Source organism: Engystomops pustulosus, chromosome 6 (assembly GCF_040894005.1).
Source record: "Engystomops pustulosus chromosome 6, aEngPut4.maternal, whole genome shotgun sequence".
In the NCBI taxonomy this organism is placed as follows: Eukaryota; Metazoa; Chordata; class Amphibia; order Anura; family Leptodactylidae; genus Engystomops; species Engystomops pustulosus.
Genome location: NC_092416.1, coordinates 31,283,284 through 31,404,061, shown reverse-complemented (window position 1 = coordinate 31,404,061; position 120,778 = coordinate 31,283,284). Strand labels below are relative to the sequence as shown.

Below are 120,778 nucleotides of genomic sequence, written 5' to 3'. Positions count from 1 at the left end.
TTTTCAGTTTTTGTTGCTTTTGCTCTATTTTTCTGTGTTTTGGTTTTTGTAATGAATGTTTTTCTACCAAAACCTATACATTTAAAGTGCGGGATGATGCCCAGGCTTGTTCTATGGGGTCAAGATAACGAATGGCTCGAAGCACCGAAACATGAGACATTCTCGCTGGTGTCCTTCAAGATGACTCGACTTCATCCACACAATCAGAGGTGGTATTTAGGTCTCTACCAAACGAAGGCTTTGTGCCAAACATTTAAAGATGTGAAGGATTTTTAAACTTATCAGATTTATCTGCTGAGCAGAAAATGCAGGAATGTGTAGGAGAGCCCACCCAGAAAACTCGGCACAAGTTATTATATAGGATACACGGACACGATAGAGAATAAATTAACAAAATGGATTCTGTTCTCTAACAGGCCGGCATTTTCATGTCAAGACCATTTGAGACATGACTGGACTTGTTGAGGTTTTTTGAGGTACAATTCCTTTTATGATGGAGACTAAATATTTTGTCACGGGTTAAGGTTGTATAGAGCAGGATCATGGGTTGAGTGTACTCCACACTTAGCAGGTGTTATCTGCATTATGCTTTGTTAAGCATCTTGGATCTGGCAGTTCCCCCACTGATGTCATTAGTGGGCGTCCACCAGTTGTTATGACAGCCTTCACTCAGCAGGCTCTTTTACAGAGCCAGTGAATTTCCAATATTCTGCAATACTGTAGTGTTGCATTATATTCTATTAATAATCAGACCCCCCTAGGGTTAAAGTACCCTAGGGTGTCTAGAAATACAGTAAAAAAAAAAAAAAAAAAAGTTAAAATACAAAAAACCCTAAAATCACCCCATTTCCCTAAAACTGATATAAAAATCATAAACATGTTGGGTATGGCTGCATCCTAAAATACCTGATCTATTAATATATAAAAACTGTTATTCCCAGCGGTGACCCCCTTAATGGAAAATAATGCCCCAAAAAGCAACTTTTTTTGCAGTACATAGAAAATTGAATAAAAAGTGTAGTACAGTCCCCAAAATGGTAGCGATAAAATTGTCATCATGCCCCGCAAAAAAAAAAAACACACTTTACAGCACTATATGACAAAATTATTATTAAAACCTATATACATTTTGTATCTCCGAAATTGCACCGACCTAAAGAGCAAAGTAAAAGCTGTAAAAAAGGAATTTTTTTTCCTGCTTCGCAGGCATCTGAGGTTTTGATACAGAAGAATGGACAAGACGGTGACCTCTAATTCTGAACCCACAGATTTTGTCCTACCTACTTCCTTGAAACCACTCAAGGCAGTGCCTAGTAGCTGGTCCTTCCTTGCGCCAAAGTGCAAAACATGGAGACATAGACAAAACAGTATAGACAGGTAAGAATAATCACCAGAGCCAGGTCACAACAAAGAGGGCAGATGCAATACGATATTGCAAGATAGTAGAGTAGTTTGGAAATAAAATGATGACAGTCACCAGCAAAGTATGGAGCTAACTGAAGAATCTCTATTGCCAGCACTCTAGGAAGGGTGGCCATTTTCAATAGTGAATGGGCCATGAATCCTGGTAACAAAGGGACCAGGTGAGAAGTGTAAAAAGCTGAGCTGAGTCAACTTATGATGAATCGGAGCTAATGCTGCACAAAAAAAAAATCAATCCATACACCATAAGCAATTAATAGCTATGTTCACACTGTGGTTGTTCAGAAAGGCACAAAAATACAATCACCACCTCTACAGGCGTATACAAGGACAGAGGATGACATAAACGTGTTTATGCTTCGAAAAGCTCACCATCCAAATGTAGCCTCTTAGCGCCTTTTTAAAGATCAGAAGGGAAATTTCTGGAGTTTTGCAACAATTTCAGGATTCTTTTTGGGTGTACACACATTTGTATGTCCGTCTGTGTTTACAGTGTACTACATGGCATTACCATATGGGCTTTTTTTTTTGCTTCAACTGCATTTTTATTGAAATTTTAACAAAGAAAAGCAACAAGAGATACAACACCAAGTCAATGTAAACGTACAACTGCCAGACATAAGGCTGCAGGTCAATAAGCATCACAAAAGACAGGATAACAGTTCAAGGGACAGGTAAGGAAGACCAGACAAGAAAGAAAGAGACAGAAGAGGAGGGGTTCAAGTAGCTAATCCACTAGCTAGAGAGTCACAAAGGGCACAATCACACCGCCACGGTAAGGATCACAGTTGTGGCTGGACCCAATATACATTGGTTAATTTTTGTCTGAAAGTACAAGTAGAGAATCACAACAGCATCTCATTTGCATAGAAATGAAACCGTTTTCATCAGACCACCCAAATTTCCCAGAGAAACTGTCTGTTCAAAGGAAAAAGTATACAGAATGCACGATAAAGTATAAGTAAACTGATCTCGGCACTGATAAAACTTCTATACGTTATTCAGTTAAGTTTAAGAGCAAAAGGAGCTTGAAAGGTGTCGGCCAAATCCCTCTCTAAGGTTAATTAACATTTCTGCTGAATTAATTATAAAAGTTTTATCACAGTCCCAGGATTTATTGTTTACATGGATACAGCTATTTGTGCTCTTTTCCCAATGTATAGTGGACACAAACGACAGATGTAACTTGTGTTTAACAAGGAGCGGGTGATCTGGGCTGGGCAATTATCTTTCAATGATAATATACAATGTAGTCAGAAAACATCCCATAATACAAACAAGCAATGATGATGTATTACAGTGATGGTGAACCTTTTAGAGATCGAGTGCCCAAAATGAGACCCAAAAAAACACTAGCTTTTCCCAAAGTTCAAACACTGCAATTTAGGCAGTAATAAACTTATTGCTACCAGAATTTTGGAGCTCCGATCCGACCCCGTCCACACCTTTTCACTCTTCAGACAGGACCAAGCAGCACAGGATGGGTCACTTTAAAATAGCAGGGCACTACTTGGACTGCCTGAGACTGCCATGTCTGGCAAATTCTGTGCCTGGGAGAAAGCCCGTGTGCCCACAGAGAAGCCTCCGAGTGCCATAGGTTAGCCACCACTGATATATTATATGCTTGGTATCCCATCAGCAGATTACAAATAACTCACCTACTACAGAACCAGAACAAGTACACCCAGAAACATACTACTCTATGGGTACGGTACAACTTCCACCAGCTATCTGCTAGCACACATACACTCACAGATTAAGACGACGTAACAGTAATTTACAAAAAGGCTTAGTGCTTACATAAAGGCAAAACAGCAAAAATAAAATGGGAATAAAATAAAGAAAAACAGACCACTTACTAATTAGAGGTGCAAGTGAAATCCTGGATCAGCTCTGCAAGTTGAGTTGCTTGTCCTGAGTCTGGCATTGAGTGGGTGCCACCATGCTCTTTTCAACACCTCTGTTATCCTGCCCCCTTTGTCATGTGAGAGGGGTGTGACCTCAACTGTACCAAGGTGTGAGGACATATTTCCAACACATATAATGTCTTCTCACAGATGTCCCCTAAAGAGAAGGTATAGCCATCAATTTCCCCAGTATGAATTTACCAGTCTAGCAATACCGAACATTGATCCAAAAGACTAATAATAAAACTAATAAATACTATAATTGGCTTCCTGACTAGAGATGAGCGGACATAAAAGGAGGACACCAAACCTAAAGTTTGGGTCCACTCATCTTTATTTCTAAATGTAGACCCTTGGTGCTTAATAACTCAAGAGTATCAAAAGACCCTAATCATTAATGCATAGACAAGTAGTTGAAATCAATGAATTATTATTACAGGGATGACTTTACAGTATAGTTTTTACATATTCAAGATAGGATACACAACACATAGGAAAAGGCCATGAGGCCATATCCTATCCTCATGGATATTCTTAGTTGCATCGGGGGAAGGGTGTACCATAAACCCTAACACTATAAATAAGTGACCTATCCATTTTCTAGTTTAGCTCCATCATTCATTCTCCCCAGAATCCCACCATTCTAAATCTTAGTTCTACATATTCATGGGCCCTGGAAGATATCCCTTTTTAAATGTTGACCCTCATGAGGCTTTCCTTTTTATTCCTGAACCCTGCATGGTGCTACACTATTTTCTGTGCTACAGCATGGCTTCCCTTTCATTTTTTATACACCAACAGGACTCTCTGTTCCCAAATCATAACATCTAAAGAGGTTCTACCTCCAGTGACTACTTCCTTTATTAAGATCCTTTGATTCTGGCATGAATCAGGAATTTTCTCCCAAGGCCCCATAATTCTGGAGAAATCAGTGTAATAATTTTCGGAACATATTGGGGGAGCCAGGTTGTCTACAACAGCCCCGGACCACATGTCTGACAGTAGAGCGCCTGGTTAGCCTTTTGTGTACAGAAACTACACTGAAACTATGGTAATTAGACTGTCTACTGTCAGATGTCTGAGAAGACAGCCAGGTTCTGCCCACAAGCATAGAGCCGAAAATGATTACATTAATGCTTGTGTATTGTAGGGAATAAAGAACAGTGGAACAATGCCAAAGTTGGGATTAAAAAAAGGATAATAAAAGTACCACTTTAAGGGTGTGTTCACATATTGCAATTAAAACTGCATATGAACTACATTGCAATCAGTTTTTTCTTCGTGGTTTTTCTTTTCCTTCCCTTTGCCCCTTTAAATCTGTGTTTAAGTGTTTTTTATGCCTAATTTGTGTTTGTAGACTAGTTATAAAATAAAGCGTCTGGAACCAGGTGCATGAAAAAGACCAATGAGGAGCAAATAAAAAACACTAGAGGCAACAAACTATATCGCAACACATAATGCCACAAAAAAATAATGACATGCACCCGAAAAATGTGCAAAAACATCATTAAAAAAGACGTGATTTTTTTTTTATGGAAAAACTGCTTAAGGTGATTAAACTGTTGAGTTCATGTCTTTCACCTGTTAAACAATTGCACCTAAAACCACAGCAAAACTGAATGCGATGCAGTTTTTAACTGCAACATGAGAACGCACCCTAAGCTCTGCCCAAAAAATGCTTCTTAAGTTTTGGTTTGAAGTTTACATAATTCTATTCTTTTTGTAGTCCAAGGTCCTGCTATTGTACCAACAAAACAACTCATGTTACCATTAAGGTGGGGACCTGGCACCTCATTGGCAGACAGCAGCAGTCATTGTTCAGTCTTCACAAGCTGACAATGACATGGGCTCTGTGCTCCAGTGTGATGCTAATGGCCTTTCTACATTGATGTCTCAGAACAGTCTCCTGCTCGCTGCAGTCTACCACAGAAGAATCACACAGGGGAATATTTATTAAGGGAATTTTTAAATTAGCTTTGATGGAGTCTGAAATGGCATAATTTATTATACTGTATATACTGGAGTATAAGCCGACCCGAGTATAAACCGAGGCCCCTAATTTTAACACAAAAAATGGGAAAAACTATTGACTCAATAGTATGCTGAGCGCCGGGAAATGCATTGGTCACAGCCCCCCCCCCCCAGTATACAGTCTGCCAGATGATTCTCCCAATATATAGCCAGAAGCCCCTCCCCCAGTATATGTCCAAAAGCCAGTCCCCTAGTATTTAGTATATCCTGCTTCTCCTGGCCCTAGTATATAGCAATCAGCCCCCAGTATATAGACTGTTACCCCTGCCCCTAGTATATAGCCATCAGCCTCTCCCCCCAATATATAACCTGTAGCCCCCTCCTTGAGATATACCCTAGTCTATAAGGAAAAAAAATGTATACTCACTTTCCGAATCCCCTCCAGGAGGTCCTCTTCCATGCTCCATGTCCCCGCCCGATCTGTACACACACCATGAAGTGATTCGCTCGCCGATGGCAGTGCACTTATTAGAATGTCAGTGAGCGGCTGACATTTTTAGTGCTGAAAAACTCTGCTTATACTCAATATATACGGTATTTCACATTTGGTACACTTACCTTATGTGCAAGTCTAACACTTTAGTCCCGAGAATTTTATTAATTTTCTATTTGATAAATCTGGTTTACATATAGCTGAAGAAGTTAGCCACGTCCACACATTGCATAATGTTATTTTTTTTTTTTATGGCATAGATACAAAAGTCAAACCATGTAATGCATAGTACATCATGCAAATAATTTCTCACACAGGCGTAAGGACATGAGCAGACAAGTTGAATACAATTGTAAGGCATTAGTTTGTTCCACGTGTGGAAAAGATACACTTTTAGAGTCGTATATTCGGGAACATTTTATTTCAGATGTACTCTAGGGGATATGATTGAAGGTGAGGTAATCCTGTACTCAATAGAATATATTTGCTTTTCATAGATCATAATCTATACCCAGATTACTTCTAGTATCAGGATTAGCTTATGCTCTCAAAGTCCCCTTTTAACCAGTGGGAAGTACATCCCAATACTATTTGCAACAAACTCTATCTAAGGAGGGAGGGAGGGAGGAAAATTGTGGGGAGGAAAGAGGGGGAGTTAGGATTTGCGAAGGCATCTCTGTTTCGAGATTAAACGTAAACGTATACCCCAGGGTTTATGAGAACGAGAGAAAATCCGGGGAGTTCCTGAATTCAAGTCACGGACCCCATGTCTTAATATGTTGTTCAGTGGTGTGGTGGGAATCTGCTGTGAGTTCTTCGATTCTGTGTATTGTTGAAATTTCTGAAAGGAAGTCAGAGCCAGAAGGTACCCTAGTGGATTTCCATAATCGCGGTATCAATAACCTGGCTGCTATCAGTAGAAAACCCATGAGTGATTTTTTAGCCTTGTGCGTTGGGATTGCGATGATGTTCAGCAGAAGAGTGGCACGGTCGTTGTGTAGTTTGATACCTGTCAGTTTTGATATCAAATTTATAACTCTGTTCCAACGTGGCCTCAATAAGGGACATCCCCACCAAATATTAGTCATAGAGCCTTGGGCTTGTCTGCATCGCCAGCATTCATCTGAGCACGAGGGGTAGATTTTACTCAGTTTCGTGGGAGTCCAGTACCATCGCGATAGTATTTTAAAATTGGATTCCTGAGCCCTAACTGATATGCAAAGTTTATGGCATAGCTCAAATGATTTGGCCCATTCCTCCTCAGAAAAGGATTTCCCTAGTTCCAGCTCCCATATTTTGACATATGGTAAATCAGCTAATGCCCATTTATCTAGAAGTAGGTCATATATTGCAGAGATGGAGTGAGGAATTGGGTTCTGAGATATGCACAGTTGTTCAAATGGTGTCAATGGTCTGTGTAGATTTAGAGTACCCTTGTTAGCATAATAAAAGTGCCTTAATTGAGTGTACTCCCACTTCACTCTACCTGTGCATAACCCATTTTCTATTTGATAAATCTGGTTTACATATAGCTGAAGAAGTTAGCCACGTCCACACATTGCATAATGTTATTTTAAATTAGCTCAATACGTCACAAAACTCTACTTAGCAACTTTAATAAAACTAAATTTCGAGGGCAGGGCTTGATATACCCCCTACACAATAAAGGGGCCATCTTCAGTATAGTTTTGTGTCCTTTGTCCGAATTTGTTTTTATATATAATGTACAATGGAGATCAAAAATCAAAACGACACACAATTTCCTAAATGTCAAGGCCATTGTGGATATATCGTAAGATAACAGTATTTTAAGTGTATTTCATAATTGTATATATTCTAAAGCAGGTAATAAAAATTGTAAATGAGATCATTGTAAAAGACACTGATCAAAATTAGAGAACACTATGAGGGCGCAGTCACACATGGCTTTTAACATTTTTGTTTATAAAATTCAACAGTTAACGTGTGTCTGTGCGGACAGAGATGTGGTCCACCATTCCTTTTAGTGATAAGAGTTTAATCGATTGGGGTCTGATGGCAAACAGGATTATTGAGAAACTGGGGAAAGACTGAACCCAAAGTGTGTAAAAAAGCCAGTGTAAGTTGGAGGAAGTGTAATGGTTTGGGGAACATTTTCTGCAGCCAGAGTTGGGTCTTCCATACAGCTACATGGCAACCGTGTATCAGAATCTTCTTCCCCAACATGTGGTTTCTTCCTTGCATCAGCCAGCATTTTTCATGCAAGACAACGCCCCCGACACACAGCAAAATGGGTACAGCAGTTCCTAGAAACAGAAAATATTGAAACGGCCAACCCAGAGTCCTGATCTAAACCAAGTAAAAAAAATGTCTGTAAAATCCTTGATGACAAGAGTGGACCCATGTCTCAGCAGAGCCATGTGAGACTAGTGATGTCCTGTGGTTACAGATGTGCTGAAGTCTTCCACAGCAAAGACCTGTGCGCTTCTTACCTTTTGGTGACTTGTGTAACTCCAAACATTTAGTTATAATCTTTCTCGGTGCTACAGTCAAAGCTGTTCTTTAATTATGAGCATCATGTTTTTTCAAAATAACGTTTTATGTTGATACACTTGGTAATTTTCGAAAACACTACTGCAGTGGCATGGCGTACCCCTTATAAAATTCTATGAAATATTGATCAATTGAGATAACATATCTAATTAAATAAAGTAATCATACATTGTTCCCTAATTCTGATCTCCAAATAAGACTGAACCCCAAATCAGATGTTCAGCACCATGGAAATAATGGTGCTCTATAAAAGAATGATTCTTGGTCTTCTCAGAGGTGTTCTTGGTTTTATAAGGGGGTTGGTCTGCAGAAGAAAATTGTTAATTTTAGGAGAGGGGATCCTCTCACAGGGGTGGTCTTCTAGGGCACAGAGGGTGATCTATGGGCGGTTTTGTTCCTGATTGCATTCCGTTCAATAACTGGAGGCAGTCCAGCTTCATCCTCTCCATAAAGTACAGCTGAAGATGCACTGCCGATTGGTATTTTATACTTAGTTTGCACACTGCCTTATTTCACTCCTGGTTGTCTTAATTGATTTCCACCACACCCATCTGTTGATTTTGTTCTACGCAGTTCAGCTGGTTGTGATGGTCAGATGACTCCTCTACTCACATTCCTCCCCTGCAGAAATGGTTTGTCTGGATTTCAGGGGACCGGTCCAATCAGTTTATGGACTGGGACGCTGGTATCTGATAAGAGGATTGTCTACCCATCGCCCTGGACTTGTTATAAGTCTTCTTGGAAGCTCGCTAGTGTTTTCTGGACTTCCGTATTTCTTGATCTCCTGAACCTTGCTTAAGACCAGCTTTCTTTTTTTCTCTTCATTCTGTACTGAATTATCCTCTTATATTTGACCCATATTTGTACAACCATTCTTCTGTGCTTGTCCTGTTTTTGTCACTTTGGCGAAGGAAGAGAACCTTGACCAATTACCCTCTAGGGTAGGACAGGCAAGTTGGTACAAACAGTAGGGTGGGTTTAGCGTCAGCGCTCACTGTTTGTATGTGTCCTTTCCCATCTAATTGGCCAGCAACAGAATTACAAAACTTTTGCAACAATTTCTTTGCTGCGTCCTATTCTGCCACTCATACACGAAATATGCCAGGGGCACATAAATGATGTCTGCAAATTGGTGCCACGATCATGGATATTACTCTCCCTGTAGTATATTTGGGGGCTGATATGACATCAATCACATCTCTTGGCTGTCAGAGCCATCTCTAATCTCTAATATACCTCGTCAGACAAAGGGCTCAATGCAGATCCACTGAATTGCCAATAAAATACAGTAGTATTGCAGTATTTTGGATCAGTACCCCCTAGTTTCAAGTACTCTAGGGGGCCTAAAAAATAGATGAAAAACAAGCATAATTACAGTCATGGCCATAAGTTTTGAGAATGACACAAATATATTGTCACATGATCTGTTGCCCTCTGGTTTGTCAGATGTTTTTTTTATCACATACAGAAATACAAGTGCAATCATATTATGTAACAAAAGCTTTTATGGACAGTTAGAATGAGTTACTGCAGCGAGTCAGTATTTGCAGTGTTGACCCTTCTTCTTCAGGACCTCTGCAATTCTCCCTGGCAGCTCTCAGTCAACTTCTGGACCAACTTCTGGACCACATTTTGCAGAATATCAGTCTGTCCCTGATGTTTTTTCTGGAGAATAGTGGATTCTTTGCTGCCCTCCTTGACACCAGGCCTCGCTCCAAGAGTCTCCGCAGTCTCACAGTGCGTGCAGATGCACTCACACCTGCGTGCTGCCATTCCTGAGCAAGCTCTTCACTGCTGGTAGCCCGAACCCGAAACACTTTTAAGAGACGGTCCTGGCGCTTGCTGGTCCTTCTTGGGTGCCCTGGTGCCTTTTTGGCAACAATGGAATCTCTCTCCTTGATGATGCGATAGATTGGTGACTGAGGTCCAATCTTTCTAGCTGCGATACTCTTCCCTGTTAGGCCAATTTTGTGCAGTGCAATGATGACTCCACATGTTTCTTTAGAGATAACCATGATTAACAGAAGAGAAACAATGATGCCAAGCACCAGCCTCCTTTTAAAGTGTCCAGTTGTGTGATTCTTACTTAATCATGACAGATTGATCTCCAGCCCTGTCCTCATCAACACCCACACCTGTGTTACTGGAGCAATCACTGAAACAATGTTAGCTGCTCCTTTTAAGGCAGGCCTGCAATGAAGTTGAAATGTGTTTTGGGGGAAAAAGTTCATTTTCTAGGCACATATTGACTTTGCAATTAATTGCTGCTAAGCTGATCACTCTTTATAACATTCTGGAGTGTATGCAAATTGCCATTATAAAACCTGATGCAGTAGACTTTGTAAAAATTAACATTTGTATCATTCTCAAAACTTTTGGCCATGACTGTAGAAATTAGTATCCCCCCCAAAAAGCTATAAAAAATTAAATGATTAATCCCTGCAGTGAACCACATAACAGGAAAAAAAAATGGCCACTTAAAGCTGTACAGTACTGTATCAATAAAAACCTCAACATATCCTCAAAAATGTCACCTTGCACATATTAGGTTGGTGAAGGGCAGTGTTATAGGTTCTGTGTACGAATTTGAAATGAAGAAAATCTGATGATAAGCAGTATTTTCTCCACAGATGGTTGGCACAGCTGCCAAAGTAAATGAGTTTGCAGCATGTGCCAAGGCTGCCAACATTTGCGTCAAAAGGTTTGTGCAGAGGATGGTGGTGCCACCTAAAACTGGGCACTTTTGTGAACATGATTATAATGGTTAGTAGAAAGAATGAGACTGCCCGTTAATTTTAAGGCCCTGCATCACTGTGGAGAATGACAAGGCTCCACACCAGCGCTGGGGCTTCCACTGTTCTCCAAATCTGCATCCTTTTACTATATGAAAAAGCTGGACTTTTTAGTTAGTGCTTTTGCACTGAATTGGCAAAAGAGGCTCTAGCATAGGACATTGTGAACATAGTCTGAAACTAAACATGTGCAGATATGACACATGTAGAAGTCTATACCATGATGTGGCCTCTAAAATAAGGACTCATTCAGACAAGTGTGTTTGTATGCTATCGGTTTCTTTACGTAGAACATGCTGCCTCATTGATATCTATGGGTCTGTTCACATGACCATTTTTTTTCCAGATGTGCAGTGTGACTCACATGCAGACCACATACCTCCATAGATGTCAACTGATCTGCAAAAAAAAAAAATCACACAACATCTCAAATGTTGCGAGGCATAGGGATGTGAAGAAAAAAATGCATGTGGGATACAATACGGATTGCACATAGCTAACACACATCCACAATTTTTGTGGACACGCCCGTCTGAATGAGTACTATAGGCTGATTCTGGGGAAGCATTTCTGACATCAGTATGCCAGGGGGGCAGTTTTTTTTTCTTTGAGGATAGCATACTGACTCAGTGGGGGATGTGTATCAAACTTTTGGCTTGCCTTTTTCTTTCATTTTTGAGATTTTCATGGTGCTTGTGCTCATTTGCAACATTTTTTGTGCCTAAAATAGTCTCCTTTCAAAGGTCACCATTGTCTAGTTTTCTGCAGTGTTCCCTGATTTGTCACCTGAATCCTGAGGTAAAAGTTGCATCTTTTTTTAAAAAATATTCACAAATTTGGGTCCAAATTTACAGCTGCCCAGGCATAGAAATTAGCTTGGAACGGATTGTGACTTTTTGATTAAAAAAAACAAAAAACATAAGACCAGACACCCCATGTATCAATAAGGAAAAACCGCTAAGATGCATCTGACCAGCAAAGAGCCTAGAAAAATCCCCAAAAAACAGATGAACAAAGATAGATTTATTATACATCTACCCCATTGATTTCTGTGGCTCTGTTCACGTGTCCGTTTTTTTCACTTATGTGCAGACTGAGGAAAAAAAAATGCTGCATGCACTATTTTTTTTCTCACATGCAAACCAGTAGAGGATTATAATATTGGTGTTTTGGCCAGTACCCCGTGGTCCAAGCCTTTTATACTGAGAAGGACCTTAATCCATGAAATCCTCATATATCTGTTAATAATCTCAATAGTAAATGAATCGGGACTAAGAGTCGGCTATTTGGTGCGAATCACGGGAATCGTCTCACATAATCCCGCCCCTGATTGGGTAACCAGGCCCCCACACTTCCTATTATACATTTAATAGGGAGGCATTCAGAAGCCAGAAAAGACGACTCTTATTAATGAGCTGAGCCTAATGATCCAGTTCACAAATAAGAGCCGGACTTCCCATCACTAGCTCTCAATGAGCACGTACACAAGCAATTTCCCCGACCCTGTAGGGTCCTGTCACATGTTGCGTTGTTGAACGCATTACTACAGCTGAGGAGAGATAATTTACCCAATTACATTACTGTTAATATTTGCGTTTACAAAATGCATCGTAAACGTGATTTGTAAATGAAAATGTTAACAGTAATGTAATTAGGCAAATCACCTCTCCTCAGCTATTGTAATGCGTTACAAAACGTAACGCGTGACCGCACCCTGAGGGAGTGTTCACACGTTGCGTTTTGACCTGTGTTTTCATTGCGTTTGAAACGCATTTACAACAGCGGAGGAGGGGTGATTTGCTTAATTACATCACTGTTAACATTTCCGTTTACAAAACGCATCGTAAACGCGATGTTAACACATTAAAATGTTAACAGTAGTGTAATTAGGCAAATCACCTCTCATCAGCTGTTGTATATGAGTTTCAAACGCAATGAAAACGCGACCAAAACGCAACGTGTGAACGCGCCCTCAAAGTGCTCCAAAGGTCCTTGAATGCAGTCAGAAGGGAACGCATTAGTGATGCTCATTAGGCTCTGCTCACTAAGAAGAGACGGATCGCTATTAAATATATAATAGGGAGCCACAGGCCAGTCAGTCGCCCCACACCACATTTACCCCGACTGTTTCACGTTAAAGCTGGCATGGTGAGCTGGTTAGGGGCAGGCTTAAGTGAGCCATCTGCTCACTGACGGTAATCGCTTCCTGTCGTTTGCGAACAAGAGCCGGTTCGTTCCGAAACAACACATCCTGCCCATAGCAGTCTGAATCCGTCCATGATGTGGACCCCAGACCTCCATAGAAGTCAAAGGTTCTGCACCAGGAATTGACAGCACATGAATGACATCTGTATGTGGTTCATTTTTTTTCTTAAACGTTGCTGGGCAGAAAATCATTAAAAAAACGGATACAATACGGCCTGCACCCATGTACACCACAAATGTGCCCATCTCAGGTGAGCGTATAGCGCCCGTTACTAGGAGGGAGCCATGTTAGTCCTCAAACTATTGTTCAAACGGCAACTGACAAACTCTATAAGGAATAACGGCGTCTGCGGGTAAGACTATGACTAAACCCTGACAGAGTTCACACAGGCAGCCAGGGCCGGATTAAGCTTGGTGGGGGCCCCTGGGCGCAAAGTCTGGTGGAGGCCCCCACTTAATGTAACATACACATCCTCTTGCTCATTATTGACTATCCCCAGTGCCATATCCACATACAGCCGCCGAGCCCCCCAGTACCACATCTCCATACACTTCAGTCCGCTCAAAACACGCAGCCCCATGTAACATACACCTCATTCACCCCCAGACACGCAGCCCCATGTAACATACACCTCATTCACCCCCAGACACGCAGCCCCATGTAACATACACCTCATTCACCCCCAGACACGCAGCCCCATGTAACATACACCTCATTCACCCCCAGACACGCAGCCCCATGTAACATACACCTCATTCACCCCCAGACACGCAGTCCCATGTAACATACACCTCACTCACCCCCATACACGCAGCCCCATGTAACATACACCTCACTCACCCCCATGTAACATACACCTCATTCACCCCCATACACGCAGCCCCATGTAACATACACCTCATTCACCCCCATACACGCAGCCCCATGTAACATACACCACATTCACCCCCAGACACGCAGTCCCATGTAATATACACCTCATTCACCCCCACAGTCCCATGTAACATACACCTCACTCACCCCCACAGTCCCATGTAACATACACCTCACTCACCCTCAGACACGCAGTCCCATGTAATATACACCTCATTCACCCCCAGACACGCAGTCCCATGTAATATACACCTCATTCACCCCCAGACACGCAGTCCCATGCAATATACACCTCATTCACCCCCAGACACGCAGTCCCATGTAATATACACCTCACTCACCCCCAGACACACAGTCCCATGTAATATACACTTCACTCACCCCCAGACACACAGCCCCATGTAACATACACCTCACTCACCCCCAGACATGCAGTCCCATGTAATATACCTCATTCACCCCCAGACACACAGTCCCATGCAATATAAACCTAATTCACCCCCAGACACGCAGTCCCATGCAATATACACCTCATTTACCCCCAGACACACAGCCCCATGTAACATACACCGCATTCACCCCCAGACATGCAGTCCCATGTAATATACCTCATTCACCCCCAGACACACAGTCCCATGCAATATAAACCTAATTCACCCCCAGACACGCAGTCCCATGTAATATACACTTCACTCACCCCCAGACACACAGTCCCATGCAATATAAACCTAATTCACCCCCAGACACGCAGTCCAATGCAATATACACCTCATTCACCCCCAGACACGCAGTCCCATGTAATATACACTTCACTCACCCCCAGACACACAGTCCTATACACCACAGTCTTCACCAGCTATAGACATACAAGTCTTGTTCCTGTCCTGTCAGGCCCTCACCTCCATACACATGGATAACACAGTTCATTAGAAGTTTCTCTTCTCCTGTAGTCACACATGGCAGCTTGTTCCTGCTACTTCCTGCTTTTCGCGCGAGGCTCCGCCCCCTCCCGTGACATCACGTGATCACATGCTCTACACTTCAGACCCCGGAGGAGGGAGGATAAAGTTACCGGAGGAGACATCTGTGTCCAGAGCCGGATTATAGGCGGGGCTCCCGGGGCTCAAGCCCCGGGGCCCCCACCATCTTGCTCCCACAGGGGCCCCCACAAGGTGACAAAGACTGACACTGTCAGTCAGATATTTGTATACTTTAAGCGCGCCGTGCGCTGTTAGTGATATGGGAGAGTGGGGCGGTGCCGCGGCACATCGTTCTGAGGGCGTAGGGAGGGGCTTGCGTGAGCTCCCTGTGTGCTCAGCGCTGGCCGCTCTGCTGAAAGCCCTATACAGATACAGTCAGCTGTAAGCTGACTCTCTGTGGCTGGAGCAATGGTCAGCAGCGCTGCTGCAGGGCATTGCTCCACCTCAGAGAGTCAGCGCAAAGGCAACACACGGGACACAGATGTCTCCTCCGGTAACTTTATCCTCCCTCCTCCGGGGTCTGAAGTGTAGAGCATGTGATCACGTGATGTCACGGGAGGGGGCGGAGCCTCGCGCGAAAAGCAGGAAGTAGCAGGAACAAGCTGCCATGTGTGACTACAGGAGAAGAGAAACTTCTAATGAACTGTGTTATCCATGTGTATGGAGGTGAGGGCCTGACAGGACAGGAACAAGACTTGTATGTCTATAGCTGGTGAAGACTGTGGTGTATAGGACTGTGTGTCTGGGGGTGAGTGAAGTGTATATTACATGGGACTGCGTGTCTGGGGGTGAATGAGGTGTATATTGCATTGGACTGCGTGTCTGGGGGTGAATTAGGTTTATATTGCATGGGACTGTGTGTCTGGGGGTGAGTGAAGTGTATATTACATGGGACTGCGTGTCTGGGGGTGAATTAGGTTTATATTGCATGGGACTGTGTGTCTGGGGGTGAATGAGGTATATTACATGGGACTGCATGTCTGGGGGTGAATGCGGTGTATGTTACATGGGGCTGTGTGTCTGGGGGTAAATGAGGTGTATATTGCATGGGACTGCGTGTCTGGGGGTGAATTAGGTTTATATTGCATGGGACTGTGTGTCTGGGGGTGAATGAGGTATATTACATGGGACTGCATGTCTGGGGGTGAGTGAGGTGTATGTTACATGGGGCTGTGTGTCTGGGGGTGAGTGAAGTGTATATTACATGGGACTGTGTGTCTGGGGGTGAGTGAGGTGTATATTACATGGGACTGCGTGTCTGGGGGTGAATGAGGTGTATATTGCATGGGACTGCGTGTCTGGGGGTGAATGAGGTGTATATTACATGGGACTGCGTGTCTGGGGGTGAATGAGGTGTATATTACATGGGACTGCGTGTCTGAGGGTGAGTGAGGTGTATGTTACATGGGACTGTGGGGGTGAGTGAGGTGTATGTTACATGGGACTGTGGGGGTGAATGAGGTGTATATTACATGGGACTGCGTGTCTGGGGGTGAATGTGGTGTATGTTACATGGGGCTGCGTGTATGGGGGTGAATGAGGTGTATGTTACATGGGGCTGCGTGTATGGGGGTGAATGAGGTGTATGTTACATGGGGGTGAGTGAGGTGTATGTTACATGGGGCTGCGTGTATGGGGGTGAGTGAGGTGTATGTTACATGGGACTGCGTGTCTGGGGGTGAATGAGGTGTATGTTACATGGGGCTGCGTGTCTGGGGGTGAATGAGGTGTATGTTACATGGGGCTGCGTGTCTGGGGGTGAATGAGGTGTATGTTACATGGGGCTGCGTGTCTGGGGGTGAATGAGGTGTATGTTACATGGGGCTGCGTGTCTGGGGGTGAATGAGGTGTATGTTACATGGGGCTGCGTGTTTTGAGCGGACTGAAGTGTATGGAGATGTGGTACTGGGGGGCTCGGCGGCTGTATGTGGATATGGCACTGGGGATAGTCAATAATGAGCAAGAGGATGTGTATGTTACATTAAGTGGGGGCCTCCACCAGACTTTGCGCCCAGGGGCCCCCACCAAGCTTAATCCGGCCCTGTCTGTGTCCCGTGTGTTGCCTTTGCGCTGACTCTCTGAGGTGGAGCAATGCCCTGCAGCAGCGCTGCTGACCATTGCTCCAGCCACAGAGAGTCAGCTTACAGCTGACTGTATCTGTATAGGGCTTTCAGCAGAGCGGCCAGCGCTGAGCACACAGGGAGCTCACGCAAGCCCCTCCCTACGCCCTCAGAACGATGTGCCGCGGCACCGCCCCACTCTCCCATATCACTAACAGCGCACGGCGCGCTTAAAGTATACAAATATCTGACTGACAGTGTCAGTCTTTGTCACCTTGTGGGGGCCCCTGTGGGAGCAAGATGGTGGGGGCCCCGGGGCTTGAGCCCCGGGAGCCCCGCCTATAATCCGGCTCTGCAGGCAGCTATTTGACACAATCTTTTCCTCAGGGAGTCGCCAGCAGAGGAACACGGAGCGCCCCTTGTTTTTGGCGCCACAATCGGGTCCCTCGCGTCCTGTCACACGGCTCCGGCGTCGTTGTCGTCGTAGTCAGCAGCAGGAGGAGGCGCGCGCGCTGCGGCCCAACGGCCGTTTACCGTGTAGAAACGTCACTTTCGCGGGAGGCGGGCGGTCACGTGACCGGGCGCTGAGGTGGGCGGGAAACGCTGAAGTTGGTTTTTCGCGCGAAAGCCGAACGCGGGGAGAAGGACGTAAAGCAGTGAGTAGCGCGGCCGGGGCCCGGCATGTCCGTGCGGTTGTGTGTATGTAGGGGCCAGGGTGTCTTCTCTTGTTATTCTTCCGGTTTACGGTGCGTTATGAGGATGCGCCATGGCTCCGGCACTTGTGCTGTTACTTATAGGGGAGATGTAGTCGGGGTGAGAGATGATGCTACAAGGTGTGAGCATTGCCTACAGACATCTAAGTATTTCTATGCATCTCTCAGGAAGTTCTGCAGCAGCTGTGGCGCCTTGTTTTGATGTGTAATCTATATAAATAATGAAAAACCAGAAATTGACAAGGCGACATAACTTGTCCATATTTGCGTTCAGCGTGTAGTCATTATGCAATCAATATCTTCTCCATATCGCTGCAAACATGGTCTGTGGGTCATCCCTATGCCATCCGTTTTTGGCGGATCTGTAAAGGCGGCGCCAGGGAGAAAAGGAGGTGAGCGCTGCTCACCCCCGACCCTCTCCATAGGGATATATGGTCGGCCTATTGTAGACACATATGCCACATATATATTTTGCCGTATATATGTCCCCTGAACGGCCGTGTGAATGAGGCCTAAAATGAAAGAAGGCTTGTCAATGATGTAATTGCCAAAAATGGAGCCCTAAGGTCACGTGATTGCAACAGAACGCAAAAAAGGACTGCGCATTTGTTACACGCGAGTTCCTTTCTCTTTGTATTTCAACTCATTTCAATAGGACTTGATACCCAAGGAATAATCATCTTTAATAATAGTCTTTATTTATATAGCGCCATCATATTCCATAGCACTTTACAAACCATAGGGGACATATACAAATAACATGCTACATTATAAACTGTCACATGGATCAATAGGAATGAGGGACAAATAAAGGGAGTAGGAAAAACACACAGTGGGCACGAGTTCATTAACAACTATGGTTATATATAGTTTTAGTTGTACAGGCGGTCCCCTACTTAAAACACTCGACTTACATACGACCCCTAGTTACAAACGGACCTCTGTATATTAGTAATTTATTGTACTTTAGTCCTAGGCTACAATAAACAGCTGTAACAGTTATCACAGGTGTCTGTAATGAAGCTTTATTGTTAATATTGATTCTTATGACAACCCAACATTTTTAAAATCCAATTATCACAGAGACCAAAAAAGTTCTGGCTGGGGCTACAATTATAAAATATACAGTTCCGACTTGCATACAAATTCAACTTAAGAACAAACCTACAGACCCTATCTTGTATGTAACCCGGGGACTGCCTGTATATAGTTTTTTGAATGGATCTGTGAGGGCGCGTTCACACGTTGCGTCTTGGTTGCGTTTTCATTGCGTTTGAAACGCATATACAACAGCTGAGGAGAGGTGATTTGCCTAATTACATCACTGTTAACGTTTCCATTTATAAAGCGTTAACATTGCGTTTACAAACGTAAACGGTAATGTAATTAGGCAAATTACCTCACATCAGCTATTGTATATGCGTTTCAAACGCAATGAAAACGCAACGTGTGAACGCGCCCACAAAGGAAACCTACCACTTAAAAATGGTAGGTCTAACCCTCAAATACATCGCACCAGCTCGGGGTGAGCAGGTGCCGGAGCATATTTTTCATTAATTCCAGAAACCGCCGATTGCTTTATTAAACTCTTTTATACTTTATATTGCAAGCGCGCTTTGTCGCACCATGCGCGTGACTGTGCGTTCGCCTGATTCGGAAGTGCCGGAGAGCCAGTGACGTCACCGAGCTCTCGGGCACACTCGCGCCTGTGCAACTTCGCATGTCCGGCTCTGCAGGTGAAATAGCGCAGGCGCGAGTGTACTCGAGAGTGTACTCTGAATCAGGTGTGCCGAGCCCCATCATGGTGCGCCGAAGCGTCCTTGCAAAATAAGGCAGTGGTGGCGAACCTATGGCACAGGTGCCAGAGGTGGCACTCGGAGCCATTTCTGTGGGCACTCAGACCATTGCTCCAGGACAGAGTTCACCAAATAGGACCAAATCCACCAGGCAACTTAAGATTTGCTGCTCTCAACGCTATTTTAAAGCGACATTTCATTGGCTGTTTGGAACTTGCAAGAAAAGCAAGAAGGTGTTTACAGAACTGCATTATCTTTAAAGGTCCTCCTGCTGGACCCACCATTTTTCTACAGAGAAACCCTGGAGAGAAGCTACGACGAGTCTGCATTTGCCCTCCTCCTTTCAACTGTATTGGTAGCCTCAGGCGGTCGATACAATTGAAAGATGTGGAAGAACAGGTAGCAATAAGTTACTGCTTAACCCCTTAAGGACGCAGCCTGTTTGCAGGTTAAGGCTCGCAACTTTTTTTTTAAATTTGACCTGCGTCTCTTTATATGGTTATAACTTTTGAACACTGTTACTTATCAAAGCGATTCTGATATTGTTTTTTCCCCACATGTTGTACTTCATTTTAGTGGTAAATTTTGGCTGATACGTTTTGCGTTTATTTACAAAAAAAAGAAAAAAGTGATGAATTTTTAGAAAAATTTGCCATTTTCGAAATTCAAAATCACCGCGTTTTCAGGCAGATAGATTTACCACCTAAATAACTTGCAGAATAACATTTCCCATTTGTCTACTTAACATTTTCATAATTTTTGAAATGTTTGGATAATTTATTTTGACGTCACGCGGCCTACAAATCGAATAGCGATTTTCCGTATTTTCGGAATTGACTATTTTGGGGATAAATACTGTTTGAAATCAAATTTTACATATTTAGCAACAAAACCCCCTATATAACCAACCCATTTTCAAATCTGCACCCCTCAAACTATCAGAAACAGCATTTACAAAGATTGTTAACCCCTTGAGATCTTCATAGTAATTGAATCAAAATGGCGGTGAAATTTAGAATGGTCAAATTTTGTCGGTTATACGTTCATCTAGCCCTAAAATTTACACATTTCCAAAAGATAAAAAGAGAAAACTCACCATAAAATTTGTTCTACAATGTCTCCTGAGTGCAGCGACCCCCCACATGTGGACATTACTTGTGTTATGGGGGCACAGCAAGGCGCAGAAGGGAAGGAGCACCCTGCAGCTGCCAGGATTTTAGTTTCCTCGTTGCCCCCTTTTGAAGGCTATAACATTTTCGCTTTTCCGTTATTTGGGCCATGTGACGGCATTTTTTTTGCGGGACGAGATGCTTTTTCCAGTGTTACCATTTTGGGGTTGGTATCACCTATTGTTGAAAATTTTGGAACTTTTTTTGAGGTCATGAGTAGAAAAGCATCAATTCTGTACTGGATTTTTTACTTTTTTTTTTTTTTGTGTTCACCGTATAGCCTAATAATCATGTTATCTTTATTCTATGGGTCGATACGATTACGGGGATACCAGACATGAATATTTTTTCTTATGTTTTACTAAATTTGCCAAATAAAACCCTAATGTGGGGAAAAATCTATCATTTTTGCATCGCCGTCTTCCAAGTGGCATAACATTGTTACGTTTTTGGCTACAGAGCTGGTTGATGGCTTGTTTTTTGCGGGACATGTTGTTCTTTGCAACAATATCATTCTGGAGTACATATGTTTTGTTGATCACTTTTTATTGCATTTTTAGTGGGATATAATAGGTAAAAATCATAATTTTTGGCGGGTTTTTAACTTTTTTTTTTTACGGCGTTCATCATATGGGTTCAATAGTTATTTAGTTTTATTCTATGGATTGTTACGGACGCGGTGATACTATATATGTGGGGTTTGTGTTATGATTTAGACTTTTTTGAGTGTTATATGTCTCTTTATATGTTTTGGGGCTTATGGGCATTTTTAGTGATTTATAAAGTAATTTTTTATTGAAAAACATTTTTTTTACATTTTTTTACATGATCCACCATGGGATATGAACAAGCAATCATCTGATTGCTTGTTCTTGATAATACTCTGCAATACTAATGTATTGCAGGGTATTATCAGTGCCAGCCTATGCAGATGCATAGGCTGACACTTTGCCTTTAAGATGACGTCACAGACGCCATCTTAAAGGTAAACCCTCAAGGCTTCTCTGGGGTCCCGATCGGACCCCAGAGGTGGCAAAACAGCAATCGGCCCCCCCGAAAACGGTGCGGGGGGGCCGATTGTGATGTAAAGACCCCCAGAAGGCATGTTAAATGCCGCGGTCGCGTTGACCGCGGCATTTAACGGGTTAAACACCCGCGATCGGAGCCCACTCCGACCGCGGGTGTTAGCCGGGGATGTCAACGGTAGATTACCGTTGAAATCCCGCGGCTAACGATGCCGGTTCGGCTGCTATACAGCGCTGAACCGGCATCGTCTCTGCGCAGTAGCTGTACTGCGCTGAGCGCTATTCGCGGGACTCAGCGCAGTACAGCTACGGCGCAGAGCGGTAAGGGGTTAAAATGCCATGTTGGCACTTCATGGTAAATAAGTGTTGTAAAAAATTGTGTTTGTAGTTTGGGCACTCGGTCTCTAGGGGCGCGTTCACACGTTGCGTTTTGGTCACGTTTTCATTGCGTTTGAAATGCATATACAACAGCTGATGAGGGGTGATTTGCCTAATTACATTGCCGTTTACGTTTGTAAACGCAATGTTAACACGTGTGTTAACGAAACACATGCGTTACAGCATTGTTAACACATGCGTTAACATCGCGTTTACGATGCGTTTTGTAAACAGAAATGTTAACAGTGATGTAATTAGGCAAATCACCCCTCCTCGGCTGTTGTATATGCGTTTCAAATGCAATGAAAACGCAGGTCAAAACGCAACGTGTGAACGCGCCCTAGAAGGTTCGCCATCACTGATATAAGGTATAAAACAGTTCAATAAAGCAGTCGGTGGTTTCTGGAATTAATGAAAATATGCTCCGGTGCAAAATAATATATATATTTGAGGGTTAGAACTACCATTTTTAAGTGGTAGGTTTCCTTCAAAAGGAACCTGTCATCAGGTACATCAGTGGCCTAATAAACCCCAAGTAGAACATTGTCGAGCAGCGTAACACCTTCTAGTTTTTGTTTCTTTCATGACCCAGTGTGGTCGCATCATCCTGATAATCAACTTTGAAATGAGATGTAAATTGGTTGTATAAAGTCAAGTAGGAGGAGAGTTTAACACTGAAGTCAAGCTGTGGAGCTCTAAACGTCTCCTTCTCTGTGATTGACATTGTGCATAAGACTCCAGGAGATCTGGTAAGTGATGTCTCTGGATGCAGGACCATCAGTTATAGTGAAGGAGCTTTCTGCAGAAGAGGAAGCTTGATGTTGGTTTTAGACTCTCCTCCTCCTTGACTTTATACATCCAATTTACATCTCATTTCAAAGCATCTTTTTTTCTGAATGCCTCCACCACACTGGGTCATGAAAGAAACACGATAGAAAAGGCATTCAGCTGCATGACAACATGCTGGTAGTGGTTTATTAGGTCAATTTTTGTTGACAGTTTCCCGTTAAAGGTATCCCTTAACAAAAAAAAGATACTTTGCTGATAATGTATCTGTACAGACATCTGTTTACATTGCAATACTTAAAAAAAATAAATAAAACAATAAACAGAAACAAAAATGCATATGGGAACTGGCCCTTACTGTTCTCATAGATCACATTTTTTTAAAAATTGTTCTGACAGATCTAGCGTTGCTAGGTGCTTTCTTGTTCCGTTAGAGCAGAGATCCCCAACCTTTTTTGCACCAGGGACCGGCTTTAAGCTAGACCAGTTTTCCATGGCCCGGTGGGGGTGGGGGCGGGGCTTTGGTCATATGGGGTGGGGTTATGGAGGGGTGGAGCTTATAATATAAGATATCAGGGAGTGTCCTGACCAGATCCATCATATTGGTTTGGTTTAAAAATAAAGCAATGCAAAATGCATACAGCGTATCGCCATGTAGTATAAAATGCATACAGCGTATCGCCGTGTAGTATAAAATGCATACAGCGTATCGCCGTGTAGTATAAAATGCACACAGCGTATCGCCATGTAGTATAAAATGCATACAGCGTATCGCCGTGTAGTATAAAATGCATACAGCGTATCGCCGTGTAGTATAAAATGCACACAGTGTATCGCCATGTAGTATAAAATGCATACAGCGTATCGCCGTGTAGTATAAAATGCACACAGCGTATCGCCATGTAGTATAAAATGCATACAGCGTATCGCCATGTAGTATAAAATGCATACAGCGTATCGCCGTGTAGTATAAAATGCATACAGCGTATCGCCATGTAGTATAAAATGCATACAGCGTATCACCATGTAGTATAAAATGCATACAGCGTATCGCCGTGTAGTATAAAATGCACACAGCGTATCGCCATGTAGTATAAAATGCATACAGCGTATCGCCGTGTAGTATAAAATGCACACAGCGTATCGCCGTGTAGTATAAAATGCACACAGCGTATCGCCGTGTAGTATAAAATGCACACAGCGTATCGCCGTGTAGTATAAAATGCACACAGCGTATCGCCGTGTAGTATAAAATGCACACAGCGTATCGCCGTGTAGTATAAAATGCACACAGCGTATCGCCGTGTAGTATAAAATGCACACAGCGTATCGCCGTGTAGTGTAAAATGCACACAGCGTATCGCCGTGTAGTGTAAAATGCATACAGCGTATCGCCGTGTAGTGTAAAATGCACACAGCGTATCGCCGTGTAGTGTAAAATGCACACAGCGTATCGCCGTGTAGTGTAAAATGCACACAGCGTATCGCCGTGTAGTATAAAATGCACACAGCGTATCGCCGTGTAGTGTAAAATGCACACAGCGTATCGCCGTGTAGTGTAAAATGCACACAGCGTATCGCCGTGTAGTATAAAATGCACACAGCGTATCGCCGTGTAGTATAAAATGCACACAGCGTATCGCCGTGTAGTATAAAATGCATGCAGCGTATCGCCGTGTAGTACAAAATAGAAGCCCTGATAAATATCACAAATATCACAAATGCTGCATATACATACAGCATATATGCACATAAACAGTAGATACAGCATATACACATATTACACATATATATGCAAAGATAAAGTAACCTTACCTATTGTGTTCTTGCAAATTGTGGTGCCTTGTCCTGCAGCGGTGGTGGCGCGGTGAGGTAGCCGGGAGCGAGTAGGTCGTGAGAGCCGGGAGGCTAGGGAGCCTGGAGCTTAAGCGGGGGCAGGGGGAGCTGGGAGCCTGGAGGGGGGGGTGGGCGTTAGCGGAGCCGGGTTGAGACGGGAGTGGAAGGGGAGCCCGGAGCCGGAAGTGGGTAGGTCAAGAGCCGAGAACCGGGAGCGGGGTGGCAGAGAGAGTGGAGAGCCGAGAGCGGTGGGAGCAGTAGGGGAGCGTGGAGCTTGAGCAGGGGCAGGGAGCCGGGAGCCGAGAGCCTGGAGGGGGGGGGGGGGGGGCGTTAGCAGAGACAGGTTGAGACAGGAATGGAGAGCCGGGGCGCAAGGTGCTGGCAGCGTCGGAGAGCAAGGTGCCGGACGGAGGGCTGCAATGTGGTCCCGTCCGGTGCGGGAGCTCAGTGCTGGCCGGTGCCGCCCCTGCGCGGACCGGCTGATGAACTCCAACGGCCCGGTCCTGGTCCGCGGACCGGCGGTTGGGGACCTCTGCGTTAGAGCATCTCAATTTTATCACTCTAGCCAATCGTTGACTGTAAGGCCCCTTCCACACTTGCGTTGCAGATCACGTCAGAGTCTGATCAGGGTGCGATCAGGGTTTTGTCAGTGAAAACGCACATTTTGCATCAGAGTTCAATCAGTTTTCAGTCGGAGTCTGTTCAGTGTCAATTGATGCGTGAAAAACGCATTGCACTTGTGTGTGTCTCAGAGTGCAATGCGTTTTTGATGCATCTCCATAGACCTGTATGGTGCGTGTTTCACGCACGTGACTTGCAAAAGTAGAGCATGTCAAGATTTAAACGCGAGTTAAAAAAACGCGCGTGTGTGCGTGAAAAAAAATGCAAGTCTGAAAAGACCCATTGATTACAATGGGTCAGAGTGCAATGGAAGTTCTGTGCGTCAAAAGCACGTGCAGAAAACGTGCGTGAAAATCGCAAGTGTGAAAGGGGCCTAACAGGTCACCGCTCAGTTCAGTGAGTGGTGACATCTACATGTGTTGGAATGTCTCATTGTGAGGCTAGATTTGTACGTGGTGTTTGAATTGCAGTTTGAAACTCTATTCAAAATCTGGAGGAGGGGCTTGGGCCAATCATTTGTGTTTGCACTGAAACACACACGATTAGTAACAAGCGCCACAGGTACATTCGTTTTGTATACGCAAGTGTTATCAGCTGTTTAATTAGGCAAATCTCCCTTCAGCTGTACCAATGTGTTTTTAAACGCATGCAGTAAACGCGACGTGTGACCGCACCGTCAGTTACCAATGTCATGCATTTCAGTTGAACTGCATATGTGATTGGGACAAGCCCCTGGTTGAATTGCGTTTCTATACACAATTCAGTCAGAACTTGTCAATGCAGCCTGAGGAAAGAATATATAGATCACTAGCTGTTCCAGGTGGTTTTTAAGCAGTCCATAAAAAACGCATGCTGCTATTACCAACTATTGTAAGATAATTGGGAAAAACAGTCATACACGGATGCGTTTTCAAAGACCGGATGTGTTAGTTTTTTAACGGATTGCTTAAAAATGGGTTCAAAACGCCATGGGGCAAATTTACTTACCTGGCCCATTCGCGATCCAGCGGCGCGTTCTCTGCTCTGGATTCGGGTCCGGCCGGGATTTAAGAAGGTAGTTCCTCCGCCGTCCACCAGGTGGCGCTGCTGCGCTGAAAGTCATCTCATCGCGCCGGAATGCACCACCTCGGACCAGGTGAAGGTAAGCGCTCCCCAAGCGACACTTTTCCGGTTTTTAAATGCGGCGGTTTTTCCGAATACGTCGGGTTTTCGTTCGGCCACGCCCCCCGATTTCCGTCGCGCGCGTCCCGGCGCCGATGCGCCACAATCCGATCGCGTGCGCCACAATCCCGGGGCAATTCAGGTACAATCGGCGCAAATCGGAAATATTCGGGTAACACGTCGGGAAAACGCGAATCGGGCCCTTAGTAAATGACCCCCCATGTGTGCCACCACCCTAAGGGTGAAGACACACGTGGCGTTTTTAGGCCGTTTTTGGGCCGTTTTTACTTAGTGCGTTTTCAGATTGTTAAAAACGCATACGTTTTTGCCCGTTTTTCCGAATTGGCACATTTAAAAACGGACAAAACCGTATGCGTTTTTAACAATCTGAAAACGCACCAACTAAAAACGGCCTAAAAACGCCACGTGTGTCTTCACCCTAAGGCTACATTCACACTGCCGTAAGCCCACCGCACCGTAACACGGCGGGCACACGGCAGCGCGGGGAGAGGAGGAGGAGGTGAGCGCAGCGATACTTGGCTGCGGCGCCGTAATACGGGAAAAGATAGGACATGTCCTATCTTTTCCCGGGCTACGGAGCGGTCTGGTGCCGCACGTGCGCCGTGAGCCCATAGAAGTGTATGGGGGACGTATATCGGCCGCATTTTTTGAAAACGCATACATTTTTGTCCGGTTTTCCGACTTTGCGCAATTAAAAACAACGCATGCGGTTTCTAAAAACGCATGTGGTTTTTAACGCATGCGGTTTTTACGATCTGAAAACGCACTTAGTAGAAACGGCACAAAAACGGCCTAAAAACGCCATGTGTGGCATCACCCTTAGGCTGTTTTCCTAATCGCGCAAACGGGGGCGTGATCTAACAGGAAAGAGCGCTCTTAACAGAAAATTCAATATTCAACACAGACCAACTAATAGGAGACTCGCCAGTCTTAGGGTGGTGGCACATGTGGCGTTTTGAACCCGTTTTTAGGCTGTTTTTAAGCAGTCCGTTAAAAAAAGCATGCTTTTTTTTTTTTTTTTTAGACTCATCCGTATTTGACAGTTTTTCCCAATTATCCTCAAAACCTGTAAAAAAAACTGCTTAAAAACGGGTTCAAAATGCTGACGTGCGCCTCTTACCCTTGTGCTGCATCAGATTCCTCATCCAGCATCAGACACTGGCATTAATCTGGTGCAGGGGAGATCTGTCTATTTCTAATCTGCACTGGTCTAAAGAACAACACATTTAATACATCTCCCCCGATGTATTGTTGCTCAGTCCACTTTGAGAATCCATCATTCTTCTTCGACTTGAACAACATCCAGGTAATATCGTAGGATGTTCATCCAGGGATCTCTTTGCCAGTTAACCCTAATTGAAACGATTTATGAGTGAGATATCCCCACATCTTCTTTCTCGCCAAATATCGGTCCCTTTAAACATTGTCATTTGTGTAAAATGTATTTTGCTTTGTTGCTGACGAGCTCGAAACGCATTTTAAGAGCATATTTTAATAAATAAATTTCCACTTTTAAACCACATTTCACATCTTCCTGCGCGTCTCTTACCACGGAGTTCCAGCCAGACACGCATTTGTTTGCCAGTAGGGATCAGGGTAGTATTTTTTTTTTTTTTTTTTACTTTATAGTAGCTTTACATTATATAGAAACGGCACTTGTTGTAGCATAAGTTTGGGCCATGTTTGATCTACTTGTTTAGTGGACGGCATGTGTGTACATTAAAATCAAGCTAAAACTCCCACAATTCAGAGTTTTAAATGATATTAACACCATAGTTTATTGAAAATGTTTCCCATGAAAATGTTGTTTAAAGCGAACTTTACCAGCAGCATTGAGGGGGCAGCTGCAGCCTGTGTGTGCCTGTGTCTGTCTCCTCTCCTCCTCACTTATCCAACTACCTCCCCACTGTCACATGCATGATGGAGGCAGAGTAGGGAGGGGGATGGTGTGGAGCAGAGGAGACACAGGCACATAGGAACATAGACAGTTGTATACTCTAGACAAGGGTAGGCAAATAAAATAGAAGAGAACTTACCCTGCCTTAGCTTCCGTTTCCAACATTGAGGCGCTACTCCAGCTTTGTTGACCACAGGGCCACCTGCAAACAACTCTTGTAATGTCACTAGGACGCTGTGAGCAAACTGTGAAAACTTCCATCCAGCGGAGAAGTGCCGTTTTTAAGCAGTCCGCTGCGTTTTTTGACCGTTTTTGTCCGTTTTCCAATTATCCTCATCAAGATAATTGAAAAAAAACTGTCAAAAACGGATGCGTTTTCACAAACAGGCTGCTTAAAAAACGGGTTCAAAACGCCACGTGTGCCTCCGCCCTCAGTCCACTTTATTTTATCTGCTTGCCCCTGTCATGACCTTGGGGTTATTCAAGTTTCCTCTGAAAAGCCCTTTGAGTAAAATAATTTACTTACTGTTGGTGCATGTATAAACAAAGCTTAATATTTTTCTTTTTTTTTTTTTTTTCTTCTTTTTAGGATCATCTTCAATTATCACATCGGCCTAAGGATGCAACGCAGCATAAAGTAAGTTAAAGAAATGCTGGCGAGATGTTTACACCACGTTCCAAATTATTATGCATATGATATTTCTCAGATTTTCCTAAAAAAGTCATCACTCGTTAAAGAGTATAAATCTAATTTTATTGAACAAACCTCCCAATAATAAAGCCCTCAAAATTCACAATTCTTAATTATTCTGCACAGCAGAGTTTGCAAATATTTTATAGGTTGTAAAGAACTAAAAATGGTCATTTATTGAAATTGCAGCATTAGGAGGTCACATTCACTGAAATCAAAAGCTATTTCTATCCAACACATCAAAGAAGGTTCCTATGTTATCATGTAACTTGGGCTGTTAGGATATCACCATCACAATTCTTGAATCCATTGAACTTGTGAGTTTTTGGAGAGTTTCTGCTTCATTTTCTTGAACAGGGGGAAGATGGTGGCCTCACCGTGAGATTCTCTCCTTTAACGCCCATAGCGGCCAATGACACAGAAGTATCTGTCCTGCGCGGAGGTGGCGCACTGTCCTGCGCGGAGGTGGCGCACTGTCCTGCGCGGAGGTGGCGCACTGTCCTGCGCGGAGGTGGCGCACTGTCCTGCGCGGAGGTGGCGCACTGTCCTGCGCGGAGGTGGCGCACTGTCCTGCGCGGAGGTGGCGCACTGTCCTGCGCGGAGGTGGCGCACTGTCCTGCGCGGAGGTGGCGCACTGTCCTGCGCGGAGGTGATTTTACTCCAGAAAGCATGAGTCTTCTTTTCGCACCAAGGAAGAAAATACAGGCAGTCCCCGGGTTACGTGCAAGATAGGTTCCATAGGTGCCGTTTTTAGTTAGTGCGTTTTCGGATCGTAAAAAACGGATGTGTTAAAAAACGCATCAGTTTTTTGAAAACGCATCCGTTTTTGTCAGTTTTCCGAATTTGCGCAACTAAAAACGGACAAAAACGCATGCATTTTCAAAAAACTGATGCATTTTTAAAAAACAGAATGCGTTTTTTACGCCCAACAACTAAAAACGGCCCAAAAACGGCCTAAAAACGCCACGTGTGTCTTCACCCTAAGTTTGTTGTTAAAGGACACCTGTCATCAGGTCTGTGTCACTCGTCCTGTCACCTCTACCTGTTGGAGCAGCTCACATGGATTCCATCCCAGCCTTTATCTAGTTATTTCATACATTAATAATTGTAAAATCATCTTGTCTTTATTATGTAAATGAGGCTGGTCACATGGTCAGAGGCAGTGATGTCACTCCTGTTCCCCCTCTCCTCCCCCTGCTCATGTCTGTGTTTAATGTATAGTAAAGCATTGCTAGTGTGTGTGCTGCATCCTCCTAATACACGTGTGAGACACAGACATCAACTACACAAGTACCTGACATGTTCTGCTATAACATGGCTGCATCCTGGAGCTCTTGTATCTCTCCTATACACACACACAGGCTGCAGGGGGTGTGGCCACCAACAAGCACATGGAGCAACCATTATATGGAGCAGCTGTCAGTCAAACACTGGGGGTGTGGCTGTACCTCCCACTCATGAATAAGCTAGACAGCTTGAATATGCTAATGACTCATTGGACATTTCACAGGTCATTTGCATACAGCTTTAGGACCTCATTGCTTAGGTTTACAGGCATGTAGAGGGACAATGCTTTCTAATGGCAGTTTATGAAAATATATTTAGTTTAGGGCGGTTATTTTGCATGACGGGTTCTCTTTAAGTTGAGAGGAGGTCTGGGAGGACCTGCAAAGAAATTCAAACAAACTCCAAAAACCCACAAGTTCAATTGATGCAAGAATTGTGAAGGTGATCAAAGAAGGTTCTTATGTTACATGTAACTTGGCCTGTTAGGATGTTTTGTATTGAAATAGGAGGTCGCATTCACTGAAATCAAAAGCTAATGCTGCAAAGTCAACAAATGACCATTTTCAGTTCTTTACAACCTATAAAATGTTTGGAAACTGCTGTGCAGAATAATTGGGAACTGCGCTTTTTTGAGTTTAATTTTGAAGAATATCCTGTTATTATTTAGATGTCTTCGTGCAGGTTTTGTAATTTTGGCAGCTTATACTATTGGTATCCATGATTTTCATGGAATTGACTTGTTCCCACAAAAGGACAGGCTATTGCTGGCCATCTCTCAGTGATGGTCATACGGGTGCAATTAATGGTAGAGCAGTTGTTCACATAAATGGCTGCGACTTTTACTTTTGATTGTAAAAAGTCCGTGGCTGGACGGAAGCACAAAGAGAGGTGTGTATAAGAGGATTGTTATTTGTACATGCCCCTAAAGCCATATGTTAAAACACAATTGGCTCTGGACAACCCCTTTAATATTGGTAAACTGCAAGAAAAGATATTGGGGCACATTTACTTATTCGGTCCTGTCGCGATCCCTGATTCGGAAGGTCCGACGAAAATTAAGTCCAGCGCGATTCACAAAGCTCGTGCTCCCGAGTTACTGCATCCGTCGCTTCCCCGCCGAGGTCCGCCGGAGTTCACCTTCTTCTTCCCGGTGCTTGAAATTGCGACACAATTCGAAATATTAAGTCCCGCGTGTAGTCCGAATCAGTCAGGTTGTCCGACGGCCACTCCCCTGTCGCGTAGAAGCCGGTGGCAATGCGCCAAAATCTGATCTCGTGCGCCCAAATCCCCTGTTAAATGTGGCGCAAAACGGAAATCGTCAGGAAACCCGCCGAAAATGCGCTCCGCGGACCCTTAGTAAATGAGCCCCATTGTGTTGAAACCAGATTTGGAAAATCTCACATCTAATTAAAATGACTTGTTTGCAAATGGAGTTGTGCTTTCCACCAGGAAAATACCCAGAGCTATTATATAGGGCAGCGATGGCGAACCTTTTAGAGACTGAGTGCCCAAACTACAACAAAGACCCACTAATTTATCGCAAAGTGCCAACACAGAAATTTAATTTGTGATTTATACTCCCTTCTCTGTCACAGCTTTCAGTGATACCAGCACCTGAGGACACCAATAAAGCAGAAAATAGTCCCTGGTATCTCTGTCACTTTAAAATAGCTCTGTGCACAGCAAGTCCTGGGCTGTCTGGGACTGCAGGAAGATACCTGGAGTCATCTCTGGTGATGGCCTGAGTGCCCACAGAAAGGGCTCTGAGTGCCACCTCTGGCACCAGTGCCATAGGTTAGCCATCACTGATATAGGGGCTACTATTGACCTCATAGTTGACCTCTCAAGAATCATCTTTCTTACCCACAAGTGACGGAGGCTGCTGCTTACAGCCAGACTGTCCGCGGTCATGTCCTTGTTTTCCATGACGTCCCCCATGACGGCCCACCTGGAGGATTACCCCTTGACCTCTGCAGGGACAGGAAGAAGAGAGGTTAAATGTCCCTCCCCCTGCATCCCTCGCCAGTGTTCTTCCTGTCCCTACACAGGCAGGGGGAAGAGAGGGTCTCTCTCCTTCTCATCTCCTTAGGGGGGTGGGAGTGGAGGGGGACGCCTTTATGAGGCGCGGTACCTGGTACTAAGATCCTCTCCTCTCCTGGCCTCGATCGATCTCCTTCCTGGCTGACATCTAAATGGGGAGGTATTGGTGTGATCCCTGCGGTCCTGCGTTGATCCACGGCAGCACCACATGTTCCGGCTCCCGATGGTGAGGCGCAGCTGCGTTCCACCGGCCTCCGATGACGACTTCCGGTTTTGTGATGACGACTTCCGGTTTTGCGTTCCACTGGCCGGATGACGACTTCCGGTCCGCGCGCACCGGAAGTGACGCTCGTCATTGGCGTTCGGGAGTCAGGAGCGTGGAGCGGTGAGTTTAAAAGGCAGAGAGTCTACTAGAGACCTTCTCTTGCTTCTGAGATATCCGCAGGTGATTTATTGCAGATCTAAGTGTGTCACAGACAGGTTAGTGAAACACACGATGGCTGATCATTTATCTGTACCACCGCTCCACTTACACCTCTACCTCCTTCCCTGTCCACAGGCAAGCATGGACCCAGTTCCCCTTCCTCAGATATCTGTAAGTAAGGGGTCTGGAGGGTGGTTCGTGGAGGGGGGGCCCTGTATATATATATACATCCCCTATGCTTCCTCTTGTCTTCTTCTCACATGTAGGAGAGAAAAGACAAAGAGAAGAAAGAGGATAAAAAAGAGGAAAAGAAGGAAGACAAGTCTAAGACTAAAACCCTTCCATCTCGCAGATGCAATATGTGTTTTAATAAACTTCCAGAATCCTATAAAAAACCGCTATGCAGAGACTGCCTTGACAGCATAATGCGGGAAGAAAAAGCGTCTTTCATGGACGAGATGAGATCCATGTTCAAATCCGAAGTAAAAAACACAGTTGCATCCCTCTTTTCTGAAGGAATTCCTCCTAAAAGGTTCAAACCCTCTGAACCAAATCCGGAGGAGATGGATTCAGACCCAGACAGGGCTTCCTGTTCCTACCAAGGAGGCGAGGAAGAACAGTTAGATAGCCAAGAACAAAAAAACGACACCAGATTCCTTTTTTCTATGGACAACTTGGACACCTTACTAAAGGCAGTCCGAGAAACACTAAACATTGAAGATCCTGTGGAGATTAAGTCTGTACAGGACGAACTCTTTGGTTGCTTAAGAGCAAAAAAGAAGAGGGTATTCCCAGTTAATAATGTACTAGAAGACCTTATCCGGGAAGAGTGGAAAGATCCAGAGAAACGGCTATCAGTGACCAGGGATTTCAGGAACAGACTCGTATTCGACGAGGAGAAGTCAAAATACTGGAATTCAATCCCAAAGGTGGATATCCAGATTACCAAGATGGTTAAGAAGACCGATCTCCCCTTTGAGGATGCGACCCAACTTAAAGACCCCATGGATCGCAAATCTGACAGCGTCTTAAAAAAGACCTGGGAATCGGCAATGCTAAATCTGAAGGCAAATGTCGCAACCACATCTATCGCCAGGACAATGACCTGTTGGCTAAATGGGTTAGAGAACCAAATTATTGGCGGAACCTCGAGAGAGAAGCTTCTGGAGTCTTTGCCACTGCTAAAACTAGCAACTACCTTCATTGCAGATGCATCAGGGGAATGCGTCAGGTTTTCCGCCAAAGAAGGAGCACTCTCTAACGTTGCCCGCAGAGCCCTCTGGCTCAAGCAGTGGTCGGGTGACTTCCGTTCTAAATCTAACCTATGTGGCATACCTTTTTCCGGCGAATTCCTATTTGGTCCGGAACTGGACACGATCCTGGAGAAAGCTGCAGATAGAAAAAAAGGCTTTCCAGAACCTAGACAGAAAAGGCATTCCTTTCGTGATTCCCGCGACAAAGTTCCATCCTATCGTGGGAAAGGAAAACAAGGCAGATGGAGCTATACCAAAGGAGGTAGAGGTAGAGGTTACAGTTCCTTCCAGAATACCCAACCCAACCCTGCCAGAAAGCAATGACGCCAGGGTGGGGGGAAGACTAGCTCTTTTCCCCTCTCAGTGGGAGCAAAGCATAAAGAATGCCTGGATTCTACAAGTCATACGCGATGGCTACAAGATCGAATTGAATACCCCTCCCCCTCAAACATTTGTAACAACAAAGACATCTTCTCAACAAATGCTTCTGCTCATGTGGGAAGAGGTTCAATCCCTATTACTCAAAAATGTTATTTCTCCTGTACCTCCCCACCATCAAAAGGAAGGGTTCTACTCCCCCCTCTTCTTAGTTCAGAAACCGAATGGAGCCTACAGGATGATCATAAACTTAAAGAGTCTGAATACCCATATCAAATACAGAAGATTCAAGATGGAGTCCCTAAAATCCACAACACCATTGATCCCCAAAGGGGCAGCTCTTTGCACCATAGACTTAAAAGACGCGTATTACCACGTCCCAATCCATCCCATCTCTCAAAAATTCCTGAGATTTGCCATCCGGTCCCCGGAAAACCAGGTAAGACACTTCCAATTCAGAGCTCTACCATTCGGGATCTCCTCAGCTCCCAGACTATTCACAAAAATTATGGCAGAGGTAGTAGCAGTTCTGAGACAAAGAAACATACTACTGATTCCTTACTTGGACGATCTCCTCCTAGTCTCAGGCTCAGAAGAAACCTTGTTATCCCAGAGAGACATGACATTGGCAATCCTAAAAAGCCTAGGTTGGATTATAAATTTCGAAAAATCAAACCTCCAGCCAAGTACCAAGCAAAAATTTCTGGGAATATTGTTGGACTCAGTACATCAACACTCAATTCTCCCAGAAGAGAAGATCAAAAATCTCACCCTACAGGTATCTCTGTTCCAAACCAAACAGAAGTGCTCAATCCGGGAAGCTATGAAACTCCTGGGCCTTCTCACATCCTGTATAGCTGCTGTCCCCTGGGCTCAAAGTCACACAAGAGATCTTCAGATTTGGATTCTCTCGTCCTGGGACAAAAATCTAAACCACCTGGAAAGAAAAACCAACATTCCCTTATGGGTAAAAAGTTCACTAAATTGGTGGAAGACAGTGGAAAACCTCTCCAAGGGCCTAAAATGGAACAATTGGCCAGTAACATCAATCCTAACAGATGCAAGCAAGACAGGTTGGGGAGCGAAACTTCCGGGGAAACTGATTCAAGGTCAGTGGTCCCAGTCAGAGATAAGCAGATCATCAAATTACAAAGAACTGAAGGCAGTCTGGGAAACCCTGAAGGCCTGCTCGGATCAAGTACAAGGAAAAAACCTAAAAATATTATCGGACAACACGACCACAGTCGCCTATCTCAGACGCCAGGGGGGCACACAATCAGCATCTCTCCAAAAAATATCAAGGAAGATCTTTCTCTGGGCGGAAGAAAATGTCCTGTCTCTGACGGCAACCCATCTAAAGGGGTCAGAAAACAAAGAGGCAGATTTCCTAAGCCGATACACTCTGGATCCCCACGAGTGGTGCCTAAACAAGGAAATCTTCTTCCAGTTAACCCAGAAATGGGGAGTACCACAAATAGATCTATTTGCCACCAGAGAAAACAAAAAAGCAGACCATTACTTCTCCCTACAGAAGAATACCCCAGACTATCTTCTAGACGCCTTCTGCCACAGTTGGCACTCAAGACTGGCCTATGCCTTCCCTCCACTTCCTCTGATCTCAAGAACAGTACAAAAAATAAGACAAGAAGATCTCAGAATTATCCTGATAGTACCCTTCTGGCCAAAAAGAAGTTGGTTTCCAGCACTGAAGAACTTGGCCCTGGAAGAACCAGTTATTCTCCCTCTAAGGAAGGATCTCCTATACCAGGGATCCGTTCATCATCCAAATCCAGAATCACTCCATCTATCAGCCTGGATCCTGAGAAACAAATGCTGAAAGCTAAAGGTCTCTCAGAAGAAGTCATTGCAACATTACAGGCAAGTAGGAAGCCAGTTACTTCAGCAATCTACCACAAATTTGGAAAAGATTTGTATCCTTTTGCCATCCTGAAATTCCTAATCTGTCCTCTCCTAACATACAGCAGATATTGGAGTTTCTTCAAGCAGGACTGACCAAAGGCCTAAGGACCAGCACACTAAAGGTCCAAGTCTCAGCCCTCAGCGTTTTCTTTGACGTCTCTCTGGCTGACCATAGGTGGGTAAGACGATTCCTTAGAGCATCTTCTAGACTAAGTCCTAAATGTCCTGTCAGGACTCCTCCCTGGGACTTATCAATAGTCCTGAATGGCCTTATACAGGGGCCCTTCGAGCCTCTAGAGGACGCTAACATAAAAAATATCACCCTTAAAACTGCCTTTCTTGTTGCTATAACAACTGCTAGAAGGTTAGGAGAAATCCAGGCACTCTCCATTAATGAACCTTACCTTAAAATTACGGATGATAGAATATCCCTGATGCTTGATCCAAATTTCCTGCCCAAAGTAACTACAGATTTCCATCGTAGCCAGGAAATTATTCTCCCCTCCTTTTGCCAAAAACCAAAAACCTCGGGAGAAGCTAAATGGCATACTTTAGACGTGAGAAGAATAGTGTTACACTATCTCGAAACAACTAATAACTGGCGGAAAGACTCAAACTTGTTTCTTCAGTTCCAGGGCAAGAACAGAGGAAGAAAAGCGTCAAAGATCACCATCGCCCGCTGGATTAGACAGACTATCCGGGACTGTTATTCTATCCAAAACTTAGAAGCTCCTACAAATCTTAAGGCCCATTCTACCAGGGCAGTAGCCACTTCCTGGGCAGAGCGGGCAGGAGCTTCCCTGGACCAAATCTGTAAAGCCGCAACCTGGTCCAGTTCCACAACCTTTGCGAAACATTACAGACTGGACTTGCATTCTACCAAGGACCTGTCATTTGGTAGAAAAGTTCTGCAAACAGTAGTCCCTCCCTAAAAAATTCCTTTTGTTATCTGGTATATCTCCAGGTGGGCCGTCATGGGGGACGTCATGGAAAGCGAGAATTAGACTCACCGGTAATTCGTTTTCCATCTAGTCCACCATGACGGCCTGGAATTTTTTCCCAACCCTTACAAAACGTGATTATCTGGTTTTTTCATTGTATGTGGAGTAACATGCTAATAAAACCTCTTGCATCCTTCCTTGGTGTGATTATTTGGTAGAACACTGGCGAGGGATGCAGGGGGAGGGACATTTAACCTCTCTTCTTCCTGTCCCTGCAGAGGTCAAGGGGTAATCCTCCAGGTGGGCCGTCATGGTGGACTAGATGGAAAACGAATTACCGGTGAGTCTAATTCTCGCTTTTCTGTTGCCCGAGTCCAGGTTCAACCAGTTTACAGTAAGTCCTGTGCAGTGGCAGCAGTTCCCAGTGATGGTGTAAGGTCACCCATTGGGGTCATAGTTAACATTGACAAGTAGACAGCTCTGCTTTCATCTCACTGACGTGAAAGTCCATCGCCAAGTGCTGTTCAGCGCACGTCACTTCTTTTGTCAGTAAGTGACCTAAGGGGTGACCTATTCTCCCATCTCACGTCATTGCTGACATCAGTCGGTGACGTGTCATGGGTGCAGAGGTCACCACGGAAGCCAGTGATCTGCTGCATAGGTGACCTGCCCTCAAATAGCTCAAATAGCATGTCATGTGACCACAGCCCAACATAAGCTGCTGGCACATGGCTATTTCCACGCTGGTTATAGATTATATAAGAATCTGAGTTGTAGAAGTGTAAACTATATAGCAATGAGGTCAATAAAAGTTTCTGAGACGTAAAAAAAATCTTTAGTGGTTTTGCTTTTCCTGCGATTAGAAGATTTGCTGTGGATTGTGAGCCTGAGGGGGTGTCTAACTCTTGTGCTGGCGAATTCCTTGCTATATGCAGTCCCTGACTTAAGAACCCCTTACTTACAGACAACCCCTAGTTACAAACTCACCCCCCTGGATGCATGTAATGTACTGCAAGACGCACTACCACCGCTCAAACCTCCGCCCCTTACCTCCGTTTACAGAAAAGAAGTTTAACCTATCAATTAAAAATCCCGTTGACATCAGTGTAAATTTTATGTCATCCGATATGTTCAGTTTCAGGCAGATATCCGTTATGCATGCTTTATTTTTTATTTTTATTTTACGGAAAAAATAACGGGGGCGGAACTTAGCCTAATTTAGCCCCATGCACTATGATTCTTTGTAGGTGGGAAAACTTTCAAAATTGGCTTGGGATCAAACACATATCCATTCAGAAAACACGGCACACGCGAAAATTGTTCTATTTTGTTTTTAGTGATTATTTCACACAGTGTAGCCTTCACCGTAATGCATGAACAAGCGGAAGTATATACAACAGATGAAAAAATGACGACGTTTCGGTCATCTCGACCCTTGTCAAGTTAGATGTGGTTTTCCGAATTGGGCATAGAGGGTCGGTGAAGCAGCGCATTACGGTGAAGAACAATTTTCGTGTGTTCCATGTTTTCTGAATGGATACAATTGGATTTAGAATCCTACATCCAGCACCACTGCTCCTGAGTGTGCAATTTTCTACCATTTTTACTGTAGATCCTACTGCAGATGGAGATGGTTTACACATGCTGGGAAACCCTTCTCCTATTCCCATCTTGAAGAAGTTCTTTATTTCATGTTTTGTCAGAGTTGTTCCAGGGACAAGCATCTGTTAGCAAGTTTTCCATTCCAGTTGTAAAAGTGTCCACGCTTCGGCCGTCTTCTGGGAAACCCCTGCCGAGTTTGTAAGGAATCCCAGAATTGCAGCTGATTTATGTAGCAGCGTACACACAGACTTGCATCATTCCCTATGTGTAGAGCCGCAGTGTGTAGAGTATGTGTTTACTCCTATAATTATATCATTTCTTTTCATGACTACAGTGTATCCGTCCTCCTGGAACAGAAGATGGAGCTGTTACTAAACTTATAAGTTCAGTATATGATATCCCTTGTTTTTACTTTAGACGAAAGCCCCAACAAGTTCTTGTCTCTAAATCCACTCCAGTTGTGAATACCGAGCTTTCAGCAGCACGTTGTAGTAGGTGTAAGAGGAAGCCTGCTATGTGTCCTATGTTCTTTCGCAACAGGTGGGATAGCAGTCTTGCTGACAGAACAGATAATCAATGCAGGCCGAGCAGATGGTAAACTATAAATTCTGCTGCCCAGACTGTGTGCTGTAGGTAACAGACAGAAGTTATGATATTATAACATTGTCCTGACTGCTAGCACTCTCAATATGAGCTATATCCATATTTATATTAAAGAACAACTCCAGCAGGGACACTATTTTATCTCCTGCGTCCTCACCTAACGCTCTGTACTTTCTAGACGTGCTGTGATTACAATATTTTTCTAAGTATAAGGTGCACCGGAGTATAAGGCGCACCATTAATAAATGCCTGCTAAAACGTCTAGGTTCATACATAAGGCGCACCTGATTATAAGGATGAATGACCAGCAGGTGGCAGACCTCTGCACTGTTCAAGGCAGCTGTTGTCTGTAAGTACGGTTCATATATAAGGCGCACTGGACTATAAGGCACACCTTTGATTTCTGAGAAAATAAAAGGATTTTTTGTACGACTTATAGTCCGAAAAATATGATAACCTCTTCCTGACGCATGGCAAACTAACACAGTGTTTGTAAGCAGGTAGGGAGAGGGCTCACGGGCAGATCCCTTTCCAAATTGCAGTAAACACCCACTGGGTGGTACGAATTTGCACTCATCTGGCAAAGCTGCCGGAGGCATTTAAATCCTGGCGGCAGATGTGCGCCTTTATCTTGGATTTGATCGCCGCCTTATCTTATTGTTCAGGGGAATCAACCCTTCTCTTCCTCGTGATTTATGGAGACTTAAAATAATTGGCAAAATGTTGTTGCATTTTTTTTCTCCTTTTAAAAAAAAAAAAAAAAAATTCTTTATTTAACAATTTTTTACAATAACATATACTCCATGAACACACACAAAATCCATATGTATATAACAATTCACAAGGCCCACCCCTCCCTGCCTCTCCAAGTCTCCAAACCCTTACTTTACTCTCAAAATATGGACCGTATTTACCATGTATTTGGTAATTATTCCATTTTAATATCTGCGGAGGGTCAATTTCTCCCATATCCCACAGTTTTTTTTTTTCATGTGAACCCCTCATTGGAGCTGTTAATTCCTCCATCCCATTCTTTAGATTTGCTGCACTGATTAAAGGGCCTAGAACCGAAGTCTTGCACCTTTCCTTTGGAATCTGAAGAAGAAAAAAAAGCAGGTTCTAATTCCAGGTTTTGTTCAACAATTTTATTCACAACTTGTTTAACGTCATTTTTTGACCTTTAGTGTACCTTAGGTCATTGTCGCATCTCCAACAGTTCGGTGAAATTGATGGATACGTTTTTATTCAGGGACTTGGGAAACTTATACCATCTTGCCCAGATTCTAGGATACGATGAGCTATTGTAGACCCATGGACAAGGTAGTGAATATTTTTCTCCTGTTGCTCAGATATAGTCCTCCCTCAATCTATTTCCCATTTACCTAATAAAAATTGGTTTCATTTTATCCATTCTGTCCATCAGCATTCTACAAATCACCGAAAGTGAGTGTGTAATAAATCCTTCTCCTAGACACCTTGCTTCAAACGATGTTGGTTCCCTACTGTATAATATAGCAGATGGTAATGGAGATATAAAGTGTTGTAATTGCATCGCTCTCCAAAAACCCACATGAGTCAGAACCTTCTGAAAATGTAATTCTTCTACTGTGAGCCAGACATTGGGGCAGATTTATCAAGCAGTCGGAATGTCAGAATATTTCCAGTTGCCCATGGCAACCAATCACAGCTCAGCTTTCATTTGACCAGTGCTCATGAATATTTTAAAGGGGAGCTGTGATTGGTTGCCATGGGCAACTGGAAATATTCTGACATTCAGACTGCTTTGATAAATCTGCCCCATTATCTTTTAAAATAAATCTCAAGCTCGAAACTTGCCAGACTGGATCCATTCTTAAAATTTCTGTTCATAGTCTGGTATAAATGATGGGTTATCCAAGATTGGGTAAACTAGAGATGGTTGAGGGGATAAATGAGTCCCTTGTAAATATTTCTTGCATATATTTGCTGATATAGTTGGGTGTTTAGCAAAACCCAAGACACAACTTTAAGAGCGATCGGGGAGGCATTATCTTCCATTTCTACCCATAGTTTTGTTTCTATCTATCACTCTTGTCAAATTGGCATTTAGTGATTAAAAATATCTGTGGAATCCAAACCTTCTTTTTCCTTAGATAAGAATAATATATATATTTTTTTTTTACTATTCTAGCTTTCTTTCCCGGTCATGGATATCTAATTTGCTGGAGCCAAGACCTCCCTATTAATATCACTTTACTGGAAAGGCAAAATGGGAGTAGCACCAGGTTGAACAGGGGGATAGAGGGGTCAGTGTTTAAATAATATGCTGTATTAAAGGGACATCCCCTTTAAGGTTGGATAGAATCTTCTCCTTCGAACAGGAAACCTCTCCTGCATAACCTCCTAGGCTCAGAATCTTGCGACTTAATATTGTTAAAATTTGACTCCTTCTCCCCCTCTGTTTTGACATCTATATCCTGACTCGTCTTCCCTAGGAAGAGTTGACTGAAGATGTGCTATCATAGTACCCAAAAAAATGGCGTCCTGTGTATGGGCGCTGTTTGTACACAAGCGTTCTGTCCTGCATCCTTTCAGCAGGATGACAAATCTGCACCCCCGGTTGAGAAGGTATGAGACCTCTATTGGAAGTGAATTCTGCAATTGGGTATCTCTCTAGTAGGGCCATAACACTACATGGTAGAATAGCAGACTGTGTGACCAGAGCTCTGCCCAGATCCTCTACCTTGTACATCTGCAATTAGTTGGAAACGTGTTAAAACCTCTTTAAAGGAAATCTACCAAGCCTTCTGTGGAAGATTAACTAATAACTAGAGGTGAGCATACCCGAACTTTAGATTCTGCCTCCTCCATTCGGCAGCTCTGCCGAACCCGGGCATGTTGCTTGCCAATCGGGCAGCTTTACGCCCCTAGCAGCCAAGCATGGCAATAATTGTCTTGGTGGACACTCCTGGCCTATCACAACCATGCGTAGTTGCTTGGGGCGTAAAGCTGACTGATTGGCTCTGTAGAATCTCCTCTTTAATATGATAGACTGTGTTCCTAGGTATCGCAGAACCGGGGAAAAATCACATGTTAATGTTGGGAGTGACCAGCTCAATATAAAAATTGCATTTAAAAAAAACAAAACATGAAACCGTGGATATCTCCTGTTCTGTGGGACCGAGAGTGACACCCCACATAGGAAAGGGGAGATTCTTTAATATTACACCAGAGTGGTGTTTCTAGGTGCCATGCTTCCGAAGATGTAACCATTTAAAGTTGGCCACTGTCGTGACGTCTATACACACGCTGCATGGTTTATGTGCAATTAGGATGTATTAGGATGTTGCAAAGATATTAATAAAAATTGTAGGGAAAGACGCTGTTCATATAGACTGGTTTTGGACCCTAAATCTCAGCATGCAGGAGGACATCAGCAATGATACAGTAAGGGGCCTTTCCCCATGTGCACACTTCTAAGAGCCCGTATTTAATTAGGTATTTGCCCTGCTGATCTGTGAGACTTTGTGTGTGTCTTCATAAATGAATTGTAATATAGTGAGCAGCAAAACATTTCTATAAAAAATCCTCATGGTCTCTTAGATGGTGCATAGAAATTAATATCGCTGTTACAAAAACAAAGTTGGGTCGAAACCAGCAGAAGGAAATGGGATTTCTGTAAACCAGGACTTCTTACATTTTTCGTCTCCCCGCTGCTCTTTATTGTGCGGGTCATGTTTATAAAAAGCTTGGTGCATGTGGGATGTAGTACACACAGGGATATGGTTACATGTCACTCAGAAAGGACCCGAGAGCACATCTGACAGCTGCAGAGATTTGACACTTGACAAATCTAAAGGCTAGTTAACACCCTTTGTAAGAAGATCATGGTAGTGGGTGCAAAGCACACGCTGCAAACCTAATAGATGGAAATATACATCATTTATGTTAAACAGCTCCGGCCTTGATGTATAGTAATGCAAGGACAGGATCAGTGGATTATGGGGCATACTGGAATTTACAGGCGGTCCCCTACTTATATCCGCTACTGAGCGCTAAGTCACTGCGTGAAGGGGTTAAAATCCAATTGTCCAAAAAAAATTTGACTGGGGTTACAATTATAAAATACACAGTTCTGTCTTGCATACAAATTCAATTTAAGAACAAACCTGCAGAACCTATCCTGTATGTAACCCGGGGACTGAATAATCCTCAGAACAAAGTGACATTTTACACACAGGGCTTCCCCTTGTCAGTAAAACACACAATCGTGTTATTTTATAGGTTTTTCTATTTTTAATATAATCTACAGCACAGTGTGCTAGTTTAAAAGTACGTTATAGAGGGTTTTTTTTACCTAACCCCATCAAGACCATCCCACTATACAGGCAGTCCCCGGGTTACGTACAAGATGGTTTCTGTAGGTTTGTTCTTAACTTGAGTTAACTATATACATTTATTATTGTAACCCCAGTCAAAAATTTTTGGGTCTCTTTGACAATTGGATTAACAATAAAGCTTCATTACAGACACCTGTGATAACTGTTACAGCTGATTATTGTGGCCTAAGGCTAAAGTACAATAAATTACCAACATCCAGAGGTCCGTTTGTAACTAGGGGTCGTCTGTAAGTCAGGTGTTCTTCAGTAGGGGACTGCCTGTAAGGTACTTTGAGGTTAATGTTAACACGTAACTAAACTTTCTTCAAAATTGTATAAATCAATAGTATAAATAACTGTACTTGATTAAAGAAATATGCTCCTGTCTTTTTATATTTAAAGGGGGTTGTACAGATGGTTGAAAATGTTAGAGCGTATACTTGCCTCTCTCCCTGCGTCCTGTCAGCTGCCTGATCTGTTTGTTTCCAGAGGCCGGAAGTGCTGTCCCAAAAACGGATATCAGCGCCTGCTACAACCTGAAACTGCTGCTGTAGCAGGGGTTCGGCTTTGGTCAGGGCAACACTGCCAGCTTCTGTAAAGATGCCTGAAATTGACCCCCTGTGCCACAGTTGCCCAGGTATGGGGAGAGCGATATGTATATGCTCTTCATGGTGAGGCAGGGGGCTTTAAAAATAATAAAAAGCATATACAGGCAGTCCCCGGGTTACATACAAGATAGGGTCTGTAGGTTTGTTCTTAAGTTGAATTTGTATGTAAGTCGGAACTGTATATTTTATCATTGTAATCCCCAGTCAGAACTTTTTTTGTCTCTGTGACAATTGGATTTTAAAAATGTTGAATTGTCATAAGAACCAGGATTAACAATAAAGCTTCATTACAGACACCTGTGATAACTGTTACAGCTGATCATTGTAGCCTAGGGCTAAAGTACAATAAATTACCAACATCCAGGGGTCTGTTTTTAACTAGGGGTCGTATCTAAGTCGAGTGTTCTTAAGTAGGGGACCGCCTGTACTTACCTCTCTGACGCTTCCCATTCAGTTGTGGCACGGCTGTCGGTGGCGGTCGGGCTGCACTTTCAGCCTCTATAAACTAACAGAGACCCGACAGTAATGGGCAGTACGGCAGCTAACCAGGAGAAGAGAGAGAGGCAAGTATATGCGCTTACTAATAATAATTTATTTATAGATCACCATTACATGCGGATACCCGACTTACAGATGACCCCTAGTTAAAGACGGACCTCTCTTCCCACTGTGACCTCTGGTGACCTCTCCGGATGCTTTGTCTGTAACGAAGCTTTATTGATAATCCTTGGTCCAATTACAGCAAAAAAAAAATTGAAACTCCATTTGTTACTGGGACAAAAAAAAAAATTGTCTGGAACTACAATTATAAAATATACAGTTCCGACTTACATACAAATTCGACTTAAGAAGAAACCTATGGAACTTATCTTTGCTTCTAATTCCATGGTCTATGATGTTTTTTTTTTTAATTAGTAACGCTCCATACACAGGACCGTATTGGGGGCCATGATACTACCGCACAATTTGTGGCCTTATCATGGCCCCCATAGAGGTATACGGCAGTCACGCTGCAGAGAGCACACTGCGTCTCATACACTGTCTTATATTTTGCCCTAATACGGCTGCGGCCACCCAGCTTTCAGCTTTCTACTATCCTAACGGCCTGTAAATGCTTTTTTTTAAGTGTTATAATTTTTATTTTTTTATTTTTATTTATTTTTTTTTTAAATTTTACTCTTCAAGGTCGTTTTTTCAACCCAAGGGTGAAGCTGTTACAAAAAAGGAGAAAAAGGAGCCGGTTGAGGCCGATTCTAAGGGAAAGAAACAGAGCAGCAAAGATAAAAGGTGGGTCATGGTCATAATCGGATGTCAATGTGCTCTTGTGTTATTGTATATTACCCCCTTTGCGTAGACTAACAATGGTGCAATTGGTGCAAAATTTACATTGATCATTCAGGACTAGAGCACAAATCTGCCCATTGAAGTGTTGGAGGTGCGGATTCTGCAGCCCTGACTAATAAGCAACAGATTGCAAAGATACTTTGTGGAAATTGATCCTCTGACACTCGGGATAGTTTTGCTACAGTACAGAAGCTCGGAGGATTGAATTTTCCTGCTGCGGTCAGACCTCCCCTCTTGTGTATTTGGTGCTTCAATTTATAGTTTTTTTCATATATAGGCGGTCCCCTACTTAAAGGGAACCTACCACCACAAATCTACCTATAAAGGTAGATCGGGTGGTAGGTGGATCAATAGGACGTGAGGATAGCCCTTTTAAGGGCTAATCCTCACGTCCGCACACTTTTTTGAAAAGTTTTATTATCCCTATAATCAAATTTTTTCATGCGGCTACTGGGGCGTGGAGTAACCGCATCTGGTGTAACCACGCCCCAGTAGCCTCTCTTCTCCTCCTACCGAAAATCTGCTGTCTGCGCGTGCACAGCAGGCCCGTGCCTGTGCAGCTCCAGCTTCGGAGCAGTGACTGTGCAGGCGCGGGCCTGCTGTTCTGCACGCGCGCAGACAGCAGATTCATCAGACGAGGGCGCGCAGCTCCTCGTAGCTGTGCGCCGAAGATTTTCGGTAGGAGGAGAAAAGAGGCTACTGGGGCGTGGAGTAGCCTCCCCGTGTAACCTCAGATGCGGTGAATATAGGGTTAATAAAACTTTTCAAAAAAGCGCGGGGACGTGAGGATTAGCCCTTAAAAGGGCTATCCTCACGTCCTATTGATCCACCTACCACCCGATCTACCTTTATAGGTTCCCTTTAAGGACACCCGACTTACAGATGACCCCTAGTTACAGACGGACCCCTCTGCCCACTGTGACCTCTGGTGACCTCTCTGGATGCTTTACTATAGTCCCAGACTGCAATGATCAGCTGTAAGGTGTCTGTAATGAAGCTTTATTAATAATCTTTAGTCCAATTACAGCTAAAAATGTTGAAATTTCAATTGTCACTGGGGCAAAAAAAGGTTTTTGTTTGGATCTACCCTTATAAAATATACAGTTTCGACTTACATACAAATTCAACTTAAGAACAAACCTACGGACCCTATCTTGTATGTAACCTGGGGACTGCCTGTATATTTACTTGCATATGTTTAGAAAACCCTGGAAACACAAAACCTGATCAATAATATTCACTTTCAAAGACCTTTTGCTAAGACGTGTGTATTATGCCTGTGCGTAGTTTGACCTGGGAAACCTCTGCTATTCCTAAGAACAGGAATGTTGTACTAGTTTTCACTTGTACCGGGGGCACCCAGCCACCCACCGTGCAGGGACGTTCAGCACAGCTGCCTGTCTGGGTGGTTAGTAGCTTGAGTAGTGGAATCTGTGAAGCTACAGGATACTGACAATAGTTCATCCTGAGGTTCCGTTAGTAGAACCCTCAACCACACAGAAAGTGATGGCAGATCCCCAGCCATAAGATGTCCATGTAATGATGTGCAATGTTTTCTCTACCCTTCTTTATAAATAGCACCGAACGCCCCCTAAAAGAAAAAAATGGTGATCTTCCTACCGAGGAGACGGAGTCTCCCGTAAAATGTGTGTCCAAGAAAACAGTAAAAGTCCTGACCAGTGACAGTGAAGAGGAAGAAGCAATGGATGTCGAAGTGTCGTCCATCCCAGAAAAGGTTAAAGAAAAAAAAGACGACACAAAAAAGGTAAATTACAGACGCCACGTCGTGTCCGGATGTGGAGGTCAGCGGTTTGGAGAAATGTGTGCATTTATGTCCTAAGTGCCATCATATCTGCAAACCAGCCAGCAGGTGGCGCATGTGTATTGTGTACTTTTTTTTCGACTTCAGTTTACAAAGCAGATGTGTAATATAGGTAGTCACATGGAGGATAGCATGGGGACGGTAATGAAAACTATGTAACATTTTGAATGATCAAATGTTAAAAAAACAACCCAAAAAACACATTATGCAGCAGAGGTCAAAGCAGGCACATGAGATACATGCTTATTTTCTCAAGCCAAATATATATATATATATATATTTTTTGTAATGAATCCTTTATAAAAATAAAAAGGTGGGGGGGGTGTTACTTTGCAATTATAGCAGTTCATTAATTTTGAATTTGTTATTTGAGAAGTATGGTGTAAACGTTTATGGCAACATGTTCATATTGATCCTTAGTGAGGCCTCTTCAGATTTGCAACATGCCATGTTTTTCGGACTATAATATGCACCCCAGAATGAAGTAATAAAGAAAAATGGAAAAATAAATTTAAACCAATTAAGAATTCTGTTGGTCACATACATGCACAGAACACACAGGTCTTCTAGATCAATATACTCAACCCTGACACATCCATCCGTTCATTCACACAGCTCTGCTATATCCATTCATTCACACATCCCTGCTACATCCATCCATTCATTCACACAGCCCTGCTACATCCATTCATTCACTCACACAGCCCTGCTGCATCCATTCATTCACTCACACAGCCCTGCTGCATCCATTCATTCACTCACACAGCCCTGCTGGATTCATTCATTCACTCACACAGCCCTGCTACATCCATTCATTCACTCACACAGCTCTGCTACATCTCATTCACACAGCTTTGCTACATCTATGTGTTCACACAGCCCTACTACATCCATCCATCCATTTACAAACACATCTCTACTTTATACTTGTGCCCTTTCTTTATACACTAAAAACTGTTCCAATTAGTGCATAAAGAAATGGGAATCTAATGCTGGGCATTTGCCATCCGTGAAGCTGATGGTAGATGTCCTTTAAGGCAAAAAAGAAAAGAAAAGGACAGCCCATAGTTGTCAACAACTGGTTCCCTTATTTTTGGTTAAAAAACTTTCCACACTATAATGGCATCTCAGTACCACCTGTTTTTTTTTTTTTTTTTTTTCCTTCCATGTACCCATTGACTGAGTTTTGCACCCATGCTCTGTTTTTCTCAAAAATCATTTGTGTGCAAGGGACCTTACCCTTAAAGGGACATTAAATGCTCCTTAACGGAGTGAATGACAGGAAATCTTGGCACGTTTGGACCCCGATGAACAATACATTGTGACAGGTCGTGTGACTTCCAGGAACCTTCTGCATGTGTTTCCCCGGTATTATCAGCTCTGAGGCTATAAGCTGGACTTTTATTAGCTGCTGAATCTGTTTAGTGTTCCTTTAAATGTTCCCGATGGAGCGTCCCCTGCCTTGTTTTGTTTTCCAATCCGTATCACAGGGAGCTACGATCCATCTCACTGTACACAAGCATTAACACATTTGAAAATACCTCGAGTATGTCATTTACACTCTGCTTTTAGTGCTTAATGAAACGATCATTGGCTGTTGTTTATCTGCAACCACTTGTTCCAGCAGGTGCAGCTCCACATCTAACATTGCAAGTCCTATGGGCTGTTAAGATTGCCATGACACTTTAGAACTGTAGTCTGGAGCGCCGCCAATACATTCCTGCTCGGTATCACTCGCAGCGTTTGGGATCCCAGCCAGAAAGGTCCTAAGCGTATTAACGTGACACATAAAAACGTGCTTACATTTGGAGGTGTTGAAGTTTACGTTCCACTTAACCAGATACTTGATTTCTTGGTTAATTTGGGTGCATTGTCTGTGCACTGTTACTCCAGCTCTCTCTAGTTGGCTAACCTTCAGCTAGCCTAATCCACTGCCGCACATACCCCCTGCTCATAGTGGCATTTGGCACTTTGCTGTCGCCCCTGCCACTTTGTAGAGTTGATCGATGGGGGTCACGGACTTCCCACTGAGGGGGTCATTGTGGCTGTTTCCAAGAGATTGTGGTCCTCTATGATGACCACTTTGACTGTGGGGAGAAGGTGCTGAAGCCATAAATAGGGATGAGCAGTGACAGCAATGACAGGTCTCTTCTCTCATGCATTCGATGAAGCCTCCAATATTGTAAGAGCAGTCGTAATTATGTTCTGCCCCTGATCTGTAGACTACACTGGCTTACAGTTCTAGAACACAAACTTACCCCTAGTAACCCTTGGTGTGGATGCCGGGGTTTAGCCGGGTGGATAGATGTCTGAGTCAAAGATGCAAGTAAACCGCTACTATGTCTGCATAATATATGGGAAACAAAGAAAAGTGCATGGATCCTAGTACTCGGATAACATTACACAGAACCTGACCTTGCAAATCAGTAGACGGTATTGGGTAGTAACCTTGGAGAATACTTTTATCAGACCTTTTGTATCTTTGTAGGAGCAGCAGGTGTGTGGAAAAATGTATATTCTAGGATTGTAGCCTCTACAAGTGCATCGTGGGTGTCTCCGCACACTGCTGTGTTCTTAACTCTCTGCATCAAGCTGCTCCATCTACATCCCGGTATTGTGAGGATATACTGGAGACTAAAGCATGACCCAAATAAATGGGAGGGGCCGTAGAGCAGTTAAATCCAGAGAGCTAAGAGCACAGCAGTGTGAGGACTCCTAAACCGTGCACTTGAAGACGCTATAATCCTGAAGATCAATCACTCTTGAAGCTACCTACCACACACACACACACACATGGACACACATATACGGATAATTAAATCACTTTCCAGGACTATCCTTTAACACATCCAACAAAATTCTTGGGAGTGGTCGTCTGTGATTCTTAAGGCAAATGGAAGAGACTCAAGCAACGGCAAAAGTGAATTTCTTTAGTACCAGGATGCAACATTGCAAAAGAGGTTGAGCGAAGAGATGCCGGGAAGGGATAGTTGCCGAAGCTTGAGATTGTCCTACTTCTGTAATATGTTTCTTCACCCCAATCCATCATGCGAATAGACTGAATGAGTGATCGGAGAGTACGACGCCAAAAGGTTCTGCTAAACAAATATTTGGAGCCTGGTCAGAACAGAACGTGAAAAACGAGAGGAGAAAGTCTATCCCCAGATCATCCAGGAGACGGTCACTGATGGTATTAAGCCACATGTATCGTGGGCTTAAGTTCTATTTCTCAAGCAGTTATCTGTCAAACAGGAGCTTATGAAAGTCCTCCAGAGCGCTGCTTTTCTTTCTGATTCATTAGCCGATGCTGACTGATGCTCGTTGATGTTGAGGCCACTCTTGCACGCTAGTACTTTGCTCAGTATTTTGCAGTAATCAGAAACCTGGAGGGAAGCCTTCTCAGAAAATAAGATGGCCGAGATAACCAAGTCAAATAATCATGACAAATACTGCAGCCTATAGCTACTTATATCTGTTGTGCCAACTTAGAGCTTACTAGGTTAGTATTTTCTGGCAGAAACTCATCTCCAAAAGAGCTCCTATAGGGAGTATTGGGACACTAAACCACCCACAGACCCTTATGGATCTCTGCTTGTGAATACAGTGGTCTCATAAGCTACATTTCTCTGACATTCGTGGGGCACTTAATTTAAACAAATTTTAGCAAGCTCTGCTACAGACAATGGTGTCTGTTCCTAACGGTCAGTTCCACGAAATCGGCATGAATAAGAAGTTTGTTGCACTTCTTTCTACATGTTCCGACAAGTTCTTCTCATTTGGACAACAGGAAAGGTTACCCCCCCCCCCCCCCTTTATATTGTATATTGTACTGTACAGGACCCTGAGATCCCAAGTGTTTTCAACACTGAAATTATGTTAGTCTGCCAAGGTCATTTTTGTAATGACTTATCTGTATTTGTTATCTATAATTTAGTGACACCGGAACCAATTCCTAGATTCCCATTGAATTCCGGACTCGGATTACAATGGTCGTCCAGGAACTAATTAAGGTGGTAAACTAAGGGAGCGCTGTCTTGTAGCCGAGGGTAATGTAATCCTCTGTCACATGACTGCCGTGCCTAATGGGTCTACATGCATGGATCTAGGACTATTCGGTTACTTGGAGTCACCCAGGGTTAGGGTTATTTTTAAATTTAATATGAGCGACCGCAAACCTCTCCTAAATAAACTTCCTTCTGGAGGAGGGCTATATTTATATGGCATATGCACAGCAGCAGAACCAAAAACTGGGTCAACGTAACAATCCCAGAGAGTAGGAAATAACCAACTCCTATGTGTAACCTACCAATGTTATCTTCATAGGCAATTTACAATCCACGGGAGGCTGCAGACTGTAGTCGCTTTGGTCTGTGGCAATCTGTTCACCAGATGTATTCTGCAGTTCCAAAAAACTGCCTTTTTTGGTTGATTCCACAGCTGAAAGCACACTCCAGGCGTTCCTTTCGATCTTTTAGTTATGGAATATGTTATACTCATGTGTGTGAGCCAAAACCATGATTAAAGACATCATAGACCTTGGGTACAGTGGAAGAATTTGCACTTGTTCCATGTGTTCCAGCACTTCTGGTTTTGACTCGCAGTAACTAATATAACTGCGGTGTCAACAATAGTGTTTGATCTGAGAGATTCTCTCCCGTGGCTTATGGTTTTTTTTATTACCAAACTTCTAATTGTTGACCTGAACTCATCATTTCATTTCAGGGATACACTCCTGGAAATCCCACAATCACATGGAGCAAGTTTTTTGGACTGAACTTTTTTTGCCTGCATCAGGCCTCAGGCTACTTCTATCAGGGAACCTCCCGACATATACACTGAACTAGTCCATAGACCTATACTGGCGTTCTTTTATTGCCTGCGTCTGCTCAGTATATGTCACAAACAGCAGGAATACAGGATAAAGTGTAGTAGACTGTTTGTTTGTTTTTCTGTCCTGCTTACTTCTGGAGAGAGCAGTATATGTTACGTGGAGGCCATGGGGGACGGATGTCACTGTATGGCATCCATTCCTGGCCTCCCCTGAGCGTATGCTGTGGGTGTTTCCCGGTGATATAGCTGTCCAAAATGGACAATGACATTATTCGAGAGATATCCTGAACATTGACAGCATCGAATCACTGCCTGTTGCCAATTTTCACTCCTACCCCCCTTTCAGAGGAGTGGAGCGTAACTTCAGGAATTTTTGCACTGCATGGGGGAGATTTGTCTCTCCTAGTCATGCTGGATACATCAAGAGGCTTAGGCCTTTTGCTGCATCTGGCAGATGGCGGGGCCGGTGACCCAAAACTAGTGAGTGGAGGGGGGGGGGGCACTGACCTACTGCTGTGTCTGTAGGCAGCACTGTTGAGCACTCTCGGCGATCGGCAGCTTTTCCTGCCTGGCCAGTTCTATAGAGACGGCAGTGGAGATGGTGCGCGTGCCCTCTCTGGCACACGTGCCATAGGTTCGCCACCACTGCCATAGACTGATACCTCTGCTGAGCCTTGCTGAGAAGCACAATGGGGAGGCGCTTGATAGCTAGATTCCTGGTGGTAGGTTTCTTTTAAAAAAGTATGTTCTCTTTAATTTGGTTAGACACTTAATTTTTTTTTTTTTTCTAAATACATTTTATTACACAGACTGTCCCCACTGGAATAATTCGGACCTCTGGTAGTAGCCCTTCCCCAGACACCACCTGTCGCACTGGTACCAAAGCTATTTCTACCACTGACATCCCTAAACGTAAAACAGGTATTGTGCAGCGAAATGAACAATTCTGAATTCATTTATATTTAGGTTTGTTATTGGTCTCGTATCTTACATCCTCGTGTTTTTTTTTTTTAATCTTTGAATGGGGTTAAAGCTCGGAAGCAGCTTCCAAAACGGAAACTAGAAAGTGTGGCTGAAAAGAATGAAGACCTTAATGGCCAAGAGACCAAAGCAAAGCGTCAACTTCAAGAAACAGGTGAATGAATTTGTTGTTCTTTTGTTTTGGGGGGTTTTTTGCTTCTTTTTGACTTTTTTTTTTTATTCATGACTGTAGAAGGAAGATGTGTGTGTGTATGGTGTAAAGGAAATAACTGCATTATTGCTTTAACCTCATCTTCCTCCAATAAAACATCAGCTGATTCTGCAAAAAACAAGCCCTAGCAATGTTGCGGTTTTCTTATCATTATTGCCCACAAAGAGCTAAGCAATAAGATAAGCTATATGCATCCTCAAACAATAGAACTTATCACATGAAAAACAACCCAGACATAGAAAACAAAATTACAGTATTTTTCGGACTAAAAGGCGCCCCATCAATAAATGCCTGCTAAAACGTCTACGTTCGTATATAAGGCACACCTGATTATAAGGATGAATGACCAGCAGGTGGCTGGTGCACAGTTCAAGGCAGCTGTTGTCTGTAAGGTACGGTGCACATATAAGGCGCACTGGACTATAAGGCGCACCTTTGATTTCAAAGGATTTTTAGTGCGCCTTATAGTCCGAAAAATACGGTAACATTAAATTGTCAGTAATGTTTTACCGAACTGGACCGTGAGGTTTGTGAACACGTAGAAGCTCCATACCGAAGTGTTGGGGGGCAGTGAGTCACAGCATCTAGAAAACCTGCGCAAAATATCTGAACATGATTCATATAATGGACAAAAATCACATTATTTCTCATATTCACAACGGACTACAGATGGATTTGAAGGTTATCTATACAGTACTAGTCTCCTGAAGGTGTTATCCATCTTTAGATATTTTTTTTTTTCTTTTACAGCTGCAAAGCCCTTGATTAAGGAAGAGAAAAAGGATGAACCAAAAAGCCCTGACAATAAATCTACTGAGCAGAGACCTGAAGAAAGTGTCAAAAGTAAAACTGGTAAAATGTCCTATTATTTCCTGCATGTTACTGGCAAAAATTGCAAAAAATATGTCGAAAAATGCCACTTGCAATAGATGATGTTGCAGCTCGCCTCGTACACCATCAATGCACAGGCCACAGAGCATGCCCACAACATTCATCTATAGATAATAATGAACATTGCTTGCCTGTGATCCATCCTGCCTTCTTCAGACATCAAGAGGGATACATATATATTATATTATTTTAGTACAGGTGGTCCCCTACTTAAGAACACTCGACTTACATACGACCCCTAGTTACAAACGGACCACTGGATATTGGTAATTTATTGTACTTTAGTCCTAGGCTACAATAATCAGCTATAACAGATATCACACGTGTCTGTAATGAAGATTTATTATTAATCCTGGTTCTTATGACAATCCAACATTTTTAAAATTAAATTGTCACAGAGACCAAAAAAGTTCTGGCTGGGATTACAATGATAAAATATACAGTTCCGACTTACATACAAATTCAACTTAAGAACAAACCTACAGACCCTATCTTATTTTTAACCCGGGGACTGCCTGTATAGTAAAAGAAAAATTTAACACACTGTGTACAATATTTCTCGGACCGTAAGGTGCTTTTTGGATTAGGGATAAAAAAAAAAAAAAAAAAAGTTAAATATATTTGGCTCACATTCATTATTTACTAGTTTTCTGCTACATTCATTCATTCACTCACCCTGCCGGGCTGCGAACACACACACACACACACACACACACACCCGTGCTGCATACATTGACTCACACACACACCCGTGCTGCATACATTGACTCTCACACACACACCCGTGCTGCATACATTGACACACACACACACCCGGGCTGCATACATTGACACACACACACACACACACTCGGGCTGCATACATTGACTCACACACACACACACACACCCGTGCTGCATGCATTGACTCACACACACACACCCGTGCTGCATACATTGACACACACACACACACACACACACACACACCCGTGCTGCATACATTGACTCACACACACCCGTGCTGCATACATTGACTCACACACACCCGTGCTGCATACATTGACTCACACACACACACACACACACACACACCCGTGCTGCATACATTGACTCACACACACACACACACACACCTGTGCTGCATGCATTGACTCACACACAGATCTGTAAAACACTGCGGAATTTGATGGCGCTATGTAAATAAAGATTATTATGTCAGATACAAGAATGATGAGTCACATTCTTCTTGTTTCGCTCTTCGGGTCCTTTTTTTTTTCATGGTGGTCAGGGTAAAGGATATAGAAGTACAGAGACACTTGTGGTCTGGCAGGGCTGGTTTCTCCCGACTATGGACCTTTTCTAGCTAAAACATGCATCTTTTGGTATGAATAATACAGTATATTCCTGATTATGGAAATTGTACATGTCTATGGTTGAGTTTTCTCTCGAAGTATTTGCACTACATTGTGTGTTTGTGTAAATGTATTCAGGATCTTTTTTTTCTTACTGTAGAGCTAAGCCCTGTTCCTGTTAAATCCGAACAAAGTGTAGAAAAGCCAGAAAAAAGTACCAAGGACAAGTCTCCTGCCCCCGCAAAGGGACCCAAAAATATGGGCAGGTAAGAACAAAATAATAAAGTACATGACTAGAAAAATTAACCTGTCACCAGGAATGGGGTGTATAGCGGGTGATAGGTTCCAATAGCCTATGCTACGCTGAATCATTTCAATACTTTATATCAGTTTAATTCACATTACCTGGCTCCCTGATGGCAGCATGAGGTGAGATCTGGAGGGGGGGATGTTGCAGCCTGCGTCAGTCTTTTCTCCTCTACACTCCCCCCCCCCCCACACACACGTCAGTCTTTTCTGCAGCTCCCCCCCCCCCCCACACACACACACTTCCTGTCACGTGCATTAAGCAAGAGAGGGAGGGGGGTAGAGTACAGGAAGAGTGCATGAGGCGATACAGGCTGCAGCCGACCTCCGGGACTCCCCATACACTGCTGGCAGACCGCCAGGTAATGTGAATCAAACTGATATAAAGTAATGAAATTATTCAGAATGGAGAACAAAACATTTATAAAATCCGCAAAGTATAGGCGGCTATTGGAACCTGTCACCAGCTAAAAATAAAAAAATCACAATCTTGGTGATAGGTTCCCTTTAAGCCTATGTTCTTGTATTATAAAGCATACAGTCATATGCTTATTAAATGTAAACCACTTTATTTCAGTTTCTTTGGATCCCCGAAGCAAGAAGATTCACAGAAGGAAACAGATTATAATCCATCTAAAAGCGGTTACCATCCTATAAAGGACGCCTGCTGGAATAGCGCACAGATGTAAGCGTCTGCAGGATGGATTTTGTACAAATTTGGTTTTTTTTCTTGGTTGACTTCTTGCCCAAGGAAATATTGCACATCAACATATTGCTATGTATCTAAAAAGAACGTCAGGTACCGTATATACTCGTGTATAAGCCGAGTTTTTCAGCACAAAAAATGTGCTGTATACCTTAAGGGGGCTGGCCGGCTGTATACCTCAAGGGGGCTGGCCGGCTGTATACCTCAAGGGGCTGGCTATGTACTGGGAGGCTGAGACCAATGCATTTCCCACCCTCGGCTTATACTCGAGTCGATAGGTTATCCCAGTTTTTGGTGGTAAAATTAGGGGCCTCGTCTTATACTCGGGTCAGCTTATACTCGAGTAAATACGGGAGTATATACTAAACTTCACTGGGGACTGGAATTGTTATAGTATCTATAAAATATAGTATAGTAAAGTATCTACAGTATAAAAGGGAAAAAATATATATATTATTTTTTTAATTTTCTAACCCACAAATACTTCTTGAAAGTAGAGTCCCCTCCTCCCCCCCCCCCCCCCGCACATAGTATTAGGCATTGCAGCTGATTGCACCGTGTTGATCTTTATTCTATAGAAAGAGTCAAACATTAGAACTATGGTTACTGTAATTTGCTGTTGTGTTCTCATATGGAAAATACTAAAAATAAATAATATAATCATACCAACAATCCAATAACACCACATATATGGAACAGACCATTACGGAAAATCCAAGTCATGAAACTTGACCTGGTGGTGTCTCTGCCAACAACAAAATCTATACATGAAATACAAGATCCCGCAACTCGGTGTAACCAAAACCATGTTGTAAAATTGTACATTTTCGCTTTGTAAACTGATCAGATGCGGCTATTTTCTTAACGGTTCCAGTAAAAAAAAGCAACTGGTATTCACAATCATTCTATCTAACACAAATGCGTTGAAAGTAGACACGCAATCGTGAATAGCACTGGATTTATTTGTCTAATACTGAATTTTAAGTATGGTGTTGTTTATTACTGTATAGTCCAACACCTTCACCTCCTATATAAGAAATATTCACCTAAAAGTTTCATGCATTCGGCCCGGACACTGATGAATGACGTCAGCTGGTGCAGGTCCAGAGTCTGCAGTTTCTTAGCACAGGAGCAGAACCGAGTCTGATGTGGGAGACCCTGGGAAGGAGGTGTAAGCGGTTTATTAACGTTTCTGCCTTCTCCTTTCTTCACTGCATAGTGCTGAAGTAGGGCTATGAAGTGAATAGCAGAGCCAGCGGTCATGTGACTGCCGAGTCTGCAAGGGTTAATCAAAGCGGCTGACATTTGTGAACCTAAGAAGCATCATCTTCTTAACTGGTTCATGATCGCCCGCCGTGTATTCATGGCGGGGGTCGGCTCCCGATGCATGGAGAGGGCTCACAGGCTGAGCCCTCTCCATAGCCGGTAAATCTTTGCTGCATATTGCAGCAGAGAGTCTGAATAATAGTAAAAGTAAAAATTAAAAAAAGTTAAAAAAAAAAAAAAAAAAAAATTATAATTAAAAAACCCTAAAAATTCAAATCGCCCCCTAAACCCTAGAACTGATAGAAATATAAAGAAACAGTAAAATTCATAAACACATTAGGTATCACCGTGTCCGAAAATGCCTGATCTATCAAAATATAATAACGGTTTTTCACAACATTTAACCACGTAATGGAAAATAGCGCCCAAAGTCGAAAATGGCACTTTTTTGCCATTTTGAAAAATATAAAAAAAAATCTATAAAAAGTGATCAAAAGGTCGTACAGTCCTAAAAACAATATCATTGAAAACTTCATCAAAAGTCGCAAAAATGACACCACCCACACCAAAGTATGAAAAAGTTCGCCAGAAGACGACAAAATCATAAACTATTTTATACAGAAGGTTTTAATTTGTACTTTATAAAACCTCTACAAATTTGGTATACCCATAATCGTATTGACCCAAAGAATGAAGTAGATCTGTCATTTGGGGCGCTCAGTAAAAGCCGTAAAATCCAAAACCACAAGAAAATGGTGCAAATGCGGTTTTTCACCATTTTCACTGCATTTGGATTTTTTTCCCGCTTCCCAGTACACGGCATGGAATATTCAATACCGTATTAATCTATGAAGTGCAATTTGTTACGCAGAAAACAAGCCCAAACACAGCTCTTTACGTGTAAAAATAAAAAAGTTCTGGATTTTTGAAGGTGGGGAGTGAAAAATAGAAATTAAACAGGAAAGGGCCTGGTCCTGAACCGGTTAAGTTGTAGGGTACATGTGAAATGCTTGTATTTTCTGTTCTAGGGTTCCATACTTGGCTGTTGCACGGACCTTTGAGATGATAGAAAGTGAGTCTGCTCGGTAAGTCTGAAAGGAAATAATTTCCCTTCTGCTTGGTTGACAATGTGATGTTTTTAAGGGCTGTTCACGTTTTTTTGCAAACGTGATATTGTTTGTCAATGAAAAGTTAGACAATTTTCCAATATACTTTCTGTATCAATTCCTCCCTGTTTTCTAGATCTCAGCTTACTGACATACTACAGGAAGCTTCATTGTTTACTTCTTGTGGATAAACGCCGGCCCCTGGTCATGTGATGCCAAACATGTGCACGGCTCGTTATGTCCCCTATTCATGTGATGTCACACAGGCGCAGAACTCCTTATATCACAGAGTAATCAGAGCTGTGTGTTATAACTATCTGTGCACTTGTGTTAAATAAACATAACCAGGGATATAACAAGTTGTGCGCCTGTGTGACATCACATAACCAGGGATATAAAGAGCTGTGCATCTGTATGACTTCACATGACCAGGGATATAACGAGCCATGCACCTGTGTGACATCACATGACCAGGGATATATAACAAGTTGTGCGCCTGTGTGACATCACATAACCAGAGATATAACGAGCTGTGCCATCTGTATGACTTCACATGACCAGGGATATAACGAGCTGTAAACCTGTGTGACATCACATGACCAGGGATATAACGAGCCGTAAACCTGTGTGACATCACATGACCAGGGATATAACGAGCCGTGCACCTGTGTGACATCACATGACCAGGGATATAACGAGATGTGCACGTGAGACATCACATGACCAGGGATATAACGAGCCAATCACCTGTATGACATCACATGACCAGGGATATAACGAGCTGTGCACGTGAGACATCACATGACCAGGGATATAACGAGCTGTGCACGTGAGACATCACATGACCAGGGATATAACGAGCTGTGCACGTGAGACATCACATGACCAGGGATATAACGAGCTGTGCACGTGAGACATCACATGACCAGGGATATAACGAGCTGTGCACGTGAGACATCACATGACCAGGGATATAACGAGCTGTGCACGTGAGACATCACATGACCAGGGATATAACGAGCTGTGCACGTGAGACATCACATGACCAGGGATATAACGAGCTGTGCACGTGAGACATCACATGACCAGGGATATAACGAGCTGTGCACGTGAGACATCACATGACCAGGGATATAACGAGCTGTGCACGTGAGACATCACATGACCAGGGATATAACGAGCTGTGCACGTGTGACATCACATGACCAAGAATCACTGAAACAATGAAGCTTCCTATAGAATGACAGCAAGCAGATATCTGGAGAATAGGGAGGAATTGATACAGAAAGTACATTGGAAAACTGTATAACTTTTTATTATAAAAAAAATCACTTATTTGCTGACCCTTTTAATGGAATCCTTTCTGTGTAGTATCTGTTATAATTGACTTGTGTTCATGTTATTCCGTCTGTTTAGATGTAGATTAATTGCGGAAAGTTTATCCCACTGCCTTATGCTGGATGAGAAGTTTGGTAGATATTTAGGTTCCTTTCCCTAACCGTAGGCCACTTTTGGAGTGTGATGTGTGTTCACTCACGTCACATTCCTGCACAGCACAAAAGTGTCTCAAGCTTTTGCACGCAATTTTGACCCAATTTTTTTTTCCATATTTTTAAATATTGTGGTTAAAAAAAAATCTGCCCCTGTAGTTCTTCGGGTGATCCTCTGTTTTTCTTTCCCAGCTCAAAGATTCTCTTTACTTGTTTATTTTTAGCTTAAAGAACATAGAAACCCTGAGTAATTTCCTGCGATCTGTCATCTGTCTGTCCCCGGGGGACCTGCTGTCGTCTATCTACCTGTGTCTGAACCGCCTGGGTCCTGCCTACGAGGGTCTTGAGCTCGGCATTGGAGAAACCATATTGATGAAAGCCGTCGCACAAGCAACAGGTAATTCTAGCACTGAGCACATAGTAATTTATCCAGTGGTTCCCTGTACAGTAAAAGTCCTTGCAGAGAGTATTTACATGCACATCTGCTGTGTAGCCTTTATGTATCAGGTTTATCTTAATTGTTCATGTTTTCTTAGGCCGACAATTGGACAAGATTAAGGCAGAAGCTCAGGAGAAGGGCGATCTAGGGCTGGTTGCAGAGAGCAGTCGTGGCAATCAGCGAACCATGTTTACCCCTCCCAAGCTCACAGTCCCTGGAGTTTTTAACAAATTGAAAGAGATAGCCAAGATGTCTGGTAATGCTGTAAGTGAGAACAGAATCGGCTCATTCCTTACATGCCAAGCTCTCTTACATAAATGTTCACTTATGCCCTGTTCTTCACATCGCTCGGGTCCTGTTCTCATGATTAGTGGGAGTACCAGTTGTCTGACAATTGCCTTGTTTGATGGGGGATAACGTCTATTAGTGCATACATATCCTTGGGAGTAAGTGTTAGTCTACATTACTAAGCTTACAGTATGTTTTAAAGGCTTTGCATAAACAAATGGATTAAAGAGATTGTCTCAAGTTTAGATGTTATCCCCCATCAACAGGACACAGGATATTAAGGTGATTGGTGGGGTCTGACAGCTGGAACCCCCACTGATCATGAGAACAGGACCGACAACGATCTGGAGAACCTAGGGTACTGTTCTCACTTATTGTTGAAGCGGCATTAGTGAGAAAGGGATCCCCATTCTTTGAATATCAGGGTTCCCGTTTTCATGAGCGTTTGGGGTTCCATGTTTAAACGTCTAAACTTGAGACAATTCCTTTACATTATATTATCAAAGATTTGCCTGCAAAATGGACTAAAGGTATTCAGTCCAGCACCTTCTACCAAGTCGGGTACAGCATTTCATTCAGTGGCGCTGGAATGTATTTGGGCCACTAAATCAGACTTTGACTTCTGTGTTCAATGACGCTTTGGAAAATTGCCCTAAAATTATACCATTGGAAAATGCAAGTTATCCTTTAAACAAACCCAAAATGCTCTGTCGGTCGCTATAATTCACTCCAGTACTTGTACTACACCCATTGTGTCACCATTTTGGCTTCTGGTATGTTGTATATGTTACTCACTTCCCCTCTGTATCACTGATATTTCAGGCTATGAATAAGAAGATTGATATTATTAAAGGGCTGTTTGTGGCGTGCAGGCACTCTGAGGCGCGATACATCGCCAGGTATGAGATTTCTCATCCACTTTCATTAGATTTAGTCCCTTTTTTTATCCATTTAAAAAAAAAAATTGTCTTCTACTATTTAGAGCTTTGGGAGGAAAACTTCGAATAGGACTGGCAGAGCTCTCCGTTCTCTCAGCTATTGCACAGGCCGTCTCCCTAACACCCCCAGGGCAATGTAAGTAATGACTGGAGAGGGACATTTATGGAAAGAATACTAAATTTCCAAGAAATGAGCAGCACTCCAGATGTGTGAAAAACGTGATTCTTTTTTTATTCCATGATGATTAATAACCGCAACGTTTCGGCTCAAGAGAGCCTTTTTCAAGGCTTGAAAAAGGCTCTCTTGAGCCGAAACGTTGCTGTTATTACTCATCATGGAATAAAAAAAGAATCACGTTTTTCACACATCTGGAGTGCTGCTCATTTCTTGGAAATTTACTACTAGAGGATCTGAGGCCCTATCCCAGGACGCCTGCACCCGCCATAGCTAACCAGATAGTGCCGCTGGGTCTTTCCATAAGTATGGAAAGAATACTAGATATGTAACCCAAGTGTGAAGAGAGATTGTGGGATTTCAATGATTCAAACTGAAGTTCAAGGGTTATTTCCTTTCATAGCTGAGATGGGAGTAAACATCAAGGTGGTTCTGGAGACAGAGAAGCAGCCATAGAAGTTATGGAAATAGTGGGACAGATTAATAAACCTGTTTGGAACAGAATGAGGATGTACACAAGTGTAGGAAATCTAAGCTCAGAATCCATCATAATAAACCAGGGGCACCTACTCATAGATCCAGGCCCCGTGACTGTGATAACCTTCTTATATGTGTTATCCATGGTCTCCCATTACTAGAGACCCTCCATGCTGCAGCTTCACAGTTTTGCAAACAATGATGATGGAAACTAACAACTGTGTTGATCTGTCCGTTGATTTTAATAGAATTTTAATGTCTTCCGATATTTTAGTGGGTCCTTAGACTTCCGTTATTATTTTAGTAGAGGAATATAAGAGTTCTGTATGGTGCAGCATTGGATGCTCTGGTCTGACCAGTGGCTAAAATGTAAGATTTTTCTTTACATATATATCTATGGACTGTTATGTTTATGCTTTGTTTTTCGTGTTTTTTTAAAGCATTTCCAGATGGTATTTTAGATGCTTCAAAGGGTATGAGTACAGATGCAAAAAAATCTTGGATTGAAGAGAACGCCTTGATTCTGAAGCAGACGTACTGGTGAGAGTCTACTTTATGTTGGAACTGTAACCTTTGAAGGGGTAATGTCCTTTTTATTTTTGATGGCATTTCCGCATTGCTCTGTTTTCAGGACTCGCTTATACAACCACCTCTTCTTTCACAGAGATGTGGTACCTGCATCTAAAATGTCTGGGTTTGGAAATCTATTATAAAGATAGTCTCAGAGAAGGCAATGCTCTGCGAGCTAAACAGCCTGGACTCTGGAGAGATGCATTGTATCAGATCAGCTGAGTCCACAGAGCATTGGCTAAGACCACATACAAGAGTATTCACAGCTCGGCTAAGAACAGGACCAGAACAAAACATGTTAGAAAGCTATAATCTCCATCCCCTAATCCTAATATTTCTGTTTCTATTTAGTGAGTTACCGAACTACGATTTGGTTATCCCTGCCCTCCTGAAGTATGGAATTAAAGAACTGCCTAAACATTGTAAACTCACCCCAGGTAATACCCATTCTTACTGTAATATTCCCTTGAGATTTATCTTGTATTGATCAGTAGCAAATGTATTGATTGCTTTGTTGCAGGGGTGCCCTTAAAGCCTATGCTGGCGCACCCCACCAAGGGCGTCGGTGAAGTTTTGAAAAGATTTGAAGAAGCCGCTTTCACCTGTGAATATAAGTATGATGGAGAGCGTGCCCAGGTATGTGTATAATACATTAATAATTTATTATAAATACCAGGGGTGTAACTACAGGGGTAGCAGTCATAGCAGCTGCTAGGGGGCCCACAGCATCTGGGCTATTAGGTGTGTATATGCTGTATATGTGTGCATGTGGTGTGTGTGTGTATATACTGTGTATCTGTATATGGTATTGTGTGTATATATATTTGCTGTGTATATGTGATGTGTATATGCTGTATGTCTGAACAGCTAATGGCCTATATGGAAATGTATGTGTATATTCTGTGTGTAATTGTTAACATGTGTGAGGATATAAATATGTATAATTTTTTTGAGGGGGAAGGGAGTCCTCATTAAGAAGTGTGCTATGGGGCCTCACCTCTTCTAGTTACGCCCCTGATTTATATTGTGAACTTGTTAACAGCTATATGTATGGTTATAAAAGGGTTAACTCCTTTCCCTCTTTCAGATACACATATTGGAGAATGGTGAAGTACATGTCTACAGCAGGAACCAGGAGAATAACACTACAAAATATCCCGATATCATCGCCAGGATTCCACAGGTAATTCTTCTGAAGAATGACGGATCCTTACCTTCCACTTTCACCCTTCTAATCTGCCAAAATATTGTGAACTTGAAAATCCTGACAGCTTTGACGTGTTAGGAAGGTGCTACAACACTGAAATACCCAGCACTGCGAGGTGTACAGCATTCTGGTGCCCTAGCTTTAAACTATACTTGTATCCTATGGATGCCAATACGGTGAAATGGAAATCTATATCCATTATGATAAACCAGGGACACTTGCTTATAGATTCAAGCTGTGACTGTGGTTATCTACTTATATTTGTTATCCATGGCCTCCTTCCCTCTAAAATAAACTTTTAAAAAGAATGCTAATGAGCCAGAAGGGCTCCTGATGGTGTTACCAGATTCTCTTTGTGCTGGAACTTCACAGGCTGTCCTTCTGTCTCCTCCTCTATTCCCTCAGCACCTCTGTTTGCTATAATCTCACACAGTGGGAGACCAGAAGTGCTCATGCACAGTGTAACCTCTTGTGAATCTGCAGCACGGAGGGGCACTGGTAACACCCCCAGAAATACTCCAGGCTCGTAATAAGTGTCCCTGGTTTTTCATTATGTATTTTGTTTGATTTCCTTTAAGGCACACAGGAATATGTTACAAGAACCTGAACTTCCTACTGTTTGAGAGCCTCCCATATTTTCGGGTCCTAACGTTTGTTTTTTTTCATCAAATACTTAATAGAGAATCTTTTTCCGCTAACGATACTGCACTTTTTTGTTTAATTTCTCTTCTGTATACTAGGTGAAAAAAGATACAGTGAAATCCTGTATCTTCGACTCTGAAGCCGTTGCATGGGACCCTCAAAAGAAGCAAATCCAGCCGTTCCAAGTTCTGACTACACGGAAGCGAAAGGTTTGCACATTTCATTATACAGATGGGTGAAGCATTCTGTTCTGTTTGGCTTTTTGTCAGGCCTGGATTTATTTTTGGTTCCTTTTTTGTTGTAAAGGAAACCTGTCATGAGTATTTAAGGCCCACATTTGGCCACCAGGTCAGTGAGAGGATCACAGTGATGTACTTCTGTATTATTCAGCATTATTATTATTCAGCATTACACAGAAATACATTGTTAAATTCTGCCTTCAAATGACTTGGAAGGAGTCACAAGGGCAGAGAAGATTACACTAGGATGTCCCCTTTGGGTCTTATCGATGTCACATTGTCCAGATACAGTGTCACAGTTCTGGGGACAGATGCTGAATATAACTGTGTGACTCTTCTCCACCCCCCAAGTATTGTCGTTCTTTTTCCTTTTGGAATCCTGAATCTCCCAGAGGGACATCATTGTGAGCTGGAGGGCCTTAAAGTGCTTTTCTAGAAATAGAGGAGCTGTAAAAAAAAAACAAAAAAAAAAAACAAACCCACATATTCACCCTGCTTCGGTTCTGTGTCACACCGTTACTTCTGGTTTGGGGCCCTGCAACCCGATTCATCCAATAAATGACCTCAGACACAGCAAAAGAATTCTCCTGGAAAACGGAAGTGACTTCCTGTGTCCAAAGAGGCCAGTTATGGGATGTAGCAGGTCCTGCGACCCCTCCTCATAACTTTGAGAAATTCTACATGTAGATCCCATTAGTAGTTTTTTCCCTGCCTACCTCATCCATGAAACTAAATAATTTTAATAATGTTATCTTAACAGATTAACTTGAAAGGTTACTGGGGCGTGGAGTAGCCTCACCTGGTGCTGAGGAGCCTTCAGGGTGCCACATCTCTGATGTCGTCCTTGCACTCCTGAATTGGCTCGTGTGCACTCTGCATGAACCGATTCCTACGCAGAGCGTTTCATACTTTTCTTCCCTCCGTATGACTGCTTTCTGATCAGTGGGGTCTCCATGATGAGACCCCCACTGATCATGAGAACAGGGAGTCCAAGGTACCTCTGTAGGACCCCTCGTCACTCTCCGAGATGAGCAGATGGCCATGCATGTCCGTTCTGCTCCATTCATCTCTATGGAGCTGATGGAGATCGCCGAGCACGACAGAGGTACCTTGAACCCCAGTTTTCGTGATCTGTGGGGGGTCTCATCACCGAACTGGAGGTTAGGCCCTATCCTGTGTTTCATGGGAAAACCCCTTTAAATAGGTGGCACTCAGGGTGCTACAGTGGTGGGACTAGCCCTAGTGCTCAGGAAGGCTACTCCACTCCCCTTTAAAATTAATTTGCATAGTTCAGATTGGCTAGTTTCATGGACCAGCCATGGCATGGGATGAGGCTGGATCTATATGTAGATTTCCTTTCAGTCGAGAGTCTGAAACCAGCGGTGCCCAAGTGGCAAATTTTTTTTTCTTCTTCTCCTCAAAAGCAGCATGGTCTATAGTGTATCTATTATGCCCAACTGATCTGCAGCTAATATCTAGATGTGGAGGTTTTTATTTTCAGAGAAATTGCCTGTACCTTGCCATTCAGTTGTACGTGAGTCTTACGGCTGGACAGGAATATCTCTAGATTTATGGCTGCGCTTCGTTCCAGGAAACTGTAAACCTCGCAGTGACCCCTGAGCTCCTAGACCTTCCATCTCGTAGCTGAGCAAACCCGCTCTTACTGTAGACCCTCTGAGGGACAGACGTTACTTCTTATTTCTGCTTCGGCACAGATTTAAGGTCTGGTTTTTTTTGTGCATAATGGACGTGAATAAATTAAAATCCTGCCGCGGTTTTGATCACATGGACGCAACTGCCGTGGGACACGCTATTTCTGTGCTATGCAACAGTAGGGTAAAGGTGGAAGGTCAAGTTGTTCGATGATATGTTTACGACCTGCGGTGGGTTTATATTACCCCCTTTTAATGCTTACTGTAAGTCCCTGCCCCTTGTTTTCGTTTATCCAACACATTCATCTTATTGACTATTTTAGGACGTCGAAGCTTCTGACATAAAGGTGCAGGTGTGCGTCTATGCTTTCGACATGCTCTACCTAAATGGAGAGGTAAGTCGTGTGGTTTTTTTTTTCACAAATTCGACTACTTATGCAGCATTTTCATACCATACCCTCCTTTCACACATTTAACCAACACCTAAAATCTTAAAGGGGTTGTCGTCCACACTTCAGATTTGTGCAGCTGTTAGTAGTGAGCAACACTGCTGGATCTCCGTTTTCATTTGGAGAGTACATGTTGTTACCCGAGTAGTGTTGGCACCGTGTATGAATGCTGGTACTGGCAGGAGATACTTGCAGTATGATTATGTAAAGTTGTTATATCAATTTGTGGTACACTCCATAAGGGCGGGGACCTAGCGGCTATGGCTTCTCCTGTGTGCCCCGTTGGGGGAATTGGGAGATAATGTACAAGTAGGAAATCATAGCTCACAGGCAGAGATGAGTGGACCTAACACACATTATGATGCGGTGGTGTCGCCCCCTGCTGATGACATAGTGTGTGAGTGGGTGGAGCGGATTGATGTATCTCTGCCCATAGTGCCGGGAGGAGCCGCCATTTTTTTTGTGGTATAATTCGGTACTTTAGTTTATACTTGGATTGGCTTATCTGACCCGAGTATAAAGTAATGCATGTTATATATTGTCCTTTTCCTTTCAGTCCCTTGTCACTGAGCCATTTTCTAAAAGAAGGCAGCTACTTCGAGAATCCTTTACTGAAGTGGAAGGCCAGTTCATGTTTGCCACATATATGGACACAGCAAACACAGACGAGATCTCAGAATTTCTCGATCAGTCTATTAAAGGTACATAAGCCGTGTAGACGGTATTCTAAATTTATGCTGACGTAGGCTTTTATTTCAGAATTAATTTTTTTTTTCATTCTTCTCTTGTCCCTTCCTATCCCGTTTTAGATTCCTGTGAAGGTTTAATGGTAAAAACACTGGAACAAAACGCAACATATGAGATCGCCAAACGTTCTCACAACTGGTTAAAGGTGGGTATCGGCGAATTCTTATTCCTTTTATGGTTCATCAGAAAATAAAGCAAATATTTGAACGCTTTAGAATTCTATTGTAAAAATTGTATAATTTATGACATTTTATTTGCAGATAAGTTTAAAAAAATCTTATTTGCCAAAAGTAAAATAAATAATTGGATATTTTAGATATTTATTTTTTTTTAATTTTTTATTCCAAGTTGAAAAAAGATTACTTAGAAGGTGTGGGAGACACCTTGGATCTGGTGGTGATCGGTGGTTATTTGGGGAAAGGGAAGCGCACTGGCATATACGGAGGGTTCCTGCTCGCATCATACGATGAAGAAAGTGAGGAGTATCAGACCATCTGCAAGGTTTGTGTGGAATAGTCTGTAGGTGGTTTAATTTAAGCATCTTTTGTATATTGCCTTCTATGGTGCTTCTACTACTGTGTAGGTAATAGAAGGCATATATGTAATTGTAAGCTTCTTCAGATGACGCGTTTTTAATGGCTTATTTTTTCTTCTCTCATTAGATTGGCACTGGTTTCACAGATGAAGACTTAGAAAATCATCACAGTTTTCTCAAGGTGTGACATTACTCATTGTATGCACAATACTTCTAAGGGGATGTAACATGGGGATACAAATACACAACATACCTGTTTATTGTACCTGAGAGTGCCTGACACGGTCAGCGAGAGTTCCAGACAGCGGGCGGGAAGTGGGTAGGTGATGTCTCCATGGGAGGGGGCATAAAAATGACGGAGAAGGGCAGTTGAGGGGCGGGAATATTCGTTTGAAAACTGCACACGGAGGAGCGGTTTCCAGAGGGTGGGTGGGAGGGATATACTCCTCTTCATCCCCGCCCACGGGGCGACCTGACTAGTCATGCAGCACATGTCATTCAAAGGTAATATATAAGATATCTTTTGTTCTGTAAAAGCGATTTTTCAGACAAAAAATGTTTAGCGGTGTATGTGCAATGCTCTATAGGGACTGGGGGGGGGGGCTAAAGGGGGTCTCCTGGTGACAGGTTCCCTTTAAAGGGAACCTACCACTGCTCGCATGATGAAATCATGCGAGCAGACCACCCGGTAGGCTCTCGGCACCTATCGCGCATGCGCAGATACTAACTCTCGCAGGGGTAGGTTTCTTTTAAGGGAAAAATATCCAAGTAGCCATATGCAAGACCCACTTGAGGTTAATGGGATCAATATGGGATGTAAATAGTTGCCAAACAGCAAGTCATATAGTCAACGATAACCTGATGTAGATGCAAATTTGCATTCTAAGTTAAATCCTTTCCTGCCTTCTTTTGCAGGATCATGTAATTGACAGCCCGAGAAGTTACTACCGCTGGGACAGCTCTGCAGAGCCCGACCATTGGTTCGAGCCGGTTCAAGTCTGGGAAGTGAAATGTGCAGATCTCTCTATATCCCCTGTACATAAGGCAGCCATAGGGATGGTAGGTGTCTATGCATCCCAATAACTCTGCAACTACAACTCGAGAGGAAGAGAAGGGTCTAATGTGTATGAATACATAAGAAGAGAAAAGGAGTATCACAGGCTAGTACCCTCTCTGCCACCTTTGGATATATGTTAAGGTCTCAGAGAGGGGGGGGGGCTGTAACATTGAATAACAACATGAACTCACTATACTGTGCAATGCCTGATCTCAGTGTGTACTAAGCACGACCCCTTGTGACCACGTTCCTCTGATGTTGTGTACCTTAAAACAGCTCGGCTGTGTCCATCACTGCCTGTTCCTTGGCCTCATGCTGTTTTATTAGTTTACTCGCTTGCAGCGATGACGTGTTTTACTAAAATGTGACCTCAGCAGCCGATGTCTGTCAGACACTACGTGTTTTGAGCATTTACATCTCGCTCTTAGTAATAATCTAATTTTTTTCCACTTTTTTTACAACATTGTCGGAGTGCCGGAAAAGTTTTTTTGCTCCAAAATTTTGCACCCGTGTGTTATCACCTGGGTACCCGCAGCATAGTTCAACTGCTGACTCTGCAAGCACCTGTGTGACTGTCCCACAGAGGTCTTTCATGATATAATGGGTTATTAGGGGTTTTATATACATGATGTACTTGCAGCAGATTACTGTATCCAGGATTATTCCCTCACTTCCGGTTACTACATTGCACATTCATAATGGGTTATTAGGGGTTTTATATACATGATGTACTTGCAGCAGATTACTGTATCCAGGATTCTTCCCTCACTTCCAGTTACTACATTGCACATTCATAGGTGGGTAACAGGGCCCATCTCTGGAAGTCCATGGCCTCCTCAGACCACAGGAGGTTATTTGTGCTGTCCTATGGTTGAAGGAGAGTGTATATTGGCTGATGTGGGAGTACTCGTGTGACATGGGAGCCAGGGCAGGCTAACAACACTTTTGTTAAATTGCCTAATTATATCATTTGATTTTAGGTAGAAGACGAGAGGGGAATCTCCCTGCGTTTCCCTCGTTTCCTCCGTATTCGAGATGACAAAAAGCCTGAAGAAGCAACGAACAGTTTTCAGGTAGCGCATTACTATTGCACTTTGTTGTCATTACTGAAAAGCATCGGAGCATCTGCTGAGGCCTAGTCACTGGTAGGAGACCGATATGTAGTCACACATCAACAAAGTGCAAAACCACTAGCAATGAAGTAGTGGGGAGTAATAAGGAATGAACATTCATAGGAATAGCCGTTTCTGATCATCCCTCCCTAGCGGGGAGTCTACTTTGCCCCACCCATAGCGGGGAATCCTACTTTCCGGCCCCACCCATAGCGGGGAATCCTACTTTCCGGCCCCACCCATAGCGGGGAATCCTACTTTCCGGCCCCACCCATAGCGGGGAATCCTACTTTCCGGCCCCACCCATAGCGGGGAATCTACTTTCCGGCCCCACCCATAGCGGGGAATCTACTTTCCGGCCCCACCCATAGCGGGGAATCTACATTCCGGCCCCACCCATAGCGGGGAATCTACTTTCCGGCCCCACCCATAGCGGGGAATCTACTTTCCGGCCCCACCCATAGCGGGGAATCTACTTTCCGGCCCCACCCATAGCGGGGAATCTACTTTCCGGCCCCACCCATAGCGGGGAATCTACTTTCCGGCCCCACCCATAGCGGGGAATCTACTTTCCGGCCCCACTCATAGAAGGCAATCCGTTTTCTGGCTCTACCCATAGCGGTGGATCCGCTTTCTGTATTGAAGAAGGTTATAGAGTGGCTCAGTGGTGCCCTTATTAGATTTGCTGTGTAATCCACACATCTGGTGAAAGCACTAATTTATAATGACAGCGGGTGTGAAGCAAGAGTACACAGGAGGATTGTCACCCTCGTGTCCCTGCAGGTGGTGGAAGGCTACTAAATGTCAGCACAACCTCCATGTACAGGCTCCCGTTACACTGCATATGGAAGACTCCCATAAGCGTTTCTTCGTTGTGGTGGGAATGGGCCCAGAATAAGTGGGTTTTCTGCGGAAGTGTTTTCCCTCTCAAAGAAGACGTTATGGGAAAGAACCATCTCCTTGAACGTAATGTGAATGCAGACTTAAGGTGGAATGTGTTTTGGGCAGCTTCTGATGGATGTCTAGATTGATGTGGGGCCTAAGCTATTCTGGATCAACTATTTGACAGGCTGCAATCCAGAAAGTGGTTTAACCTTCCTGGTTCCTAAGCGTATCATAAATCTCATCTAAGGAGAAGGCACTAAACACATGCTCCTCCATTTCATTCTAAGGGAGTTTCTTCACTGCACACAGCGGAGCCTTACATATGTATATAGCATCATGTCCAATGTAACCAGAGTTCCCGTACGGTTTGTAGACGGAGTCACCATTGTGTTTTTTTTTATGTCTGGATTAGGTTGCAGATCTCTACAAGAAGCAGCAGCAAATACAAAATGTATCATCTACCACAGAGAAAGAAGATGACGACTTCTATTAGAAGAGTGAAGATCATTCCAATCAGGAGGGAATATCATTTCCCTTTAAATTGTGCTCAAGTTTTTTCTTTTGTTTTTTTTTAATAAATATTTTTTTATAACTTCACTTAATTTCTCATCTAAAATTCTGTAATGTAGATACATTCCTATAGTGAGTTCCTTTGTTTGTTGTCGCCCTATGACTGGACCTGTCCATCTACCATCATTCAAGTGTTTATATACATTATATATATGTATATGCAAAGGTTTTATTTTTCACATCTCTATATCAGAGATATATTAGAAAAATCGTCAAAACTCCAGCTTTTTCTAAAAATAACAAAAAGTGGGTACTTTATTCAACCACAGTGCAAAGTTTTGTCCCTACTCCTTTGTCTAGTGAGAAATGTGTAAAAAAAATAAATAAATAAAGACTTATCAGCAAATATCACATGATGGCGTAAACGTATTGTTTTTCTTTCTTTTTTTTTTTTTTTAAATAAAGTTTTTGTTATGAATTTATTACAATCTATAATTTTTTTTACAAAACCGAATTAAGTTGTATTTTCTCGTTTCTGGTTTCTTATACCATTATGGGTTTTTGTATAAATCATTGAATACAACAAAACTCTGTCATTCATCACCAAACTGAGCTTAAATAGTTTGCTTTTATGATTCACAAAATTTTATGGGCTTTCTAAATTAGGTGTAGTTATCTCCAAGATGGTCGCTATCTACAACTAAAAGTCCCATGATCCCTCAGTTCTCAGTAACAACTCCTCCCTCTTATGCTCTGCTCCCAGTGATGATGTAACTGACTGTCTTGTTCTGTTACCATAGTAATGATGTGTAACTGTCATCACTGCACATTATTAATTATTATTATCACCGAGATGACGTCTCACCACAACACTGGATGCACTGCAACCAACCAACCAACTTCAGTCAAACATACATAGTGGTGATCACATGACCTGTGGACATGTGACAAGCGGCCATTTTCTGTCCTTTGTCTCCTCCACAGGGATAAAGTCACAGGACTGAATAAAGGGCCAGGAGAATTTTAATTCTTCATTATGGTGTATGACCACAGTATTTTTCTCCTAGGGGAGCAAAATTTTAAAAAACAACTAATTACATTTCGGCTTATATTTGAAGGATCCATTTGAATATAATTTATGCTTATATCTTGAATACATTTTTAATGTCCTATGACCAACTTTTTATGTTATGTTTCTAAATATATTGATGTTACAAAATGTAGATTAAATTCAAGAGTCTTGTGTCGTGGTTTTTGTTCAGTTTGATTCAGTGCGACAAAGATCAAGATGAGATGTATATAATTGTATTTGATGAATGTATGTTGGGCGCAGGTATATAGGACGGAATATAAAGTGCCTAGACATTGACTACCATCTTGGTTTCTAGATCGGCTTAAACATTGAAGAACACAAAACATCTACTTACTATAATAATTATAAATCTTTATACAGCGGCAACGTATTCTGTAGCACTTTACAGACCATGGGGGTTCTATACTGACAAAATAATGCATTACAGAGCAATAACATTGTAAGAAAATACAGTAGGTATGAAGGCCTTGTTTGCAACAGCTTACAGTCTGAGATTGGATGAAAAATGAGTTTGGTGCCAAACAACTACCGCCTTATATATGAACCGTACTTACAGACAACAGCTGCCTTGAACTGCACAGGTCTGCCACCTGCTGGTCATTCATCCTTATAATCAGGTGCGCCTTATAATCCAGTGTGCCTTATATATGAACCTAGCTGTTTTAGCAGGCATTTATTGATGGTGCGCCTTATACTCCGGTGCGCCTTATAGTCTGAAAAATACTGTATATAGCCAAGTGTATCTGTATTTTTAATAGCGAAAGCAATGCCTTGTCTACCTCGGTAAGGGTTGGACTTGTCATTGAGGAGACATTTCAGACAATACGATATGTGGCTTCCATGTAAATTGTAAGAGTCATCAACAAGGACAAAGACATGGACCTGGCCCCCAGGGGCCAAACAGAATAGTGTATAACAACGACCGATCCTTTGTTTTTTTGAGATGCAGAGATCTATGCTCCTCCTGAAAGTAATATGAGCAACCATCTAAACCTTTATATAGTAACAAAAGAAAGAGCGGCACTGGCACTGCTCCCACACGCAAGGCGATGGGCCGTTATGCCCTTCAAGCCTGTACTGTCCTTGCACCCATTGAAGGATTACTCCGGTGAGTGCCGCATCATTCTTCCATCTGTCTAAACCTTTGTGGTTCGGAACAGTGGATGACTGAGATAAATGAAGCACTAAAAAGTGTGCACTGAAATATAGAGGACCAACCATTTGGAAATTTGCTCTCCCTACATATCATATGCTATCAACAATATTGCTTACTAATAATTGGCTTGGTAAAGTAGGACTGTACATAGCCAGGTGGTCTGCAAGACTGTCATTTATGTAGGCTACTCTGCTTAACAAATAGTTACTTTTTTTTCCCCTGCTTTTATTTGCATCTGCTCTTAGTTTGGAAGAGGTTGTAGAAGTTGAAAAATAAACATGTGTGGTCTCCTCACCTTCCCAGTGCATGACCTAAGGAAAAGTGTCCAATTTCTTGGAACACAAACAGGGAAAGTGGCCAGCACACGCTGAACTCCAGGAAAAACGAGGCTTTAGCTTTATTTTCAGTTGGAAAATACATCTAATACAACAGGTAGAAGGATATCGTCTGACGCGTTTCAGACCTGATGATTAACGACTAGTAGGGTCTGAAATGCGTTGGGAAATATCCTTGTACATGTAGCACCACATGCATTTCCCAACTGCGAAAATAAAACTAAAGTCTTGTTTTTCCTGGGGTTCAGTGTGTGCTGACTACTTTCCTTTTTAATGAGGCATAACATTTAATAACAGTACAAGCATGTGCCACAAATACTGAGTACAGAACACACTTTCAGCCACTTACATACATGTGTTTAAAGTGTACATCTACTACTTGTCCCAACTTAATGGGAATCACTTTCTATTCTGATGGGCAAGGATAAAACACAAGTAGAAGCAACGGTACACAGCAAACATGCTTTTATCTTTGCTGTTCTGAACTTTGTTTTAGAATTATGCTCTTTTAAACTTTACCTGGCTCGTGCTCACAAGTCCCAGGGGTTGAACTTTCAAAATGGTAACGGGCACCTGCTTGTTTGAATCCACGAGAGGCTTGTCCGCCCGCTAATTGTGAGGGTGCGGTCACACGCATTGCAATAGCTGAAAAGTGATTTGCCTAATTAAACAGCTGTTAACTAGTGTGTTTACAAAATGCAACCGTTAACGCATTGGTAACAAAATGTGTTAACATAGCTGTTGACACATTCACTTGTTAACATGGTGTTAACACAAGTGTTAACACTTGCATTTTGTAAACGCAAGTGTTAACAGCTGTTGACACGGTTTTAAACGCGACGTGTGACCGCACCCCAAGTCAGCTTAAAGCCCCTCCTACATCCTATTCACTCTCCTAATGACGTAGGCTCACACTAACAACATGGGCTTTGTAATCCTGACATGCGCAGAGAGCACCTCACTGCGCGTGCATCCCTTCGCTACACTAATTACTAATTGCATAGTGAGTTTGCGTACCTCTGCACTGCTTAGTAAGTCAGTGTAGCGGAAGGACACATGAGCAGGCTAATGGATGTATTTAAAACCCTTGGTCAAGTATGCTAGCACAGCTGAAAACAGTTTGGCCAATTAGGGAAGCTATAAAACTGATCTTCCTTTGAGCTGGTTGAGAATCTGAATCATCACATTTGTTTGTTCTCTGAAACCCCCACAATGGCCACAAAAAAAGAACTTTCATGTGAAACTTCACAGTCTATCCTTATTCTTAGAAATGAACGCCATTCCTTGCGACAAATTGCCAAGAAACTGAAGATTTTCTACAAAGGTGTGTATTACTCCCTTCAGAGAAGGGTACAAATAGGCTCTAACCAGAGTAGAAAGAGAAGTGGGAGGCCCCGCTGCACAACTAAGCAAAAAGACTCGTGCATTAGAGTCTCTAGTTTGAGGAACAGGCGCCTCACAGGTCCTAAACTGGCAGCTTCATTAAAGAGAACCCGTCATGCAAAATAACCCCCCTAAACTAAATATATTTTCATAAACTGCCATTAGAGAGCATTGTCTCTATCCCTTCATTGTCCCTCTACATGCCTGTAAACCTAAGCAATGAGGTCCTAAAGCTGTATGCAAATGACCTGTGAAATGTCCAATGAAGCATTAGCATATTCAAGCTGTCCACCTTATTCATGAGTGGGAGGCACAGCCACACCCCCAGTGCATGACTGACAGCCTGTGTAATGATGTGAGGCTGTATAATGATGTGCTTCCTCGTGCTGGCCATGCCTCCTGCAGCCTGTGTGTGCATGTGTGTGTGTTTAGGAGAGATACAGCAGCTCCAGGCAGCCATGTTACAGCAGAATATGTCAGATTCATGTGTAGCTGATGTCTGTGTCTCTCACCTGTATATTAGGAGGATGCAGCCTGTCAGCAGATGCAGCACACACACTAGCCATGCTTTACTATACATTACACACAGACATGAGCAGGGGGAGGAGAGGGGAGGGGTAACAGGGGTGACATCACTGCCTCTGACCATGTGACCAGCCTCATTTACATGATAAAGAATAGATGATTTTACAATGAATAATGTATGAAATAACTAGATAAAGGCTGGGATGGGATCCTTGTGAGCTGCTCCAACAGGAAGAGGTGACAGGACTAGTGACACAGACCTGATGACAGGTGTCCTTTAAATAGTACCTGCCAAATGCCAGAGTCAACCTCTACAGTGAAGAGACAACTTCAGGATGCTGTCCTTCAGGGCAGAGTGACAAAGAAAAAGCCATATTTGGCTAATAAATCTGGCCAAAAGAACACAGACATTCGACAGAGGAAGATTGGAAACAGTGTTATGGACAAACAAATCTAAGTTTGGAAGATGTCTGCCGCCATCTGTCAATCATGGTGGAGGTTATGGCCATCTGTCACCATGGTGGAGGTCATGTGATGGTCTGGGGTGCCTTTGGTGCTGGTAAAGTGGGAGATTTGTACAAGGAGAAAGGGATTTTGAAAAAGGAAGGTTATCACTTCATTTTGCAATGCCATACCCTACGGACAGCGCTTGACTGGAGCCAACTTCATCCTACAACAAGACAATGACCCAAAGCCATCTCCAAATTATGCAGGGACTATTTAGGGAAGAAGCAGCAGCTTCTAGATGCATGGGGTGAAATTTCTCCAGATTACCTCAGCAAATTAACAATTTCCAAATGCTGGAATTACAGCAAAGGGAACGTCGGAGGGAGACGCCATTGGAAGTGGTTGCTTTCTCGAAGGAAGGCCGGAAGGCTGGCGCTGTGACCCGGTAACACAACATCTGTGGGTCAATGTCTATGTTCTTCCTGTGTTTAACGTAGACTTCCCCCCACACATTCCAGTTTCCTCACAACCTCCAAAGAAATCCTGGCAGATAATTTAGAATTGGGACGAGAGTGATGATAACGTCTGTAGAGTTTATCGGCATATATGATACTGAGAGAAAAGACATCACAAAAATATAAATCTTTAAAAATGTTTATTATATGTATGAAAAAACACGAGTGTCACGTGTGCAACAAGTATTGGATACCAATAGTGGTCAACAACAAAGTCCATGTACACTTTGGAGGAGATTTATTTGAAGTGGCAACCAATCAGAGCTTAGCTTTCATTTTCTCACAAAGTGAAAGCTGAGCTGTGATTGGTTGCAATGAGCAACTAGAACAGTTTTGCTCTCAGACACTTCCGATAAATTTCCTCCTTTCATTTCTGTGATTTTTTTTTCCATTTCCGCATAAAAAAGCGCCATAGTAAACCTTGTGCCGCCCGTCGGTGGTAGGAATAATTTTTATTTTAAAGTGCATTTTGGTTAGCAAATTTCTTATGTCTATGGTACATTGCACACCTCCATAACATATATACAGAATATATACAAAAAACTAAAGGCAATGTATCAAAATAGTTTGAGAAACCTTGATACCCATAGCAACTAATCACTGTGCAATTGGTTTCTATGAGCAACAAATGTAATATTTATGCTATTCTATAAGAATATAATAAAGTAGTAACTACGGTTTATTTGCTAGATAATAAACTTGTAATAAACCATAAGTAAAGCCTCCATCACTCTGGTGTGTATCTGCACTTGCCTGTAGTGCTACTAAGCCAAACTTACAAGTGGTTGTGAATAAAGTCTGGGGGCCATTTCACATCTGTTTTCACTTCCGTTATTTTCTTCCGTATAAAATTGTGCATATCCCATATATTGAGATTGCTTAATATTTCCATCGACCTAAGTGATGGCTCTTGATTATGTACTTTAATTTAATGGATCAACACCTGCTAGGCCCTAGGGTCTAACTTGGTGGTGGTCATATTGAAAGCACCCACACAGATGAATAGAGCAGGGATCCAATGGGGTGCAATGTACTCCCATCGCACCCCTCGTAGCACCATGGAGATGGCCAGGCTCTCTATGGAGTTGACGGGGATTGACCAGCACCGTACTAGTCAATCTCCATCAGCTCCATAGAGTTGAACGGGGAAGCCCTGCCATGCCCCACCAGCTTCTCCGCTCATCCTGGAGAGCAACGAGGGGTCCGACAGGGGTACATCATCTGTGGATAGGGCCTAACTTGTTTAGTAGGAAAACCCCTTTTAGTGTATTCAATACAGATGGATGCTGATTCCTAAATAGTTTTATCTGTTATAGCTCCCTTTAAAAAATAAATTAAAAAGCCTAACCTTTTTGGTTAACCTAAAAAACCTAAAAAAAAGTAAAGTGCTGTGTTTGATACTTTTGTATATAAACCCTCTACACGTCTCCAGTAGCAGCTCCCTCGTAGCTGGGGGTAGACCTTAGTGTCTAAAATATTAGGTAAAATATCCAACACTTTAATTTAAATTTCCTTTTTTTTGTGTGTTCATTTTTTTTTTAAACTGAAGAGTTTAGAATGGAAATCTAAGCCAGATGTGAACCCAGCCCCCTTACTATCTATGTGTATATATATTTTTTTAATAAAACATCTTTTTGTATTTGTTGGCGTTATTACAGATCATCTTCCAAGGTGATTTGACGTAATTGATCACTTCGGTCGCTGCACATCTCTTGTTTGCTTCTGGTACCATCAACTTCCTGAGCATTTCTAGCGCCTCTGTGCTAAAAGTATTCCATTGATTCGGAAGCTGAAATATTCTGCTGCTTCTATGCCATTTAGTGTATTGAACAAAGTTTTTATCGGCTAAGATGGCGGCGCTCCATGGAAAATATCCAGTCAATATGCAAAAGAGAAGGACTCCGAATGCCCAAGTATCCAGACTTCCTTGTGCATTCAGCTTATCTGCCGATCCCAAACGGCACATCTCCGGAGCCGTGTACGGCAAATTTTCAGACATCGATTCAACGTAAGTTCCAGCTTTGCATGAAAGTCCAAAGTCTGTCAGTTTAACCTTACGACATTCTTGATCGAAGATGAGAATATTTTCGGGCTTGATGTCGCGATGAACGAGGCCTTTCTTGTGCATGAAATCTAGAGCGCTGGAAAGTTGGATGGCACAACGCTTAGCCGTATTTTCAGGCAATCCAATCTGTAAATGGAGAAAAAAAAATGATTTCAGTTACTTTATAAAACAAAAAATTTTCTAAAAACATACCAACGTTTTTATCACAAAAAATGGAAGATAATCCTTTGTCGTATGTCTAAAGAAAATGTTGTAGTTATTACTCGTTTTCATCTTTAGGCTCAAGTTTTAGAATTTTGTGATAAAATTTACGGAGAACTTACAAATTCCCACCGGGTTGGTACAACCCTGTACACATTAGGGTACATCTAGCTTATACGAGCTAGTCTATAGCTAGTATGGGATATTTGCCAAAATCTATACAATCTCTTAAAAAATTGTTCTGATGGTGGAGGGTTTTATCAAGTGGTTTACTATATAGCAGTTTTATTATAGATTATAGTATTATTTTGCCATCTATGTTTTAAGCAAATTAGTGACTAGTCAATGGTCAACCCCAGAGATTGAGGGCTGTCGGACATAATTGTGTTCGCTCTGAGAAACACCGTTCATGTACTATATGTAGTTTCCAGACTAAACTACTAACTAACTAACTGGACTCCAAGCATTATAGTCGTCTTTGATGCTGCTATCAGTGCGTTATTCGTGGGGCGCGGGTGCATTGAAGTCTGTCCATTATATTGGATTCACTTGCCGCAATGCAGGAGGAGACATCGACGTAGGATCTTAAGATGTGAGTCCGATGTGCCTCATTGGACTTACATCTTGGTAAGTACTAAAGTATATTTTCAAAATTTTTTATCAAGGACAGTTTTCATGCAAGCCAATTTGCAATCCTAAACCACAGGTCCTTCGACCTGTAACTGGTTTAGGGTCCCAAATCTACCTGACAGGTCCTCCTTAAAGTGAGATGTAAATCAGTTGTATAAAGTCATGGAATGGATAGATCAGAACGGAAGTCAAGCTCTCCCCACCTCAGAATGCCCCCCTCACACACCAGACTTCAGGAAAGATGGTGATGATTCTGGACATAAGGGGCGTAAAATACAGCTTGACTTCAGTGCTGAGTTTACACAAACAGTTTGAGTTTTATGTCTTTTTTTTTAGACAATATTTACTTTCAAGAACCAAAGCTAATGCTGACCTGAGGCTTCATGAGAGAGAAGAGATTATCATGTGCGATCTCCTGGGCAAATATGTAATGTCTCTCCGTCTGAAAGGCGATTCCAAACGTGTCAATGATGCAGGGGTGCGTAGATAGGCAGAGCGACACGCAATACTCGATCAGGAACATGTGGAGATCCGTCTTGTTTTTCTGCATGAATTTCAAGGCCATGAAATTTCCTATAAATACAGAAACAAAATTTCATTACGTTTTCATAGGTTACATGGGTCAAACACTATGACACAAGAAATAATTGCGAAAAAAAAAGTAATGGTCACTATTTAAAGGGGTTTTCGAGTCTAAAAATACTTACATAACATATCTATAGAATATGTCTGGTGGTCCAGCGACCCAACAGAATATAAAAGGAAGCAAATAGCTCCATTTTCTGTGCAGTGGGCAGTCCAGGTTACTGCAGTTTACATTCTAGTGCATTATTTTAGAAAAGTGTTATAACAAGTATAGTCACATCTTTCCTTCAAAAATGCAACACCATGAATGGACCTTTGTTGTCCTCGAAATGTGATACAAACTATCTAGGATATTACAGCAAAATCAAGAACCCAAGATTTTCAAGGCAGCCATTTCTGCAACTACCTTCGCTCTACACCACAGGTAATGGGTCGATAGATGCACATTGGAAATCTCTATTTACAGGACCACATGGTGGACACATGGAGATTGCATGATTCTTGTTCTGTGGATCACAACCAGGGCACCATTGCACTCCTTTCAACCTTCCTTAGTCAGTCAGTCCCCTACTTATGGACACCCGACTTACAGATGACCCCCTAGTTACAGATGGACCTCTGTGACCCCTGGTGGAGATCTCTGGACGCTTTACTATAGTCTCAGGCTGCAATGATGAGGTGTAAGGTGTCTGTAATGAAGCTTTATTGATAATCCTTGTTCCCAAAATTGCACAAAATTTTGAAAATCCAATTGTCACTGGGAGTTAAAATAATAAAATATTCAGTTCCAACTTGCATACAAATTCAACCCACAGAACCTATCTTTTACGTAAACCAGGAACTGGCTGTATCCAGTGCTGGTGCACTCAACAGCCTCGTAAATTGGGGCCTGTTGTTTACCCTTGAATTTAGGGCAAGTCTTTCCTCGCACCCGAATCCTTTCTTGTCCTTTCTTTGTCGTGTTGCTATATTTATTATGTATTGGAACCACACAAAAAAACAAATTTTTCTGACACTCACGCCGGATTTTCTTTCTTTGTCACTAAATTTGGGTGCAGCTTCTGAATCCCAAAACTTTTCCTGTAATTCTAGTTTCCTTACACTTTTTTTGGCGCATAATAAAGCCAACAAGAAGCAAGTCTACCAACTTCTAAACCTTCTAAAATGAATGTGGTTTGTCATTTATGACGCTCATTTGTTCTTTAGTACAAATCCAAGTACATTAAGGCCGGGCGCCACAATATAATAACCAAAAATAAAAAACACCTAGTGCCAAAAATAATAAATGTTCCCCAATGTGCGTCACTTTTGTGCCTTGTGTTCTCTCTGATAACGACGGCCTCTATATCTCCATATCGTCTTCATGGTGTTGCACTATTAGAAGGTCACTGGTGTATTATAGTGTATAATCCATATATTATCCAATACCTTTTCTTTGGTTCAACGCCAGCAGAACATTTCCATAAGAACCGCTGCCCAGCTCTTTGACTATGACGTAGTTATCTTCTATCTTGATCAAGGGAATATTCTGGGAAGTAAGAAGGAGCATTTCTTCCAGATAGTTCTCATTCCACCTTTTCTCGTTGAGGTTCATTTTTTCTTCTGCATTGGGATAAAATTATATTATTTAACAAATAAACTAAATTACTAAAGAAAAGAAAACATAATGATAGTAACGATAACTTTAGAAATGTAAAAGGATTAGAGGAGATTGAGCTGTAACTCTGTTCCATATACCCTGAATCAGCAGCAGCATGGAGGACATCACATACAAGCAATGAGCAGTATTGTTACATTACTAATAAGTTACTAAAAGTAGCAGAAGTGTCTCTCTGTCCCTGTCTATCTGCTCTATGTTTCTTCCCCTCCTCGACGTTGAAGTGTTTGTTTCTTGTGTGAGGAGATGCACTTTTAGATGTTGTCACTTTTGGGTACATACATTTTATAATGTTATATATTATGTTTTTGAAAAAGGAAATACATTTGCTGTGTTTAAGAAAGGTAAAGCATATCATCATAGGTATCATCATAGTTTCATAGTTTATACGTTTGAAAAAAGAAACTTGTCCATCAAGTTTAACCAAGGAAGGTAAAGGGATTGGATGAGGAAGGGATTTAGGGGAAACAATCCTATATAACATAACCATCAATGTTATTTAGGTGTAAAAAGACATCTAGACCCTTCTTGAAGCTCTCTGCTGTCCCTGCTGTGACCAGCGCTTGAGCTCAGCTATTCCACAGATTGACAGTTCTCATAGTAAAAAAGCCCTGTCACCTCTATTTGTCCATCATATTCAGCCCCTTTAAGTACCATATATATATATATATATATATTGCAGACATCGTGTAGCATTGTGCATCATAAGGCTTACAGTTCTCCAGCCTAAGCAGCTGCACACGGTTCATAGTATTTTTGGAGCACAGTTTTAATAAACTTTAAAATACATTAGTAGAAGTGACCTCACAGGAAGTTACCGCCCATGAGCAGCTACACATATAATGGCAAATGCACTAGGACAGGGATGGCCTGAGGGTGCATGTGCTCCAACCAGACAGGGAGAAAACAGTGGGCATTCCAGTAATTTCAAAGATTTCCCTCTAAGGATGAGCTGTGCATCAACTTATCAACTTTCTATATACATTCAAGTACAGGCAGCCCCCAGGTGTATGACTTTACAGATGACCCCTAGTTACAGACGGACCCCTCTGCCCACTGTGACCTCTGGTGAAGTTTCTGGATGTTACTATAGTCCCAGGCTGCACTGATCAGCTGTAATGTGTCTGTAATGAAGCTTTATTGATAACCCTTGTTACCATGACTGCACAAAATTTTGAAAATCCAATCGTCACTGGGACAAAAAAAATTTTTTCTGTCTGGAGCTACAATTACAACATTTACAATTCTAACTTACATACAACTTCAACTTAAGAACAAACCTAAAGAACCTATCTTGTACGTAACCCGGGGACTGCCTGTAGTGACTAGACTAGGTACCGCCCCTGAGCAGCCCCTGAATGACTGAGGGCAGTGCTATAAAACCACTCTGCACATGGTCAGACCTTCCTGCTCATATCCACTCACGCTAGGTGGTCCTCAAAGAAGCAGGATAACCTGTGCATAGTCAAAGCATAATAATAATCTTTATTTATACATCACCATCAAATTCCGCAGCGCTTTATCATTTTTTTGTCATTTTTATATTTTTTAAGAAGGTACCACCCATGAGCATTCCTTGCACTTCCCATGGATTCAGGCCAGATAAGCAGGACGATGCATGTACATTTTAATGCATTTATTTTATTGGACGCGTATAAAATAAATTGCATAACTTTTGCAGACTAAAAATGGCTTTTACGCTAAAATTAAAAAATCGACTTCATTTTTACCGCCTCAATATATATCTATTTTGCATCTATATATTTCGTAACGCAGACATTTGCTTGACTTGTGCATAACGTGACGTGTGCACAGGGGCTGCAGAAACACATTGCACATCAGTAACTCAGACTCTGCTAAAATACTAAAAAAGATGGGTAAAGTGCGATTTACTCCACATACACAATATAAACATATATCTGAAGACACAAGGTGCTACGTATATAACAGTCATTGCATACCTTATAGAAGTGCAGGAGAACTTGGATGATGTCCTCCTAACTTGAAAGTTCCTCCTTGACCACAAAGTACCGGTAGCGATAGACAAGAGTCAACACTTGGGTTTGCTATCGTTGCTCTTCTATGGTGGATTTCAGATGCTCAGAGACCCTACTACTACTACTACTGTGAGGCTGCTCGGAGACCCTACTACTACTACTGTGAGGCTGCTCGGAGACCCTACTACTACTGTGAGGCTGCTCGGAGACCCTGCCAGGGTTTATTCATGACAGGTTGGACAAAATAGAGCTAGAGGTGAATCTGCATGTGTGTCATTTATAAAGCAGTTTCCAGAATGTGCTTCTAAATTTAGTCCTACACCCTCCTCGTACTTGTACTTGTTATTAACATCATTCAACTAGTCTGAACCAGCACCTTTTAGCTCACACGTTGTCTGCTGTTTTCTCTTATCACTGGAACTATTTATACGTCGTCTTCCATATCAATATTGTAGATTATACGAGCACCAGAACTGCGCTCCTTGTTCTAATCAACATATAAAAGCATAAAAGAAAAGTTGAAAAGTTCTACTAATAAAGCACAATATACAACCTGCACAAAAAACAAAGCGAAAACACTGAATTGCAAAAAATAAATCACAGTAAACCTACAAACTGAATATGCAACAAAAAGTTGAATGCATTAGCGGTTGTCCAAGCACCTGTAATTATTTATTCTATTTTTGTTATTAGAAAAAAGCACCTCTGGACAATCCCTTTAAAGCAAACTGGTGACAGGTTCCAATAGCCTAGGCTATGCTGATTCTAAAAATGTCTTTCTCAGCCTTCTGAAAAATGTCAGTACTTTATAAAAATTTCCATCACATTATCTGACTCCCTGATAGCAGCGTATGGTAGGCGGGAGTAGCTGCAGCCCATGTGTGCCTGTGTCTCATTCTTCGCAATGTATTCTTCCTCTACCCCACACCTTTCCTGCCTGTTCAATGCACATGACAAGAAGAGGGGGAAGAAGGGAGCTGCATGAGCAAGGAGTAAAGGAAGAATGAATTGAGGAGACTGACACAGGCATGCATGCTGCAGCAGCTGTCCCCTGCCCGTCTGGGAGCCAGGTAATGTGAAATAAAGTTATATAAAGTAATGGCAGTAATCGAAAGATAATTTTATCTTTATCTTTTATCAATATTAAAGCCAACCCGCCACCAGGGATTTTAGCTGGTACAGGTTCAATTAGCTTATGTTGTGCTGTATCAGCCAAAATCCCTGGTGACAGGTTGGCTTTAATATTGGCCCTTGAAAACTGTGTAACCATATCTTTGTTTATAATGCAGAGGACTAAGGCCATAGGAGTTTCTGTACACTAATTGCAGCTACAACACTGACATTTTAATGTGTTGTTAACAGTCCTGCTGCTACTAACACCACACACAAAGGTATGATTGCACAGCTCTCCGGGGGCCAAAACTTTATAATATACTTTATTAAACAATATCTCTTCTCGTATCCTTCTTTTTCTCCAGCCTTTCTTCTGTTTTTAAGCAGTTTGTGTAAATCAGCTTCCTGTCCGGTATCTACTGACAGCTGAGAGATAAATGGACCTGATAAAGTGTCTAATGACTTAACTCTTTACAGACAGTTCCTGGATAGTCTAATCACCTCAGAGCTCTGTATAATCAAGGGGAATATTCTCTAGGGATGGCAAGAGTTAATCATTAGCCTCCTTATCTGTCTGAAGGGAACAGAAACCACAAGGATTCCTCACATGGCCTTTTTACAGCTCAGTTCTATTCTAGTTATTTGAACTCAGTTGCAATACAAATCACAGCCACTATACAATGTACAGCGCTGTACTTAGTAACAAGTGAATAAACTGTAGTCATTGTCTAAATGTCTCTTCAAACAGCAGATCACGGGAGGAAAACATAGGACAGTCATGGTTTTCAGAAGACAACAATGGAATAAGTTCCTTTCCACAATGAATTATCTGTCACCATGGAAACTCAGACCAATATACTACACAAAGTTTATTGTAAAACTGAAGGCACTAAGCAATTTGATATATAGTTATAAGGAAAATATGTTATATTTACTCTCTCTATGTCCGCAAGTCATCCAGTCAGTTTCATCAGTGGCTGACTGCTCTCTATCTGTGCTCAATGCTCAGCTCCTCCTGCTCTATAACATGCTGACTACAGATAGGACACTATGTACAATCTGCTCAGCTCCTCCTGCTCTATAACATGCTGCCTGCAGATAGGACACTATGTACAATCTGCTCAGCTCCTCCTACTCTATAACATGCTGCCTACAGATAGGACACTATGTACAATCTGCTCAGCTCCCCCTGCTCTATAACATGCTGCCTGCAGATAGGACACTATGTATAACCTGCTCAGCTTCTCCTGCTCTATAACATGCTGCCTGCAGGTAGGACACTATGTACAATCTGCTCAGCTCCTCCTCCTCTATAACATGCTGCCTACAGATAGGACACTATGTACAATCTGCTCAGCTTCTCCTGCTCTATAACATGCTGCCTGCAGATAGGACACTATGTACAATCTGCTTAGCTCCTCCTCCTCTATAACATGCTGCCTACAGATAGGACACTATGTACAATCTGCTCAGCTTCTCCTGCTCTATAACATGCTGCCTGCAGATAGGACACTATGTACAATCTGCTCAGCTCCTCCTGCTCTATAACATGCTGCCTGCAGATAGGACACTATGTACAATCTGCTCAGCTCCTCCTACTCTATAACATGCTGACTACAGATAGGACACTGTGTACAATCTGCTCAGCTCCCCCTGCTCTATAACATTCTGCCTGTAGATAGGACACTATGTACAATCTGCTCTGCTCCTCATGCACTATAACATGCTGCCTGTAGATAGGACACTATGTACAATCTGCTCTGCTCCTCATGCATTATAACATGCTGCCTGCAGGTAGGACACTATGTACAATCTGCTCAGCTCCTCCTGCTCTATAACATGCAGCCTACAGATAGGACACTATGTACAGCCTGTTCAGCTACCATTTCAAATGGCAAAGGGTAAGCTGTAAGTAACGCACACCAGCCCAGGGTGAGTTGGTGCCGGTACTTGCTTTCGTTAGTGTTATTAACCGCGGTATCGCAGTTTTAACACTTTTTAAACTTTATATCAGAAGCTGCTTTGGCGCTGCGTGCGCGCCTACATAGGAAATGTACGGAGATGCTATAAAGTTTAAAAAGTGTTAAAACCGCGATACAGCGGTTAATAACACTAACGAAAGTAAGTACCGGCGCCAGCTCACCCTGAGCTGGTGCTCGGTATTTACAGCTTACACCGACCATTTGAAATGGTAGGTTTCCTTTAATATTCCTAGCATTGGGAACCCATGTAAAAGTCCATATAAAACTTGTTTGATTAATAAATTGGTAAACAAATTCATTTTTCACGATTTCTCAAGAGCTTTTGCCAACGCAATGAATCTTGTTCTGCTTTCATGTCACTTGCCAAATCTCTTAGGCCATGGAAAGTATCTGATGTACTCAGCAAAACTCCAGCAAATTGATTGGTTGCACGTAAGATGTCAAAATGTCCCCATGTGAAGGGACAGAACACTTAATATTAGCCCTGATTCTGGCATCGGATCCGGGGCGGTCCAATGGAGGATTACGTTGCGGGGGTTAGTTATTTTGCTCTGTCATTTCTTAAGCTTTTTTTTTACGAGGTTCTGACAGGACACAGATTTAGTTTTTCCGTAGCAGAATTCCTGTTTTAAGGGGCAGCTGGAAGAGAAGGAAAGTGATAGTAGAAGGATAGTACAAAGGCAATGGGGGTCGTGAGACCAAAAGTGGGTGTAGGGTGGCACGGTGGTTGAGTGCTTAGCACTTCTGCCTTGCAGCTCTGGGGTCCGGGGTTCAAATCCCACTCAGGACAACATCTGCAAAGAGTTTGCATGTTCTCTCCGTGTTTGTGTGGGTTTCCTCCGGGTCCTCCAGTTTCCTTCCACACTCCAAAACATACTGTTAGGTTGTTAAATTGTTAGGGACCAATTTGCCATGCTTTGTACAGCGCTGCGTAATCTGTGTGCACTATATAAATAAAGAATTATTACTATTAGGATGTATCCAACACAACTTGTCCACATATCAGTTGCAAAGAAGATAACGGGAACAATAGAATGCAAAACAGAGGACAGAATTTTTCCTATGATGTCCGTGTGCATCCGGAGAATAGCAGTCAGGGCACAACATGAAGGAAACCTGATAGCAGGACATATGACTTTCTCTCAGAGTCACTTGTTGATGTGTTGTCCTGGTTACAATGGTCGCGGGTCCTTACAGAAAGCGGGATACTATTAGCAGCTCTTCCCAAAGGATTCTCGGAAACACAAGTGTGTACAGGAACTGTTTACATTTTTGTCCACAGATTTAAGATGTCGTTGACAGATGACAATGTACAGTAAGTGACCTGACGAAAAAAAATATTCTTGGGCTCCATGGAAAATACATAGTAAAATATGTCCCCAGACTGTAGAACATCCAGTTACTTACAGTAAGAAATATTCAGCAAAGAAAAAGCTACGCGACAACACTGACAACATGAGAGAGAAAAAAAAACGTGGACAATTTTTTCGAAAAGTAAAAATCACTTTAAATTTTAAGTAGGATTTTGCACCACCTCTACCAATTCCAATTCCAGCACCAACACCAATAGCTCCCGCTGTTCCCAAAATATTAGTTTTGGTACCTCATATGCTAATTTGGCTCCCCTCTGTCAGGTGGACAGACTTGAACTATCTACTGGACCCCAGGACCACCCAACTTGGAGCTCAAGCCTGAACCATCCCTCATTGTATAGTATGAAGCCATAAGCCCTCATATACATTATGGGGGAGATTTATCAGGGATTGAAGTGGCCCCGAAATAATCACAATCGTCAGTAATTGTGATTATTTCCACATTTAAGTCACTTCCACACCGAGTTGCAGTGGAGTGCCTATGCACTCACTATAGCCTGCCCCCTGCCTGTGCACTCACTATAGCCTGCCCCCTGCCTGTGCACTCACTATAGCCTGCCCCCTGCCTGTGCACTCACTATAGCCTGCCCCCTGCCTGTGCACTCACTATAGCCTGCCCCCTGCCTGTGCACTCACTATAGCCTGCCGCCTGCCTGTGCACTCACTATAGCCTGCCGCCTGCCTGTGCACTCACTATAGCCTGCCCCCTGCCTGTGCACTCACTATAGCCTGCCCCCTGCCTGTGCATTCACTATAGCCTGCCCCCTGCCTGTGCATTCACTATAGCCTGCCCCCTGCCTGTGCACTCACTATAGCCTGCCCCCTGCCTGCGCATTCACTATAGCCTGCCCCCTGCCTGTGCATTCACTATAGCCTGCCCCCTGCCTGTGCACTCACTATAGCCTGCCCCCTGCCTGTGCACTCACTATAGACTGCCCCCTGCCTGTGCACTCACTATAGCCTGCCCTCTGCCTGTGCACTCACTATAGCCTGCCCCCTGCCTGTGCACTCACTATAACCTGCCCCCTGCCTGTGCAATCCCTATAGCCTGCCCCCTGCCTGTGCACTCACTATAGCCTGCCCTCTGCCTGTGCACTCTTTATAGCCGGCCCCCTGCCTGTGCAATCCCTATAGCCTGCCCCCTGCCTGTGCAGTCACTATAGCCTGCCCTCTGCCTGTGCACTCTTTATAGCCTGCCCCCTGCCTGTGCAATCACTATAGCCTGCCTCCTGCCTGTGCACTCACTATAGCCTGTCCCCTGCCTGTGCACTCACTATAGCCTCCCCCTGCCTGCGCACTCACTATAGCCTGCCTCCTGCCTGTGCACTCACTATAGCCTGCCCCCTGCCTGTGCACTCACTATAGCCTGCCCCCTGCCTGTGCACTCACTATAGCTTGCCCCCTGCCTGTGCACTCACTATAGCCTGCCCTCTGCCTGTGCACTCTTTATAGCCTGCCCCCTGCCTGTGCACTCACTATAGCCTCCCCCTGCCTGCACACTCACTATAGCCTGCCCCAAGCCTGTGCACTCACTATAGCCTGCTCCATGCCTGTGCATTCACTATAGCCTGCCTCAAGCCTGTGCACTCACTATAGCCTGCCCCAAGCCTGTGCACTCACTATAACCTGCGTCCTGCCTGTGCACTCACTATAGCCTGCCCCCTGCCTGTGCACTCACTACAGCCTGCCCCCTGCCTGTGCACTCACTGTAGCCTGACCCCGGCCTGTGCACTCACTATAGCCTGCCCCCTGCTTGTGCACTCACTGTAGCCTTCCCCCTGCCTTTGCACTCACTATAGCCTGCCCCCTGCCTTTGCACTCTTTATAGCCTGCCCTCTGTCTGTGCACCCACTATAGCCTGCTCCATGCCTGTGCATTCACTATAGCCTGCCCCCTGCCTGTGCACTCACTATAGCCTGCCCCCTGCCTGTGCACTCACTATAGCCTGCCCCCTGCCTGTGCACTCACTATAGCTTGCCCCCTGCCTGTGCACTCACTATAGCCTGCCCTCTGCCTGTGCACTCTTTATAGCCTGCCCCCTGCCTGTGCACTCATTATAGCCTCCCCCTGCCTGCACACTCACTATAGCCTGCCCCAAGCCTGTGCACTCACTATAGCCTGCTCCATGCCTGTGCATTCACTATAGCCTGCCCCCTGCCTGTGCACTCACTATAGCCTGCCCTCTGCCTGTGCACTCACTATAGCCTCCCCCTGCCTGTGCACTCACTATAGCCTCCCCCTGCCTGTACAATCACTATAGCCTGCCCCAAGCCTGTGCACTCACTATAGCCTGCGTCCTGCCTGTGCACTCACTATAGCCTCCCCCTGCCTGTACAATCACTATAGCCTGCCCCAAGCCTGTGCACTCACTATAGCCTGCGTCCTGCCTGTGCACTCACTATAGCCTGCCCCCTGCCTGTGCACTCACTACAGCCTGCCCCCTGCCTGTGCACTGACTATAACCTGCCCCCTGCCTGTGCACTCACTGTAGCCTGACCCCGGCCTGTGCACTCACTGTAGCCTGCCCCCTGCTTGTGCACTCACTGTAGCCTTCCCCCTGCCTTTGCACTCATTATAGCCTGCCCTCTGTCTGTGCACCCACTATAGCCTGCTCCATGCCTGTGCATTCACTATAGCCTGCCCCCTGCCTGTGCTCTCACTATAGCCTGCCCCCTGCCTGTGCACTCACTATAGCCTGCCCCCTGCCTGTGCACTCACTATAGCCTCCCCCTGCCTGTGCACTCACTATAGCCTGCCCCCTGCCTGTGCACTCACTATAGCCTGCCCCAAGCCTGTGCACTCACTATAGCCTGCCCCCTGCCTGTGCACTCACTATAGCCTGCCCCCTGCCTGTGCACTCACTATAGCCTGCCCCCTGCCTGTGCACTCACTATAGCCTGCCCTCTGCCTGTGCACTCACTATAGCCTCCCCCTGCCTGTGCACTCACTATAGCCTCCCCCTGCCTGTACAATCACTATAGCCTCCCCCTGCCTGTGCACTCACTATAGCCTGCCCCTGCCTGCGCACTCACTATAGCCTGCCTCCTGCCTGTGCACTCACTATAGCCTGTCCCCTGCCTGTGCACTCACTATAGCCTCCCCCTGCCTGCGCACTCACTATAGCCTGCCTCCTGCCTGTGCACTCACTATAGCCTGCCCCCTGCCTGTGCACTCACTATAGCCTGCCCCCTGCCTGTGCACTCACTATAGCTTGCCCCCTGCCTGTGCACTCACTATAGCCTGCCCTCTGCCTGTGCACTCTTTATAGCCTGCCCCCTGCCTGTGCACTCACTATAGCCTCCCCCTGCCTGCACACTCACTATAGCCTGCCCCAAGCCTGTGCACTCACTATAGCCTGCTCCATGCCTGTGCATTCACTATAGCCTGCCCCAAGCCTGTGCACTCACTATAGCCTGCCCCAAGCCTGTGCACTCACTATAGCCTGCATCCTGCCTGTGCACTCACTATAGCCTGCGTCCTGCCTGTGCACTCACTATAGCCTGCGTCCTGCCTGTGCACTCACTATAGCCTGCCCCCTGCCTGTGCACTCACTACAGCCTGCCCCCTGCCTGTGCACTCACTGTAGCCTGACCCCGGCCTGTGCACTCACTATAGCCTGCCCCCTGCTTGTGCACTCACTGTAGCCTTCCCCCTGCCTTTGCACTCACTATAGCCTGCCCCCTGCCTTTGCACTCATTATAGCCTGCCCTCTGTCTGTGCACCCACTATAGCCTGCTCCATGCCTGTGCATTCACTATAGCCTGCCCCCTGCCTGTGCACTCACTATAGCCTGCCCCCTGCCTGTGCACTCACTATAGCCTCCCCCTGCCTGTGCACTCACTATAGCCTTCCCCCTGCCTGTGCACTCACTATAGCCTGCCCCCTGCCTGTGCACTCACTATAGCCTGCCCCCTGCCTGTGCACTCACTATAGCCTCCCCCTGCCTGTGCACTCACTATAGCCTGCCCCCTGCCTGTGCACTCACTATAGCCTGCCCCAAGCCTGTGCACTCACTATAGCCTGCCCCCTGCCTGTGCACTCACTATAGCCTGCCCCCTGCCTGTGCACTCACTATAGCCTGCCCCCTGCCTGTGCACTCACTATAGCCTGCCCTCTGCCTGTGCACTCACTATAGCCTGCCCCCTGCCTGTGCACTCACTATAGCCTGCCCCCTGCCTGTGCACTCACTATAGCCTGCCCCCTGCCTGTGCACTCACTATAGCTTGCCCCCTGCCTGTGCACTCACTATAGCCTGCCCTCTGCCTGTGCACTCTTTATAGCCTGCCCCCTGCCTGTGCACTCACTATAGCCTCCCCCTGCCTGCACACTCACTATAGCCTGCCCCAAGCCTGCGCACTCACTATAGCCTGCTCCATGCCTGTGCATTCACTATAGCCTGCCCCAAGCCTGTGCACTCACTATAGCCTGTCCCAAGCCTGTGCACTCACTATAGCCTGCATCCTGCCTGTGCACTCACTATAGCCTGCGTCCTACCTGTGCACTCACTATAGCCTGCGTCCTGCCTGTGCACTCACTATTGCCTGACCCCTGCCTGTGCACTCACTACAGCCTGCCCCCTGCCTGTGCACTCACTGTAGCCTGACCCCGGCCTGTGCACTCACTATAGCCTGCCCCCTTCTTGTGCACTCACTGTAGCCTTCCCCCTGCCTTTGCACTCACTATAGCCTGCCCCCTGCCTTTGCACTCATTATAGCCTGCCCTCTGTCTGTGCACCCACTATAGCCTGCTCCATGCCTGTGCATTCACTATAGCCTGCCCCCTGCCTGTGCACTCACTATAGCCTGCCCCCTGCCTGTGCACTCACTATAGCCTTCCCCCTGCCTGTGCACTCACTATAGCCTGCCCCCTGCCTGTGCACTCACTATAGCCTGCCCCCTGCCTGTGCACTCACTATAGCCTCCCCCTGCCTGTGCACTCACTATAGCCTGCCCCCTGCCTGTGCACTCACTATAGCCTGCCCCAAGCCTGTGCACTCACTATAGCCTGCCCCCTGCCTGTGCACTCACTATAGCCTGCCCCCTGCCTGTGCACTCACTATAGCCTGCCCCCTGCCTGTGCACTCACTATAGCCTGCCCCCTGCCTGTGCACTCACTATAGCCTGCCCCCTGCCTGTGCACTCACTATAGCCTGCCCTCTGCCTGTGCACTCACTATAGCCTGCCCCCTGCCTGTGCACTCACTATAGCCTGCCCCCTGCCTGTGCACTCACTATAGCCTGCCCCCTGCCTGTGCACTCACTATAGCCTCCCCCTGCCTGTGCACTCACTATAGCCTGCCTCAAGCCTGTGCACTCACTATAGCCTGCCCCCTGCCTGTGCACTCACTATAGCCTGCCCCCTGCCTGTGCACTCACTATAGCCTGCCCCCTGCCTGTGCACTCACTATAGCCTCCCCCTGCCTGTGCACTCACTATAGCCTCCCCCTGCCTGTACAATCACTATAGCCTCCCCCTGCCTGTGCACTCACTATAGCCTGCCCCTGCCTGCGCACTCACTATAGCCTGCCTCCTGCCTGTGCACTCACTATAGCCTGTCCCCTGCCTGTGCACTCACTATAGCCTCCCCCTGCCTGCGCACTCACTATAGCCTGCCTCCTGCCTGTGCACTCACTACAGCCTGCCCCCTGCCTGGGCACTCACTATAGCCTGCCCCCTGCCTGTGCACTCACTATAGCCTGCCCCCTGCCTGTGCACTCACTATAGCCTGCCCCCTGCCTGTGCACTCACTATAGCCTCCCCCTGCCTGTGCACTCACTATAGCCTGCCCCCTGCCTGTGCACTCACTATAGCCTGCCCCAAGCCTGTGCACTCACTATAGCCTGCCCCCTGCCTGTGCACTCACTATAGTCTGCCCCCTGCCTGTGCACTCACTATAGCCTGCCCCCTGCCTGTGCACTCACTATAGCCTGCCCCCTGCCTGTGCACTCACTATAGCCTGCCCTCTGCCTGTGCACTCACTATAGCCTGCCCCCTGCCTGTGCACTCACTATAGCCTGCCCCCTGCCTGTGCACTCACTATAGCCTGCCCCCTGCCTGTGCACTTACTATAGCCTGCCCCCTGCCTGTGCACTCACTATAGCCTGCCCCCTGCCTGTGCACTCACTATAGCCTGCCCCCTGCCTGTGCACTCACTATAGCCTGCCTCAAGCCTGTGCACTCACTATAGCCTGCCCCCTGCCTGTGCACTCACTATAGCCTGCCCCCTGCCTGTGCACTCACTATAGCCTGCCTTCTGCCTGTGCACTCACTATAGCCTCCCCCTGCCTGTGCACTCACTATAGCCTGCCCTCTGCCTGTGCACTCACTATAGCCTGCCCCCTGCCTGTGCACTCACTATAGCCTGCCCCCTGCCTGTGCACTCACTATAGCCTGCCCTCTGCCTGTGCACTCACTATAGCCTGCCCCCTGCCTGTGCACTCACTATAGCCTCCCCCTGCCTGTGCACTCACTATAGCCTGCCCCCTGTCTGTGCACTCACTATAGCCTGCCCCAAGCCTGTGCACTCACTATAGCCTGCCCCAAGCCTGTGCACTCACTATAGCCTGCCCCCTGCCTGTGCACTCACTATAGCCTGCCCCCTGCCTGTGCACTCACTATAGCCTGCCCCCTGCCTGTGCACTCACTATAGCTTGCCCCCTGCCTGTGCACTCACTATAGCTTGCCCCCTGTCTGTGCACTCACTATAGCCTGCCTTCTGCCTGTGCACTCACTATAGCCTGCCCCCTGCCTGTGCACTCACTATAGCCTCCCCCTGCCTGTGCACTCACTATAGCCTGCCCTCTGCCTGTGCACTCACTATAGCCTGCCCCCTGCCTGTGCACTCACTATAGCCTGCCCCCTGCCTGTGCACTCACTATAGCCTGCCCTCTGCCTGTGCACTCACTATAGCCTGCCCCCTGCCTGTGCACTCACTATAGCCTCCCCCTGCCTGTGCACTCACTATAGCCTGCCCCCTGTCTGTGCACTCACTATAGCCTGCCCCAAGCCTGTGCACTCACTATAGCCTGCCCCAAGCCTGTGCACTCACTATAGCCTGCCCCCTGCCTGTGCACTCACTATAGCCTGCCCCCTGCCTGTGCACTCACTATAGCCTGCCCCCTGCCTGTGCACTCACTATAGCTTGCCCCCTGCCTGTGCACTCACTATAGCTTGCCCCCTGCCTGTGCACTCACTATAGCCTGCCCCCTGTCTGTGCACTCACTATAGCCTGCCCTCTGCCTGTGCACTCACTATAGCCTGCCCCCTGCCTGTGCACTCACTATAGCCTGCACTCAGCCTGAGCTGGTGCTCAGTGTTTTCTTCTGAAACCTGCCACTTCAAGTGGTAGGTTTCCTTTAATATGAGCTTGGAGCCGTGATTGTTGCTGTTCTGCCACAGATCCTTAATATGAGCTTTGAGCTGTGATTGGTTAATATAGACAATGAGTATAAGACGCTTATGTATGTGGTAAGATGGATAGAGACAGAGATAGGGGGAGATTTATCAGAAATATCTGAGGTAAAACTGTTCCAGTTGCCCATGGAAACCAATCAGAGCTCAGCTATAATTTTATAATCAGCTGTGGGAAAAGGAAACATGAGCTCTGATTGGTTGCAATGTGCAACTAGAACATTTATGTTCTCAGACACTTCTGATAAATCTCCCCATAGACACAGAGACTGTGAGAGAGAGTCATAGAGAGAGTTGCAGAGAGAGACACAGCGACAGAGGGAGAGACACAAATACAGACAGAGACATAGAGACAGTCAAAGGGAGAGACACAGAGACAGTCAGAGAGAGAGAGTGACACACACAAAGACTGTCAGAGAGACACACAAATACAGAGAGAGAGAGAGACTGTTAGAGAGAGACACAATCACACAGAGACTGTCAGAGAGAGACACATAGAGAAAGTCGGAGCCAGAAACACAGAGAACCAGAGAGCGATAGATACATATAAAATATTTTTTTGTTAACCCATTCTATTTTGTTATAGCTAAGAGCAGATATTTACTATCCTGGGCAATGCCGGGAGCTACAACTAGTGTATTTATAAAGTGTCTGCGCCAGTTTTGTGTCGCAGGTGCACTTTGTCCGACAAGACAGAAAAATGTGCACCTAAAGTTGGTGCGGAGTTCCAGAGCAGTGCAGGGGGCGCCAGATTAATGAAGACATGAAGCCCCTTGCACTCCGCAGGCAAACTGCACTTTTTTTTGATAAATGTGGGCCTGTTTAAAAGAAATTTCTAAATAAAAGCCCTCCAGAGGATGCCCTCTCTGCAAGTGGATGACCTATGCACTGGCCCTAAAGTGCCTAATGGCAAATACAGCTCTAGCAACACAAAATCTATAGTGAACCCTGTCTTAGTGGAGTGAATAATGTAGGATAAGGAGGTCCTTCCAGCTCCTCCGATAGCATACAACAGGAAAATATCCAATAACGCAGCCGTGCACGACTTTCTCCATGCAAATAAAGACCTTCCACCAGTAGATACTGACACTAACCTGCTTCTTGTAATGGCTTACAGGTCAAAGGTCCACAGGTGCAGGTGCCCTCTCCAGCTCATGTCTACCCTGTTGCCATTGAGTACAGTGATTTCCCACAATGCAATATTGCAGATTTCTAGCTCTACTTCTTCTATTGGGAATTTGAAAAATGTCCCCCGCATCTGAGTAATGCAAACTACGACGGGATACAAACTCTAGTGGAAACTTGTCCTTCACCGGAGAGCTATTTTTTCCCACATGGGATGGCATTTAAGGGATCTTCCCATCTCAGATGTGTATTTGTCATGTAGATATGGAGAAAGGGAACCCCTCCGAAATAGTCCTCATACAGAGGCTGCCGCCTACCTCCTCATCAAGGCAAAAAACTAACCCAAGAAGTGGCCTTCATTTCTGTAAAGGGTAGAAAAACGACTGAGCAAGTGTGACCCAGGGATTTGTCCGGAATGTCTCATGTTAGTAGTATGTTGGGAAAACCCATTTAAATATATGGATTTATTTGGAATAACACAACAGGAATCCGGTTTCCTCCCACACTCCAAAACATACTGTTAGGCTGTTTAGATTGTGAGCCCCATTGGGGACAGGGACTGATTTGACATGCTTGTGCAGCGCTGCGTAATCTGTGTGCGCTATATAAATAAACAATTATTATTATTATTATTAACAGGCAACATCTCAATAATGTGGAGACAGAAAACACACATATAGTGGTCCAGAGACCACCTAAGATTCTGGGACTAGGCTGTGAAATATCAGTACCAAAAGGAAGGTTGTAGAAGTTGCTCTTGGAGGACATTCTGGTCCCATTCTTTATTCATGGATGTGTTTTTAGGCAAGACTGTGAGAGAGCCGATTCCCTTGGCTGAGAAGCCGCCCCACACATGAATGGCTGCAGGATGCTTTACAGGTGGCATGAGACAAGACTGGTGGTATCGCTCACCTTGTCTTCTCCCCACAAGCTGTTTTCCAGATGTTACAAACAATCGGAAGGGGGATTCATCAGAGAAAATGACTTTGCCCCAGTCCTCAGCAGTCCACTCCCTGTACCTTGTGCAGAATATCAGTCTGTCCCTGATGTTTTATCTGGAGAGAAGTGGCTTCTTTGCTGCCCTCCTAGACACCAGGCCTTGCACCAAGAGTCTCCGCAGTGTCACAGTGCGTGCAGATGCCTCACACCTGCTGCTGCCATTCCTGAGCAAGCTCTGCACTGCTGGGAGCCCCATCCCCAAGCTTAAACACTTATAAGAGACGGTCCTGGCGCTTGCTGGTCCTTCTTGGGAGCCCTGGAGCCTTTTTGGCAACAATGGAACCTCTCTCTTTGATGATGCGATAGATTGGTGACTGAGGTGCAATCTTTCTAGCTGCGATACTCTTCCCTGTTAGACCAGTTTTGTGCAGTGCAATGATGACTGCAGTTTCACTGTAGGTGGAGGTATGTTTTGGAAAAGAACTTTAAAATATAACTTTTATTATCATTCATATAAAATGCGAAAACAGGACTTCAGATTCAGACATACAAACATAAATCGTTTTTCTAAGTGTTCTGATCTTAGGTGGGTGCAGCCGCACATTCCTGCAATTCTATCCCACTCTAATTGTTGCTTTTACTCTCTACAACACACACACTAAGAAAAAATTATTCAAAAACTTTTTCACTGTGGCAGTGTGTATTGGGTTTGTCCACACTACTTCACAGTACTTTGGCAGTGTGCTACGTTGATGTCAGTCAATTCTAAGTAGTTGCTAACGTCTCGGATGGAGCGATTATACAGTAGTTTATGTCATGTAAAGCAACAGTGTGCTATAGTTTAAATAGCCAGTTGTTTAGATTTGTTGTTCAAAACCACTCCGGCTATATTTGCTATCAATCATGAACTAAATAGATAAGCTGTGGACGTGTCCGCTCATTCTGTCTCCCTATTATGAGGCTATAGCAGAACACATCCCACAGCTATAGTTCAATGCTAGGCTCCACTATCTGGTGGCTAAACTAAATAATTGAGCTGTCTCTTAAAATAGCTCCTGCCAGCTTCACACATAAACCCCAGGACCCGACGCATTTCATCTGCCTAAACTCATCAGGGGTCTCAACTAACGGCAATTTAATCTAGCGTATGTATCATGAAGGTCTGTGGTGTGCGCATGTCGGCATTGTTCTGGCCGCAGCGCGTGCTGTTACATTTCAGATCCGTAGCTCGTCACCGCTGACGAGCCTACCTGCTAGACCAATCGGCTGGCTCAGCTTCAGAAGGGGTGTGTTTCCCTCATGCCAGGTACGTTTGCCTATCAGCGCTGATGGGGAGGTGCCAGAGGTAACTTGGTCCACCCCCCTGGCCGCTGGTAGTGCATCCCGATGATTGATGCGAGCAGCGAAGTGTAAATAACAGATGCGTTAATAGCCGTGGTAGCAATCTCTGTGCCATGTTTATTGTGTCATGCCTAGGATATAGCCCGGGCGCTCAAGACTGTTGTGTTTCTTTAGAGATAACCATGGTTAACAGAAGAGAAACAATGATGCCAAGCACCAGCCTCCTTTTAAAGTGTCCAGTGGTGTGATTCTTACTTAATCATGACAGATTGATCTCCAGCCCTGTCCTCATCAGCACCCACACCTGTGTTACTGGAGCAATCACTGACACTATGTTAGCTGCTCCTTTTAAGGCAGAGGCCTGCAATGAAGTTGAAATGTGTTTTGGGGGAAAAGTTCATTTTCTAGGCAAATATTGACTTTGCAATTAATTGCTGTTAAGCTGATCCCTCTTTATAACATTCTGGAGTGATGCAGTAGACTTTGTAAAAATTAACATCTGTATCATCCTCAAAACTTTTGGCCATGACTGTATATTTTAGATTTATCAAATGTGTCTGATTGTTTTCCTTGGTTATCTGCGCCTGCTCTGTAGAGGAGGCACTTTTGAGACTTTTTTGAGACATTTTCAAAAAGTTGCATATCATAAATTAGGAAAAACATCTGGATTACTAAGTTAAATAAGGTGAACTTGGCTAAAATCCATAAGCCACTTACTTTTGAAAAGGCTCAAAAAAAGACACGAATATGGTACAAACACATACTTGAGCCAAAACAGATGATAAATCTGCCCCTTAAGGAAAACTTAATGGAAAGAAGTGACTTGAATTCTTCACTCTTCTTCAAATTACCAAAGAAGCAGATGAAAAAATGACAGGAAAAAACTAGCCAAAACACACAGAGATGAGATAAATGACCCCCATTGAGTTGCGATATCATGGAAGTTCTAGAAGAAGGGAGTAGGGAGGAGTGAGACAAAGCAACAATGGGGCACATTTTTTTACCCGGTCCATTCCCATTCCAGCGGTGGCTTCTCCGACGAGCGTTCGGGTCTTCCGGCGATTCATGAAGGTCCTGCGCCCGATGTCCACCAGGTGTCGCTGCTGCGCCGCAGTCTGCCAAAGTGCCCTGGAGTTCATCGTCTTCATCGTGGTGCATGTGAGTATGGCCCGTGCGACCAATTTTATTTTTAAATACGGCGTTTTTTACCGATGCGCCACAAACCAATCGCGTGCGCCAAAATCCCGGGGCAATTCAGGGAAAATCGGAAATATTCGGGTAACACGTCAGGAAAACGCGAATCGGGCCCTTAGTAAATGACCCCCAATGTCTTACCTACCAGTAAAGAGAGGTTTGCAAATTGACTGGAAAAGACTGGAAAAGAGACGACTAAGAGGGGACATGATTAATTTATATGAATATATGAATGGTCCATACAAAAAATATGATGGAAAGTTGTTTCAGATTAAATCAAATCAAAAGACAAGGGGGCACTGTCTCCGTCTGGAGAAAACAAGGTTTCATCACCAGAGGTGACAGGGCTTTATTACTATGAGAACTGTCAATTTATGGAATAGCCTGCCTCAGGCGCTGGTATAAGGTTCTGCTGCATTAAGATGTTCTGTAGAAGCTGAGGTCTGTATTAAGAAGTACTGTAGCAGCTGAGGTGTGTATTATGATGTGTTTCAGCCTCTCGATATATCCGGACGTGGTCTGCGCAGCATTTATCTCTATGCTAGACCCTGTCTGGCGTAGAAATGAACGCAGCCAGCGAGTGCGCTGGTGCGGGGACAGAAAACTCCTGCGCTGGCCCACTCCCCTTTGGCCACGCCCCCGCTGGCCGTGTCCCCCACTCCCCCTGGACTGAAGTCAGTGGATTAGGGGAAAATAAGCACAAGTGCTAGCTATAAGCCCTGATAAATATCCCCCATTTTGTCAAACCTGATGGGGAATTTCCGGTTCGGAGACATCTACGATTCTGCAGGAGAGTTATCCCGTCATCTCTTCTGCGCTTTAGTAAACATAATGGGGCACATTTACTTACCCGGTCCAGTCGCGATCCAGCGGCGCGTTCTCTGCTCTGGATTCGGGTCCGGCCGGGATTTATGAATGTAGTTCTTCCGCCGTCCACCAGGTGGCGCTGCTGCGCTGAAAGTCATCTCATCGCGCCGGAATGCACCACCTCGGACCAGGTGAAGGTAAGCGCTCCCCAAGCGACACTTTTTCGGTTTTTAAATGCGGCGGTTTTTCCGAATACGTCGGGTTTTCGTTCGGCCACGCCCTCCGATTTCCGTCGCGCGCATGCCGGCGCCGATGCGCCACAATCCGATCGCGTGCGCCACAATCCCTGGGCAATTCAGGTACAATCGGCGCGAATCGGGCCCTTAGTAAATGACCCCCAATGTGTAATGTATTATATATGTCAATGTTTAATATATATATTTCCTCACATTTTTAGTACTTTTTACCCATCAGGACACGTTTTAATGGAAGAAAATGATTTTTGTTCGCTGCATCCCAGGAGCGGTGACTTTTATGTTTCAGGTGACGTATGAATGATATTCTAAGCCGAGGTGTTTGATGATTTACTCCTATTTGTTGGTTGTAAAGATGTCAGCCAGAAGCATTGCTCATGGGAAGAGATCAGGGGGATAGAGTGCGATGTCTGACAGCGAGTGTGATGGATGGGACTGAGACGTTTGCCATCTACAAGGACCCATGCAGGTCGCACACAACAAACGTTTGTCTATTTTATTAAAACCGGTTTCAAAATGTATTTTTAGCAGAAATGTTTTTTCACTGATGTAATTCAATATAAAAAGCACATAGTATCTTAATTCATTCCTTTTTCTCTAGGATCGGGAAGTAAGACCTCTCCTTACTGAGACTTTGACAATTTAGGCAGATTTTAGATTACATTTTTTGCAAAAAAAATTGAAATGTGGTGAAAATGTTGCAAAACAAGCAGTTTTCTGTTTTCTAAATGTTATGCTCATCAAACAGTTAGTCTAATAATAAATAATTCCTTTATTTATATAGTGCACAGAGATTACACAGCGCTTGCCAAATCCGTCCCTGTCCACAATGGGGCTCACAACCTTATAAACCTACCGGTATATTTTGGAGTGTGGGAGGAAACCAGAGGACTCGGAGGAAACCCACGCAAACACGGAAAGAACATACAAATTCTTTGCAGATGTTGACCCTGGGATTTGAACCCAGGACCCCAGCACTGCAAGGTTGTATTGCTATCCACTGAGCCATCATGCTGCCTGTAAGCATGCAAGCCACTTTAGGAGGTTTACAGCTGTTTCAGCGAGCAGCGATTTCCCAAATTTTTACGTAAATTTCAGATTCAAAAGTTCTTGTTATGAGAAACTCCTCACAAATCGCCCCATTTTTTAAAACTGCACCCCTCAAACTATTCAAAACAGCCTTTGCTAAGCGTGTTAACCCTTCAAGCATCTCACAAGGATTTAAACAATTAGAACAAAGGTTCTATGTATGGAATTTAAACATTTTGGAAATAAAATGATTATTTAGCCCTAAAATGTACATGTTCCTGCAGGATAAAATAAGAAGACACATCCCAGATTTTGTTGTGCAGTTTCTTACGAGTGCGGCAATACCCCACATGTGAATGTAAACTACCATAGGGGCCACAGCAGAGCGCAGAAACGAAGGAGGCATTGTGCTTTTAGGTGACATTACACAAGTGAAAAGTTCCTGAGGTACCAAAAAAAGAACCTCAATCCCCCAAATGATCCTATTTTGGAAACTACACCACCCAGAGATTTTATCATGGTCTATATTGAGCTTTTTACCCCCACAGACATTTATAGAAAGTAATTACTTTGGTTCGTGTAAGTGAAAATCTTCTTCCAAACAAAACTTTACTTTGGCCCCTAAATTTTTATTTTTAGAAGAGGTTAAAAAATATAAGAACCCCTTGATCTATGATTAAGAGTCATACAGGCAGCTCTTGGGTTACGTTCAAGATAGGTTCCATAGGTTTGTTCTTAAGTTAAATTTGTATGCAAGTCAAAACTGTATATTTTATAATTGTAGATCCAGACTAAAAAATTTTTTGCCCCAGTGACAATTGGAGTTTCAAAATTTTTAACTGTAATTAAACCAAGGATTATCAGTAAAGCTTCATTACAGACACCTTACAGCTGATCATTGCAGTCTGGGACCATAGTAACATCCAGAGAGCTTCACCAGAGGTCACAGTGGGCAGAGGGGTCCGTCTGTAACTATGGGTTGTCTGTAAGTTGGGTGTCCTTAATTAGGGGACCGCCTGTAATGACTTGAAACATGTAAGACTTATGGATCTTCCCGTCCTGTGGTTGGTTATGTGTTCTTAAGAAGAATGAAATAAAGAATTGAACATTTTTAGACTCCATCGTGGTGGACTTGCTGATCCCTATGTTCTATTTTACCTTTGTTTGCACGTGTCGCTAGGACGCTGGCACTAGGTCCGTGCATCCCCAGGTGAGCCGGATCGTTTTTTTTCCAATACCTTTAACCCCACAGTGTGTTACCCAGTTTCTATAGCGTGTAGTTATATCCCATACGTGATCACAAGCTTTGGGGGCGCTGAGTCTGGATCGGAAGGGAAAGAGCGGCTATGGCCTTTGGAGGGCGCATTTTGCTGGAACAGATTTCAGATCTTATGTCGCATTGGCTGAGCCCCTAAGATAGTTGGGGCGGTAAAAACCTCCAAACAGTGGACCCATTTAAAAAAACTAGACCCCACAAGGATTGCAGTAACACTATATTTGGGGGCGCAATACCCTGTTGTTTGACCTTTATTAGCATTTTATTGGGGGAGGCTGCAAAAAAAAAAAAAATCAACTGTTGACTCTGGATGCAGGATGTTCAATTACAACAAAGGAGGGGTTCTGAGGTGAGGAGAGCTTGACTTCAGTACTAAACTCTCCGCCTCCATGACTTTATACAACCATTTTACATCTCACTTCAAAGTTGATTTTCGGTATGATGGCACTAAGCAGGACCATGAAAGTAACTGGATCTGGAAGGTGGTAAAGTGCTTTACTGGTTGTTTATTAGATCCATTTCTTTTTTTTTTCATCTGTGTTTATTGAGATATTTTCATGTTATATAACAAAGGGCAAACTTATAATAACTGTGCAGAAGTGTTACGGCATATAGTCACTTGTATTAGATGCATAAGAATCAAGAGTACAAATGAAACAAAACCCAAAGAATAGACAGGCTCGTAGGGATGTTTCAACCAGAAGACTGCCATCTAGTGAGCGAGATAAGGAACAGCAACAAAATAAAAACAAAACAAAACAACAACAGTCAGAGGTCAAAATGTAACAGAGTGCTGCATATTATGGTTTCTAAGGCCACTGAGGATCTGGTGCCCATACGACTCTACAAAGGGGGTCTCCAGTTAGCTTGTGTGATAAATATAAATTGGTCAATGGAACTGTTGTCTGATTTTGATCTGTATTCTGTCCGGTATAATTTTGATCAATTTCTGCTGATCATTGGATATTGATTCAGTGGGTACCAAGGGGGATATTTATCAGGACCTCTGCGCACCGCCAGTGGCGCAGAGGCCCTGAAATAATCGCAAATGCTAGCTTATTGCTAGCTTTTGCGATTATTTTCCCCAATCCGCCACCTTCACGCCAGTGGGGCGTAAAGAGGTGTGAAGGGGGGACGCGGCCGGCCGAGCGGAGGGCGTGGCCGGACAGGAGTGGGCCGGAGCGGGGCGTTACTGTCCCCGCCTCTGCGCACTCGCTGCTGCCGGCGACTTTTCATACGTGGCACTTTTCTATTATGTACAGCCCCCTTTGCTATTTTATACAGCCCCCTTTGCTATTATATACAGCCCCCTTTTTTATTATGCACAGCTCCCTTTGCCATTATATACAGCCCCTTATATGTAGCCCCCCCTTTTCTATTATATACAGTCCCCTTTTTTCTATTATATACAGCCCGCGTTTTCTAAAAGGTACAGGTGCAATTGATTTTTTTATGTGGGCGATTCAGGCTGCAATAGCCACCCAAATCGCCTACATTATGGCCCCAAATATTGCCGCCTCATCTTGAGGCAGATGGGGCCCTGGACGTTAATTAAAAAATGGAAGGGGACGACTATGTCAGTATTGATCAGTCTATAATAGTTTTAGGGGGTTGAAGGTTATTAACACTGACAGATACTGAAATAGTCATCCCCTTCCATTTTTTAAGTGTTAAGGTTGGGTAACACAGAAGACAGGGGATAGTGTGCCCTGAGCTTGTCCCAACCTCTGTCCCTTCCTATAGCCCCCCCACGCTAAACCGTGGGGCGACTACTTGAAGACTCGAAATACACTGATAAGTGTGGGAAGGGAAACACGAACAGACTGACAAACATAAAACACAAAAGAGTGGTAAACTAGCCGGATTCACAACAAGAGGGTACGTCAATAGCAAAATCAGTAGGCAAAGAGTCAATGTCAAAAAACTAGCGGAGATCACAACGATACAGATACAAATACAGAGCGAGTCACACCTAATGCTGAGCGAGTGGAGAAAGGGATTTCAAACACTGGCACAGGTGACTAGTGAGGCTGCAATTTATGCAACCAGAACCCCACCTCCAGAACCTGATTGGAGCTGGACAACTTCTGGGAATTAACCCCTCATGATGCAGAATAACCAAGCACAATAGCAGGCACCATGCAGAGGTACAACAAGTCTCAGCAGTTCAGAACACAACTCCTAGACAGCGCGAGGTCTTAGCAGCTGCTGCCCGGGACGCACGCCAGAGACCGCTAGTAGCGAACGGGAGGTGGAGCTTGCGCGGATACACGCCGGCGGTCGGAGAAAGCTGCTAGCACCACCAGAAGAACCAGAAGTCCCAGAATTCTTCCCAGTGAAACTGACATTAAGTATAGCCCAATAAAAGTTTTATCCAAATTCCGTTACAACAGTCATCCACTAAGTAACACTGAAGAGAAAAAACTTGTGAGTTGTCTAAGAAAACTTACTGCAGTTTTGAAATCAGCAGAAATAAGAAATATGCTACAAATTGATCCCCAGTGTCCTGTAGTGCTGGTCCATTTTACAAATACAAATATAGAATAATCTATCCTCCATAACCAAAATAAAAAATTGCCAAAATTTGAATATTGCGCAAAATATTACAGTCAATGTTTTAGTTTGGGCTAAATTAAATTGGATTGATAAAATAATTAGTGGATGCTAAACAATTGTTATATATTCTGTTACATGTGGAGGGCCGGGGGGTCTCACATGTAGCGCTAGCAATTATTCTTTGTTAATGGTGGAATGAAAACTATACACAAGAATGGGCTCATACTGAGAAGCTATTTACTGCTGGTACTAGGATCCGGCTCGAAGCTGAATACTAAAAACCGACCTCCGTAACCTTTCTACTAATGACTGTGAACCTTACACCTCTGTGTTTCACAGAAACCGCACTGCGTAACACATGGCTTTCTATTTCGCAAGGGGAAAACAGGTCAGCATTCCTGACACGTCTGCTTTAGTAAATACTTGTATTTATCATGACTCGACATATCCCTTTAATAAGGAGAATGGAAACGCCTACTTGTTAGTTTACTCATAAAATGTAGGAAGAGTAAAAGTAAAAATCAGGGGCAGCACGGTGGCTCAGTGGTGAGCATTACAGCCTTGCAGTGCGGGGGCCCTGAGTTCAAGTCCCAGGGTCAACATCTGTGAAGAGTTTATATGTTATCTCTGTGTTTGCGTGGATTTCCTCCAGGTCCTCTTGTTCCCTCCCACACTCCAAAACAAACTGGTAGGTTTATTAGATTTTGAGCCCCATGGGTGACAGGGACTGATCTGTGTGCGCTATATAAATAAAGAATTATTATTATATATTATATTATATATCATTATAAAAGTGATAGAACAGAAGAAAAGATGCTCCAGAATTGTTATATAAGAGGAATACAAGAATGTACCTAATTAGGATTTACCAAATTCGACACGTATATTGTATAATCGACATTTGTATAGAAAAGGTAAGTCTAACCTTTTGATTCTTCTAGTAATGAGAGGTTTGGTCACTGCTTTCAGTCCAATTGCTCTTAAACATCAAGCCACTAAATGACGAGACAGATCCTTATCCTGCTCACCACTGAACTGGTGAGTAGCTGCAGTGTTGAAATTATTACCCATGGAGATTCTCTGCATTATCCTGTCCTCTCAGATTTGTCCTCTCACCAACCTTTTTGGGGTTGAGTTTATGAAGTTGTGAAGATGTATTATTCTAGAAATCACAGACTTGGAATGATCAAATTCTCTTGCTCCGCATGATAGTGTCAGCCTTCATCTGCACAACCTGCTGCCGGAGATTAACACCTTGCAGGTGCCTGAAATTAGCTTCAAATATTGTTATATTACTCATGTTAGGATATAGTCACATAGGTTATATAACAACCTTGACATTTATTGTGTGTTGTCTGAAATTGTCAGAGTTGTTCTCTAATTTTGATCTCTGTATTGGTGTTTTTCCACCCTCCCAGATGCTAGTGTTAATTTGTTTTTCCATTTACCCAAATGTATGCAGGCTTGCTTTTTATGGGACTTGTTACACTTCCTAATGTCACAAAATGTACTGGGAAGCTAGACAGTATGTAGTTGCTTACAGTACATACAACAATTTGATCAGGATCTATTGTAAATTTTTTGTGAGGAAAGTTTTTCCCTATTTCCTCATAATGTTCACCCAGCTGGATAAAAATCAATGCAATTTTATTGTTTGTGTCTTGTTATATTCAATTTTTGTTGCATAATTGTTTTTATAATAATTATAATTTTAATAAATAAAAATAATTTTTTGCACCTTATGTGTGATTGCGTCATTTTTCTTTTCATACATGCTTCGTTTTTCCTGTCTTGGCAGGTGCAACTTTTGGCCAAACAGTTTTTGGGACTTCTTAGTTGTAAATGTCTCAAATGCACCTGGACACAAGCCATGTGAAGGGGTTATATGCAGTAATGGACACTACTGTAAATTTTGGATTTGAGGCCATAGCCTTTATTTTTAAGCACTTTAGTCACACCCCAGGGACATGATGACATAAGAGGGTGTGGTCACACATGACATTTGGGATGTGTTTTACAAAGCAGTGTAGAAACTCATGCGTTTTACATGTTACCAGTCGTTAGTTTGATTTGAAAGCATTTCTCTTCATTGTCGGAAGTTTAGCCAGTAGTCAAAATGTTAACGTTTCAAGCAATGAAGTAAAAACACTTTCTAACCAGCCAAACACAAGGTAAAATGTAAAAATATTTCACAATCTGGCAAGATTAAAGGAAGGAGTTGAACTGTGACCTTTGCCGATTTAAAAGTGTAACGGTCATTGTATTTCCAGCTGGAGATTCTTGCTGAAAAATTATCCCTTCAGAACAGGAAGCGTTCACCATAGCAAATCCAGAGTCAGTCCCTCAATTGTTGTGGGAGTGTTCTGTAACCTGGCAACATAAAGGGAGGAGTTGAACTGTGACCTTAAAAAGTGTAACAGTCATTGTAATTCCAGCTGTAAAGAGAAAGAGATTCTTGCTGAAAAATGATCCCTTCAGAACAGGAAGCCTTGACCATAGCAATCCAGAGTCAATCAGTGATTCAATAATTTCTCTGTGAGATTGGTATGGGAGTGTTCTGTAACCTGGCAAGGTAAAGGGAGGAGTTGACCTGTAACCTTAAAAAGTGTAACAGTCATTGTAATTCCAGCTGTAAAGATAAGGAGATTCTTGCTGAAACATGATCCCTTCAGAACAGGAAGCGTTAGCTTCACTGGGAGTACTGCAAGATTTCAAGATTTTTTTCTCATTTATCTTTTAATATAAAAGCTCTAAATATTTTAATTTTTTTAAATCATCTTTTTTTAAAAATTATTATTTAATTACTTGATTATCCGATTAAACGTTTCCGCCTAAGAGGTTGTTTGCGAGGCGATTATTTATTTACTTAACTTAATGTGGGGGTGTGCGGCCCGGTATGCCGTTACATCCTTTAATATTATCAGATTGAACTTCAATAACCGTGTAACAAATAGTAATGTTCTGGCCTTTGGATAAAAGGACATTAATTAGCTCTGAAGAAATATTTATCCTGTTCTAGTCAAAAGACAGCTGACCTTCTTTAAAAGAGCCTAGTGTGACATTATTTATAGAATTGGATGTACAGAGAATAGAGTGTGTGGAAAAAAACAGCTGTTGTTACTGCGTGGGAGGAGAAGTTGGATCATTTCTCTACGGCTCAGGTGGAAAAAAATCTTGTCAAAATGCAATGTGAGATTGGAGGCTGATATCTGGTAAGCGCGGCGGTGTCCTGTGACACATTGGCAGATAACAGGAAGCCTTCTTGCTTCTGGAACACGATCTCGGGTTACAAATTTTATTTGATGAAAATAAATATTAGCCGACTCCGAAAAAAATTGATTTAGTTGCCCCATAATTTTCTAGGTCTAAATACAAGGGCACATCATTACTCAATGAAATAGTTGGGGGTTGACCTTTCAAGGTCGTCTCCATCTTTGCCACTAAATACTTCATGTTTGTCAAAGGAACTTTGAACCAACCCCTTTTTTTACAAAAGAAAAATCTTGATTTTTTTTTTTAGAATGAATCCATTTTGTTTCAATTCTAAAATTTTTACATACAGATGACCCTAATTCATTTATTTGTTATTTAGTACTTCGTCTTGTAGGTCATTGTAGTATAATAAATCAAGTCTGGAAATAAGACGAGAACATCATTGAGGTCATCAAGGTCAAAGGAAGATCCGATGGCGGAGCTTTGAATAATTTGAATAACTCTACCATAGATTTGGTAGAGTCTTTTGAAAGTTACTGGTATGGTACCAGGCACATATCTTTTTGAGGTTATTTGAATGAATAAGTGCAATTTTTTATATTTATTATATTATATTATTTTTTTACACTTATTTTAACAAATTTATTTTAAATTAAATAAATTCAGTCAGTATGTTTTAAAGAACATCTACCACCGGATTTACTGGTGGTAGACTCCCTGCTGTCATGTCTCGTTACCTTAGGGCAGTGATGGCAAACCTTTTTTACACCGAGTGCCCAAACTACAACCAAAACCCACATTTTTTTCGCAAAGTGCCAATGGGACAATTTAAGCAGTAACTTATTACTCCCTGCTGTGTCACAGGTTTAAATTGTATAGGCACCTGAGGACACCAATACGGTAGAAAGAAGAAGTAGTTTGGATTATCATTGTAGCTTCCTTTTAGGGTCCTGGGTTGCCTGCAAGAGACGTTGAGTCCTGTCTGGCGAACCCTGCCATGGGGTGATGGCCTGGGTGCCCATATAGAGGGCTCTGAGGGCCACCTCTGGCCCACGTGCCATAGGTTCGCCACCGCTGCCTTAGGGGTACTGAGCACCATTTTTTATCCTTTGTAGATTTCGTTTGTTCAAAAAAATACACTTTAAAAAAATATGGTAATGAGCAGGAGGCGCTACGGCCTACATCAACCAAGCGTGTTCTGGCTCCAACCGCTTATCAATTTTGCAAACCCCCATAATAAAAATTTCATGTTCTGTCCCTCCTGCAAGTGCTGCAGACAGCTGGTGACATGGCTTGGACAAATGGACCTTACAAAGGAAGAGAAAACTGGTGTCCAGTACCCCCTAAGGCAGTGATGGCGAACCTTTTAGAGACCGAGTGCCCAAACTACAACAAAGATCCGCTTATTTATCGCAAAGTGCCAACACAGAAATTTCATTTGTGATTTATACTCCCTTCTCTGTCACAGTTTTCATTGATACCAGCACCCTGAGGCACCAATATAGCAGAAAATAGTCCCAGGTAGAGCTGTCACTTTAATATAGCTCTGTGCACAGCAAGTTCTGGGCTGTCTGGGACTGCAGGATGATACCTGGAGTCATCTCTGGTGATGGCCTGAGTGCCCACAGAAAGGGCTCCGAGTGCCACCTCTGGCACCAGTGCCATAGGTTAGCCATCACTGCCCTAAGGTAACGAGCATGACAGTGGAGACAGTCTACCACCAGTAAATCTGGTGGTAGATGTCTTTTAAGAAGTCTGGGGCTTATAATAAGAAAGTGTTGTGAAGTAGCTGTATCCTTCCAATATGAGGACATTGTGTACAGTGGGACATACACGGAGAAGTCTACTTTAGGGTCCGAATGTTCTTTACTGTACTTTGCATTTCAAATTTTAGGTTCTTGTGTAGAATTGGGATCTGACTTGATCTAAGAGTCTTGCATGGAAGTCCAAATCTCTTTATTGGCCTGAGTTTATTTATGGGAATGTTCTGATGGCTGAATTCAGTTTGGGGTTGGGTGTTTAAAATTTAGAGACCAGGTTTAGGGTTCACATTTTTTCAGATCTAATCTGGGGTCTCATTTAATGACAAAAATTAGCCGCAGTTCTTGCTTTAATCATACATTTGCAGACGGAAAGATAAAAAAGCGTCAAAGTTTGAAAGAAAATTTACTCCAGAATTATTTTCTCCATTGTCAATACAACTATTAACATGGATAGGAGAACCAGATTATTGTTTCATTGTTATTTTTGTGCTTGTTATTGTGTCAGATAGATGCTATATGTTCTACTCTGCAGAACTCTCTGTCCTCTGTCAATCAGGTATCTGACCACCATGGCCCATATTTATCAGAACTAGTGCAGTCTGTACTATGGGGGATATTTATCATACTCTGGCGCTCGTGCGCCAGCGTATGATAGCCCCGCCGCTGCAAATTCGCAGCCCGATTCATGATGAGGCTTCTGCCTCTTCATGTATCGGGCTGCCAGCCGCGCAGCGTTTTTCCTACGCCAGGCAGGGCCTGGCGTAGAAAAAAGCACAGCCGGCGACTTTTCACGTATGAAAAGTCGCCGGCAGCACCGAGTGCGCAGGCGCGGGGACAGTCCGGCCGTGCCCCCCCCCTTCACGCGCCTTCACGCCCCTTCACGCCCCACTGGCGTGAAGGTGGCGGATTGAGAAAAATAATCGCAAAAGCTAGCAATAAGCTAGCATTTGCGATTATTTCAGGGCCTCTGCGCCACTGGCGGTGCGCAGAGGTCCTGATAAATATCCCCCTATGTGCAGTTTGCCTGAGGTGTGGGCAGGGGGCACCAGATTCATCACAACTGGTGCACAGTCTTCCTTTATCTGGCGCCCCCTGCACTGCTCGAGAAGTGGGCAGCAGTTTTTCTTCGTGCACTTTGTTCAGGCTGCAGAATTGTGGTGCAAACTCGCGCTTAACACTAACTCTCCTTTTGGTTCCCCCTTTTTTTTTGTCTTGTCAGACTGAGTATCCCAAATTAATTGGGGTACCCCGCGCAACACTGAAGGGTAGTTCCGATGCTTAGTCGGGTTTTGGGACACATTTAACATGCAAAGTCAGACAGAATTTTGTTGCACGCCCCATGTTAAATTGCACCAAAAAAAAGTTGGTGCACTTTGTCAGAGCAGTGCAGGGGGCATCAGATTCATGAAGAACAAGCGACACAATTGCTGAATCTGGGGCCCCTGCACACTACACAGGCAAACTGCACCGAAAGGAGGTTGCACCATTTTGGATAAAAATGGTCCATTGCAGCCACAACCAAAATTTGGTGCAGACACTTTATAACTACATGTACAAGCAGTTTGCATGTTCTTTTCAGTGCAAAGTGCGACAGAAATGCTTTAATAAATGTCGGTCGAAAAATTGCTGGAAAATTTATCCTACACGTCACATAATGTCCAGAATCAGCTATAGTCCTCATGTGAAAACACCGGACTACTGATTCCTGTAAAGTTTGTGGAAAGATTAAAAACTTTTCAAGCATAAAAAAGGAAAGAATTTAACAATTTAATTTTGAAGAGACTACTTAAAAATTGACAACTACATAATTAAGGTTCAACACTTTCCACTTCTAGATTTCTCTAAAGTTCAAAACTTGAGGGCTGCATTTAGAAAATAAGTTGCCAACCTCATTCTTTAAAAAGCTATGATTTACTAAAATGCAGGCATTTACTGCAAGATTTTATTTTTACAATTTTAAACCCTCAAAATTCCATTAAGGCAACATTACGTCCGTTATGGCTACATTTATGACTTGTCATCTATAATTTATTTTGCATCCTCACATTACACACATTTTATCTGCCTTAAAAAAATCTTTTGGAGGTTGGAAAAGTCCATGTGGAGTACATCAGCATAATTTTGAAAAAACAAAAACAATAGAGTAAGTGTGGGGGGTGGCTACAGTGTGTAAAATATTAATACGTTAAACATTTTTTTAAATAAGTTAAAAAAGAAGAAATATTTTAGAAATATCATAAAAATTTACATGCAAAGCAAATGATAAAAAAATACTGGTAGTGAAGGGATAATGTACATTTTGAATTTATTTAGCAAAAGTATTTTAAATTCAGAATTAGGATTGTTTCCGAACACTAACCGTATATACTCAAGTATAAGCCGAATTAGAATTAGGATTGTTTCCAAACACTTACCGTATATACTCGAGTATAAGCCGAGACCCCTAATTTTACCACCAAAACTGGGAAAACCTATTGAGTATAAGCCGAGGGTGGGAAATGCATTGATCACAGACCCCCTCAGTATATAGCCAGCAAGTCCCCAGTAGTATATAGCCAGCCCAGCCTGCCCCCAGTAGTATACAGCCAGCCCAGCCTGCCCCCAGTAGTATACAGCCAGCCCAGCCTGCCCCCAGTAGTATACAGCCAGCCCAGCCTGCCCCCAGTAGAATACAGCCAGCCCAGCCTGCCCCCAGAAGTATACAGCACTTCCCAGCCTGCCCCCAGTAGTATACAGCCAGCCCAGCCTGCCCCCAGTAGTATACAGCCAGCCCAGCCTGCCCCCAGTAGTATACAGCCAGCCCAGCCTGCCCCCAGTAGTATACAGCCAGCCCAGCCTGCCCCCAGTAGTATACAGCCAGCCCAGCCTGCCCCCAGTAGTATACAGCCAGCCCAGCCTGCCCCAGTAGTATACAGCCAGCCCAGCTTGCCCCCAGTAGTATACAGCCAGCCCAGCTTGCCCCCAGTAGTATACAGCCAGCCCAGCTTGCCCCCAGTAGTATACAGCCATCCCAGCACTAAGAAAAACGTATATATACTCACCGTCCGGTGACCCCGATGCTCAGCGCTGCTCCCCCGATGTCCGCGCTGCTCCCCCGATGTCCGCGCTGCTCCCCCGATGTCCGCGCTGCTCCTGTTCTGACTTCTGTGCCTGTCTTCTGTCTTCAGTAGGGCGCATAGTATGATGTGGCCGCTGCTGACGTCATACTATGCGCCGGCCGGGAGAAAAACATGGCGACTCCCTACAGGATGTTACCGAAGAAAGAAGACAGAAGAGGACCCGTGCTGATATCGGGGGAGCAGCGCTGCGCATCGGGTGCCGCGGGAGGGTGAGTATATACGTTTTTTTTTTTAAAGTGCCGGGCTGGCTGTATTGACTCGTGTATAAGCCGATTTGAGGATTTTCATCAAAATTTACTGGTAGTGAAGGGATAATGTACATTTTGGATTTATTTAGCAAGTATTTTATAGGTATACAAATACATACATAAATAGATAATATGCTGTTATTTATGTATGTATTTGTATACCTAAATGATTTTAGATAATCTGACAGTACGCTATTACACATTACAGAATCCTGTGGACCTGAAGAAGGGGTTTATCCGTCCCGAAACGCGTTGTCCAAATTTTACTGTTGATCCTTTAAGCTATACTGCAATAAATGTCCTTTATTATGAAACATCTGTTTTTATGAGTATACTAACCTAAAACTACACAAAATCCTGGTATAAGCAGCGCGACCAACTACTGGTGATCTACATCGCAACCCCTTGTAACATCAGGATTCTTTCCTGCAAGCCACAGGACGCAACAGCTCCAGATACACGTCCCTGTGGGAATAAAGACAAATATTTCCCATAGAGGCATATTCTATTACCTTTCTATTTCCTTTCCTTACTTCCATGGTGCGCGGCGTAACTTTATAAATAACCAATATCCATAGGGGGGGGGGGGACATCCTTCAGTTCATTGAAAACGTAACTCTGATATTTCTTTGAAATTCTTTTATAAAAAATCAAAAGCTTTCTTTTCTTTTATAAAAAAAATCTAACTTTCTATTACTTTCATATTACTTTCATTTTTCAGCAGTGTCTTGACAGTATCTGTCCCCTCTGGATGTGCTGCTTATCTCTGTGAGACGGTAGAGTGTTTACACAAGGAACTAGAGGGATTCTAACTATGGGAGGGGCTTCTGCTCCAGGCTCCCTCTAGTGGGAGGGGAAGGTCATAAGATGCTCTCTGTGTGTAGCTAGCAGGAGAGCCTTGTGTCTGTAACTGTATACACAAGTCTCCTGCACAGAATAGTGAGGTACAAACATTTAGTGTAGGAAAATTGTAGGTTCCCTTTAACAAAACACAGTGCCCATGTATAATGCGTTATTTTGAAGGTAAATGCATGTGAATTATGACTAGTTATCATATAAAGGTACATCCTGACAATTAGTATTCATTTGCATGTGTTTAGTACCTCTTAGACCTTACACGTAATGTTGTGTATTTCAGTGTTTCATGAGAAGTTCATATTACAATCCTGCTACGAGCCCCCCCCCCTTTCCTAGTTATACCCCTGAATCCTAGTCAAGACATGAAACGTATATCAATTTCACTACGATACTTTCCAGTAAATTTCCTCTCTGCTTCTTGGCTACTCGTGCTAATAGATTGAAATTGTGTAATGTCACAACTCTATGACCCTTCCAGGTACATACAAGTCTAGGGTGCTGAAGATTATTAATTACACTAGGGAAAGGGAATAGGGGGAACCAGACGGCAGATAAAATGTCACTTTTATTCATTATGATTATATTAAATATTGCACAAGAAGTGTAAAACATACGCAAACGTTTAGGGCAAGACCTGGAAGTGCTTGTTCTTCCTGCAGGCAGTTATCGACCCCTGTTATTTTTTGTTGTTATTTTTACTATTTTCATGGTAAAAACGAAGCCGCGTTATAGGGGCGAAACGGTCGTAGGGTTTCTCAGTAGGGCAAGACTAAAAAGAATATATGGACGGAAAGTGTTAGAATGAATATGTAAATGTTTCTTGAATATATCAATGGTGACAGTGGATGTTTACTCACCGTGGTCCTATGCATCGGGATCGGGATGGCGTTGGCTGGACACGCTGCTCTCAGCAACAGATAGTGTGGGAAAAATACTAGATCTGCCACGTGGAATAACAAACTGAGGTGCAAAGAGATAGACGCTCATTGCAGACGCTGGAAGTAAAGGCAGCAACTCATAGTTAACGCAGTATTGTGTCTACAAGTGAAATCATGATACTAGCAAAGAGCATGCCCGGACCAATGAATATGTAATGGGAGTGAACATCTATGTGTTAGGCTGCATTCACACAAACGTATGCCCACCTGGTCCGAGCCGGGCGGCCGGCCATACGTTCGTCGCGATGGAGTGGTGACTCCTACCCTCTCCATAACGATGCATGAAGCACGGCGCCATAACACGGGGAGAGATAGGACATGTCCTATTTTCCCCCATGTAATGAGCGAGCACCGTATCGGTCCGTGTGCCCATTGCCGTCTATGGATGACGCAAGTACAGCCATAAGTGTGCCCTTACATACGTGCCCCCGACAGTCGTGTGAATGTGACCTTAGGCTACATACACAGGATGTGCCTGCCATACTGTAGTACGGCGGGCACATGTCGTCGCCGGGGAGAGGATGTATTCGATGTATGGTGCACCGTATTACAGGGAAAGATAGGACATGTCCTATCTTTCTCCCGGCTACGGTACGGTACAGTGCTGCACGTGTGCTGCACCGTACCGCTCCCCTAGGGCGCCGTGCACCCATTGCCATCTATGGGGGATGTATAATACGTCCCCCATGCGGCAGTGCGAATGCAGCCTTAGTGTGATAAAAATGTGCACATAGAAACCACAAAGTGCAACATTGTATAAATTGTATATCAACACACTGAACCCCAGCTATTGAAACACTAGAACACTGAATAAAATGTGTCAAGAACCTCAGCGACAATAATTAAGGTCTCAATTTTAAGAATTGGGATCTTCATGCTGGACCCTTCCTTATTCCCTCAATTAAAGGGAGTGCATGCATAAAAATAGTAAAAATAACAATAAAAAAATAACAGGGGTCAATAACTGCCTGCAGGAAGAACAAGCACTTCCAGGTCTTGCCCTTTACGTTTTCTTATGTTTCAACATTTCCTGTGCAATATTTAATTTAGCAAAAAGATTAACATTTTAATCATAATGAATAGAAGTTACATTGTATCTAGTTCCCCCAATTCCCTTTCCCTTGTGTAAATAGTAAGCTATTAGTGGGGGTGCACACCTGGGGGGCTTCAGACCCTTCATGCCTCTGTGTAATGTTTACACACATCAGTTTGAGTCACTGTCTATTTTGGATGGGGTTATGGCGCATGTATTTTTATCACTATTTCGTGGATCGCAGTATCACATTCTTTGTGCCCCCTGATGAACTGTACTTACAACTGCTGGTACTGTCTGTATGAATAATCTTTGTGTATGTTGTTATTGACTACTATTTACTGCCAATGTCTTACTATGTTATAATTAATAGGTTATTCAATTCATTGTAACTAACCTGTTATGTACTTTTACATATGTCAGTGGAATAAAGGGATGTAGTAAGGGTCATCTTCCTACTTATGTGCTTTTATTCTTGTAGATTCTGGAGTTTTCAGTGTACGGTTTTACATACAGGGGGTACGGAAAGTATTCAGATTCTCTTTTCATTGCAGTCAATTGGTAAGATAAAAAAAGTTGACTTCTGATCCTCCTTGAGATGGTTCTACTCCTTCATTGGAGTCCAACTGTGTTTAATTAAATTGATTGGACTTGTCTATATTATACATCACAGTTCATGTCAGAGCACCTGAGAATCATCAAGAAGGAGCTCAGAGACAGAATTGTGACAAGGCACAGATCTGACCAAAGTTGCAAAAGAATTTATGCTGCACTCAAGGTTCCTAAGAGCACAGTGGCCTCCAAAATCCTTAAATGGAAGAGGTTTGAGATGACCACATCTCTTCATCGACCTGACCGTCCAGCCAAACTAAACAATCATGGGATCCTTAGTGAGAGAGGTAAAGGAGAACCCCAAGATGCAGTGGGAAAATGGTAAATAGTTTCACAAAGACAACTATGACTGCAGCCTCCACCAGTCATGACTTTATCGCCGATGGAAGCTTCTACTTAGTGCAAGACATATAAAAGCTGCATACAATTTGTAAACAAATACATGAAGGACTCCGCAACTATGAGTAATAAGATTCTCTGGTCTGATGAGATGAAGGTAGAACTTTTTGGTGTTAATTCTAAGCGATGGAGAAAACCAGGCGCCGCTCATCACCTGCCAAATACAATCCTACCCGTCAAACATGGTGGTGACAGCATCATGCTATGGGGGTGCTTTTCAGTTGTAGGGACAGAATGACTGGCTGTAGTTGAAGAAAAGATGAATGTGGCCAAGTACAGAGGGGATTACTCAAGGAGCTAATTAAGAAAATACTGTAGGTTACGCTGTAACATGCGCTGCCCAGACACATGTAAGAATAAGGGCTCTTGGCTCTTGGATTGTAGTAGATGTGAAATGTCACAATCCCAGCGCAGACACCTACTATAGAATACCTATAGAAAATCCCGAAAACGGCACAAAGTCCAACAAAAGTGAGTAGCGTGACCCTTAGTAAATAACCCCCTATGTTGTGCGGATTTACCTGGGAATGCCTCTTTGGGGGATATTGCCCCGCCGCTACAAATTCGCAGCCCGATACATGAAGAGGCTTCTGCCTCTTGATGTATCGGGCTGCCAGTTGCGTCGCGCTTATCCTACGCCAGGCAGGGCCTGGCGT

General features: G+C 43.7%; 2 protein-coding genes across 6 annotated transcripts; one reads left to right on the top strand and one right to left on the bottom strand.

Annotated features, from left to right (window-relative positions):
• The first annotated feature begins 17,749 nt into the window (after window positions 1–17,749).
• On the top strand, window positions 17,750–73,364 carry LIG1 (DNA ligase 1). 5 transcript variants are annotated; one of them, XM_072155474.1, is made up of 27 exons: window positions 17,750–17,892; window positions 29,229–29,276; window positions 45,930–46,031; window positions 47,667–47,853; window positions 53,550–53,661; window positions 53,774–53,875; window positions 54,683–54,784; window positions 56,318–56,423; window positions 57,041–57,148; window positions 59,464–59,520; window positions 61,256–61,428; window positions 61,568–61,734; window positions 62,581–62,657; window positions 62,741–62,832; window positions 63,789–63,888; window positions 64,270–64,355; window positions 64,439–64,554; window positions 65,006–65,101; window positions 65,866–65,976; window positions 67,982–68,053; window positions 68,664–68,808; window positions 68,917–68,999; window positions 69,203–69,355; window positions 69,517–69,570; window positions 70,305–70,452; window positions 71,431–71,519; window positions 72,856–73,364. In XM_072155474.1, the coding sequence occupies exons 2-27, from the start codon at window positions 29,260–29,262 to the stop codon at window positions 72,934–72,936; spliced, it is 2,736 nt and encodes a 911-aa protein (XP_072011575.1). In that variant the 5' UTR covers window positions 17,750–17,892; window positions 29,229–29,259; the 3' UTR covers window positions 72,937–73,364. The 5 variants fall into 5 exon arrangements, with proteins under 5 accessions (XP_072011575.1, XP_072011574.1, XP_072011576.1 ...); XM_072155473.1 differs by lacking the exon at window positions 17,750–17,892 and adding an exon at window positions 17,901–17,982; XM_072155475.1 differs by lacking the exon at window positions 17,750–17,892 and adding an exon at window positions 17,917–17,935.
• Window positions 73,365–78,530: 5,166 nt separating this feature from the next.
• LOC140134813 (serine/threonine-protein kinase SBK1-like) lies at window positions 78,531–85,888 on the bottom strand. Its single transcript, XM_072155469.1, has 4 exons — window positions 85,507–85,888; window positions 83,317–83,490; window positions 81,677–81,876; window positions 78,531–80,598 (listed from the first exon to the last, which is right to left on the bottom strand). The coding sequence occupies exons 2-4, from the start codon at window positions 83,480–83,482 to the stop codon at window positions 80,026–80,028; spliced, it is 939 nt and encodes a 312-aa protein (XP_072011570.1). The 5' UTR covers window positions 83,483–83,490; window positions 85,507–85,888; the 3' UTR covers window positions 78,531–80,025.
• Window positions 85,889–120,778: the final 34,890 nt, after the last annotated feature.

Excerpts from the sequence above, each read along its gene's own strand:
- LIG1 (XM_072155471.1), top strand. The coding sequence starts at position 17,990 with ATGAGGATGCGCCATGGCTCCGGCACTTGTGCTGTTACTTATAGGGGA. Across the intron at positions 46,032-47,666 it reads CAGAGCAGCAAAGATAAAAG|CACCGAACGCCCCCTAAAAG; the intron begins GTGGGTCATGGT and ends CTTTATAAATAG. Across the intron at positions 54,785-56,317 it reads AAGTGTCAAAAGTAAAACTG|AGCTAAGCCCTGTTCCTGTT; the intron begins GTAAAATGTCCT and ends TTCTTACTGTAG.
- LOC140134813 (XM_072155469.1), bottom strand. The coding sequence starts at position 83,482 with ATGAACCTCAACGAGAAAAGGTGGAATGAGAACTATCTGGAAGAAATG. Across the intron at positions 81,877-83,316 it reads GGCGTTGAACCAAAGAAAAG|GAAATTTCATGGCCTTGAAA; the intron begins GTATTGGATAAT and ends CTGTATTTATAG. Across the intron at positions 80,599-81,676 it reads TCTCTCTCATGAAGCCTCAG|ATTGGATTGCCTGAAAATAC; the intron begins GTCAGCATTAGC and ends CTCCATTTACAG.